Source organism: Lepisosteus platostomus, chromosome 13, assembly GCF_059453375.1.
Source record: "Lepisosteus platostomus isolate fLepPlt1 chromosome 13, fLepPlt1.hap1, whole genome shotgun sequence".
NCBI lineage: Eukaryota > Metazoa > Chordata > Actinopteri > Semionotiformes > Lepisosteidae > Lepisosteus > Lepisosteus platostomus.
Window position 1 is genome coordinate 27,943,709 of NC_142623.1, and position 110,570 is coordinate 28,054,278.

At 37.6% G+C, this 110,570-nt stretch overlaps 4 protein-coding genes and 2 long non-coding RNA genes across 10 annotated transcripts; 4 read left to right on the forward strand and 2 right to left on the reverse strand.

Moving 5' to 3' along the window:
* Positions 1 to 8,457: 8,457 nt before the first annotated feature.
* Positions 8,458 to 9,757, reverse strand: LOC148650300 (uncharacterized). Of its 2 annotated transcripts, XR_015925832.1 has the most exons (3): positions 9,577 to 9,757; positions 8,915 to 9,055; positions 8,458 to 8,663 (listed from the first exon to the last, which is right to left on the reverse strand). It is a non-coding gene; the product is annotated as an uncharacterized LOC148650300 (long non-coding RNA). The 2 variants fall into 2 exon arrangements; XR_015925831.1 differs by having other exon boundaries at positions 8,915 to 9,757.
* A 5,910-nt stretch (positions 9,758 to 15,667) lies between these two features.
* On the forward strand, positions 15,668 to 17,902 carry LOC148650301 (uncharacterized). 2 transcript variants are annotated; one of them, XR_015925833.1, is made up of 4 exons: positions 15,668 to 15,802; positions 15,985 to 16,029; positions 16,306 to 16,449; positions 17,016 to 17,902. It is a non-coding gene; the product is annotated as an uncharacterized LOC148650301 (long non-coding RNA). The 2 variants fall into 2 exon arrangements; XR_015925834.1 differs by having other exon boundaries at positions 15,985 to 16,017.
* A 6,922-nt stretch (positions 17,903 to 24,824) lies between these two features.
* On the forward strand, positions 24,825 to 74,695 carry rad50 (RAD50 homolog, double strand break repair protein). Of its 2 annotated transcripts, XM_088603963.1 has the most exons (27): positions 24,828 to 24,983; positions 25,964 to 26,013; positions 29,869 to 30,030; positions 31,131 to 31,214; positions 33,614 to 33,765; positions 34,506 to 34,691; positions 38,960 to 39,164; positions 39,981 to 40,109; positions 45,140 to 45,305; positions 45,965 to 46,158; positions 47,314 to 47,520; positions 47,966 to 48,148; positions 48,388 to 48,545; positions 55,528 to 55,703; positions 56,428 to 56,665; positions 59,536 to 59,725; positions 60,540 to 60,666; positions 61,025 to 61,218; positions 62,673 to 62,783; positions 62,963 to 63,055; positions 63,151 to 63,264; positions 63,645 to 63,772; positions 63,888 to 64,112; positions 66,639 to 66,724; positions 67,010 to 67,152; positions 68,535 to 68,668; positions 73,872 to 74,695. In XM_088603963.1, exons 3-27 carry the CDS (start codon positions 29,902 to 29,904, stop codon positions 74,056 to 74,058), a joined length of 3,939 nt encoding a protein of 1,312 aa, XP_088460089.1. In that variant the 5' UTR covers positions 24,828 to 24,983; positions 25,964 to 26,013; positions 29,869 to 29,901; the 3' UTR covers positions 74,059 to 74,695. The 2 variants fall into 2 exon arrangements, with proteins under 2 accessions (XP_088460090.1, XP_088460089.1); XM_088603964.1 differs by lacking the exon at positions 68,535 to 68,668 and having other exon boundaries at positions 24,825 to 24,983; positions 73,872 to 74,014.
* A 97-nt stretch (positions 74,696 to 74,792) lies between these two features.
* LOC148650303 (uncharacterized) lies at positions 74,793 to 80,592 on the forward strand. The gene is made up of 4 exons (XM_088603965.1): positions 74,793 to 76,909; positions 76,994 to 77,038; positions 77,908 to 78,030; positions 80,138 to 80,592. Exons 1-4 carry the CDS (start codon positions 76,799 to 76,801, stop codon positions 80,240 to 80,242), a joined length of 384 nt encoding a protein of 127 aa, XP_088460091.1. The 5' UTR covers positions 74,793 to 76,798; the 3' UTR covers positions 80,243 to 80,592.
* A 4,304-nt stretch (positions 80,593 to 84,896) lies between these two features.
* Positions 84,897 to 87,021, forward strand: LOC148650304 (uncharacterized). The gene is made up of 4 exons (XM_088602311.1): positions 84,897 to 85,271; positions 85,766 to 85,810; positions 86,240 to 86,368; positions 86,751 to 87,021. The coding sequence occupies exons 1-4, from the start codon at positions 85,119 to 85,121 to the stop codon at positions 86,850 to 86,852; spliced, it is 429 nt and encodes a 142-aa protein (XP_088458437.1). The 5' UTR covers positions 84,897 to 85,118; the 3' UTR covers positions 86,853 to 87,021.
* A 6,361-nt stretch (positions 87,022 to 93,382) lies between these two features.
* Positions 93,383 to 107,990, reverse strand: kif3a (kinesin family member 3A). Of its 2 annotated transcripts, XM_088603967.1 has the most exons (19): positions 107,721 to 107,990; positions 105,062 to 105,344; positions 104,642 to 104,786; positions 104,293 to 104,377; positions 104,008 to 104,113; positions 103,576 to 103,715; positions 103,126 to 103,323; positions 102,656 to 102,830; positions 101,459 to 101,557; positions 99,788 to 99,859; positions 98,825 to 98,833; positions 97,967 to 98,123; positions 97,086 to 97,266; positions 96,453 to 96,563; positions 96,124 to 96,249; positions 95,734 to 95,787; positions 95,484 to 95,552; positions 95,260 to 95,387; positions 93,383 to 94,464 (listed from the first exon to the last, which is right to left on the reverse strand). In XM_088603967.1, exons 1-19 carry the CDS (start codon positions 107,724 to 107,726, stop codon positions 94,416 to 94,418), a joined length of 2,193 nt encoding a protein of 730 aa, XP_088460093.1. In that variant the 5' UTR covers positions 107,727 to 107,990; the 3' UTR covers positions 93,383 to 94,415. The 2 variants fall into 2 exon arrangements, with proteins under 2 accessions (XP_088460093.1, XP_088460092.1); XM_088603966.1 differs by lacking the exons at positions 98,825 to 98,833; positions 99,788 to 99,859 and having other exon boundaries at positions 107,721 to 107,988.
* Between the last annotated feature and the right edge of the window lie 2,580 nt (positions 107,991 to 110,570).

Here is a 110,570-nt window from a genome sequence, read left to right on the forward strand (position 1 = left end):
CACATTCATTATTTAGCATTCTGAACCGGACTTGCTCTCCATGACAACCCAGGAGTCACTTCTCCTCCAGAATCGAGAGGAGCCATTAGAGGTGGTTTGAGGATCTGGTGAGGTTGCCCTCCAAGTGACTACAACTGGAGGTGTTCCAGGCCCACTGGGAAGAGACCCTCAGCTGTCCTGGGAATGCATGGGAATCCCCCAAGAGGTGCTAGAGACTACTGCTGGGGCAAGGGAAGTCTGGTCTGCCGCAGTAACACAACTCAGCATTAAGAAAACTTATCAAAGCTCTTATTTCATAGACCAAAAAGAAACAAGAGACTTACTGCTGTTCATTTCTGGTTCCACTTCCATTTTCTACTATGGCAATCAATTTCTATACGTCAATAAGATTTATTGTTTGTTTATACCTCCATCTATATCAAATATAATTTAGTTAGCTATTGGCAGGTCAAGCGTGCCAAGAACGTCCAATCAAAGAGCACCATCTTTATCAGGTAGGAGCCGAAGCCTTTTGATTTGATTTGATTTGATTTGATTTGCCCCTGACACTTTTGAGAGACTCTAGTACTGGTATCTGTTCCCTGAATGCATTATATCCTCTACCTGGACATCTTAAAGGTGAAGCTTCATACTTTTGAAGTAGCTCTCAAAAACCACCGCATCTTGCATCTTGGACTGTGCTGTGCTCTTTCTCAACCATAGGAAGTGCAAGCTATTGCAGAGGGAGGTATCGTGAGGCCAGAGTAGGTGGCAAAAGATCTAGTCAAGGATTATTGAATGCTCAGCGGTGTGTGGTGGCTGGTAGGCACCATACTGGTCCCAGCAAGGACCCAGCTCCCTCACCAGAAACAAACCAGCAAAGCAGGATAACCCTGCACTGGGAGGATCCCAATACCCATGGGTCCCAGCATGGGAGAGCCAGCTGGGGAGGTGGACTCATCAATGGCACAGAGTTCCACTCCTGGCAGAATGGAGCATCCCAAGGCACTGGTTTCAGCATTCACCTCTTCTTCTTGGATACATCAGTTATGAAATAAGAACCACATGTTCTATTGATAAGGTTGGCACGGGCCCTGGGTTCATTCCTGGGGTCTTGCCTGTGTAGATTTTTCCATGTTCTCCTTGTGTTCACTTGAGTTTCCTCCTGGTACTCTGGTTTGCTCCCACAGCCCAAAGACATACTGGTAGGTTAATTGGCTTCTTGAAAAATTGGTCCTTGTGTTAGATTATGTATTTGTGTCTGTGTGTTTCTTGTGATGGACTGGAGTCCAGGGTGTATCCTGCCCTGAGCCCAGTGCTTCCTGGAATAAGCTCTGTGCGACTGTGACCCTGAATTGGATAAGAAGGTATTGATAGTGATGTGATGTTCTATTGATTTGCTCCATACACACGTTATTGAATAAGTTTTACTCAATTTCTTTTAAAGGTAACCTCTTGGCTCATCATATATATTATATTGTAACGACTATATACATATCCCCATTAGTTTAGTTTAAATTAAAGATCACTGTCAGTCACACTTTTCTTATTTCTCAATACAGATAACTGTAACACAAAATTACACCTGCTGCAGCTGGTAAAATGCAAAAATATCAGCTTTCACTAAAGCACAGTAGTTACAGTGTTACAAGACATCCGTCACAGTCTTTTTTGAATAATTACTTAATTTGTTATAAAACAGATTAAAATGCCAGACAGAAAACAAAACACAGACAAGAGATAGAAGCTCACATATTAAAGAAAATAGAGACAAAGAAGGGAAAAGGGGCTGATTTAAACGGACAAGAGATGGACTGTTTCAACTCTGTAACCTAGCTGTAATTCTTTCCCTAAGACCAACTTCCACAAGTCTAATTTTGTAATCATATCTCTTACACAGAATATAAAGATTATCCCTGCAAAAAATGTAGGGGAACATAATATTTAACACGTTACTAGTGTCAAGTAGATTCTATAGGTCACCACTGTACCATGTGCTGTTAAATATGAGGTGCTGCCTTCTTACTGTGCACTGATACTGTATGTGCATACAGTACAGTATATATAATATAACTCAGTGGCACAAAAGATAATGTTACTTCTTGGAATCTAGAAATTTCTCTAGATATATAATACAACTCTGTGGCACAGAAGATGAAATTACCTCTTGGAATCCAGAAAGCTCTCTAGCAGCAGAGATCTGATGTAGTACTGTATGTGGGCAAGAGCACTGTGACTCTTCTGATACAGAGTTGCATCTGTTACTCATTCACCCATTATCTAGGGCCAGAGCCCTGGCAAGTAATGGGTACCCCAGATGAGACACACAGATACAAGTACAGACATTCACACATTCACACCAGGGCCAATCTTTTGAGAATACGATTAACCGCAAAATACGCAAAATTATTCGGCCCCTTTACTTTCAGTGCAGCAAACTCACTCCAGAAGTTCAGCGAGGATCTCTGAATGATCCAATGTTGTCCTAAATGACTGATGGTGATAAATAGAATCCACCTGTGTGTAATCAAGTCTCTGTATAAATGCACCTGCTCTGTGATAGTCTCAAGGTTCTGTTGAAAGCGCAGAGAGCATCATGAAGACCAAGGAACACACCAGGCAGGTCCGTAATACTGTTGTGGGGAAGTTTAAAGCCGGATTTGGATACAAAAAGATTTCCCAAGCTTCAAACATCCCAAGGAGCACTGTGCAAGCGATCATCTTGAAATGGAAGGAGTATCAGACCACTGCAAATCTACCAAGACCTGGCCGTCCCTCTAAACTTTCAGCTCAGACAAGGAGAAGACTGATCAGAGATGCAGCCAAGAGGCCCATGATCACTCTGGATGAACTGCAGAGAACTACAGCTGAGGTGGGAGAGTCTGTCCATAGGACAACAATCAGTCTTACACTGCACAAATCTGGCCTTTATGGAAGAGTGGCAAGAAGAAAGCCATTTCTCAAAGATATCCATAAAAAGTCTCGTCTAAAGTTTGCCACAAGCCACCTGGGAGACACCCCAAACATGTGGAAGAAGGTGCTCTGGTCAGATGAAACCAAAATCGAACTTTCTGGCCACAATGCAAAACGATATGTTTGGCGTAAAAGCAACACAGCTCATCACCCTCAACACACCATCCCCACTGTCAAACATGGTGGTGGCAGCATCATGGTTTGGGCCTGCTTTTCTTCAGCAGGGACAGGGAAGATGGTTAAAATTGAGGGGAAGATGGATGCAGCCAAATACAGGACCATTCTGGATGAAAACCTGTTGGAGTCTGCAAAAGACCTGAAACTGGGACGGAGATTTATCTTCCAACAAGACAATGATCCCAAACATACAGCAAAATCTACAAAGGAATGGTTCACAAATAAACGTATCCAGATGTTTGAATGGCCAAGTCAAAGTCCAGACCTGAATCCAATCGAGAATCTGTGGGAAGAGCTGAAAACTGCTGTTCACAAACGCTCTCCATCCAACCTCACTGAGCTCGAGCTGTTTTGCAAGGAAGAATGGGCAAGAATTTCAGTCTCTCGATGTGCAAAACTGATAGAGACATACCCCAAGCGACTTGCAGCTGTAATCGCAGCAAAAGGTGGCTCCACAAAGTATTAACGCAAGGGGGCCGAATAATTTTGCACGCCCCACTTTTCATTTTTTTATTAGTTAAAAAAGTTTCAAAAATCCAATAGATTTCGTTCCACTTCACAATTGTGTCCCACTTGTTGGTGATTCTTCACATAAAATAAAAAATTTATATCTTTATGTTTGAAGCCTGAAATGTGGCAAAAGGTTGAAAAGTTCAAGGGGGCCGAATACTTTCGCAAGGCACTGTAAGTGTAAGCAATTATAATTATTATAATTTGTTACTTATATGTTACATTACTGAACAAATGGACCGCCCCCACTTACAATAATTGTACAATACCGCCATCTTTTGGACATAATGCAGTAGTACAAATCCTCAATACATTCTAACAAGGTTTTTGACATTCCGTAAGTATGAGCCACATGGTATAAGTAGAGAATATGCCTTATGTACGAGAAATGTAGCCCCCCCTTTGATATATTCTAGACCGCATGTGCTTGCTTTACTTTGCTGTATTGCAAAAATTCGAAAGAATTTTATGTGCAGTGCTGCCCATACCGCTGCCCATACTGAATCTGAGAGTCAAGACCAGATTTGATTTGGTTAAAACAGATAGGGGCTATGCAATTAGAAATGGTTATTGCACATAGGATATATATAACTATAACTGCCAACAATAAGCTCCTAAATAAAAATACAATTTTTTCAAAGTAACTTTAATGCATATGATAGTCATAGAAGTGAAGAAATTATCAGTTGTTGGATTTTTAAGTCACTCTTTCTTTGATCACAGAACCTCATCATGTCTTTACTTGAAAATGTATGCCTGCAATAGGCTATTTTTTGAAAACCTACAATTCTTCCATTCTCTGTGTGTAGAAGTCACCTTTTCAGTTAAATTCAAGCTTTATTATCCTCTGGGGGATTTAATATGGCACACTCCAGTAAACCAATACAATAGTACAAATAGTATTACAGGAGATAATTGTGCATTGTTTGAGAGAAATATTCCAGTGGAATAATTTCCTCAGTCTGTTAATCTTGCAACTGGGGTCATACTGTAGGTCTCACAAATGGAAGGAGTGTGAATTCACAATGAAGGGGGTGAGGCACACACTCCACAATGCTCTTGGCCTTCTTTGCAAACCTTTTGTTTGTAGAGGATCTTTTAAGTGAATTTGATTTGGTCCAATAATTTTGCTACTTATTTTCATTAATATTTTCAACATATTACAATTAACAGATATTACCAAACCAACAAGTCAGATGGTATTTTTACAAATGTGGGCTGGACAAATATTTTAAAACAATGACACAAGACACACTACAACCAACAACACACATTATATACAGTATTAACAGACCAGGCGTTTCAAAGGCCTAACATTCTGGTCACCCAGAAAACCCAAGACTGCTACTAAGCACTAAACTCTTAATATGCCCACAGAGGCCACACAAGAGATGAGCTCCTTTATAACTAAATATAAAGCAACCTGCAGTTAAATCTCTCTCTCTGCACCCTGGATGCCATAAAATAAATGGGAGCCTATATCCCTAATCATAGCATCATCAAAGACCCCACACACCCCAGCTACAGACTTTATGATCTGCTACCATCTGGAAAACGGTACTGGAGTATTCGGGCCCGGACTACCAGACTCAGAGACAGTTTTTACCCCCGCACTATCAAACTATTAAACTCCCAGCCTCTCTTACTCTCACCTCACCTCTCACCTATGATCTGAACCTCACAGTGCCTTCTTTCTTTCTTACCAAAAACCCAAACACACATTGAAAATCTACCTCTACCATACATGTCAAAAGCTCACTCCCCATAATTTCTATCCTTTTATTTCATTCTGTTGATGCATATTTTTTGCACATAACCTGTTACCTTTTTGTTGTTTTGCACATTGCCTGTTGCTGTTTTTGCACATCGTCTGTTGTTGTTTTTTTGCACACTGCCTGTTGTCTCTGTCTTTCTTTTGTTATCTAATTGTTTTGTTGTTGTTTTTTTTCCTTGTACTACTTATGTCCGAGAGCTAGCTAAACAGCATTTTGTTATACCATATACCTGTATATGAGTATAATGACAATAAACTTGAACTTGAACTTGAACTAATACAAAATGCACCCTAATCAGGAAAGACTAACTGAGGTATCTTTTACCCAGGAAACCCAAGTTCCCTTAAACACAGAACAGCATGCTCTCTCTAACAAGGTTCAAATACTTAGCTCCAGTCAGGTTTGGTTTGGATGATCAAGAACTAGGGGCTCTCGCCTTGCACAAGCTTCAAGTCCCAACTCCTCTGGACTCTCTCTTCTCCCTGCTCTCCTTGTTTCTTCCTTCTTCCTCTCCCCCTCTCCTCCTGCTTCTCCTCTTCTTTGTACTCTTAATGTGTCTCCTTCTCTGCTGCTCTTTGCCAATCAGTAATCCACAACATTCCTAGGTATACTAAGGTAAACTCTACCATTGTTTCTGCTCAAGGGACCCCCAGACCTCAGTAAACATCCTCTCTCCAATGAAGTTAGAAGTGTTTACTCTTCCAAGTGTCACAAATTTTATCTAAAATCTAAGAGACACTTCTCAGTCACCTAAAGCTGTAACAGTATTTTAAGACACTTTCCATAAATAACTTGTGGAAAATTGTGAAAATAGTTCTATCTACCATAAACTAGCTGAATTGCTAGAGAAAAAACAGCCTCTGTTGCCCATTTTTCTAAATGGCATCACATTTGTCCCTCCTTCTCAGGTTGATTTTTCTCAGGAACTTGTGATCATTGACAGTTTCTATAGTCTGAACGTTAATTACAGTGGGTTGGAAGGATGTTGTATTTTTTCCTAAAAACCAATGACCGTTTCTTTTGTTTTCAAAACATTTAATTTCAAAGAGAACCTGTCACATCATTAAGTAACATCATTTAGAATTAACCCATGATGATTTTTCTGGGTCACTGGGTCTAATAAGCTGACCAGGGCTGTGTTATCAGCAGACTTAATGTGATGTCTATCAGTTTGCTTTTCCTAATGATAGTGTGTGTGTGCGCGTGTGTGTGTGCGTGCGCGTGTGTGTGTGTGGTGGGGGGGTTACAGCCCCGTGGTGATCCAGTAGAAATGTAGCAATTGTCGGATAACAGTTTTCCCTAATTTCAACTGTTTGTTAAGATGTCTAGGACCCATCTTGTTAAGTTACTGTTAAAATTGAAGTTCTTTGAGAGTGTCTGTGCAAGAAAAGATGTATTATTTTAAAAGCAGAGGGAAATCAACAAATAAGATCCTTACAAATGATTTTGCTTTGTCATGATACTGATAGACCAGATTTAGCAATGTCAGTATTGCGTTTGCAAACTACAAGGGGTCAGTAAGGTTCTGTGTGCTCTTTGTGATTGTTGCTTCACTATTCTCTCCAGACTTTTCATTGGGAGAGATATGAGAGCAGCTGGCTGGTAGCTGTTAATCTCACTTGGAGTGCCAGTTTCTGGAGTGGGAATGATAGCAGATTTCTTGATTTCTTCCACAGAGAGGGGATGATTAATAAATTTAAGGACATCTAAAAAAACAAACGAAAAATATGCGGTAGCTGATCTGCTCAAGCATGCAGAAATTTTCCACACACATTATTTGAACCTGCACTTGTCCTTAAATTAATTCTCCTAAACAGCCTACGCAGCACTGCTGTGTCAGTTATAAAAAACTCTCCAGGTATTAAGTGAAGACTCTTAATTGAGGTGATAATCTCACCCTACGGTTTCAGTGGGTCCTTATGCCCCAGTATAGTGATGGGGACACTATACTGTAAAACAAAGGCACTGTCCTTTGGATAAGACGTAAAATCGAGGTCCTGACACTCCATGGTGATGAAAAATCCCTGAGAGTTTCTCCAAAAGAATAGGGGTGTTACCCCGGGTGTCTGGCCAAATCTTCCCCCATCATAGTAATAACCCCCATTTCCCCCCACAAATTGCTGATCTGGTGAGTGTACTGGTGCACATCAGCTGATGTTGCATCATCAAGGAGGTGGTGCTTTACGTTGGTGGTGGAGAGGAGTCCACAATACCTGTAAAGCTCTTTGAGTGTATTTTCCAGAAAAGCGGTATATACTGTACAGTAAGTGAAACGGATTATTATTAGTAGTAGTATCATCATCATTACACAGGTACTGTATTACCACTATCTCTCTGAGAAATATTTTTCAGATGAAGCAAGTTTTGTTCAGGAGTACATGTTTGAGACCCTTGGTTACCCAGGGTTTATTATTGTTAGTTTTTGTTATAAACCCTGAAAGTGTTTGAAAGGAATGATGGAAATAAAGTAAAGTAATCCTACTAAGTAACGATACTACATCACATTATCAGAAGACTACAGGTCAGATTGATAATATGTGCAAGGTCTATTTTTTTTAGTGTGCAACTGTTAACATCGATTAAATCGAGATGAATGGATTTCAAACGCCTTTTCTACATTTGCTTTATGAAAAGCTGCGGGATCTCGAGGAAAATAGAAGCAACGCAGAAAGACTCATAGCAGTTCATTCTGGCGTACACACGCTCTGGAGGACAGCAATATTTTGACACCTACAGTCACTTATCTGACAGACCCTCACATCATGATGTTTACAGTACCTGCGGTTACATATTTCTGTCCAGCCGGAGTAGAGGAAACCCCTCAGATTTAACATCGTTGTCTTTTACTGTCTCGTCTAGCCATATCTCAGGCATTGCGAAACTCGCACAAGATCCGCAGGTTAACCGGCAGATTGTCCAAATTCCCTTTCAATGACCGACCATTAGACAAAACTATAGAAGATGGGGATAGTACTTGAGTACTAAAATTCCTGACTGAAATTCAAAACATCTCTTACTTACAATCACACTACTAACCAAGATACAGTAGGAATATAATGTTTAATTTTCTTGAATACATGGCAAAAAACAGATTTAAAATAGGTTTAAGCTCATGATTTGTACATGAACTTACATTTCTTAACATTAGATAGTACAGTTCTTCTCATTCCATTTTTTGAAGAAGGCTTCATACTTTACAAAAAAGTTGCCTGTAGTCAGACGTTTCACACATTTTGTTCTTGGTTTACCCTGCCAAAAAAAAAGGAATTCAATCACAAATCTTTCGGGCTCTTTTTAATTCCAAATTCAAAGATGTTAACTGGAAGTAATGAAAATAAACAAGTTAAATCTGTATGAAAAATATATTATTTTTTATCTTTACATTACACTGAAGACTCTTTTGTGATTAAACATTTTCATGATCATTATCTGTGGAGATCTTAAACAATGATGGGGTCTTTATCAGTGCAATAAGATAATGTAAAAGTAATCCAACTCACCTCACTGTAGTAGCGCTGCAGAAGACTTTTCACCCTCAACGTCAGCTTTGCAATTATGCTTTCCAAGTGTAAATTTGCATTTTGGGCAGCCATTTCCATGATGTTCTGAAGGTTTGCAAGGCAGACAGCAGCACAAGCACACTGCCAAGGAAATAGCGTTGATCCATATTAGCGCTTACAGTACTGTATATGAATGTCATATTTGAGTTAACTACTTCGCTGATGGTATGAAGAGATCCTAATTTAAAAATAGAACGTACATTAAAGATCTCAATTGTTGTTGTTTTTTCCGCAGAAAGACTAAAACTAGTGCATTAGGCTCAGATGTTCTGTAATTGTTTTCAACAACACTACATATTTTCGGAAGGGAATTTTCCCTGAAAATTGAGTCCTCTTTTTGATGTTCTTACACATCCGTGAATTTGAATATACAGTATACAGTAATTGTCAGCTGAGTTATAATTGAAACGATAAACAGTAAACTGTAATAAAAAAAACACTAATAAAGATTACAAGAAATAGGAACTGAATCCACTAATTTTCTAATTGTTAAGGCATTTCGTCAGTCTATATGTAAACATTTCAGTAGAGCACCAGACAGATTTCAACAGCAACATCCGATATAAAACTACATTTGCGAAAGTTTGTGCAAGAAAAAGTACCGTATCACCAACAATGTTAGCTGGAATTTTTTAATCTTCCCTTCTCAACCCCTAAAGAAAAAAGATGAACAAATAAATGAAGCTAGGTTTTAAGAAAAGAAAATGAACGCAACAAATAATACTGAATTTAACCAGTATATGTCGATGTAAAAGATTACAAGAAAAATGTAGCACATCCTTTTAAAACTTTTTAACGGCTGGGGGCGCCATATGTACATAAATACATCGAACAGCGTAGCGTTAAAATTCATCTATACTTCATCACTGTCAAAGGGCGTATGCAGTACACCTAGAGTCAGAAGAGGGGCCTACAACCCAGGATCCTGGATCTGTCTGGGAGTGTCAAGACATGCATTTTTCGGGACAATTCTGCCTCTTTATCCAGACCATCAAACAAAACATACATAAGTGAATGCATACTGTACATAAACAAATACACAAGGACATATTTGTTTAAAAATGAAAGCAAACAAGCTATAAAACAATCTTTTTATTTTAATAAACAAACATTAAATGAATTAGCGATAAAACAAAAACAATTACCCTTTTCACTTTCAATTTTGTTTTTAACATTACACATTATAAATTGAAGTCCAAACAAATGGTCAGATTTAAATTAGATCATTTTATGATGATCCAGTTTTTTTCTTTACCATTAAGACAGGTGCACACTGTCCTGCATCCTTACACTTACCAGCGTTTCATTGACATTTTGTTTCAGAATTCTCAGGTCGCTTAAAATTTCACTCATCCAGTTATTTGCACTAACAGATAAGAAGAAAATTGCTAGTAAAACTAGATTTTTGTGAAGAATCATGCTTTTCAGTCTCACGTCTAGTGAAGTGAGACTTCACACCAAATTACTGAAGCAAATATATACCCATCGCTTTAACAGGGGATTTTCATGCTGTATGTGCATGCTGCCCTTGTTGTCACCAGTTTGATCTTTAACTGCAAAGACACAAGAAATTGTTTCCATTACATGTGTTTCCTAATGTTACATCCATCTTATTCTATAGATTTACAAAAGTGGAAAAGTATATTTTCTCCTTTTATATTCGTACCTATGTTTTCTGACTATGAACAGTGCCTAGCATCTGCAACATTGCTTGACATGTTCTCATTTAAAGGAACAAGTAATAGGTTTATTCCATGCTGAAAAAAAGAAGAAAGAGAACACAACGTTTCGGCCGTGGAGCCTTCTTCAGGTGTGAGAGAGACAGGGCAGTAGGCCAAATAAATGTTCTCATTTATCTGTATATTATGCAAGGAACTGTTCTGTAACGTGGCATCATTGAAGGAACATGGAGAATGAGATGAAAAGATCCAGTCTTTTAAATTCACAGCCCTGCAGGTTTTCCAGTTTTCCAATATAGGAGCTGGAGCTGGAGCCTATTCTAGCAAGCAACAGGAGCAAGGCGGGATACACCCTGAATGGGACACCAGTCCATTGGAGGGCACACACAGACAAAGACACAGACACACACACAACAACACCAGGGCCAATTTTCCCAGAAGCCAATTAATTGACCATTATGTCTTTGGACTGTGGGAGGAAACCAGAGCACATGAAGGAAACCACCTTGAAACCAGAGAGAGAACATACAGACTCTATGCAGACTCTATAAAGACAAAGGAACTGGTGGTAGATTTCAGGAGGAAAAAGGTCAAACCTACTCCTGTCTACATCCATGGGAGTGGCGAGATGGTGGACTCGTACAAGTACCTGGGAGTGCACATCAACGATAGACTGGAATGGTCTAAGAACATCGAGGCCATCTATAAGAAGGGACAGAGCCGACTTTACTTCTTGAGGAGGCTCAGGTCCTTCAATGTGTGTAGTAAGATGCTACACATGTTCTATCAGTCGGTGGTAGCGAGTGCCATTTTCTACGCAGTGGTGTGCTGGGGCTCTGGGATTAGAGCAGTGGATTCTAAAAGGCTGAACAAGCTCATCAGGAGAGCAAGCTCCGTCATTGGGTCTGACCTGGACCCCTTGGAGGTAGTGGCTGAGAGGAGAATGATGTCCAAACTAGAGGCCATCATGGACAACTTCTCCCATCCCCTCTATGACAGGCTTGCAGGAATGAAGAGCACGTTCAGCAATAGACTGATTCATCCACGGTGCAACAGGGAGCGCTACAGGAGGTCATTCTTGCCTTCTGCCATAAGACTGTACAACGCATTCACCTTGCGTCTTGGCAGAGGCAACATCGACAGTGACCTGTTTCTGGACTAAACGCATCTACACATCTACTGCTACATCTGTTCTCTTTCTTTTTCTTTTTCTTTTTCCCGTTTACAACCATTTTTTGTGCAATATATGCCAGGGACCTGTGCAATACATTTATATCTATATCTATATTTACATCTATATTTATTTTCATATGTGTGATATGATTTTTCTGTGTACTGTTCTGTTCTAGTTTGTTCTTTGTGTGTCCGGACTGTGAGTAACTCTTGTATTGTATTGCATGTATTGTACTATTATTATATAATTCGTTACACTGTGGCTGTGTTGTGTGTGTTAAGCTGCTGTTGCACTGCAATTTCCCTCATGGGATCAATAAAGTATCTATCTATCTATGCAGATAGCACCCCAGGAATTGAACACAGGATTATCTCTCTGATAAACAAAACACAGGTAAACTGGCCAGTAATTAGTTTAATTCAGTAACCAAGAACACAAGGGGGACAAAAATGAGAAAAACCTACTATATGACTCTCATCTTCCAGCCACGGAAGGATTAATTACTGTACTCTCATCTGTCGCTCCAGCAATGAAACACTTCAAGTTTTATTTGATCAGAGTACTATTTTACTATTTTTAGTAGAGAAACAGAAAATTCTCTTGACTATGGAACTCTAGGCATCACTAAGGTATTATGGAATGAAAACAGGTGATCTTTGATTGGTTTGAAGTACTGTATCTGTAACAGATATAAGACGATTGACTATGTTCTCCCTGGTTAGGTCATATATTGTTCTCCTGTAAACCCTAGCATGAATAATTTAAACAAATAAGCTCATCAAGAGTTCATAATGCAAAGAAAAAACCCTTTAAGGATGTTATAACCAATTTTCAATAAGTACATGTACACAGCCCACCAATTCAGAGCAGTTATTCAGAGAAAAATACCCTCTATAGGACAGAACCTGGACAAAGGTGTTATTCAAAAACCAGTTGATATCGTGTTAAATGGTGATGTAACTAAATTCTAGTACAAATGTGTGTATAGTTTTTCTAACATTTACTCAATTCTAAGTATTTTTTTCAAGCAAACTTTCAGGCAAGTGAAAAAAAAACAGTACTGTCAATGTCTGACTGGTCCTCATTTTATTTTGCCTGGACAATGTACTGCTCATTCATATCCTTTACACACAAGGGATTATGGAAAATAGAAAGTTCTATTTTCACGTATGCTTGCTTTATTATGCAAAGGCTCTGTCTGTAAACATTTTCAAAATAAAGCTAGCTTCTTAATGCATGCTACCATTGTCACTTATTCTAGGAAGGATTTTAAAACAGAACAGGGGCAGTTCTGTACCTCCAAGAGCACTCTGTAACTCCACTAGAGGCTACTTTTGAAATTAACAACACCTGACAATCACTGAGAAAAAAAAATTTCCAAAGCCCAAACCAAGTACTTTAGACAAATGGGGCTAGGATTGAGAGCATTTTAACTCTTCCTCAAATCTTTCTCAGATCCTGTTGCAACACAGGCTCTTGCAATTTGCTAGCTGCCTGAAGTTATACAATGATATCAGGGAGGGATAATTCACTCCTCCAGTTAGTACTCCAACATCTTATAAGTTGCTATGAAGGGAAAAGACGAATGGTTAACTTAGTGGGTGGACTGGAAGAATATTATGTCTTCACATTGGCACAGGAGTTGCTGTTGTTGGAACAGAGATACAAAATGTATTTGGCAATTTCAAAATTTGGTGGGAAAAAAAGGACACTATTTTAAAATCAGTGTCTTGGGGGAGCCAGAGCCTATCTCAGCAAACAACAGGCACAAGGCTGGGATGGGACATCCATCACAGGATTCACACCAGGGCCAATTTACCCAGAAGCCAATTAACCTACCGGGAGGTCTTTTAGCTGAGGAAGCCCCCCTAAATACAGGGAGAACATACAAACTCCACAAAGATAGCACCACAGGTCCAGAATGGAACCCAGGGCTCCTACAAGGCAGCAATTCTCACCATTACACCACCGTGCCATTCAGAAACTACACATTTTTCTGAATGTAAAAGCCTGGTCAGTACCTGGATGGGAGACCTCCTGGGAAAAATTAAGGTTGCTGCTGGAAGAGGTGTTAGTGGGGCCAGCAGGGGGCGCTCACCCTGCAGTCCATGTGGGTCCTAATGCCCCAGTATAGTCCCAGGGCGTTTCTCGAAAAGAGTAGGGGTGTAACCCATCTATGAATTGGCTTCATTACTCTGCTCTCCTCCCCACTGATAGCTGATGTGTGGTGAGCAGTCTGGCGCACTATGGCTGTAGTCCATCATCCAGGTGGATGCTGCACATTGGTGGTGGTGGAGGGGAGTCCCCATTACCTGTAAAGTGCTTTGAGTGGAGTGTCCAGAAAAGTGCTATATAAGTGTAAGCAATTATAATAATTATTATTATTATTACATCTTCTTCAAAAAATATGCAACTTCAAAATATATTTTTTCCAACTGGGCTTGGATACATTGGAGGGTAAGAAAATCTTCTTTTGGTTTCCCATGAAACAGCAAATTTGGTAGGAAGGTTAAGTTTAAATTAACTAACTTTGAGTTGACACTGTTGGTAGTACTAAAATAGTTTGGTTATTATTTACTTGTGTACACAGTTCACCTGTGTAGTGCTGACTAGGGACGAGATAGCTGTTAGAACAGCAGGTGTATTTGAGGATCACATTATTCATCCTTTTGACTATTCAAAATGATTCAATGGTTGAATTTTTATCAAACCTCATTAAAGTATTGTAAGGAGTATTATTATCATATGACCATATCATCCTCAAGGGAACAGTGCATCTAAACACGTCAAGCTCTGATAATTTTGTAAGAGACAATAAAGACATTGTAAAGTTGGGTAGAGTATTTGATAGAAGTCCATTTTGTTTCTAAAGACTTAACACTGGTTAGGTCACCTTTTATCTTATGTTTGGGTAGCATGTACTGTACATCAACTTGAAACTTAGTGAGGCAAGGGGGATTGGAGCAATAGGTAGAACTGGGTACTGAGTACGGAAATTCAGACTAAGAAAAAAGAGGAGAGCAAGAAGAGGTTATATATGTTTGCTGTAGGTGTCCTGTTAGTAGCTGTGGGAGTGAAAGAAAATCAACAGCAGATATTACAGGCAGGATAAAGGGCAATGTGAGTATGTTCTCAGACTTACCTGTTGCCCTGTTTCTGTGTTGAACACAGAAGTCTTAAATAATACATTTTATTTCACTCAGGACAACAACACCCAGGAATCCAAGAATTAGATGCTTTGTGAATGTTTGTAATATTCAATGGGATAGATTTACCTTAACCTTCTTGGTTAATGTGTATACTCCTATTGCTATAGGACATTCAGAAAGAAGTGAACAAAGGGTAGAAACAAGATGGAACTGGGATAAAGGAGGGATACTTGAAACTAGTGCCAAGGGAGGTGTTTCTGTTCAAGTTAGTTTTCTTAATGATTGTGATTAGGAACAACCATGTGAGACTGACTTGTCGCTGTTTTCGTCCGTCCCTTACTTCAGGTGCTAAATTTCTACCATTCTAAATTGGACCCCAAAAGAGTAAGAAAGATTAACAGCAAGCAAATAAACTACGGAAAGCATGCTTACAAACATGTATCAGCATGCACACTAGCCAAAATTTCTACTTAAACCAAACCATTTTAATAAGGAGGCGTTAACATTTATGCTTATGTTATTAATAGCTAATAGATCACTTTACACTTATAACAGGAAAACCCCTGTAAACAGGAATTTCATTGGTTGTTACACCTACTGAATATGGAAACAAGCCTCATAGTTTCATTTCCTGTATGTTTAGTATTTATATAGGTTTGTAAAGTGCACACCATTCAGAAACCCCAATCTTTTTAAAGACAGCATGATTAAACTTCTGACTCTTCTAACTTTGTTTTTGCACTGCGTCAATGCAAGCAAAACAAATATATTTTTTGAAATACAAAAGGATCTAGAATTTCTTAAGAATGCAAAGAAATTAACATTGGTAGGTTTATTGCTTAGTTTCATTTTATAGACCATCTTAAAATATCTTATTATTAGTATGATAGTGCATTGATATGATAATTGAAGCATGGATGCTTAAGAATGAAGTTCTTCTGTAGTATTATTTACAATGAATTTGCTGCTGATTAAAAGTTCTTTCTGTTCTTTTCTTTCCCTCCTTAGAATTTAACAACAACATATGAGAGGAACCTAAAGGTAATGCATAAGGTATTGCATTGTTAATATGTAAGCACTCCTTTGCATTAACTTTTTGCCTCAATGGACCATGTTACAACTCAGACACAATATTGCATAGATATTGTGATCTACAAAACATTGTGCTTTTAATTGTTTATTTCATGATTTTATATGGCCTTTAACATTGGGGTGAACAATGTCACTATGGCAATGGCAGCTTTTTCTAAAATCTTCAGTCTTCAGCAAAATGGAATATAAAAGGCCTTGAAAGTCATGTCATGGTTGACATTTTAATTTTGTATTTAGCACTGCGAATGTGAATCTGAAGTTCTTAAAAAACTGGGAAACGTACTGGAAAATATAGATGTATCCAAAGCCACAGAGAAGGTAAAAGCAAAAGTGAAGATGCTGAAGGCTAAGATTCAGCTGCTACAATACTCTGAAAATAAGGTAAGGCCCATTTTTGTGAAAATAAAGCAAAGTACACAAACTATGGGAAAGGTGATTGTTTTTAATGTGGGCAATGTAATGATCAAGACCAGATGTCCTTTTTTCACTTTGACTGATATAATTTGTGATGTTTTCCCAGACAACTCTTAACAGATGCTTTACAGTCAAACCAATTCAAAGCTTCCAGCAAGGCCTTTCATTGTTCACTTTTAAAAAATCATTTTTTTTAGTTAAAAAAATGACTGTGATCTATTACTGTCCTGTGCTAGTAAAAAGTGAATCCCCTTTAAAGAAAGATCTGAATTTTCTTTAATAGAAATAGTAAGAAAATACAATAAACATTAACCCATGACTTAAGATGTATCTAAGATAATTTTTTTTTAAAACAAAAAATTAACATACGCATTTGTTATTAATCCAGGTATGCATCATATATTACCGTAAGTCTCTAACTCTGTGGTTCCTTTGGGTCAATGCCAACTTTTATGACAACTTCAGTTCTGTTAAAGAATACTGCTTCTAAAAGATTGTATTTGTGATGTGTTATTTTTTCTTAATATTTTTAGGGAAAACTACACTGTTCCTTCTCAAACAAGAAGAGGGCCAAAACGATTTTTGAAGGATATGTAAAATATATCAAGCTTTGGTTTGAAAATTGCAAATGAGGATCCTGACATCACAGAACCTTACACTGCTAAAGATATATTTTGTAATGAGTTGTTTTTTTCCATACACAACAATGTTAAGTAATTTTATACTTACAACCTATTTATTGAAATATTTATTTGATGTATTTATTAATGCAGTTTAAAAAGATATTTATGAAATCATGACAGAAAAGATATGTTTTTGTTAAATGTGCTAAAATATGTGCAAACTGTTACTGTATCAATGAGCACTTTAAATAATTTAATTTAAAGAAGGGTTGTCTTTTTCTTTTTATGTTACATGTAAAACACAACATTTCCCTCATGTTCTTATCACTCATGGTGGAACAGGGTACAATTGTTTAGTCACAGTACTTACACACTCAGCAAGTCTGATTGGTTTCTTGGTATCTGGCTTTGTAACTATCAAAATGCAGTCAGTAAAGGAAGACTTTCATTAATTATTGAAGGCTATTGTTTTTACTCCCTGCTACATAACCTTCACATGGTTGTTTCTGGTTTATTTCGTGTTCCTGTTGTTTGTTTATTCCCTTTGGGAGACAGGGCTCTGGAATATTATCCCATAAGAAATAGAAGCTATGCAACACTGAGTGCTTTAACTTAATTTTTACATGAAATGTGTAGACTGCAGGCAGCTACAAATTATTAAAGAAAACAATATATATTTTTTAAGAGAAAGGCAAGAATGGAAAGTTATGCAGTTGCTGGATGAGGTTTGGGGCTGTGAGAATTGTATCTTCTGTTATCTGACTGTTAAAGAGAGCTGTGCTTCAGCTGAAATAAAGGCCCATTGATCACTTCACCTCTGTAGCCTGGACTCTGACTCTTTTCCTGGTCTCCTGAAGAGAGGTACCCTCAACCATTTGCCTTCAGCACTGTGGTCATCAGCGTGCATGATTTTAACCTTGAGTCATCAGAAAAAATGACATCTTCCTGAATTCTCCGATTAAGGGTGCCTCAGTTGGTTATCAAATGTGGCCATCTACATCGAAGCAAATGAGCAAGGTAAAATATACTGCAAAACATAGTGTTCGTCGACTTCTTCAGACTGTTATGTCTTTAATTGGCCTGTATCAAAGATATATGGCGACTGATAGACACATTGTGATGTGGTGTACCTGTTTATCACTAACAGTCACTCTAAGCCAGTCTAACAGAGTAGAAGTGATAACTGAATGGATATTAATGGTGATACAAAACCATTTTATCTAGTAAAGGCAAATTCTCTGCAATCAATGAACATTTCAAAGGGCATACATAAATACAGAAATGTATTGGACATAAAATACTTGGTTGCAATATTATAATATTATTTGAAATGTATTTCTCCTTTTTTCTCAAATTATTCCTGAATTATTTCTAATAGAAAGTTGTGTTTTTTGCCTTAGGTGTAAATTCAATAACTAAGAAAATTAATAAAACATATTTTTTGTTTTTCCAATGAGAAAGAAAGTAGACAATGCATGTCTCTGTGTTCTCCTTAAGCTGTGTTTGATTTTCTCTTGGTCTCTTGGGGACACAAATTCTTTTTTTGCCTTATGCCAGTTGTTTAATTTGTTGTTTTTGAGTAACAGACAATCTAATTAACCTGAGTGAGAGACAAACATTTGTATAAGACATGTATGTACAAAATTTACAGTAGTGTTAAAGACAGACAACTTCTTGAATTGATTGTTAATCTGATGGTACAGACAGTTTTGATATTAATTGTACTATAAACTTGAACATTAAGTTTCTTGTTTGAAAATGTTGTCCCATAATCAAGACATTATCTGGGGCCAATGAATATTTTTTTGTATTTCTTTCTTAATAAGCTGAATTAAAAATCAAATCAAGCTTGAGAAAATCTAGTACAAGCCATAAGGTAATAACTACATGTTAGCATACATCACAGCACGTGTAGGCTGCAAAGGTGTGACACCTGAAGAAGGCTCCACAGCCAAATTGTTGTGTTTCCTTTCTTTTCTTTTCAGCATGGAATAAACCCGTTACCTGTTCCTTTAAGTACTGTACGCATACATACTACTCAATAAAATTATCTGTCCTTTGAAGAAGAAAAAACCTTTACCCTTTCCCTCTTTCCAAAGAATCTAGTATAACATGAGGATTAAAGTCATTTGTGCTAATTGGGTGGAAAGTCGCTCAATAGTATTACAGAGATCACTTAATCCTTGCATACAATTGCTCCAGACCTGTACCACAACTTGTAGCAACAAAGGCATTAGGAATGTGGACATATGGTCAGGTCTATATATTTGACTATATAAATGTACAAAATCATATAAAGATAAAAACATCATGGATCATGTACCATATATTAACCATATACAATTATAAAAGCTTAATTTAATCAATGTATATCAACAAATATAGCAAAAAACAGCTTGTTAAGCTCATGTTGGTTATTGTAGAGATTCTCAGCAAGTATAATTTAACTGGACGTAAGTGCCTTTTCTTACCTTTTCACAATAAAACAAGTTGATCATTAAAACATTTGCATGTTTGGTTCCGAAAATTTAAATGACTTTCAATAAGAAGAACTGAAAGCTGTTGCAAATTGGGAATCACCAGGTAAAGCTCTTGTATTAGAAGGCAAGGTATTTTGTGTATACCAAAAATATTGTACGCGGTTTATCGTAGTGCAGGAAATGGGGCATCTGATCAATCTGCTGGTTAAGAGTCCATACAGTAGTGTGCAGTCAAGAAGCAAAAGACTACTTTTAGTGGAAGAAAGCAATGTTTATTTTTATTTTTGCACAGTGATTCAAATATTTACAGAAATTGGATTTCATACTTGCATAGCAAAATAACAGTGGGGAAATATCAGTGAGTATACATTTGACCTCCTGTTAGATGATAGCCGCAGCTACTTTCGAAGCTTTGAGCAGATGTAATGAATTTGCACGTATCTTTGCTGAAATAACTGCAGGAAGACATTCAAGGGCTCTCAAGGAAGGTAAACCTGCAAAGCTTGCAGTGCGAAGCAATTTGCAGTACAAGAATTGAACCATACATAAAAAACAGAGAAACCATAGTGATTTAAATTCAAATTACTCCAGTGGAATGGATAACTTGTACTTCAATAAACAACTGCAAGAGTAGTTGCATAATTATATATCCTTCTGATCCCTAAAGACATTGATTTAAACCATACGTGATCCACACGCTCTGGCAGATTGTCTCGTTTTAGGATGTATCCCCATTATTTACTGCACATTTCAGTCATGATGAACTTTCTAAAGAGCTCTCTTTATTCTTCCTCTTTTTCCACATTTTCGGTCTAAAAAATGCTGAGGTTCTTTTAAATACATTGATGGACTCTCATCATAACTCATCCCCCTAACTTAGTAGTGTGAAGCAAGCTTCATTAAGCGATGCTGGCTTGGCAGCACCTTTCAAAATAAAAGTTTTTATTGCAAATTGACACAGAGCTGTGCACCGCTAGACAGGAAAAAGTATACTTTCCTGACCCCCAAAAGTTTGTGCCTCTCCAGAAGTAGTTCAGATCTATTCTACAGACCAACAGGTAACAGAAAATCACCATGGTTTTCTCAGATAAGTGTCTCTGTCAAAACTGCTGGGGTTTATAGGGCACCTCCCATTCCTAGACTGGGACCGTGCAGCAATGGACAGGGAGTGGTCTCACCCCCCTCCTGACCAAACAAACATTTGTGCCTACTCAAAAATACCTCAGATCTACTCTACAGATCCTCAGCTAATTGAAAATCACCATGGTTTTGTCATATAAGTGTATTTGCTAAAGTTGCTGGGGTTTATAAGACCACTTGCTGTTCCCAGACTGGGACCGTGCAGTGATGGTGCAGGGAGCGGTCTAACTCTCCTCCCGACCAAACCAAAATTTGTGCCTCTCCAAAAATACCTCAGATCTACTCTACAGACCCTCAGCTAATAGTACATAACCATGGTTTTGTCAGATAGGTGTCTTTGCTAAATTTGCTGGGGTTTATAAGACCACTTGCTGTTCCCAGACTGGGGCCGTGCAGTGATGGTGCAGGGAGTGGTCTAACTCTCCTCCCTACCAAACCAACATTTGTGCCTACTCAAAAAGTGACTCAGATCTGTTCTACAGACCCCCACCTAATAGTATATAACCATGGTTTTGCTAGATGAGCGTCCTTTGTCAATGTTGCTGGGGTTTGTAGGGGCCTTTTAGCCCGCCGATAGTTGATTTGTCTCTAGGGGCATGTTATCGCAATATGGGCATTGTTAGCACTTCACAAGTGGATCATACTTTCTGGTTTGAAATAAATGGTCAATTTCACACATTTTTCCTTAATGTCTATGGGATAATTGTTTGGGGTGTAAATGTAAGACATATTATCAAACTTTGGTATTCTGCTATATTACATTTATAAGAGTGTATTGAAACAGCCAAAATATTGAAAAGACCTTCAATGGTGATGTGTCTTTCCTGAGAAGGTGGCTCTGCAACAGACATGGTATGGAGCCTTTTTGATTTGATCCGGTAATGTGGAAACGATGGCTTACATGTTGCCCAAGTACAAGTTGATAATTGATTCCCCCATGTGTTCCGATAGACTGGGAAGTAAAGATACCTTGCAGGTATTCTGTATCAAAACACTACAGATGATGCCATTTTCTCTTAATTCAGATCAGCTTTTATTATTTCGAGTGTAGAACTACTCAGCATTCAAATGCTGCTTTAGCTATCTGGCCTATTATCCTTTGGACACATAAATTCTGCACAGCACAGGGGGAAGGAAAAACCTAATTTAACTGCAAGAAAACCACCGGGACTCCACGGCTTGGGAGTCCAATTTTCGATGATACTGTAGATGTTTCGTGAGAAATTCTCTAATATAAGATTCTGTGTCAATTTTACCTGGTTCGGCATCTACGGGTATTTTGGGAAATCTGAATAGCTTTATATCCCAGAAGGGTCTTGAAAGTCTTGTGTAATGTTACAGGTAATGCTGTCTGTTTCTTTGTCACTGATTGCAAGCTATTCAAAGACTCTTTCAGTGCCTCTTTACTATGCAGTAGAGTTGATACAGTATGTAACTGTTCAGTGTCTCCAGTGTTTTTTTGTGTTTCATGAGTATTGTCATTCTCAACTGTGAGTACATGGTTTGACCAACATATGTCTGTCTGATGCCTCCTTTATTTCCAGAAAACAAACACAACATAAGTCTATGCTATGTGTTGGCTGTGTTGTGATGTTTTGATCATTTGCTTTAATTCTAAATTTCTGTCCAATGCAAGAAAGTACCGCCCAATACCACTACAAACACATGTTCCCATGTACAGTGTACTTCCTGAAGGACCTTCCCTTGAGATGCTGCACTAAGGCAGCAAAGGCAATTCCTGGGAAAGGGAAAAGTGTAATTTTGTTTGTATTGTGCTTCTGAAAAACTTCACCATGGCCTTTTCTGATAAAATTATCTCTGCAAAGTTTCCTGGGTTATTGTAGCTGGTTTTGGAAACTTACCACTGTCTTCTCAACCTAGTGTCAGGTCCCCGGTACCGTCCGGGTGCCTTATCTTGTGTGTTTTAATTTCAGGGGTGTTCTCATAACAGCTACCATCTAGATTCATACCATCGACATCTCTTCTGCAGGCATCCATACTGTGCATTTTACTTTTAGAAGTAATAACATGAGGAATAATTTCCTTGGGTGATAGATGCACTACATGCAATACTATTTTCCACTTCTGTGTCACCATTTAGCTTGACCTCCCTATTCTGGGAAACCATCAATTTATTGTCTGTCTTACCACAATAAGCCCCAAAAATGAGATAATCCAGCGCTGTCTGAACACCAATGCTGACATGTGATACATCAATGTTAGAGTTTTTTTTTTGGTTACATCATTCTGTATTACACTGCTGATTGCTCTGATTTGTAGAAACCGAACCCAGTTTTTAATGCCATGACTTTAACATCACATTTTTCTGAGCAACACAGAAACCCCACAGATTCAATATCTTTGTCATTCTGTGTAATACCTACACAAAGTAAAATCACTCATTGCAAGCATCACACTCCACCTTTGTTTTTTTGTCTGTTGGGTGATTTACAGATACATTACAGTTTATGCCTTTTCAAAACATTGCCAGTCATCCACTCTGTGCCTAAGAACTGTTTCTTTTATTGTACGCTTACTCCGTGTCACAGCTATGGTTTTGGTCGCAATACTTTGATCTTTAGTGTTAGCATTACTTTGGTTGGGATCACAGTTGCACAGTCCCAGTCTGGGAACAGCAAGTAGTCTTATAAACCCCGGCGACTTTAGCAAAGACACCTATTTGACACAACCATGGTTATGTACTATTAGCTGACGGTCTGTAGAGTAGATCTGAGGTATTTTTGGAGAGGCACAAATTTTGGTTTGGTAGGGAGGAGAGTTAGACCACTCCCTGCACCATCACTGCACGGTCCCAGTCTGGGAACAGCAAGTGGTCTTATAAACCCCAGCAAATTTAGCAAAGACACCTATCTGACAAAACCACGGTGATTTTCTGTTACCTGTGGGTCTCTAGAATAGATCTGAGGTACTTTTGGAGAGGCATTCATTTTGGTGTTGTTGGGAGGAGGGTGAGACCACTCCCTGCACCATCACTTCACTGTCCAAGTCTAGGAATGGGAGGTACTCTATAAACCCAAGCAGTTTTGACAGAGACACTTGTCTGAGAAAACCATAGTGATTTTCTGTTACCTGTGGGTCTGTAGAATAGATCTGAGGTATTTTTGGAGAGGCATTCATTTTGGTGTTGTGGGAGGAGGGTGAGACCACTCCCTGCACCATCACTTCACTGTCCAAGTCTGGGAATGGGAGGTACTCTATAAACCCCAGCAGTTTTGACAGAGACACTTATCTGAAAAAACCATGGTGATTTTCTATTAGCTGAGACTCTGTGCAATAGATGCCATCTACCTTTGGCAAGGTACAAATTTTCCCCATCCAATTCTGCACTGCAGTTTTTCTAGAGGTTATCCACCCATACCAACAATATTAATAAAGGCTTAAAACTGAATAAAGAATTGTGATCTGCTATTCGCTGACTGTCTTAACATTGTATGTTTCACCACTTTTGATGGTGCAAAAAATGTTTTTGTCCCTGGTTATGGTTTAAAAAACTGATTGAATTTAAATATAATAAAGGATTTGATTTTAATTACAAATTTCAGATACAGCTCCTTTAAAAGCTTACATCTTAAAACATTTTTCATTGAACAGAAAAAAAAACATTTCTATGAAAAAAATAGCAACAATTTTTACAGTAGTATAAATGGAAGAAAGGTGCTGTAAAATTAATAAAAACTTTTAATAATCTTACATTTGTCAAACTTGGAGATTAGTGGAGGCGATTTAAAATTAAAAAAGGCCCCTCTCAAATTTTGGCAGAATGTTCAAGGAATTACAGTTAACCACGAAGAAATAACAAAGCAGGTGTTTCAGCAGCTTGTCACTTCGCTTAATGTTGCTATACTCCTCATACGCTACCTTGGTCGCTGAAATACTTTTATTTTGATTGAAATTCGGCTATTAACATACACTTCCGGATCATTCGTGTCGCTTAGTTTAGCTTGCTTTACTACCTAACTTTTTGTAGTTGCGTGAAACAAACTACATTAAGCGACGCTGGCTTGGCAGTGCCTTTCAAAATAAAAGTACCTAAAACCTGTCTCATAAAAAAACAATCCTGGACCCGTTAAAGTCACATTTATAGCACAACAACAATTTATACATCCTCAAAACTAGGTGGAATGTGATAAATACTAGACCCACAGGTAATAGGAAGTTTACTACTTCCTTCCTGACCTTTCCTGCCAGGCGGAAGTATGCGATGTGTTTAGTTTCCGGAGTCATCTTTAGAAACGCGGTAAGAGCGGTCGTATGTTTCAGTATTTGTAAAATGTGTAATAATTTTAATTTGTGCTTATGCTGTATTTTTGTACAACTATGATGCTTGTAATAAATGATATATGTTGTGCATGTGTACGTGTGGCTTGCAATTTAATTTGATGTTGTCTTTATAGTGCAGCCGAGGACAACGTAATGTTAAATTATTGAGTATATTGACGTTATTCCTTTGCAAGATAAATTATTATAATACTTAAATATCCACAGTAGAATTACAAAGATACAAACACAAAGTTGAATAAAATCAAGAATATTTTTTAAAGTTCTACGCGAAATTTTTTGAAACCCTGACAGTTTAACTTGAGGGCTATCGAGAGTGAAATATATTGGTAATTCTAACTGTAATCCCAAGAATGAGCCACGATCTTCGTAGTCTGACCTCCATTGTTACTGGATTGCATAAATCAACAATTTCTCTAAAATAAACCTGTTTAATTCGAAGAGAGTTTAGTAAAGATATTGGCTTTTGACTTTTATGTTAAAATTCAATTTTGAATTATTCATAAGTAAAAAATAACAACAACAAAAGGGAGTTAATCGGTTTAGTAAATGTATTTTCCTAGAACAGAAATCAGAAACCCTGCCTGACTGAAATCTGGGGCTTGGAGGTGTGCCTTCTGCTGTAAATAAAGCTGCACCATATTTTTAAAAGAAAACAAAAAACAATTGGCATTATAAATATTTATTTGAAAGTTTTGTACATTTTTAAAAATAATATATTTATAAATACACAATTGTAACATATATATATACACAAAGTAATAAATGACATAAATATTTCAAACAATATAAATAATTTAACAATAAATAAGAGTGAAGAATGAGTTCAAAGCCTAGGTAACATTGGCAGAGCTTGTAGCATTTATATAAAAAAGATAAATAAACGAGTGGTGGTTTGGGCTTTTACTGGATCTTTTCTGAATTTTTTATTCTTTCCAGGGATACTGGGATCACCTTCATTAGCAAAAGCAGACACCTCTGGTGATTTGGTAGGTATTTTGAATGGGAAAAAAACAAATGATGGTTCTAATATCTTTAGGGAAAAGATCTTTGAAGTATATCGCTACTCTTAACAGAAATGAACGATATGTTCAGCTACGTAGTGTTTTTGTGGTTTCTAGGTTATTTTGGGCACTTTTCATTAAATAGTTTAATGTAAATGATGTATCTTTCAAACACCTTTTTTGGTTTATCTCGTTGTCCATTCACCCAACAAGATTGTGTCCCCTGGGGAAAAAACAAAAAAAATGTATTAAATAATCACGTTTTTGAGTGCTTCAGTTGTAGAGTTGAGACACCAAGGTTTCAGAGAAAAAGGCTATTGATTTATATGAACTGTAGAGATAAGAAAATCATATGGTAAAAATGATATTGATACATTCTTGGCCCTTGTGAATTTCAACTACAGTATATCATGGGTCACTTTGTTTTGTAAATAAAACATTGAAAAGAACAATGAATTTCTGTACATACTGCCTGCATTTCCAGGGTTCCTTAGTACTGGTAATATCATAAAAAATTAAAATACTTTCTAGAAATAAGATGCAGGAATAGACAAATCTGCACATGACTGTATTTGCATTATGGAGCCCATCGTAGTATGAGCCTACCAAATTCATTCTTCATACAGCTTAATCAACAGGGCAATAGAAAGTCACCTTTGACTTCAGAGGTCTTTGTCACAGACAGGATAGACACATTTGTACCCCTCGACACTGATTAACATCACAAGAGGAAGCCTCACCAGACTAAACCCTAAAAACAATCCAACATGTCAAGGTTTTGTGATTTTGCATATTTTTCCATCTTAAACGGGGAAAAACAAACTCACATTCACACTTCAAGAGTTAAGACAGCACTTACCGCTTCAGAATTTTTCAGTAGCTGTCCAATTTGAACATTCAGAAGTCTAAATTTCATTTTTACCTCCATTGTGGCGTTGCTAAAATCTGTTTTGTTTAGTACTTTTTCCAGGTTTTCAAAGATTGTAGAAACACATTCACACTACAATACAAAATCAACAAGATATATTATTATTAAGGTGTGCGTTAAATGCAAACACATGTGATGTAATAGTGTTTAATAAATAAATTGTTTTGATTTCATTTTAGATTTTGCACTATGAAAATAGGTTTCTGGCGATGATATCTTAAAGCTAACCACTTGTTGCTTTAAAGAGATCATAATAAGATGACATTAAAATAGCGCCATCTCAGTTTTAGTAGTTAATCTTTGCTATTTTTTTAAGTTTGCAAATCATGTTTTTGAAACCTTGTATGCTTTTTATAGGTTATTAAAATGTCATGTCAAATCCAAATTGTTTAAGTTGTGCTTAATTTCTTCTCATACTGTTATATGAAATTTGTTGGTAGTTATGCCTCCAAATTGACTAATTGTAGTCTAATCCCTTCTAAGGGCTTTTTTAGGCAGATTGATAATTTTATAAGTAGTACCTGCTTCCACCCCAAAAGCCCACACTATCAGTAATCTAAAAATTAGTTTTGACTTACAGTAAAGGCATATTGTTCCCTGTTGACAGGGAACAATACTTGATCAAATAACATTATTAGGTGTAATCATATGCATGTATGACATAAGAATATTTACCGTACCTTTATCTTGTGTGCCTTCTTTGGAATGATTGCCAAATTCTAAAAAAAAAAGAGAGAGTGGATATTTAATTGATCGCCAGAAATGTTTAAGCAGAAAAAATCAAACATTAGAATGTTGAATATACCAAACCACCTACTAAAGTAAGGTTTTCAGAATTCCGAAGGATTTCCAAATTTCTTTGTATCTCGTAAAAAAGTGACTTGTTGTCACCAGTGCTGTAGTGTGAGAAGAATATGATGAGAACCACAAATTTAATCATGTTGTCCTCTTTGAGAGACAGTGATGCTTATGAAAAATGAGCACGTTGGCGGACTGTATATGTACCTGCAGATCCGGAAACTGTTTGAACACTTGTTAAGCAAAGATAAGGCATACCAAAAAAGTATTTTACCCAGAGATGGAGAACTCTAATCATTGTTTGCAGGTTTGGGGATTTTCCCCTTTTTTACTGAGAAAAAATATTATACCATTATTATATATATATTACTACCACTATTTTATTTTGAGATAGCTCAAAGTCCTTGTTCAAAGTTGGATGCAAGAAAAAAATACTATTTATTTTTAGGAACTTGGGTTTTGTAGTTTTTTACAATATACACAAAAAAGACAGTAGACAAGAAAGTGCTTTGGAGTTGGCAGCCCCAGGTTCAACGCTTTATCCATTGCTGCTTAGCAGAACAAGACCGCACCAACAAATTAATAAGTAACGTTTCTGCTATGCATTTCAGCCTTTTTCCATGGTTACTCCTCCTCAGCCAAGGTAATTGAGCACTTAACACTCACACAATTTTGTGGTAATGTGCATCTCGGTTTACTAGAAGTGACGTTATAACAAAGTAGGTCTTGACCAAAGAGTATTCTGGATTGCTGTCTGTCATCATATAAAATATTCACCGATTTAATAGGTTTCCTGCCACTACTGCTTTCATTCTCAATAATACTGGTTTTGTACTGTTTCTAGAAATAGACTTGCAGCCCCGCTGAAACATGGACTCTTGCAGAAATCGGTTGCTTGCACTAGCTTTCACAGGCTATGATTTTGATTCCTATATGCTGCTGGTATATTATTTCACAATAGATATAACTACATTACACATTACAAGGGTATGTGTTATAATATTTACTGTATGTAGGAGTGGCAGAAGATTTTTAGTTTTAGTGTAACTTACAAGGGTAACATTTATGGATAGAATACTATATCTGTAATATCTTTACCTAAAATCCTTGTGATCTCAGGTCAAGTCTAGTGTGAACAGCAAATGCATTGCATTTAAAATCTGTATGCTTGGAAATTAATAAAAAATTGTGCACTAAAGTTTATATCTGGACTTTTTTCACCTTCAATTAAACCAAAATTAATTTCAAATTCATAATTTAATCTACATAGTAGTTCTTATGTTAGGTATTTTAATCTAATTCAATCTATCATTAGAACTTATAAATAGATGAGTGTGAAAGACCACACCGAATTCAATACAGAGTTAATGTTTCAACCATATTAATTGACTGATGCACCCAGGAATTACAGTTCTATTATTCTGCAACAAACACAGTCCTGTATTTATTCACCATTTAGTGACATTTCATCTCTATGGAGGAATAGCATTGCTGGCTGAACTGTGAAAGGAAAGAACTAATTGGTCAGATGACTAAATTGACAGTATGACTCAACAAATATGAGTACATGTGTACAATTTAAAGGGCAACATTGCATTAGTCAGTATACATTTCAAAACTAGGTTTGGGAAGAGAAAGAATTTTTGCACCGTGAACTCATTAGTAGGAAGTTTTAGTTTCCAATGTACCAAATATACATGAGTGTTCTAATAATGAGTAATATTTTACTAATTGAGGTATTGTTGGTGTTTGAAACAAATAAAAAGGAACGTGTTGTTATTTCTGAAATAAGTTTGACTTGAAAGCAGCGAAAGGAAATTAACCTTCAAAGCCAGTCTTAAACATTTACAGATTCATAGGGAAACAAAAAGGAATTCAATTGCCTAGTTATCCATTCCAGGTTTTATGAGATTCAGAGAACCAAATTGTACTAAACAAGACAGTTGAATAGTAATTTTGTGATCATTTCAGCTCATCTTTCTCTGTCGTAAGGAGAACACCACTGGTGCTGCATTAAGGTATACAAGTGATGGTAGTTGTATAACTAAATCTAGATGGTAGAATTTGATCATTGTACTTTAATAAATACAGTGCCATACGCTGTTATTTTTCAGATGTGCATCTGACTGGTTCAAAAAAGGAACAAGATGTCGAAGATTGATAAGATGAGCATCCTTGGAGTGAGAAGTTTTGGAATAGAGGATAAAGATAAGCAAATCATATCCTTCTTCAGCCCTTTAACAGTGTTAGTTGGGCCCAATGGTGCTGGCAAAACAGTAAGCTCTCTTTTGTATTTAACAGAAGTCCTCCCTTCAGTAGTGACATGTACTCTACTGATGGTGATTGTCTCTATCTCTTTAACATCAGACCTGATTGATATTATAAAGGCAATGTTACAGCAGCATAGAATCTCAGATGTATGTATGATATTCTGTAATAAATATTGTTTGTTACACTGACTTTTTTCATTAAAGTTACACTTCATCTTATGACAAGAATAATTTTAAGTAGCGGTAAACTGTGAGTACTTTCCATGATATTCAGAGGAACTTCAGAATTACTGAAGTGTCCCTGTAGGTTGAAGTCATATTTCACACTTGATTAAGCATTTAGACGTCTTGTGTTAAAATTTCCTTTACATACCATTTTGAGCTTCTAGGCACTGTGGTTACTTATTTCACTTGTTATCTTCCCCCCCCCCCAGCTGTCTGATAATATCTGTGTTAATGTATCAGCAGCTCTGAAGACTGTAGAGTTATTTCCCTTGAAAACACAAGTGGTCAGTGGAAAGGAATTAAATTGATGGGTTCAGTGTAAAAATATCCCTTCTATAGGTCATGAAACAGAATTTCAAGAGATGCAAAAAAATGAGAGTAACGATGGTATGTTTCATCATAACAAGGTTTTGGCTGCTTTAGAAAATTAAAAGTACAGAGTCTTTACATTTGAACTACTAAAAAAAAGGAAAAGACATTCATCATTGTAATTTATTTGTAGACTAGGATATATTATTTTCTGTATAATGCTATCCAGTAAAAGTGATTGGAAACATATTTCCAGTACATAAAAGTAAATTAATTTACAATTGATAGTTTAATTCCCTTTTAATTATAATCTCATTTTTGTTTTTTTACAGCAGTAGCTAAAAGCACGTTTTATAAAAAGATTTGGAAATTTACTATCCTCATTTCTACACAGTTGTAACAAGAAATCAAGACATTAACTCCTAATGTTCTGAATCATGTTAACTGAAATATAATGATTAATATACAAACCATGTGTTTCTCAGCAAATCTGGTGCAGAGTGTTTCTTTTTAATTTAAAATACAGACTGATGTATTAAATGCATATTTTTCCGTTGCGTTTTAAATTCCAGACTATAATAGAGTGCCTCAAGTACATTACAACTGGTGACTTTCCTCCAGGGAGCAAAGGAAACACTTTTGTACATGATCCAAAGGTAAAGGTTTCTGTCTAATGAAAAAAGACCTCTAAGTAATTAAAAAGTAATACTTGTCAGTATTTCTTATATAGCCATATGCATTTGAAGATCATAGCAAGTACTGCCTATGACAGATGATCATTCATCAGTGTTGATGTTTTAACTGTATTAAGTGACTGTCTAATGCAACTCATACAGTTGTGAGAAAAAGTTTGTGAACCCTTAGGAATTATATGGGTTTCTGCATGAATGGCTCCTAAACTGTGATCTGATCTTCTTCTAAGTCATAATAATAAATAAAGACAGGCTTATTTAACAAACAATACACACAACATTTTACAGTGTCACATCTTTATTGAACAAATGGTTTAAACAATCCAGGTCATTGATGGAAAAAGTATGTGAACCTTTATATTTAGTAACTAGTGGTACCTCCTTTATTGGCAATAACCTCAACCAAACGCTTTCTGTAGCTGCTGATCAGACCTACTGTATGCAGCAGTTAGAAGGTATTTTGGCCCATTCCTCTATACAAAACTGTTTCAGTTCATGTGTATTTTTGGGATGTCTTGCTTGAACGGCCTGCTTCAGCTCACGCCACAGCATTTCACTGGAATTGAGGTTAGGACTCTGATTTGGCCATTCTAAAATACGAAATTTCTTCTGTTTGAGCAACTCTGCTGTGGTTTTACTCCTGCGTTGTGGATCATCATCATGTTGCATGACCCAACTTCTTTTGAGTTTTAGGTCACAGACAGATGCCCTGACATTTTGCTGTAAAATTTCCTGACTCAACTTGGAATTCATTGGTTTGCAAGCCGTTCAGGCCCTGAGGCAGCAAAGCAGGCCCCACACCATTATACTCTCTCCACCATGCTCCACCAGCTGGGATGAGGTTTTTGTGTTGGTATGCAGTGTTTTGTTTTGTTTTCTCCAAACATAACGCTGTGTACATTTACCAAAAAGTTAAACTTTTGTTTCATCTGTCCACGGAACAGTGTTCCAGTAGTGCTGTGGAACATCCAGGTGTTCTTTAGCAAACTTAAGACGGGCAGCAATGTGTTTTTTGGAGAGCAGTGATTTCCTCCTAGGTAACTTCCCATGAACACCACTCTCGTTCAGTGTTTTTCTTATGGTAGACTATTGAACACAGACGTTATCAAGTGCAAGAGATGGCTGCAGATCCTTAGCTGTCACCCTAGGGATCTTTGTCACCTGTTTGCGGATTGTACGGCGTGCCCTTGCACTGATCTTTTTAGGACGCCCACTCCTAAGGAGAGTAGCAACGGTGCTATCTGCCGGACTGTGGACTGATGGAGGCCCATGTCTTTAGAAATCCTTTTGTAACCCTTTCCAGTCTTATGAGCTTCAACAACTCTTCTTCTGAGGTCCTCTGAAATCTCTTTTGATCAGGCCATATTGCACTTCAACAGAATTCTGTTGTGAAGAGCGGGTAACCGAAATTGTGAGATTTTTTTAAATGGCAGGGCAGGTCAAACCCACATCTGAATTGATTGGAACACCTTACTCATTGATGTGAATACCTGACTCCAATTACCTTGTTTTCAAAATGTCATTATCCTAGAGGTTCACATACATTTTCCATCAATGACCTTGATTGTTTAAACCATTTGTTCAATAAAGATATGACAATGTTAAATGTTGTGTGTGTTGTTTGTTAAATAAGACTGTCTTTATTTATTATTATGACTTAGATGAAGATCAGATCACATTTTGGGAGCCATTCGTACAGAAATCCAGGTAATTCCAAAGGGTTCACTTTTTCTCACAACTGTATCTCAAAACACACCAATTTCTGTAGAATCTTTCTAGGAATCAGAAGGAATTGAGTAAGATAAACTGATACTAGGTGACTTCAATGACGTAAGCGACTATGCAGTGTTTCCTTATATTAAAAATTACAAATAATGATAGTAAAATACCAGACAGTACAGAAGTGTCTCAAAGCTGTGCAAAAGTAAATATATCTACACAAAACTCTGGCAAGAGCGAACAGACTGCTGTGCCTGTCTGTATGAACTGTGGGTCATGCATAAAACATGTTCATTTGTGAACAATAAATATAAAAAAATAGAGAAAATAAACACAAATATTTTAACTTTCTTGCCTTTTTATTTGTGGCGATTCTGTTGTGTTCTTGTTATAGTAATTCCAATAGAAAAGTACTGTTTAAGGTAATAGAAAAATCTAAGTATTAAGTAAGAAATTGTTACAAATGGGAATATTTGATTTAAACCTTTGATCTGATTAACATCAAATATGTATCATTATTGGGGGAAAAAAACTTTGTATGTCTCATGATAACTTTCTTAAAAGATGTGAATAATGCCTGCATTGCTTCTCATCCATGCTGTTACAAGACTTGGTTTATTTTTATTTTTCTTTAAATCCATAAGGTTGCTCACGAGACTGATGTCCGAGCCCAGATTCGGTTGCAGTTTCAAGACGTCAATGGAGAAGTGGTTGCTGTCCAGAGATCAATGCTTTGCACACAGAAAGGAAAAAAGGCAGAGTTTAAAACTCTGGAGGGGGTCATCACTAGAATTAAGTAAGTTGTAATTGCAGTTTCGTTTCCTTGTCCACATCTCATTTTTGAAAAAAAAACCCCAGTAGTTCAAAAACCTGCATATGTGTTGTTTAATCAATGTTATTGGTTAAACATGAGGTTTCATGCATAAAATGTGAATAGACTCCCGATTCAGATTTCTGCTTTGATGCATTTACTTAGCAATCAAATCACTGTCTGTTGCTGTATTTTTAATATAACTTCTGCATTTCCTTAGTGTTATTTTCATGGTCATGATGTTCGTTTTTTTTTTGGCAATCAGAGGACATGAATTGCCTTTGAAATCAACATTAATTTAATTGCTTAGTATTTGTTTAAAAAAATATAAGAAAGTTTATGTTTAAATGCAGTGGGTGTATAAATTAAATAACAAATTATTATTGAACCAAATATATTAAGTGTTGACTATATCATCTTATAATTCACTAGTGATTTGAGGTATAGTATTTAAGTCTGCAGTATTTTTATTGCATTTTGTAAATTTTGTATTCTGTTCATAAGTTAAGTGTAAAAGGAAGGAAACGCTGTCAGTTTGAAATAGTTATAGGTATATTTGTGACTCACATAATCCAAAACGTAATGGCATTTCTGGTAAAATACATACGATTGCATGAGTAATCTCGTCATTTCTAGGTGTTCTCATAACTAAATAATTGAACGCATCTGAGTTTAGGTAGAAAATTGACTGTTTGAACTGAAGGTGGTAATGTGCTGCCCTACAGACACGGCGAGAAGGTGAGCCTAAGTTCGAAGTGTGCGGAGATTGACCGTGAGATGATCACGGCGCTGGGTGTTTCCAAGGCAGTCCTGAACAACGTCATCTTCTGTCATCAAGAGGATTCCAACTGGCCCCTAAGTGAGGGGAGGGCTCTCAAGCAGAAGTTTGATGAGATTTTCTCTGCCACAAGGTGCGGCAACTTTTTCTTAGAAGTGTTACCCATTCTGACTTAGCAGTAGAAAAAAAAGTGTGAAACTGAGAAGAGGATATCTACTATTCTGATGATATGATATCCTCATATCTAAATGATACAAAAAAAGCCTACTTACTAAAGGCCCTCCACCCCCCACGGCAGTGTAAACTCCTGTAAATGTCATGTTTACGTCAGTTTCTAATTTTGTCTGCTTCTAAAAATGTACTATGCAGCTTTTGAAATTTGAAAGCAAGAGTCCTCCTGTTGTATGTGCCTGATGACAGGCAGTGACTTTGTTTCTTCATAAAATCACTTAAGAAGAACATTAAGACATTTACAGCAGAAATAAGGCCTTTACTAGTTCAAAATATATTAATACGCAAGGAATCTCTGAAACTTACAGTATTGTAAATGCCTAAACAAATACATTATATATAAAATGTTTGTAGGCACATACTAAGTGTATAATTATATACCCTTTGCAGCCCAAAAGTACAAGACTTGTTCTTATAGTCTTCCTTCACAGATAGTTATTCCAAAGATAATGAGGACTGAATTTCAAAGCAGTGCATAGTTCTGTGGAACTTTCCTTCCAGCATCCTTACATGAGATATCCAAATTTAACATATACAGTGGTGCTAGAAAGTTTGTGTAGAATTTTCTGAATTTCTGCATAAATTTGACCTAAAATGTGATAAGATCTTAATCTAAGTCATAAAAATAAAGAGAACCCAATAATACAAATAACACACAAAAGCATATACTTTTTCATTCATTTACTGATCAAAATGATCCAACATTAAATGTCTTTGTCGGAAAAAGTATGTGAGCCTCTAGGATTATCGGTTCAGTTAGGGGGATAATTAGATTCAGGAGTGTCAATCAGTGAGATGACAATCAGGTGTGAGTTTGGGTGGTCCTGCCCTATTTAAAAAAACATAAACTGAGTCTTCACTACCAAAGTCTGGTCTTCACCACACAGGTTTGTGAATGCATGCCATTCCTTGATCAAAGAAGATTCCTGAAGACTTTGGCAAAAGAGTTATCGATGCTCATCACTCTGGAAAAGGTTACAAAATGATCTCTAAAGACTTGGGGCTTCACCAATCCACTGTCAGGCAGATAGTGTACAAATTGAGAAACTTCAACACCATTGTTACTCTCCCCAGGTGTGGTTGTCCAACAAAAATCACTCCAAGAGCAAGGCATATAATATTCCGGGATATCACAAAGAACCCCAGGGTAATGTCTAAGGATCTGCAGGCCTCTCTTGCACTGGCTAATGTCAGTGTTTATGAGTCCACCATCATGCAAACACTGAACAAGAATAGTGTGCGTGGGAGGATAGCAAAGAGGAAGCCACTACTCTCCAAGAAGAACATTGCTGCCCATTTAAAGTTTGCTAAAGACCACCTGGATGAGCCAGAAGACTACTGGAAGAATGTTCTGTCTACGGATGAGTCAAAAATATAACTTTTTGGCTTAAATAAGAAACGTTATGTTTGGGGAAAACCAAACACTGCAATCTAACATAAGAACCTCATCCCAGCCGTGAAACACGGTGGTGGCAGTATCATGGTTTGGGGCTGTTTTGCTGCCATGGGACCAGGACAGCTTGCCATCATTGACGGAATTATGAATTCTGGATTGTACCAGCAAATTCTACAGGAGAATATCAGGGTATGTGTCCGTGAACTTAAGCTCAACGGAATGTGGGTCTTGCAGCAAGACAAAGACACCCTTAACATACAAGTCAGTCTACCAAAGAATGGTTGAAGCAGAAGAAATTTCACGTTTTGGAATGGCCGAGTCACAGTCCAGACCTTAATCCAATAGAAATGTTGTGGCAGGACCTGAATCGGGGAGTTCATGCAAGAAAGCCCACCAACATCACTGCGTTGAAGCAGTTCTGTAATGGGCCAAAATTCCTCCAAGCCGATGTGCGAGACTGATCAACAGTACAGTAAATGTTTGGTTGAAGTCGTTGCTGCTCAAGGGGGTCACACCAGTTACTGAAAGCATAGGTTCACATACATTTTCCAACAGAGACATTTAATGTTGGATCATTTTGATCAATAAATGAATGAAAATGCATTTCCTTTTGTGTGTTATTTGTTTTATTGGGATCTCTTTAACTATTTTTATGACTTAGATGAAGATCTGATCACATTTTAGGTCAAGTTAATGCAGAAATTCAGAAAATTCTAAAGGTTTCACAAACTTTCTAGCACCACTGTGTTATGTATATGTATGTTGATATATAAAATATAATTTGGTATCCTCCACCTATGTCAGGATTTCATTTTGACTACTAAATAGAAAACCCTGGAATTAACAAACTGTTAATTTCACAAACTTAATTGATCAGAATTAACATATTGACATGTAGTATTTAGTTAAACAAGAATAAGACCAAGATTATTTTAATTGTCAAGTCTCAGTGTTAGACTTTTGGTGATTCTGTACTTATTCCCTCAAATTCTGTTAAAAATAGAGGGGTGACTCCACTTCTTTTGACTGACATGACTGCAAAGACTGCAGCACGTGTGCTTCCGTTTACAAAACATAGCCCATTTAAGACCAATTCTTTCTCTTACTGATGCAGAGAAGTAAGTGCTTTCGTTTTCTCCAGACTAGACTATTGCAATGCTTGCTAGCTTGATGATCCAGGAAATCACTTCAGAAACTCGAGTATGCCCAGAACTGTGCTGCTCAAGGGCTACCCAAGTCTTAAAATCCAAACATATTTCTCCAGTGCTAAAAAACCTGCACTGGCTACCAACTTTAATATTCTCTTGTTGATCTACCAGCCACAGCACAGTCTGTCACCTGAGTACCTTCAAGAGTTACTATCCCCATACATCCCAGTTCACTCACTTTGTTCTGCAAGCTCTAGACTCAACATTCCAAGAACTTCCCATCATATATTAGAAGACGCAATCTTTGGAATTCTCTTCCAGATCATATTAAAAACACACCCTCTGCTGATGTATTTAAAATCCTGCCTCATAACTTACCTAATTTCTTAACCAAAACATTTCTTACTTATGCATTTTTTGTATTTTATTATTATATTTTTTTCTGATTACTGTACATATTAAGATGAATTAGTTGCCTTGAGAATGCCCTGGATTGAAAGACAGTATGTAAGAATACAGTGGCCAGAGTTTGATCTGTATTTGTATCTGTATTATGTAATGATAGGTAAAACATCATCTCCAGAACATTAAGGTCAAAATCATGCAATCATTTGTGTATAATTACTTTATTTAGAGTTAAATTGAAGCTAGACGTAGAAACTGTACAAAAAACTGTAGAATGACTATTTTACTATTTGAATTGAGAGATGATAGTAAGAAAGATAATACAGCTTAAAAGTGTTCCTATACACTTACCAGTTTAATATAAACTCTTTCACTCCTGCACTGTTTTGGAGCACTATGCTCTTAGCCTGCCCAGTAAGAGATGTTTCAAGCCTCATCTGCAGAAAGCTAATTAATTCTGCTGCTAAAATATTGCATTCTCACACCACATATACACTCACCAGCAAATAGGTAATGTTGCATTGGTATCTTTAAACACATGCAGTGTTTAAGGAAAATATCTTTACTTGCAAGTTTAAATTATAAAGTCATTTTTTTAACATATTACAATATTCTAAATGCACTTGCCACTTTAAACCTTTTGTTCAATGTTGGTCATTTCCAACATTTTTGTTTAAAATCCCAATTGGAATTATTTGAAGTTAGTTGCCAGTCAGGAAAGTCTCTGCCTATTTTATTGTTTTTTTTTCTGTACCATTCCTAATAATGACATGACTGACAAAATCGGATGCCAGTATAAGTTGATGAACTTAAAGCTGCATGTATTGAGAAATAGGCAAAATATCTCTTAAAAAGTGCCAGGAACTTCGAAAGTTCACACATTCTAGAGGAAGGATTCACCAGTATGTTGGCAAGCATGTTTGTATGCTAGTTTGTGCGGTTTTTAAACTTAGGGATGTGTCAAATCTGTTGTTTGGTTATAAATTTCATGTACATTTTTAAATAGCAAAATTAGAATTTCTAGCAAAGACTCTTATTTTTTCTCATTTTTGAAATACATTTTATGCAATGTATGCTTAAAAAATTCTTCAAGTGTTCCCTTAAACACTCACCAAGGCAATTCAATTCTTTTTCTGAAAATCTTTCAAAAAAACTTTAAAATGAAATCCTGCAATGTTATTGACTGACGTCTTTAAATCCCTCTCTACTACAAACCCTTAGGTACATTAAAGTGTTGGACACGCTGCGCCAGTTGAGAATGAAGCAAGGGCAGTGTGTGAAAGAGTGCCAGATGGAGCTGAAATACCTGAAACAAAACAAGGAAAAGTCCCAGGAAATACAGGATCTCCTCAACAAAAGAGAATTGCAACTAGCAGCTTCTAAAGAACACGTGCAATCCATTGAGGGTCAGATTGAACCACTGGAGGTAATATTTCAAAATAACTTTGAAAGAACAGTCTCACACACACTGAAGCACAGCATTCTTAAAGTTGCACAAATAGCACTGAAATAACGTATTTTCTTTTTATGGTTTAACATTATCGTGTTGAATGTACATGTCACTATTTCAGAAGTCATGAGCCAAGGATGCTATTATAGCAAAATAGATTAAAATCTGCACACACTGAATGACTTATAAGTTATCTGTTTTACATTATTAAATGTTAAGCAAAAACATTCTCAAAAGCAATAAGTTAATCATACAGATTAACACTTGTTAAATTCATGGTTCTTGTTGTCTTTGCACCATCTGTATATCACGCATCCGTTTAAGGAAATGGCACTGTTAGCTACTGGGACTTTCAAACTGTTTCCAGTTCTCAAACACTAGTTATTTTTACTGTATGTTACACCACCTCAAGTTAAACAGCGCATGTAAGGACCAATTTGGACATCTCTGAATGGTAGTTTTATCACATTTTTTGAAAAAAAAAAAACCACTTGTCTCTTCTAATTATTTCCTCTTACTACTATTTAAGGATAATTTTCTTGTCAAAACGGTCTGCATGGCTTGGTAATGTAACAGTTGATGCATTTAACTCAAGTTCTCATAGGATGATTTCTCTTCATTCCCTTTAAGAGAAATGCCCCCATAAAAATATTAGAATTAAATTTCTCCCTAGAATTGTTATTATATACACATTAATTTAAAGACATTTGGTGGTCAGAGTGATTAGATACTAATATGAGGAGCTTCTGAATCTTTGAGTCTTTTAAATATTTTGTCCAAACACTTTCTTAGACCCGTCTAATGGATATTGATCAAACTTTGGGGAAGGTGATGAGACTTGACAATGACATAAAAGCTCTGGACAGCAGAAAGAAACAAATGGAGGAAGACAACCGTGAATTACAGGAGAAGATGGAGCAGGTATGGCATTAACCACTCATGTCAGTTATAAGTGTAAACAACAATGTTCAAATATAATTTATTTTTTGCAGATCTTATTTACAGTCTAGTTTATAAAAATAATAGGTATACTCCTGCGACAAAAGGGTCTCCACTTTTTTATGCATTACACAAGAGAATATTTTATGTAAATGGTTTCATGGAGCAAATAAATGTCAGTGCAATCCCATAACAACATTAGATGAATTTGTTTTTTTTATTGACAATTACATTTTGGGGGTTTTCAAACCTATCTACTGCATTGCATTAAAAAAGTACTGATATACCTGAGGACCTTGTCAAAAGTGTTAACCTGAGGGCTTTCCAATCCAGTTCCTAGAAGTTTGGTTGGTCATTCTACAGGTTTTCATTGCATTTCAGATCTTAATCACCACCTTTGGTTCAGCTGCCTTACCTAAAACAATTGAACAAACTCCCAGCAACTCGAGTGCAAAAAGAGACCTAGAACAATAGTGGAAACACGTGTCTTCATGGACTTAGATCAAACTCCCCTGGTCTGCTGCATTTTATAGCATTAGGCAAGCTTCTAATTTCAATCCTTATTTGATGTAGATGCAATATCTCTTTTATATCTGTGCCACACATGTGAGAAAATAAACCTTGCGAATAGAACAGTACTGTCTGTGACAGACATCAAGGAAGTAGTGGGTGTGAAACTGGGCTTTCCCCATGTCTGGTAAAAATACTCTCGGTCAAAAGCCACTTCCATTATTGGTGTCATTCATGTCTCAAGTGGACGGATTGTTACCTGGCATACACCAGATTTCCAGGTTCTAAATTTACACACTAGGTTACTGAAATTTAAAGAGCACAAGCTTCTACTGTAAAGTTGTCAAATGACAAAACGCTATTCGTTCTGCAAGTTTCTCTGCCTATCTAATTTTTAAGGACCAAATTGAAGATCCTGTTCGTTCAGAAAGTCTTACTTTTTTGACAAGGTGGGCAGTCAGTGATAGGAACCAGTGTTCTAAATGGAAATCACCTTTGGCTCTTTCGCTGATCGTTAAAGATAAAACTGCTGCCTGCCTAGTCATCTTCTGTAAATACTGCTGTCTCTGCATATTTCAGACTTGCTAATTGATCTGACCATTGATTTCAGAAATATTTAAGCTACGGTTTGTTAACACATGATAAGAAACGGCTATATGACTATAAAAGAAACTTGGTGGTATTTGGCACTGTATTCCCAGTCGCTTCTAAATTCTTTTTAGGAGATGTTAACACTTCACACTTGTACTTGACTTGTACTGTCTGACTAGAAATTCTCAATGACTAAACCTACCTGGGATTGGTCATAGTTGAAGAAACCAAGAAATTCGAGCCTGAAGTGTTCCTTCGTCCAGCCAAGCTTTATTGTATGCATACAAGGAACCACAATAAGCACCATAATAGTTATAGTACCTATCGAAGCTCAAAGTGGATATGGTCCTACAGAACTTATATATACACGTTTCCCCCCCCTCCTGATTGTACTCTTAATGCATGTGATTATAACAATTATACACACAAACAACACTACTCCTAAAAACAAAAAGTAAAAATAGTCTTTATGTTGTGGATTCCACCGGAGGTTGGACACGTCGACAGAATGAGGCATGAATCTACTGGTCCTTCCTCTGGACTTTCACAGTCTGTCATCAGCAGCATTTGGTACGGCCCCTCCCACTCAGCCTGAAGCGTCTGGGGTGGTATCTTTTTAATCCACACCCACTCTCCCAGCTGTATTTCGTGGCCTCCAGGAATGGTCTTTCCCCAGGCCGCCTTCACTTGGTGGGTGGTGAGGCCATTGGCCTGTGAAAGCAAATGACAATACTGCAACAAAGAATTAGTTAATTGTCTCGGATCATGATGGTGGCAACAAAAGTGTCAGTGAGACGCATTGGCCTCCCAGTGACGACTTCAAAAGGATTTAGTCCTGTGGTCCAGTTGGTCCCAGCTCTCAAACTACACAGCTCCATCCAGGAGACCCCTCCCACAGAATACTTGGTGAGTCTCTTCTTGAGGGTTCGATTAACCCTCTCCACTTTCCCTGAAGACTGAGGATGATGGGGGCACTGTAGATCCCAACTCACTCCCGGTGAGGCGATCACAGCCTGAAACCTTTCTAGTGAAGCGTGTCCCTTGATTAGAATCCAAGCTGCAGGGCAGTCCCCACCCATTGGGAAAACCGGCACACCATTTGACTCACACCTGGGTCTCCAATTTCAGGCAACAAAAGACATTAGGCAGTGAGGGCATGCAGGGGATTCGGTCTGCTGGCAGCGCCACATTCTTTTCTAACCCTGTCCATGTCCAGTTTTAGAGGCCTCAGCCTGAATGTTCTATAGCTGTCCTTTTTTTTCCACCAACAGTGGTCTCAGACCTGCATTCCCAGGGCTGCTTGCCTGGTAGCCGCATCTGCATAGTCGTTCCCTCGAATTACTGGATTAGATAGAGAATGCCTGCCCGGGACAGAATCAGGCCTTACAGCACTTACCCACAACTGCACCGGTGCCTCCCTTGGGCCAGGGAATTCCTGCTGGCTCTGCAAACTTACACTTAGGCTGTACTCGCTGGACAAGAGAGCCTCCCCACCACAGCACAAGAGAGTCGTGACTTTTGGAAAGAGGAGTCCTTACCTCTGATTTTGTCCACAGAATGCCGTCTCGGGTGCTGGGTGGGAAAGTCTTGTGTCGTTGGAGTACCCTGCAAGCAGTGCCAAATTATAGAAACCAAGAAATTTGAGCCTGAAGTGTTCGTTTGTCCAGCCAAGCTTTATTGTATGCATACAAAGAACCACAGTAAGCAACATAATAGTTATAGTACCTAACGTAGCTCATAGTGGATATGGTCCTACAGAACTTATATATACGTTCCCCCCCCCCCCCCCTCCTCCCCCCTCCTGTCTTTGATGTAACCGAAGGAAATAGAAACCTTCCTTTGTCATCAGGAGTTTAGTGTAAACATTTACCATTTGGGTAAACATTCATCATTTGGGGGTAAGTATGGGGGGAAGCCTTTGTGATCAAGCAGGCGTGATGATTACAGTTCAGCATGTAAAAGCCATTAGCAGGCTCCATCATAGTCAAAGATATAAGATGATAAAAAGTTGTGATATCATTTTTAAAAAATGCCAACAGAGATTTTAGTCTTAGGAAACTCAGTTATTTCAAGGTAGAACACTTACGCTTTTCTATAAGAATTTATTGAAAGTGTCATTACTTACATTTTATTGGTTTGATAAAATCAGTACTGTTCATTGTAATAGGCTGGCAAAATTAGCGAAAATAAGTAGCAGAATAATTGGGGCAAATCAGATCATCTTAACTATCCTCTACAAGCATAATAATAATGGCTTTCACTTATATAGTACTTTTTCTGGGCACTCTACTCAAAGCGCTTTACAGGTAATGGGGACTCCCCTCCACCACCACCAATGTGCAGCATCCGCCTGGATGATGCAATGACAGCCATAGTACGCCAGAATGCTCACCACACACCAGCTATCAGTGGGGAGGAGAGCAGAGTAATGAAGCCAATTCATAGAGGGGGATTATTAGAAGGCCATGATTGGTAAGAGACAATAGGAAATTTGGCCAGGCTAAATAGGGGTTACACCCCTACTGTTTTTGAGAAACACCCTGGGTTTCTTAATGACCACAGAGAGTCAGGACCTCGGTTTTATGTCTCGCCGGAAGGATGGCACCTTTTTACAGTATAGTTTCCCCGTCACTATACTGGGGCATTACGACCCACACAGACCACAGGGTGAGCGCCCCCTGCTGGCCCCACTAACACCTCTTCCAGCAGCAACCTTAGTATTTCCTGGGAGGTTTTCCATCCAGGTACTGACCAGGGTCACACCTACTTAGCTTCAGCGGGTTGCCAGTTGTGAGTTAAAGGAGCCATGTCACCCTGCAAGCATAAGGTTTGTAAAGAAGGCTAAGCACGAAAATGTGTATGTCACCCCAACCATTGTGAATTTACACTATTTGCATCTAGGAGACACCTCTATGTCACGCAGGTGTGAAAGTAACAAACTCAGGAAATTGTTCATCCCCACTGGAATATCTCTTCGAAACAGTGCAAAGTAACTTTATCACCTGTAACACTTTTGTACTCTCTATGCTGTTAATTTTTCATGTATTAGTGTTGTACTGGAATGTGCTGTAAAACAATTTTTCCCCAGAGCATAATAAGGCTTGAATTGAATTTTATATAATTTTTTGTGGTAGGCCTTTAACAGTTGTTTAATGTACGTTTTGTATAATGCAAAGTCAACCTCTTCAGAGTGCAGTTCAGCAAATGAATAGTGTATTTACATATTTTATTTTGATGTTTTGCTTCAAAAACTTCTAAATCATATAATATATGAAAGCACCTTAAATTCAAATTACATTTCTACATATACATTTTAAGGTGTTATTGAAGATGATGCCATTTTTTCAAACCTAGAGCTACATACTTTTTCCAGCATAGAGAGTGAGTGTTTAATATAGACATGAAACAGTATAGTTGTTTGTGTTATTTGTTTAATCAGACTGTGTTCATCAAATATTGTGACTGAGATGAAGATCAGATCACATTTTAGAAGAAAATACTGCAGGAATAGATCATTTCAAAGGATTCACAAATTTTTCTCATTAGGTTTTCTTTTTCATAAGCTTTGAAGTTTTGAAGCTCTGCTGTGTTATTATAATAGCCCTAACTTAGTAAGTTTTTGATTGTGCAAAAATATTTAATGTGGTACCTAGGAAACTGTATCAGTGCTTCATTGTTTGCAATATACTTGAGGCTTTTATGTCTATTAATAATTTTGTTCTCCCTCAGTTTTGAATGCACTACATCATAAAACGTAATCTGCTGTGTATTTTTTTGTATAAAATCTCAGAAGTGTTGTTAATTCTGGAGGTACTTGCTGGTGGTCCACTGAAGAGCGATGCTCCAGCAGAAGGCCTGTTCCTGTTTCCCTGTGGTGCACGTGTCACTGTATGTCATTCCACTGGTGTCAGGAGTTCCAGGGCACAGATGAGCAGCTGAGAGAGATGTACCAGAACCACCAGAGGACAGTGAGAGAGAAAGAGAGGAGACTGAATGACTATCAGCGTGAGCTAGAGCGAACTAATAGAGAATACCAGAGACTGAACCGCCAGAAGTCTGATCTGCTGGTGGAGCAGGGTACAATTTTTTTTCCACCTTTCAAATTATTAATAACCTAAAGCGGATAGCATAGATAATTAAGAGTCTATATGTGGCGGCAGCTGATATACAAATAAGTGAGCAAGGCTTCCCTTTCATTGTAGTTTGATCCATTGCAGGCTTTTCCATAATCCTTTGTGAGATGTTGAATATTTAAAAAAATGTTAACTTGTTTTATAGAAGCATGCATAAAGTTTAATTATTTGCTTCTTTTTTTTTAATGAACATGATCGTGCAGACCCTAGAATCCATCAGAATGACTCAAAGTGGGAGTCTATTAAGTAGAATGCTTTATTTTACCATTCAAACATTTGAACTATTCCTTTGTATTCCACTGTAGCAAAAACACTTTTTAATAGAGATGTGTTGGAGAAGCTAAAATATCCACTGCAGCAGAGTATTTCAGGTATATTTTGAGTTTGCATGTAGGAAAACAGTGGGCCTTTACAAAAAGAAGGCGGCCCACTTATTCTCATATTGCTTATGAGAATAAGGAATTTCCATGATAGCATGTTGTACGTCGACAATAATTACTCACGTTTGTCTGCAAAACATACATACCTTTCAATACCAACTCCTTGTGTATATATTGTCTGTGTATTTGTGGGTGCTTATATAGATATTTTCTTTCATACTAGGCCGTCTTCAGTTGCTGGCAGACCGAAACCAGCAGAGCATAAGGAACAGAGATTCTCATGTGAAGGCCTTAGCTGCTTACCTGGAAATGGATGGCTATGAAAGGTCACCTTTTAATGAGAGGCAGCTGCAAAGCTTCCAGGGACAAGTTAAAGAGCGCCAAGATAAGGAGACAGAAGCATTAAACCAAGTGATGGTAGGACTATTTTCATAACAGAATAAGTGTTTCTTGCAATTAAACTGCAAAAAGAGAAAAGAAAACAGTTAAACTGAACATGTTTCTTCTCTAAACTGAAATGTCTTTTTATACACAATTACAAAACAGGAATAACAGGAATGGGCTTGTGCCTTAACAGCAACACATTTAAGCAGTTCACTGGTGGAAATTTGTTATTTTTTAGCTAAATAAGGTAGTCTTGGCATTTCTGATGCAGAGTTAGCAAAATGAAATTGAAACAACAGATATTTCCTTACTGTAACCTCAAATATATTCTCAGTTAGTCTTCAGATATAATTTGTTCCTCAGTTAAAGTCATGTGGGGACCTTCATCCTTGGCAGTGGACTAGAGTTCCCAGTTGAAATGAATAAAATAAAGACAAGTCAGGATATGGAGATGAACTAGTAATAGGTTATAGGTAATAGGTTTATTCTATGCGTTGTCTGCAAAGGAACAAGTAATAGGTTTATTCCTTGCTAAAAAGAGAAGAGAGAAAACACAACTTGAAGCTTCACAGCCAAAACGTTGTTTTCTCTCTTCTCTTTTCAGCAAGGAATAAACCTATTACTTGTTCCTTTGCAGACTACGCATGCTGACGCAGCTACCCACCTGAACTACTTCAGGATATGGAGATACTGCACAGATGATCCGTAGACAGAAGGCTGAACTGTTTCATTAAAAAAAGAACCCATTTATTGCAATTTATTTAATACCCATCTTATTTGCCTTTTAGGAATACCACAATTTCATGCTATTATTATCTTGACTTGGTTTTGACTGAAAGCTAGCAAAATACATCATGATCTCATTTCTGCAAAACTGAAACTTAATTGATCTCTTTGAAGCCTTTCTGTCTTAAAGAACTATTGTCTACCGAGTTTAGGAAGAACAGGCTTTAAAAGCCCATATATGTTCAAGATATAATACCTCCAGTTGGCCTACTTATACAGCACGTAGCACTCTGTAGATTGAATTAAATATTTTCTTTGTGAAGATTGTATTTGTCTTTTGCGAGCAAGAATTATCACTATTAAGGTATTTTAATATTTTGAAATAATATGAATATATACAGTATATGTCTTGCAATTATCTAATAATTGATGTAAAATCTTTAATTTCTTCAACAATATTAGAGGGATCTCCAAGAGAAAGAAGCAATGAAACAGAACGCTATGGATGAGATACGAGACAAAAAGACAGGACTGCAGCGAACAATTGACTTAAAGATGGACCTACAGAATAAAAAACAACAGGAGCTGAAAAGTGTGAAGAATGAGCTGCTGAAGTTGGAGGGGTCATCAGACAGACTGCAAGAGATGGAGCAAGAACTTCTGAAAACAGTGAGTAAAAAGAAAAAGATTTTGAACTGAATGTTGAAGATAACATCAGTTTACTTTTCTTAGATAGAAAACTACAGTACACTGTTGCTTGATAGCCTGCAGTTTCACTGAACACCATGAAAGCTTCTTTTATTCATCTGTAAACGTGAGAGTTTTGACTTGAATAATGCCTTTCAGCCATTCCCAGTGATAGACTACATTTATGTTAAATGGTAATAGTTCTGGAGTTTCATATCTCCTAATTTCTCATTCAGACAATTACTCAGCCTCATTTAAAACAAACTTCTGATTAAGGGTCTGGAAACAGTTCTGAGTATTGTACTCCTTTTATTTAATTATTATGCACATCAACATGTATCTTAACCTCTTTGCATCTGAAGGCTTGCTTCTATTTTTCGTGTTGTTTTAATCTAGGTTATTATTTATTCCTCTCTCTCATTTGAAGGAGCGGGAACTGGAGAATGTTTTGGAAACCTCTAACATAGAAGCCCTGAAGGCAGAGGTTACAGACCTTCAGAGTGAGAAAGTCGAATTGGACCGTTTACAGCGCAAACTAGACCAAGAAATGGAGCTTTTGAATTCACACACAATGGCAAGGACTCAGATGGACATGCTGAAAAAAGATAAGGTAAAACATGTTGACTCACTCCTGTTGTAGCATAAAAGTATAAATGTTTCTAATAAAACTTGCTCTCTCTTTACCTGCAACCGTAAAACTTCACCGATCTTAATAGAAGCTCAATGCTCAATATAATTTTACCTTTGGAGAACAACACTTAAATCCTCTTCACATATGTTTTTCAGTGTGTTTTAATTTAAACAAATTCGCGGGCCAAGAATACATGGAATTGTTTCTTTTCTTACTAGGTTGATAAGGATGAACAAGTTAGGAAAATCAAGTCTCGTCACAGTGATGAACTGACGTCCCTGTTAGGTTATTTTCCAAATAAGAGACAACTGGAGGACTGGATTCATGCAAAGAATAGAGAAATTAATCAAACAAGAGACAAACTGTATAGGATGACGTAAGTATACAAACGTTTTCACAGTTAATTATTTAGTTGCTTTAAAGTACTTTTTTAGATAAGGCATTGCTGATGTGCACATCAGTCCCATCTGTGGTAAAGCTTTCACATAAGGATATTGGAAGTTTTGTTCCTTTGTTCCACGTTTGTTCCTTTAGATCTCGGAGGATTCCCCTAGGCCCGTAGAGGAAAATATTTCTCTCTGCTGTGACTACACATGGTTTCTGTAAGAATTATAAACCACACAAGCTCTCTCACACAAGCTGTGGCAATTAATTGTATAATAGAGCCGTGTTCTATGACGTTTCATTAGTGGGTGATGTTTTAGATTGTGTGATGATACGGAGCCTAAAGAAAATTCCGCCACGTTTCTGTTCTTAACAGTTGCTTTTGGTTTTCACAAATGCGAGGTGTTGGGGAAAAAAATCACCTGTTTTAGTTCTGAATAATATTTTTCAGGTAAACTAAATACTAAGGTGTAGAAGAGTAAGTTGGTTGGCCCCTCCTGGTGATTAATAGATCTTATTGTAAATTCCAGTTTGCATCATCCGCTTTTAAGGTTATTGTTCTTCCGTTAGGTTACGTAAATATAATTAAAATATGTAAGCTCTGTACTGACGTTCTGAAATCAATTTGCAGTTCCACAAAACTACATTTTACTGTAAGAAACACTAAAACATTTCATGTAGATGTCAAAATCATGCTTAGTGAGTTGGTATAAATGAGGATCACTGCTGAAATGAAAATTGTTCTTTTGATCAGAACCTTTGATTAAGGAGGTCCTTTCTTTTTTTCTGTATTAAAATATTGACAGTACTCTCTCTTTAGATGAATATTTATCTTTAGATGGAAAATATAACTAGGGTAGTAATTATTATTCAGGTTGTTTTCAGATCATATACAAGCTCTGTTCTTTTTTCACAGCTGTTCTTTTAATTACAAATTAAAACACATACTTACAGCCTGCTGTGCTTTTTAAAGTGTAGATCTGTCTCCCTCTAGTGGACCTGTAGAATATTATAAACTAGACAGACTTTTCTGCACTCTTTCAAATCCAGATCCATCCAAGAACAGACATGGTAATTTAAAGTCACCTCTTAAATTAAAATTGAAAACATTTTCATTCCTTTGAATTATACAGTTTATAACACTGTTGTAACAGAACGAATAAGGTTCTTGATCCCAAGATGAAGTAAAACAGATGAGTTTATTGCATGCAAGGAACAATAAAGCCGAAGTCTTGTTTCCCGCAAGAAACAACAAAACCGAAGTATTGTTCCCCGTACTGTTACAAACTTTTGGGTTACATAGTGTCTTCTTCTCTGTTTCTGACATCACTCGGTCTGATGGTAAAGAGGGGGGTTCATGGTATTTGGCCAGTTTACGATGTTCTGGACAAATGGTCAGTTTAAGATTACACCCAGGGGGGTTCCTAGCTTGCATCTGCAATCCTTATCAGTTAACCCCCTTCCCTGCCATAAACCCCAGCTTGTGACTTAGAAGTCTAAACGCCCTACAGAAAGGATTAAATTCAAACCCCCGTCTTCACATCTTTCTTCATTCCCCCCTTATAAAATATGGCATACGTCAGTGTAGCCTATTTTTATACATACAATGTCAGGGCAGATCTTTCCTTTCTTGGCGAACAGGTATGTATTGCCATGACATTGTACGTTCCACGGTTATAGCAAGATGTGATACATGTTTTTGTGCACGTGATGATTACAATTATACATATAAACAATACTATTCCTACAAATAAACACTGTAAAAAGGTTCCACCCCAGGCCCCAAACACAGACTTTACCCAAGACCCAATTCCCCAATTTTCAGTATAATAGTCCTGATATTTCTGTCCCTCATTGTAAATGTGTTGGGCCAGATCTGAGATGTGCTCAGAATTATCAGGAATATATGTGCAGCATTCAGTGCCAATTACTGCACAAGTTCCTCTTTGGGCCGCCAGTACATAATCTAAAGTTAGTCGGTTCTGCATGGCCATTGTTCTGAGGGCTACCATCTCATCATTAACAGCCTTCAGACTAGATGAGGTAGAATTTGCTAATCGAGGCCATTTGAATTAACTCTCGACTCAGAAAGTTCATGCCGGCTTGTGGAAATATTATACCTAAATAAGATTCCCAATCAGCCAATTTTCTTTGTGGTCTGTGGTTAGGTCCGAAGGGGCTGTGGGTTTGAACACGGATATGAGGAACCACATATCCTAAATAACATGAGCCAGACCACTGGGCTGGCAACCATGGGTAGGCCCGTTTTCCACAAATGAAATATGTTCCGTTTGGCGCTCCCCATGCCTCTGAAAATAAGAAGCTTATACCGAATTGTGGGGTGTGCCGATCCCATCCTGGAATTTGGAAGGTAGAGGTGGATATATTTGCAGTGATGGTAAGGTTGCAACGACTCCATCCAACCAAGTGCAGACCATTATTGTGCTTAAAACACGTTTCCCTCACGTTCCTTATTTAGAGTCAGGTATGGTGGTGTATGGCTTCTGTTATATTTAGGGGCGTAAGAGCCTGTGAAACTCGTGGGCTCTAAGCCTCGCTCCTGTAGATATTGTAATGTTGTGCAGGTTAAAGTCGTGTTATGGCAACCCCCATAGTTTGTCATATTAAAATCTCCTAAATTATCCCTCCAAATGATCATGCTTATGACTTCCTCGAGACGCCAAGGAATGGCCCCCATAGGAAGTCCTCCCTGTACATATTTGGGTAATGCGGCACACACCCAGCAGGCACTTTGGTTGGTTTTCTTAGCTGTCAGATAGGAGAGGCCTAAAAAGGAATTAATTCCATGTTCTCCTTTGCGGGAGTGATGATCATTAATCCCTGTGGAACATAGTCCTACAGTAACCATTAACGTTATTAACAGAAATGATTTAATTCTGAGTCTGTAACTGGGGATGAGGGTCGTCGGCAGTGTGACGCGTGGATCCAGCGATCTTTTCCTTCCACTCGAACCGCAGACTCGGTTGTCAACCTGGTAGGGTCCGTCCCACCTGGGCTGGAGAACCTGTGAAGGAAATTTCCTGATCCACACCCACTCTCCTGGGATGAGGTTGTGCCCTCCTTCAGGTGGTGGTGGTCCCCACGCCTCCAGGACCTGCTCGCGGGCTCCTTAGGTGGCCTCTGTCAGCAACTTGCAATAATACAAAGGAATGGTTGATCCATCTGAGGAAACCCCAGTCTCAGCACCTGTAAGAGAACTTGTTTCAAATTATTACAGGCGGCTTTTGCTGCGGGAACCAAGGCAATCTTGTCCTTGTACTGCACTCCCCCCTTAAGCAGATCTGTTAAGAGTTGTGCTCACCCTGTAAAAACATTGCACCCAGGCCCTGTTAAAATTTCACAATGCTAGACACAAAAGGGCCTTATCATAACTGCTTCTATTAGACACTCTAAAGCTGAAGCAACTCAGACTTGTGGGTTTCCTCGTCAGGGGAAGCACTCAGAATACCATCAACATACTGAGTGATCACCGTCAGTTGAAGCCACGTGATACCCTGTTCTGGATAGTCATTCTTTGTAATGCATAATATTCCAACCCAATAGATCTGGGATAAAACCACCCATTAAAATCTGGTACTCGGCAAGTAAAACTTGCTGTCCCAATACTCCTGTGGCCTCCTGCCATCTTCCCATATACATTAATCTATAGCACACTGTTGAACAGAGGAGTGAAACAAGCATGACAGTAGTGCTCCAGTATCCCCTAACAGAGAAACCAACACTCCATTAACAGTACATTTTTAACCACTGGACTGGGACAGACTTAGGGAGGCTACAAGGGATTTACAGGATCTAATCGTTAGGTAAACAGATCTTCTCACAAGACGTTATTCTCCCCAGTCTCGATTCTAAACCTACAGCGTTTCAGCATGTCTGGTTTCGAGACATTCGAATAAAACCAAATTGTTTCCACTATTGCAACTAATTGTATAAAAATACAAAAACTCTTATATTTTCCAATCTCCTTAAGTTGATTTTCGTCAAGTCTCTTTAGTTACGTCTCTAGCCAGTCCCGCTGGCTAAACACACTCACACCGTCATTTAGTATACCAAAACTCACAGTTACACACATACATGCCGGCACACAAATTCATAAAACACACATACACATCGAGAATATATTTTTCTCTTCGTACTACAATGTGCTGTATTCTTGTTTTACTTCTACATTAATCCTTTTAATTCCTGAAGCGCACTCCAGGTTCGCTTCATTTCTAATTTCGGGTACGGTACTTTAGCCCACCGGTCAATATCTCCCAGTTTTGTATTTGATCGTATGGGGGAATCAGGGAAGGTAGGTGCGAGTGCGGACCCCCCTCGACGGGGTGCTAGACACTTAGAGTGACGCTGTCATCAACAGCGCCAGCCCCCGCTACATCAGGCCCTCTCCCGCTTAGGGTGAGAGTACAGGTCTGCGGGCGCCCTCTGTTTAAGAAGGGAGTTCCTGTTCCGTCTCTATCACACTCGTACCAGGTGTCATCCCACTCAGACCCCCTGTCTCCATATGGTCACTGTGGGAATTGATCCCAATTATTTTCATTTCCTGCCTGTCTGTTCCCCTATGGGAGAGCAGGATATAACACATTAACTAGTGCAGTGCAACCAGGAACTAATTCTTCTTTTAGTTTCTGATTCTCCTGCACTGCCTCTTTTCGCTTTTGTTTATTCTCTCTCGTAGCGAGTAAAGTATCTTTTCTTCCGGGTTTTTGTTTTCCCCGTAAACACACTTTTAAGTCACATCCCAATTTCTTTTTTTTTTTCCTCATGTATCTGCCACCACTGGTGCCGGCCGTGCACCAGGGTGGGAGCTACATGCTTGTGCTTTTGCCAATCAATACTCATATACTTTCTTTACAGACGTCTTCGCCCCAGACTCCCTCTGACAAACTCAACTTTTCGCATATTTTTCTCCTTTTTTTTCCCGATATATAAACGGACCCTTCCACCACTTTCTCAAACCATCAGTTAGCACACATGTTCGGTCTCTTTAAGATTCACTTTTGTCGTGTGTGAGGTAACAGCTCATACATTAAGGGGATGCTTTCACTTGAAAAACCTGTGCATTCCTGCACTCATTCAGCCAAGGGCGTCTGTTACCTCCAGATCTAAATGCCTCTCAGAGACTTTAGAGAGGACTTACGCAACACTGTTCACAGGTAAGGAACGAGACCTCGAAAACCCCCTTTCCTGATCAGTAATTCACCATCCCCAGAACGCTAGCATCGCTGCTTTTGCCCCGGGGTGGACTTACACACTGAGCTCAATCAGGGCGATTCTCGGGTCTCAACGTCCTTTAAATCCTGCTACTTAATGCTTTGCTCTTTTATTATGAGGTGTGTTTATGTTAGTGTCGTGCGTGTGTATATGTATTTCACAAACAAGGAAAACACCAAGAACATACATATATATATATATCTCCTACTTCTGTTTCCTTTAAAACAAAAAACCACGCCACGCCAATCCGTGCATGATCAAGGCGTAGCTAATCTCAGGACCCCGGGCGCAATTAAGGCCCACACCAATCCTGGATTCTACGTGCATTTAATGTACCACTCAGCTCCAGAACCCCGGGCGCAATTAAGGCCCACACCGATCCTGAGCCTCAGAACTCCGGGAGCAATTAAGGCCCACACCAGTCCTGAACTACGTGCATTTAATGCGCCACTTGCTCTAGAACCCCAGGCGCAATTAAGGCCCACACCAATCCTGAGCCTGAGAACTCCGGGCGCAATTAAGGCCCAAACCAGTTCTGACCTTCAGAACTCCGGGCGCAATTAAGGCCCACACCAGTCCTGAACTTCGCGGTAAAGGTCCAAAACCCGTTCAAAAACTCCACGCGCAATTAAGGCATACACCAGCTTCGAACGCCTGTACACAATACCGCGGACCGCCTGCCAGACCAAATTCTGGGCTTACAGCAAACAACCCATTACATACACCGGTATCTTCCCCGGGCCAGAGGAATTCGGGAACTCACGTTTACTCCGTCGGGCGATTCTCGCAGGGAGCAGAGACTTTCCAATAGGTCAGAGAGAGTCGAGACTTTTAAATAAAAGAGGAGTCCTTACCTCTTAGTAATTTGCGCGCTGACCGTCTCTCCTGCCGATGGGAAGTTCCACGCCTTCTGGAGCATCCTGTCGACAACGCCAAATTTGTTGTAATAGAACGAATAAGGTTCTTGATCCCGAGATGAAGTAAAACAGATGAGTTTATTGCATGCAAGGAACAATAAAGCTGAAGTCTTGTTTCCCGCAAGAAACGACCAAACCGAAGTATTGTTCCCCGTACTGTTACAAACTTTTGGGTTATATAGTGTCTTCTTCTCTGTTTCTGACGTCACTCGGTCTGATGGTAAAGAGGGGGCTTCATGGTATTTGGCCAGTTTACGATGTTCTGGACAAATGGTCAGTTTAAGATTACACCCAGGGGGGTTCCTAGCTTGCATCTGCAATCCTTATCAGTTAACCCCCTTCCCTGCCATAAACCCCAGCTTGTGACTTAGAAGTCTAAACGCCCTACAGAAAGGATTAAATTCAAACCCCCGTCTTCACATCTTTCTTCAACACCAACAAAAAAGTTAAAGAAAGTATTTGAAATATTGAAACATCCCATGATTCATATGAATAATATTTTCTAATGACCAAATGGTTTGTGGATAATTAATAAGATTAATTAATAAAAAATGAATCAGTCACATGTAGTTGTAATGGATACTTTAATATATGTAGACTAAGGAACATTTTTGGAACATTAGTACTTGTATTCTAAGAGGTAGCAATTAATCAAAGAAAAAAGTACTAATTCTTGCTGGTGCACTGTTGTGCTTAGAGAGATGTGAAATAAAATACTATGTGAAGTTATGGGATTATGATTGACATGCTTTAGATTAGTACATTATTAGTGCTAAGTGAAGTATTCAGTGATGGTTGACTTTTCCATTTTTTTCATACAAGTAAGGACCTGGCTTCTGGAGAACAGAATAAAAACCACAGTGCTGCTGAAATAAGACGCAAGGAGCAGCAGCTGGAGACTTACCAGGAGAAACTGTTTGAAGTGTGTGGAAATCAAGACTTTGAATCTGATCTCTCTAAGCTGCAAGATGACATAGAAAAAACCTCCAAGCAAAGAGGTGTGGAGATGTTTTTCATCAGTATCACTTATGGAATGTGTCATAGAATAAATGTAGCATTGCTTAATTACAGATTAATAAACATATGGATGTTTTGCAGCCTGGTTCCAAAAACTGTTTACAGATGGTTCCAGTAACTTTATTCACCCCTATTCATCCAACCAATGACCATCAATTCAGCTCAGTCAGACTCACCCATTCAATCTTGTCTTTACATACGAGATCTCTATTGACAAAAGCTTTGAATGAAAACACATCTCTTTGTAATCCTCTCAGTCTTGAAATAGATGATTTTGAATTGGCTGGAAAATTCAAATTGAAAGGATGGCTTTTACAGTATGATTAGTAAGTCTGTTACAACCTTAACACCCATGTATGACTCTTTGATAGTGCTGTCAATTTATTCTTTATACAGATATATATATATAACATAAGAAGTAAGTTTTTTTATTTAAAAAAACCAATGCAATTCACTACATTATACTTTTCAGAAGATGTGGACTGTTTCTTTTGGGAATTGGAAATTTTACAGAGGGTATATTCTTCCTCTGGGTTTCTGACATCTGTCATGAGATCCTTTGTGTCATGCTATGTTTGAACCAGAAATAAAAGTACAGTTTATTTCAAAATACTATTTCAGATGAGTTTTTCTACCTAGATCGTTGTTTTGGTGGCTGTAAAGTGTCTTGGGCTTGAGCTTTCTGAGTGTCTGCTCTTTTGCCAGCTATGCTCGCTGGGGCCACAGCAGTGTACACGCAGTTCATCAGCCAGCTCACAGAGGAGAGGGAGCCCTGCTGCCCGGTCTGCCAGAGGATGTTCCCTTCCGAGGCCGAGCTGCAGGATGTCATCAACGACATGCAGTCCAAGCTGCGCCTCGTTCCCGACAAGCTGAAGAACACCGAGCAAGACCTGAAGAGGAAAGAGAAGAAGAAGGATGAGATGATGGGGCTGCGACCTATCAGGTATTGAGCCACACGAAGCTCCAGATTCACAGGGGATAATGTTCCTCGCGCATCAAAAACCCCTTTCATTTTCTGTGTTATTTTTGGATTCATATGTTTCTTTTTGGGCGGCAAGTTGGGCCGATGGATGGCATTGCTGCCTCACAGGGCTGAGGCCCTGGTTTCTGTATTTTCTTCCTATGGAGGTTTTCTCCCACAGTCCAGAACTACACTGGTAGGTTCATTGCTTTCTGGGAAAAACCGTGGTGTGAGTGTGTGTCTGTATACGTGCCTGTGTCTGTGTCAGACCTGCTGGGATAGGCTCTGGCTCCCCCAGGACCCAGAATTGGAAGAAGTGGTTAGAAAATGGATGGATGTTTAATTTTTAATTAATATGCACCATGTTTTTTGGATTATTAAATTATTTTCTACAGATTCTAAACACGGCTTTACATTCACACTTCATTTTAGGGATCGCAGAATTACACTTTCTAATTGGATTAAAAAACAATTGTGAATGAACTACCATTTGCATTTAACTCAAGGATTAGGGATATGCTTCAGGTTACTGTCAGGTTTTGTTACTGACATGAAATTATTCTATAGTACAGACTGGTCACTCTATTACTAATAATTTTATCAATGTTAACCTAGTGAAATAATTGCAACACCTAGGTGTTTGTGTCATTTTTGTTTCATTGTTTATCTAAATGCTATTATCAGATCAGCTATATCACACTTGATCCTGGAAGTCTGCCATGTCTTCTGATTTCATTCCACCATCAACATGCCTTGTAATGAGTTTATTTGAATGTATTATTTAAATAAAGCCATTATGTCGTTCTGATCCTACGCAATTGTAGCCAAATCTACTATTTATCTAGATTTCCTGTTGTTTCCAAATCTTTACTCATTGGCAGTTATATGTTCCCTATACAACCTGGTGGACCAAAACCATCCAGCACCAGGAATGAAGATCGCTGCTTTATCCTGTCCTTACAATTGCATAGTACAGTGCACACACATAGCTGCAAGCTTATTTCCACAAGAGGTCACTGTAGTATTAGGAATGATCATGACGTTTCTCATTATTACTGTTTTTACTTCAAGTGTGTTCTTTACTTTTTTTCGTATGATTTTTGTTACCTGATTAACAGCTAATTTATTTAAAACTTAATTATTATAAAAGTTATATTTGTACATAATTATAGCCTGTATCTTGCAATTCCCATAAAATGAGACCTGACTCATCCCAAATTTCCAAACGTGATTGTAATATCATAAGATCCACAGGATAATATACACACATTCTTATCTGACATACACCCTGACTAATGCAAAGATTCTGTTCATCAGGCCTTTGTGTAACACGATTTTTACCTAAGTCAGAACTGACCCTTTCTTAGCCTTTGCTTGAAGACGTATAGAGAATGATCATTCATTATATTTATAGTTAAAATGTTTTGCTTAATGAATAACATTTTAAAATAAAATAATTAGAATAAATTAACACCAAATGTAATATCCGCCCATTTCCTAAAAGCTTCTTCCAGGGTTGTTGGGGATCCAGAGACTATCTCAGCAAATGAGACAAGCGCAAGGCAAGATGCACCCTGGGCCAACACGGATGCACACGCTCACACCTGAGCCACATTTCACATTGTGGGAGGAACACAGAGCATCTGGAGGAAACCCACGTGAACACAAGGAAAAGATGCAAACTACACAGCGATAGCACCATACAGCCCCAAATTTAGCATACACTTAAAAAAAATTCCAGTAAATAATAAATTAAACATTGGAGTTTCTTAACCTTTTACCACTGTTCACAAAATAAAATTAGTTTATGAGTGCAATGTGAATTATTCAGAGTGTAAAATGGCATCCTCGTGGTGTCTCTGTTACTTGTACTCTTCATTATTTATTCACAGAATCAACTCACAGAACACTTGTTCTTTATAAACATAACATGTCAGTGACTTGAAAATGTAATTATGAAACCTCTGCAAGGTTTTACATAAAGCTGAATTTACATCGAGTCATAGGTGACTGGGAGAGGGGCTGTATTAATTGAACCGTAATAGCCGTAAACTATTATACATTATAAAGTCTGAGATTTTGTTCAATGCTTAGATGTAATACAGTATATGTCAGCTCAACTGCTAGAGAAATGTCATTTGCAGGTGTTACTTAAAACAAAATCTGAGACGAGTTGATGGGCAGCTTCTCAGAATTATTTTTTTTTCAGAATTAACCTTTTTTTATCACATACACACCCTGTTTTCTGACAGTGTCTTCTTTAGTAGTTCGGAAAGAAATGAGATGTGCTTCTCCACCTGCAAGGGCATTCATTATTTGCTCCAAAGCACCTGACAGGGGAGTTAGTACTAATTGGTGGAGTAGCAGATATTTCAATGATGTCACTGCAAGCCTACAGGTGCACCAGTATCCCACAGTTGTTGTTTGCTTGACTAATCCCAGCCTGCACTGGGCTTCAGCCAGGTTCTTCACCTCTGAGTTTAACCAACTCTGCTCCATCTGTTCTTTGAGCAAGCACTGTTATGGGCCGAGGAACCCCCTTCTTTTTAACTGTTTTTGAAGAGACTAGAGGTTCCAGAATAGTCCAGAAATATTCCTGATTCCCCAACTTTAAAACAAGCAGTTCTGCTTTACCAGTGATGATAAACAAAAGGCATTTTAGACTAAATGTTCCACCCTGAGTGAAACAACAGCTGTTAAAGGGTTTAATTGCCATTTATTTCAGGTTATCCCCTGGCTGAATTTATTTGCATGTTATTTAGATGTTATTGTATGCTGTAGCTTACTTGGCAGTTTGATAGAAGAACACCTGTAATAGGTATTATCTGGAAAATTTTCATTATTTTTCAAAGGCAGACTGTGTCTGAGCTGGGCGAGAAGGACCTGCCCGAGTTGCGGAACAGGCTCCAGAATGTAAACCGTGATATAGATCGTCTGAAAAATGACATTGAGGAGCAGGAGACCCTCTTGGCCAGGCTGATGTCTGAAGAAGAGACAGCGAAGGCTTGTCTCCAGGACATCTCTCTGATGGACAGATATCTGGTAACCTTCAGCTTGTCAAAAGAACACTATTGTGCATGCCATGGACGTGCATATTGGCATGCTGATGCTCGTTAGGCTACGTGATTCATTTCTTGCAAATGTTGTGCTGTGTAATGCAAAATTCCATTGAGATGATGTGCTAATGTGGTCTGACCTCTGATGAAAAGCAGTGACTTTTTTTCTATCGAAAATCACCTCTTTAAGTTTGCTCTGCCCTTCATGGTATCAAACATTTTGTTACTTAGTAAAAATACAGTGCCAGTTGATGATTCACAGGACTATTAAAAAACAGTTGCCCTTTAGTTAATTATAATTCTCTTACTGTTTCCCGTAGCACTTCTAGGAATTATTAATTCTAGTGCATGTTCTTTGTCAAAAGTGTTAGGGATTATGCTAGCAGCTTTAAAAGAAAATAAATATTCCTTTATTTAACAAAATGAGAACAAACTTTCGTTGACCATGATGCCTTTGATTTGTCCGTACAGTAGGGCATTCACTGGAGCGATCTGAATGAAGTACCTTGCTCAAGGGTTCGCAAGCACTGTCCCATAGTATCCACATTTGTACTCATCACCCCCTGGTTCGCTGTCTGGAACCCTGACCACTTCCACACTGCTGGCTAGTGCCATGCCATGCATGTTTATAGAGGTCTTTTTATCACCTGTAGTAGTTCAGGTGGGTAGCTGCGTCAGCATGCGTAGGCTGCAGGTGAAGAAGGCTCCACGGCCGAAACGTTGTGTTTTCTTTCTTCTTTTTTCAGCATGGAATAAACCTATTAACTTGTTCCTTTTTATAACCTGTTCTACTTTTCTAGATGGATTTGAAAGATGTGGAACGGAAAATTGCCCAGCAGGCAACGAAACTGCAAGGCATTGATTTGTCCCGCACAGTGCAACAAGTCAATCAGGAGAAACAGGAGACACAGCACAAACTGGACACAAGTGAGCTCACTGTGCTCCTCACTCATATTATCATCCATCTTCCTTAGAGGGTTGCTTTAATCTGTATCGGAAAGTTTAAAATCTATTAATTTTGAAACTCAGTGTTTGAACAAACTTTGAAGAAAGTTCTGTAGGTTCTTATTATGGTCCATCTTGTTATGTGTAAGGATTCTGTTGTTTTCATTTGTTTTCTTTATTAAGCATATTTTTTAAATGGCTTAGAGTGGTTGTATCTAGAGGTCACAAAGTATCATGCTATAAGAGAGGACATCTTTATAAGTGATTATTAATGAATGGGTACAATGTAAAAAATTAACATTGTTTATGTAATTCTTCCATAATATTCTCTTTTTTTAAGCCTCCAGCAAAATTGAATTGAAACGAAAGCTAATCCAGGACCAACTGGAGCAAATCCAGCTCTTGAAAAGCAGCATTAATGAAACGCGAGCTGAAAAACTGCAAATTTCCAGTAATATGCAGCGCCAGCAGCAGTTGGAGGAGCAATGTGTAGATTTTTCTGCGGAGATCCAGTCCTTACATAGAGAGATTCGGGTACATTAAGTCATTTACTTTCTTGTATTATAAATTAAATGTACATTACTGTACATTAAATGTTAAAACTATGCACATTAAAGGAGCCTATTGAGTTCTTTGCCTCAGAAATGTCAAGGGATCTGCCTATCCCTAAAATAACAAAGTCTGCTTGATATGCCACAAAGTTTGTCTAATAATAAATAGTCTTATTTTTTCATTGTAAAATGAATAAATAAGACAAAAGAATGTCTGTCAGAGAGAGGGTAAGTAGTGTGAGTATAATACAGTCTAGGACAGATGAAAAAGTAGCCTACATAATAATGTATGTACATGTAGAAGGTAATCGTCTGGAGTTTAGTCATTGAGATTATCATCACAAATACTAAATGGCATCTGTTGTTCTTTGGAAGCTTTTTAAAGTATCGTGTTTTTACACCTAATTTTTTTTATATTGACTGAATAAACTCAGAGCAAAGAGCACTGCCATCTAAAATTACTGACATTAACAAATGGAAAAAAATGTTTTCTTTTGCTTCTAAAAATGGAAAAAAAAGGTTAGTAGTGTTTCAATGTCTTATAAAGTACTAATATCTGTAGTTGTGTATTGTTCATTTTTTTCATACAGGTTTCGTAACACCTCTTTGTCCTTTCCCAGCTGACAGCAGTATGGTGCTGCTGGCTTTATGCATCTTTGCCTGCATTGTTTAGTTGCAGTTTAATCTACTGATTGCTTCCTAGACTACATAAACTGCAGAGCTGACCCTTGAGATTTAAATAGCCCTTTTCATTGACACTTCATGTCTGCATGCATGCTTCCACTGGTATTCAGGTTACTTTTCAGTTGTCATATCTAGAGCAAGACATGGTACCATGAAGCGGCCTTCATTTCCATCAACTGAAGTATTAGTTTTTTAATATAAAGTGGCTCTTTATATATCATGTTAGGGTTTTGCACCTTTTCCACTGGTGCAAGTGTCTCGTTCTGTGTGTCCCCCTGCAATGGACTGGTGTCCCATCCAGGGTGTATCCCGCCTTGCACCCATTGCCTGTCTGGGTCAGTTCTGGCTCCCCTGCGACACTGTATAAAATAATGCAGTTAGAAAATGGATGGCTGGATTATGTATTTATTGATAATTGAGTTTGAATTAATGACTTTTATCTGTGAGATATTGATAGTGGTAAATCCAGTACTTTGATAGGAGTTATTTATACTACCTTCAGCTCAGCTGGACATTCAAACTTAATCTACTAGCGCAGTCTTTATAGTGTTTTTTAATATGATTAATACACTTCTATTAGGATATTTAACACACATGTTGTAAGTAGTGTTTTGGGATAAATTCGTATTTTGCATAATGCACATAATGAAAACTTGAGGACTGTTCAATCACATAGGTCACAGGATGTTTTGCATCTGTTACAGCTGAATGGCATTATCCTCTAGTTACTAGTGTGATGCTTCTTTTCTTTAGGAAGCCAAAGAACAGTTGTCGCCTCTTGCAATGACCCTGGAGAAACTGCAGCAGGAGAAGCAGGAGCTCATAGAGAGACGAAGGCAGAAAAATGAGGAAGGACAGGAAAAGGTCTGGATTAGTAATGCAATTTCATCATAAGATTTCTAAGTGATTATAAGCTAAATATGAAATGTAAAAAAAATGATTTGTTTCTTTTCTTATAATGATATGATTGACATTAACCTATAAATTGATTTTTCTTAAGAAGGTTATTTCGGACACTGAGGGATTTATGTTTTTTTTTTCAGATTAATGCCATTAAGGAAAAGATCAGGAACATAAACATCTGCGATAAAGAAATTGAGAAGTATGTTAAAGAGGGGAAGGATGAATACAAAGAGGTAATGCTGTCGTGTAGTTCTGGTTTTTGAGCTCACGTTCAAAATAAAAAATGATTAACCAAACTTGTATTGAGAAAAATGTGCATCTGTTGTAGCAAAAGGAGGCTGAACTGCAGGAAACAAACACACATCTCCATGAAGCCGAAAAACAAAGAGAGAAGATCAGCATAGAAATGGGAAATATTAGGCAAGACATTGATACTCAAAAGGTAAGAAAGCAACATGACTGCTAACTGTTGCTTCTGCAGAACAACTTCAGAATGAAGTGCTATATTCAGATTAATCAGATCCTGTTGGCAAAACAAATGCAAGCATAGAGTGTAGTGTGCGTTATAAATGTCCATCATATCTAAAATAAGTCTTTAAGCAATACGATTAAATTGTATATGTTGTTCATTACTGGCAATGCCCTTATATATTTACTGTTCATAATGTGTCAAGTGCTTAGTCAAATATGTGCCTTCTGAAATGCACCTAAAATAAATCTGAATCATCTGTTTTATGGAGGTGGTATTTTCATTTTTGTCTCAGTTTTTGCCTCTGTAGAAGCTGTAGAGAAACAAGAACGTTAGCCTTTTTATTTTTCCAGATCCAAGAAAGATGGCTCCAGGATAACCTGACTTTAAGGAAGCGAATTGAAGAGCTTCAAGAAGTCGCCGAGAAACGAAGGGCCCTGATAAAGGAAATGGGAGACATGCAGGTCATGCAGCTGAGGAAGTAAGAAAGACTTGGAATGCAGATCGATGCCTTTTAAAAAAAAAATGTAACAGTCTGACCCCCTACCATAAATAAACATGATCACGGCAGGACTGTTTTTTCGTTGACTGTTCAGTGAACGGAAGGAGGTGGACAGCAGAATCGAAGACTTGAAGAAGAATCGCAGCGTAGCACTGGGCAGGCAGAAGGGGTTTGAGGAAGAGATCCTGCGGTTTCGGAAGGAGCTGCGGGAGGACGGGTATTGTGACGCAGAGGAAAAGTTCAGAGAGAAGATGATTGTAATGAGAACAACTGAACTGGCCAACAAGGACCTGGACATCTATTACAAGACACTTGATCAGTAAGTATAACTAGACACATAAGGGTCTGTATTTTATGTGCTTAGCAGAAAAAATTAACAAAAGGTCATTTTCCAGGTATCCTAGTGATATGTACTGTCCACTTTAACCATACTGTTTTCTCTAAGGGGATATCCAGAGTTATATCACTTGCATTACAGTTACATGATTTGAATTACTCAGATGAAAGGTCACTATGTTACTCAAGTGATTTAATAGATAGTATTGTGGTGATGCAGTTTTTCCTAGTGATTTTTAATTCTGTGGACTTTACATTATTTATAAACGTATTAACATTACATACTTCCTAGCTTTTTTAGAACTTATATAATATAATTAATATATTGATTTGTTAGTTATCATAGAAGTGACTTTTTCCAATTGTTACCCATTCATTTTTTGTCTTCCATCCTAGATGTGGTGGTGTGTTTGTTTCTTTTCTTATTAGTAACAGAATGAGATTTTATATGTGAAAATAAATGTGTACACTTTTTACATTTCACATGCTGGTCGGTGCATTTGCATTTTTTTTATAATTGTGTTATCTTATGATCAGTGTTTCCATAATCACAGCCTAAACTTGCAGTGTAATATGTGTCTATTTTGCTTTATCAAAGCATCTAGACTAGATTGACTTTATATTTGCCTAATATAGGTTCTCAAATCAGGCTTTGCATAGTGTACAATATGTGTACAGGCATATATGTATTTTTTGTTTTCTTTAGTAAAGAACAAATAAAGAATTAAAAATGATGATAAGTTCAGAACAGTTGTTGAGCAAAAGCAAGTACTTTGCGGCCTCTTATCTAATAGGAAGTGACAGCATTACTTACTGCGAGCACGCAAGATAAAGATCATATTACGAACACCAACACTGTCAGCTTCAGTGCACCCAGAATAGTCAAACTCAGTCTTACCATGATGTCTTTTTGGAATGACTGTTCTTTTTTCCATCAATCACCTCACTTCCCTGTGGGCAGTTTCAACAGGCATAACATGAATAATGATGGGGAATTTCAATATCTAGTCTACACTGTAATTAAGTACATTATGTGATAATGAATAAAGAAATAAAAAGACTGGTCTCAAAACTCAGCATGTACGATGTATATATTTTTTTCTGTGGATCCAAACTTTTAGTAAGACATGGCCAGTAAATTAATTTGACCTCCAAACTTGAGAGTGGATGTGGTCTCTGCAAGATATAATCTCTGCATGTTGTTTTTTTTTCAGGTATTTTGTCTTCCTGAAAGCATTCTGCTGATTCATCTCACATTTGTTATGTGTTTGCAGAAATCTGTAATGGTAATAGCCAAAGTGAACAAAGGCATTGATAAGGACACTTGAGTTTCCTTTCTTTTTCAGTAGTTCATGAACATCATGTAGGGAGTTTCCATGCTCACTAAGATCAATGTTGGTTCACTTTTATTTGCTCAAAGTTTAAATATGCACATTTTTAATCCATGTTAAATTTCTATATTTCTGAACATAAAAGTAAGAAGGATTTAGAAATTAAAGGAACCACTTCATCCAAGTTGCAAGTTTGGTGATGAAGAAGTCCTTTAAAAACATAGCTGACACCCTTAATACTCCTGTTTTGTCCCTGGCACCCTTAATGCTATGTAATGAACTTTTGGGATTTTGTTTCCCTCACTCAAGAAAAATAATTGCTTGTGATTGAATTGTATGTATTTCACACCAGAGGATGCTTAAGCTTTTCACATAAAAAAGGACTCACTTTATATAATACAGAAGTGCAGCACCCACCTGGAACACATAGCAAGCGTGTGCCAGCAGTCCCACTACACACCAGATCAAATAATTCACCAACTGAACAGAGGGGGAAATTTAGACTAGAAGCAGAGTTTAGCGAAGGGCACTGGAGTCACAGCCCCACTAACAGTACCATAGGATTTTTAATGTCCAACTACTTAAAACCTCAATTTAATGTCTGACATTAAATTGTCCCTTGCAGCAGCAGTGTCCCTTGACAACAAAGAGGGGGCATTGGTTTGAAAATTGTGTTCCATAAGGAAAGGTGCCACCCACTAGTCCACTACTGTCAATTACAGCAAAAACCTCATTTTCCTTAACAGGATCCTATCCCATACTATTACTTGCTATGATTCTAAGATCTAACAAGATCAGTTTAAATTTTAGACAGGATACAGCATCTGTACCTTGTGAATGAGGTGTCAATGTCCGTGTTTAAGCATTGTAGTGATACATGTAGTGTAACATGACTTACAGTCCTGAATATTTCATGAACTCTGTATAAAGGGTATAATCAAATTAAACCTACTTTTTCCCTAAATTTTGCTCATAAGAATGTTTAAAATTGAAAAGATAAGATGTAGTTGCATTTCATGCATGTGTACTGTAAAACCTCACTTCAAAGGCATGTCATTTTTTGCTATTATTCTAAAACTAGCACCACCTAGTGTTGGAAAAAATGTTCAATTAAAAAAACATCCTGGTAGAGGTGATTTTGTCGTTTGTATTCTAATCGGTTATTTCTGATTCTACAGAGCAATAATGAAGTTTCACGGTATGAAAATGGAAGAGATCAATAAGATCATCCGTGACTTATGGAGAAGTACTTACCGTGGACAAGGTCATTAATAAACTTACATGACTTTTAAAAATGGTTCAATTACATGACTGTGTCAGAAACATTTGACCACTGTTCACTTTTTTAATGCTGTATGTTTTGATCTGAGGTATCAGTGTCCATGTTTAGTTATTGTAGTGTAACATTGTCCTGGACCGACAGATTTAATGAACTCTGTATTAGCAGTACATGATTTGTGTTTATTATACCATGTCACCAAAGGTTTGTTTCTTTTCATGCGTGAAATGAGTCCTGGTAAACATCCATTGTTCCTTTTCTGTTCTACAGACATTGAATATGTGGAGATTCGCTCTGATGTCGACGAAAACGTATCAGCTAACCTTAAGAGGAGAACTTACAACTACCGAGTTGTGATGGTTAAGGGTGACACTGCACTGGACATGAGAGGGAGATGCAGTGCTGGGCAGAAGGTAGGGTCTAGTGATGTAATAGCTTCAATCATATCATCTGTAAATGTACCACAATGTGGATCATATTTCTAAAACCATATTTAGTCAAAGAGTTTTGACACGGCAACAAGATGCAGTTGCATAAACCAACTGTTACTAGCTTGGACTGGAAGTTAGTAATGAATATTCTGGCAAGCAAAGAAAGACTGCACAGTCTGCAGGTATATTTTTTTGTCAAAATTGACTAATTAACCTTTTAGGAAACCGGTAAATATTCTGCGAAAGGGTTGTGCTGAAGAATCGCTTTTGGAATCTCAACATCAGTTTAGTTGTTGTCAGCAACATTGAAACAAATGTTTGAAATGTAACATAATTTTGCAATAGATGCAAAAGAACCTATTCGATTTTAAGTAGCATCTGCTAATTATTTGTATTGTCGCAAAAACTGTTGGTTTAGAAAGGTATTGCAAAAATCTATTTACATTAAAATTTTGATATTTGGTATATAGCAAAGTACTGTACTACAAAACCTATTTCCTCTCAGTACGTAGATTAGCATCAGAAAATAGGAGATAGCAATCAGAACATCATAATCATGAAAGAGGAGCATTTTGAGGGAAATCAAGACTTTCAGTTCTCGGAATTACCAAATAAGTACAAGTTCCTGACATTGTGGGTCAACATTATGTCAGTTGTGTGTCTCATTCAGCATTTTACTTTCACATTTTGGTTATATTGCATATTCATTAATAACTGAATGAACTGAAGATACAACTGACTGTGTGAGCGAAGGTTTTTAGAATTGTCATTCCTTCCAGACAAATAGACATTGAACACGCACTGCCTTCACATTTGAGACCTGCGCATTTATTACTTTATAATGTCAGGAGAATACACCTTTTTCTGGTGGGTGACATTATTGAATCTGTGATCTCTTCGTGAGTTTTTTTTTTTACTAATTTTGTGTGTTGGTGCAAGGAGATGTGGACACAACTAACCTTATCCATTTGTAAAACCTTCAGGATATATCGCTTTTGGTACATTCCATGTGAACTGACCAGCAAGCCAAAAACAATTACTTTTTTTAAAGAGTGTGGTTCTTAATTTTTGATTATGATAAATCAACTTCCCTATCCTATCTGAGTTGCCTAATTTAAAAGTGATTACACATTGACTTGAAAGGGATTCTGCTGTATCCTGCACTTAAAAAAACAAAGGAAAATAGTCGTCAAAATCAACCATGTTTACTTTTTTTCATTTAATTTGGTTATAGGTCTATTATTTGAGTTTACACAAGTGAATTCTGGCCGTTTGAAAATCTTTAATGATATTGTGTACCTCAGTGTTATCAGATACTGAATCCTTTTTGTGTATTTTGTTAATAACATTCACTCCATCTTCAGGTACTTGCTTCTCTGATCATCAGACTTGCTCTTGCTGAGACCTTCTGCTTAAATTGTGGGATTCTTGCTCTGGATGAGCCAACTACTAATCTGGACCGTGAAAATATTGAATCTTTAGCCCATGCCTTAGTAGAGTAAGTACACATGATGTTTTAGGTGTTTTTTACAAATATCCAGTCTCATTGTTTTGGGTTTCCCCTTTCAAAACTATATTAAATGAAATACCTTTCTTTTCTATAGCTCGTTTAATCTCAAAGAATCCTTAAGGGCTTTACATACATAGAGCAGGACCCACAGCTTCTATCACCATTCTGCTCCAGCTTGCCCTCTACACAACAGATCAGATGGTGAAGTCATGAATTACTGACCAGGTCAATTTTGCTTAGCTTCTGTAAACTGATTGCAGAGTACAGTTTATATTAGGCTTATTTATTTTAGTTTCACAGTAAAATTAAGAATACATGAAAAAATACACACTTTTTAAATTTACCTACGTTATAATAAAACATAGTAGTTGTACTTACATGTCTGTGCCTAATTTGTGTTTTTGATGATTTACCAAGAAAATCTGTCTTGTCTCGTACCCCCAGAAAGGACATCAGGGGTGTGTGCACCCCAGGTTCAGAACCACTGGTCTAGTGCAAGGTTTTCTAGTTATTGTCCTGGTCCTCTGTCTCTGCTGGTTGTCATATAGATTTGAACTGTCAGTTAATTACACTTATTGAACCCTTAATTGCATCAATTACTTTAGTTCTGCATCCCTTTTTATAGCGCAAGTCCTTAAAATAACTACTAAATGTGTATTGCTGCCAGTAAAGACAGCAAATGGAACACTGCTCAAAACTGATTCAAAATAGTAACTTGCTCATAGCTTTCCAAACAACTTTGAATTGATTATCTAAGGATGTTCATACAGAGGTGGAAATAATATTAAGATGTGGCCTTTATGCATGTACCTATTCGTAAATTGCCACCTCATTGATCAAACAGTAAAGTTAGGTGAGAGGAGTCCGGAAACCCATTATGTTCATGTTCCCGCAAAAATTCACACTCACTTATAACAGTGTTTTTTTCGTTTGTGAACTCTGTTGTGCTTAGTGTAAATTAATCAAATAGCCTTTAAAGAATTAATCTAATCTAAAAAAATTGGCCAGCAGCCATATCACCCTGCAATTCACTACCGGCAACGTACTGAAACTCTGGTGTGAATCTGGTCAGTACCTGGTTGGGAGACCTCTTGGGGAAAAACTAAAGTTGCTGCTGGAAGAGGTGTCAGTGGGGCTAATGGAGGGGGTGCTCACCCTCTGGTCTATGTAGGTCTTAATGTCCCAGTATAGTGACCTGGACACTCTACTCTAAAAAAGGCACCTTCCTTTGGATGAGACTTCAAACCGAGGTCCTGACATTAAAAATCCCCAGGCATTTCTCAAAAACAATAGGGGTGTAACCCTGTCATCCTGGACAAATTTCCCATTGGCCCTTACCAATCGTGGCCTCCTCATAATCCCCATCTACGAATTGGCCTCATCACTCTGTTCTCCTCCCAACTGTTAGTTGAAGTGTGGGGAGCGTCCAGGTGAATGGTGCACATTGGTGGTGGTGGAGGGGAGTCCCCATTACCTGTAAAGCGCTTTGAGCGGAGTGTCCAGAAAAACGCTATATAAGTGTAAGCAGTTAAAATAATTACATTCTGAAATAAATTAAAATTAGCTTTCATTTGCCTCACCTGCTAAAAATAAAGATGAAGTATTCTCAGAAAGTTTAAAGCTGCTCAGTTAGTCAGATAAAGTCAAACTATATACAGTACAGTGCTCATTTTCTATGTCATTTGTTTTTTCTTAAAATCATTTGCAACAAAAACAAGAAAAAATTATGTGAACGTGAGCTCAAATACTATGAAATAGGAAACAGTTTCTAATTGAACATGTTTTTAAGAAGAAGCGTTCAGCCAAGCTGTCAGAATTTGTGCCCTAGCAAAATATAACCTAGCAGTACATATTTTCATAAGAATAATTTCTGCAAATGAAAACACCCAAGTGTTTATTTCAGTCTCCATTTAGCCTTGCAAGATACATTTTTTTATATGCCCTTAGATCTGCTAGTCCTTGTGCCTGAAGACCGAATGTAGGCTTCAATGAGATGACTCAATGATGATGTTAAAATCATGAAATCATTACTGAGAATGCACTGTCTGGGATTCAGTGGCACAGTTGCACCAGTTACACTGAAAAAATACATTAGCAGCATATTCACGTGTATACTTTGTATAAATCTTCTTTGTGGACAATTAAATTGGATAAGCTGGTGTAAGCTTCCTCTTAGAGTAAGAGAAAGTATTCTTCCATACTGCATTGCAACCAGGACTCCTGACCAGGTTGTCTAACTATATATGATCTATAGATAGGTGTGAATAGCTGGAGAAAGGTGCATAAAATAGAAATATCCTAGTAAGGTTCCACCTAGTATATTATAACATATTCCAACATAGAATAGCCATTGGCATCAAAGATGTCACTAACAGTATAAACATTTAGATCTGGGTAGCTAAGTAAAAAGGGCTGAAAATAAGGTCTGGCTTTTACTTCTGCTCTGGACAAATGCTATATGTCAAACTCACAGGTGGGAAGACAGGATTTTTTTTGCTTACAGTGCATGAACAGATCAAAGGCTGCTGAAGTAGTGGTTGCAGTGATAATTTATTCCTGCAGTCTTGCTTTCTGCACTGGAAAGATTGGTATTATAGTTCTTCTGCTACATTTGTGCATTCTAGATTCTTCTAGGTTAAAAAATATCACATTTCGCACATTAAGGAGATTTCAGTATGAGATCACTATTTTGAACTTTACTTTAAAATCACTATTAAAGGTTTAGAAAGATCAAAAAGGTTTTGTAAAAGATGAAAAAGAAACCTGTCATTATAGTTATTACTGGATAGTAACCTATTTTTTTGAAGGTGTAAATACTTCAACACAAATCATTGCCCAATAAAATAACAAATGTTTTGTTAGGATTAGAGTATGGATAAATGAAAATTGTAATCCAGAGTATTTTAGTTACTGTTGATATGTAGTGTAATGTAGTGTGCTCTCTGAAGGAGCCAGTTCTGTAGGGTTTGGGCATTTACTGGGACAATTATTAATTGTAGCAGTAAATCACAAAATTGATTCTTTTGATGGCTTTAGAATCCAACCATGCGACATAACTCAAACAACGCACACACACAGGTACTAATACACGAGGATACATTTATTAATACATAGAATATGCATGTAAAACTAACAGATCTTATCGAGAGGGTTATCAGAATACAAAAGATATATATTCAATCAGTTACAAAGAGTTACACATCAAGAGGACATACGTTCAGTATATCATTCATTAAGACCGTTTCATAAATGAACTTGGTTATAACTTCTACATTAGATACTCAAAACAAGTACATAACTCTTAGGAATTAAATTGATATCAACTGGTTGGGATAACAATTGAATTCTCGAGCAGTAATGCATTGAAGTTGAATACTCATCCAATCTCTGGGGATTCAGATCTACTGCGGGCACAAAGAAACAGTTGCAGGCTTGTTGCTGTCCAATCCGCGCTCTCTGGCTAGGTGCCAGGCTGTACTGTGCGGCTTGCGACGGTGCGCTGCTGATGCTCACTGACCGGCTAGTTAGTGTTGGCTTTAACTAGCAAAGTTTGCGCACAGGAGAAAAGATGACTGTGGGTCCCAGCAGGTCAGGAAGAGGACCGGTTCGTTCCTGATGAAGAGCTAGTTCTGAATAGTGATTCAGCTGTCCACAGTTCTGACCTGTTCACGAGGCCTGCTGCTGGTGCTAACCTCGGGTGGATCCTCTGGTTACTCTCTGGCAACCTCCGCTCTAGACTCTTTGAACAAAGGAAAGTTCTGGCACTCGGACCCACTGGCCGTTCCGTTGTTGTCCGGGCTGAGTCTCAGGATGGTCAGGAGGCGCGCTGCGAGAATGTCCTGCCCTTGGGAGCCTTCTGCTCCTGGGCCGTCCTGCCCTGGAATTCTCCTTTGAATTCCCTTTAGAAAAGTTCACAGAATTCTACTGAATCTTACTGAATCTCTCAGGCTCTCTGTGTTGCCTGTTTTTACCTGGAGGAACTTCAGCTCGTTGATTGGCTGAAAGTTCCATGGGCATCAGAGTCCCACGTGGGTTACTCGGCCCTACCAGTCCCTGATTGGTTGATCAAGGTGAGATATGAGTCACTTACTCCTGACACTTAGGAATGCAGTCCAGATGTCCATCTGGCACTCCCTAGACAGATAGGCGCCAATGGATGACCATTGATCATAATAGCCAGGCTTAGCTAAGTGCATCCCCCTTTGGGAGCTGTCCTAGGAAACCTTATCAAAGGAAACCTTAAATCAGCCTGCATGAATAGTTTCTCTGTGGCTGCACCACAGAGATGAACAGAGATGGGACCATTTGGGAAAGCTCAGAACACTTAATTCTTTCTTATTAATAAGCCTCGCCGCTACAGTAGGAATGTAAATTTCACCATTATTTATACTTCTTTCATTTTTATTTGCATTTACTTCCCAGTGTCAGGGAGGAAGGTAGGTAGAGAATTAGGTGACCCTCTCTCCTAATTAAAATGTAAACACTGAAATGATATAAAATTGTTTTGAACAGTGTTTTATAATAAAATTGCAGATAGTTATAGAAATTGTGTCAGTGATGTGCAAATCCTAAACGGAAAGACAAAGCAAATCTATGGGCAGTGATAAGGATCAGCTGGAGAGCTGAGCAGCTTGTATTTGCATAGTTGTCCTGTGAAGTGGATAGGTAAAGCTGCAGGTTAAGGAGCACTGAGCTAGGGTTTCTTCAAATTTTATATTTTTAAAAAGCAGTGATTGCAGTCCTCTAGCTCCACTAATAGCAGAATTCCTTTCATATAGGTATATGATGGGATCCTCTCATCATAATCAGTGATGGCTTGTAATTGCTGGGTGTCCGAAAGTTTGCAGTGATCTTATGTGAAAGATGTTCTGCTCTTCCAGTGGGTTTCAACTCCCCTGCCTGAGGCTCTGTAGAGTTCTCGGGTCATCAAAACTGAATGGCTTACACACTCATAGGTCTTAATACTGGTGATTCTAATGCAAGTCAGTATAACTCACTAACTAACATTTCATGCTCAAGAGCTATATCAGGTTTGTGAAGCAGCATCCAAGCCAGCTCCAGGTTTTTTTTTTTTTTATAGAGGTATTTCTGGTTTAGGTATTGTTTTTGAGGTAATTCATAATTCCTACAAAAAACAGGAATTGCAAAATGTCATCTAACTGTCATAAAACTGTATGTGTATCTCTTTCAGGATAATTAAGAGTCGTTCCCGTCAGCGTAATTTCCAGTTGTTAATCATCACACACGATGAAGACTTTGTGGAGCTTCTTGGTCGATCAGAGTACGTGGAGCATTTCTACAGGATTAAAAAGAACATTGACCAGTGTTCAGAGATCTTGAAGTGCAGTGTTGCATCCCTGAACTCTTATCTTCATTAGCCAAAATGCCCATTGACCATCCAAACAAACTACAAAATGATTCACTAAAACCCCGTGTGAAAATGACTTCAGTTAACATTGCTCACAAATGTCTAGCAATAGCCATATTTTCAACATTCTCTTAGAAAAGGTTTATAAGAGTGAATGTACTGTGAATAAGAAGATATTACATGTATTAATGTTGGGCTTTGAAATGGAAATAATGTTATGTGCATTAGTTTCTGTTACATTTTGCCTACCTTCCCAAAGAAAGTAAAAAGATTAAATTACAAATCTCAACTGTTAATGCAAACAATTGTAGTCTTTACCTTAGTAATATAAAGGCAGATGCAGTATTTTTGATATGCTAGTCTCAATTTTCTTCTTACCTAATCTAATAAAAAACATTCTACTAAAGGCTCAATGGTTTGAAAGAAAATGTTTAAAAGCACCTTCCTTTGAAACCATTGCAGCACTGATTGTCTGCAGAGCTGATTTTTGAAAGATAATTTGTGTACTTGCATAAAAGATCAAAAAGATTATAAAAATGTTATTCTATATGTTGTTTAATATTCTTTGTTGGAGATTACAGATAATAAGAAATATTTATGCATGTAATGTGCATGTAATTCTTTTTGAAATAAAGCATAGAAAGTCATGAAGCTTGTAGTCTCTTGTTTATAAGGTAAGAACATTGTTCTTGAAGTGAATTTCCTGCCATCAGCCGTGCTTATCTTTTCTTAATGCAGATCAGAGGTACTTGAGAATATTTTTTTTAGATGAAGTAGTCTTTTTTGGTACAGTGCAATAAAATTAAATGATGAACCTTTTTCTGTTTTTAAATAAATGTTATATATTAAAATTAAGCTATGCATGGTACAAATGGGAATATATATATATATATTACTTTTAGTTTAATTGTGTTATCAAATATAAATGTTTTATGGTATTTTCTACAATCCTGTCTCGGATGTAACTTTGTCCAATACCAGCCAAACTTACATTATTGAAAATGGATGGATTTATGTTAGTTACATGTCCCATAATGTCTTAGTTCACAGGAAGCAAAGCGTCTTTGCCATAACAACAGAATTGACTGAAAGTTCCTGTGTAGCGAGCTCGCCAGTTCTGATGAGATGTGGTCATAGAGTTGGATCAGGTCTACAGCACGAGTAATTGTGCAAAGCAAAAATAGAAACCTTAACAGAAATAAAACACATCTCCCAGATAGAAATACCAAAATAGCAAAAACAATTTTAACAAAATAGTCTCACATGCATTAAAAAAGGAAAATGTACTGTATGTATCGGTTGGAATACTGTTCATGTGCAAATGGAATATGATACCGGAAAGGTGCATGTGTGAATTTAAGATCGCACTTTATACTTTATACACATGGCAGCAAATCTCTTATTGCAGAAATGCTATGGCTTAGAAGTGTGACTTCCGAATAGTGCCTAATTAAATCTGATTTTTATGCCTTCATCTCAGCCTGGGCTGCTATTTGTTTTATTATGCATCATTTATAATTTTTCAGTATATTTTACAATGAAACTTTTAATCATTTTTTTTAGGCAGATAACCTGTCATACTTTGGGTTGGTAGTACATTGAAATGTACATGCTTAATGTCTTACAGTGAGGCCTTTTGAGATACGTGAAGGTGTAGATTTGTCTTACAGCATGATGACATGGTGTGTAGCACTGCTGCTCCGCCCCTCCAGAACCAAGGTTTGATTACATCCCTGCTGCCTGTCTCTGGATTTTGCAGGCTATCCATGTGTTCAAGTGGGTTTCTGCCATTTCCTACCACCTCCCAAAGCCATACAGGATAGGTTTGTCTACATTGGTTAATTTTGAAGTTTATCCTCATGAGAAAAGCATTTGGGTTCTCCAGCTCATTACTTAGATATGTGGATTTTAGTTATTTTTACACCAAGTAGTGGTTATGAAACTAGAGAGAGACTGATTTATCTAATATTCTGTATAACTATATTAGAATATTATATTGTTCTGCAGCTTGCAAAAAAATAACACTCTGCAGAAGAGAGACTGATAATGCTCTTTGTTTCTGGACCTTGTAAAGAGTCAAAAGAATGGGCATTGTGCCATAGTAAAAAGGCTGGGTTGGTTTGGCCTACATAGACTTGATGGTGGAAGATTTCACTTTCTAAATCTGACTAGCACGCCAGCCTTAAATATCGTACTTCCTAAATTATGTAAAACCAAGTAAGGATTTTTTCCTTTCATATTTATAAGTCATAGGTAATGTCCAGATCTATTAGGTTTCTTGCCTTAGACCATAGACTCGGTTGAATATCTTCAGGTAACACATTTGAACAGCACACTTCAATGCACCAATGCTCGTTGTAGTTTAAAGTACCAATCAACTGATAAGAATCAAAAGTTGTTTGTTCTCGTTATCACAGTCTAGATTTGGACTACTTTGATCTGATCAATATTATTTCACCTCAGATCTAATGATGATACTGTACATGTTAGTCAACAGTTTCGTTGCTCTTATCAAACTATATTTTGCATATACACATATACATCAATGTATAAGACATTATAAATTTGGAATATGCTTTTTAAGTCATATAGAAGAAATATCTGATAGCAATTCATGGCCCTTATGGTTGCTTTTAAAGGTAAAGAGATGAGTCACGTCTTATGTAACAAAAAGGTTTCTTCTATCACTTCTTCCTCCGTCTTTCTCATCAGTACTGCCTGAGGTAAGAGGCAGAGTCTTCTCTGAAATCATGAGGTTTGTAATAACATCTGTAATTGTTTGCTTCTTCATTGCTGCTGCAGAGAGTCACCAAAATCTCAGAGTAAACGAAATTCTTAAAGCTGCTTCCATTATTAAAACGGTAAGTCCATTGATTCTTAATGACATTTTTTGCCTTTTTTGTAACTATTATCAATATTCTTATTTATTTCTATTTCATATTTAGGATAACTGTGACATCTTTGTTCCAAATATATATGTCAACACTGGGGTAAGTGGCAAATTGCAAACACACCAGTTTTCATCAATATTGCTTGGATGTAAATTTGCATCATGCTAAAAAGCGCAATACTTTTGTCAAACAGATTTTTAGTGTAATGTAGCAGCTCAAACGCCATAACAAACCAAGGTTATAATCTGTGTGTCCTAAAAGAAGCATTGTTGGTGCAAAATTTATTTTTCTTAGGGTGTCTTCCAGTGGTGTTTACAGTACCAGGTCAGCAGAGACTTCCAAACTCTCAATTATTTTTAAGGTTCTGTGCTAAACTTGTCTCCACTGTATTTTTCAAGCATCTAAAAAACTAAATAGAATTTCTTATTGCATGTTTTCAGTACATCTTCTTTGATTTATTCTGCACATTCTTCCCACATTGCTATTTAATTTAATTGTTTCTTTACTTCCTTCTTTGCTTTTCTACTATATTCCCAATCCTTATTGTAATTGTGTAATTCTGCTGTCTCCTCTCATTGTGTGCTTTCTAATTTTTTCCTTAAAAAAATTGAATAGGAATTGAAGGAATTTGGGATTTTATTGTATTAGGTTAATACTCTGTAAATATTCATGTTAACAAATCACATAATTTTGAGTCCGGATTTGCTCCAGCATGCTCAGGTTTGTAAACCTGTCCGAAACAAACTTCTGATTTGGTTCCGCCTCATTGTGATCATTGTGAAGATTGCTGACTATATAGACTGGGAGATGAGTGTGGGGATCTATCAGAAGGTGCTGGAGCCTGCAGTCAGGAAGGACAAGAGTCCTGAGTAGAACAGTCAAGGGAAGACTCTGTAGTAGACGAGGTGTGTGCTTGTGTTTGTATGAACGCTAGGAAGAAAGTAATATTAAACTTTCTTTTTTGGCAGGTGCAAAAACTCAGTAAGCTTCTGTGTAAAGGAGTGAAGGCCTTGGCGAGAGCAGTAAATGCAAAGGAATGTGCCCCCATGAAAGAAAGCATCACAACCCTAATAAGAACTATGAAAACAAAGGTAATGACATTGCCGGATGTTCACTGCCATACCAGAATATTAGATGCTACTACTAACAGCAGGACGGTTCACCTCTGGAGAAGTGCCACAATTCCAGATGCTGGTGGAGATATAAGATAATAATAATAATAATAATTGCTTACACTTATATAGGGCTTTTTTGGACACTCCACTCAAAGCGCTTTACAGGTAATGGGGACTCCCATTCAGCCATAGTGCGCCAGAACGCTCACCACACATCAGCTATCAGTGGGGAGGAGACCAGAGTAATGAAGCCAATTCATAGATGGGGATTATTAGGAGGCCATGATTGGTAAGGGCCAATGGGAAATTTGGCCAGGACACCGGGGTTACACCCCTACACTTTTCGAGAAACGCCCTGGGATTTTTAATGACCACAGAGAGTCAGGACCTCGGTTTTACGTCTCATCCGAAGGATGGCGCCTGTTTATAGTATAGTGTCCCCGTCACTATACTGGGGCGTTAGGACCCACATGGACCGCAGGGTGAGCGCCCCCTGCTGGCCCCACTAACACCTCTTCCAGCAGCAACCTTAGGTTTTCCCAGGAGGTCTCCCATCTAGGTACTGACCAGGCCCACACCTGCTTAGCTTCAGTGGGCTGCCAGTTGTGAGTTGCAGGGTGAAATGGCTGCTGGCCAAGATAAGATCACTTTGCTGGCCATATACAATTTCTTGTTTTAGGAAGTTGTCTTTTGACATACCCCAACTTGCTCCCCATGAGACACACAGATAGGGAAAGAAGCATGGGGTTGGGCCGCAGGGTCAGCCATTTATATGGTACCCCTGGAGTAGTTGGGGGTGAAGGGCCTTGCTCAGGGGCCCAATGGAGTACGATTCCTCTGCCGGCCGTGGGATATGAACCGGCAACCTTCCAGCCACAGGCGCAGATCCTTAGCCACAGAGTCACTGCTCCGCCCCTATATGGGAGCCAACAGCAGCTGATGCAGCTCTAAATGAGATGTGGGTAGTGGTTCAGCAGCTTCTTGAGATCTGAATTGCGGTTCCTGTCCTCGGTGTTTGTATCTGCCAACCTCTACCTCTACTTGTAACCCTCTATCTGAAAGATGCCTTAGACAGGTGTGAGAGGGGAGTCGTGTCAACATGCAGTGGAACAATTAAAGGGGAAATCTCACCACTGAAAAGGAGAAATAAGAATTATAAGGTGGCATTGTGTCTCAAGTGTCACCTGAACAGGGCTCTGCATGCCAAAACATTGTTTCTACTTTTCAGCATGGAATAAACCTTTACTTGTTCATTAGACACATCTACTGTTGCTACCAGTGATTCATGCATCAAAATCTCATCTTGTAGGAGGACACTTCCATCAGCCTTCTTTCCCAAAACATACAGGGGAAATGTTTCCAAGAAGCATAAGGTGTTGGGCCATTATTGGGACCTTGGACAGGATAGTAACAATATGCGATAAGAGCAATCGTTCTGATAGTGCACATTGAATTGAGATCGGATTTTTTTATGATTTTATACAACACATACTTAGATTTTTCTGGCCTGTCTATTTAGCGCAAGCATGTGTCTGAACCGTGTGTAAGGAAGCAATACTTTTTGGGAGGCTGCTCCATTAGCCAAGCTGGTGATCTTTTGGGGTCTGCAGGGAGCTGTATATTTGCTATCTGCTGAAAATAGGACTGGTGACATGTACTGTATGCTCAGTAGTGACTTTAATATTGCATTAAAGCTCTGACACTTCTTGGGTGTAATTAGGCTTCTGAGTGCTGAGGTCACATTCTGGGCTATTGCTGAATAAACTCCAGACCAGAGTTTTCTTTTTTAGAATTTTTTTCACACTCCAGAATAAAAGAGATTAGATACGCAGAAGACTGCAATGATCTATGACAGAGTTCATTTGGTAAGCAAAACCATTTTTAATAATTAAGTGTGAATTCTTTAGATTCGATTTTTTTTCTTTTTCCTTGTTTCAGCACAATAGCATAATGTACTAGCGCAGTTGCTGTAAGTTTCACTCATTTTACCAGTGACTAAACACATTGATACCTGAAACTCAGATTTTTGAAAGAGAACTGTCTATGTGCAATCAATTTTATTTATTTTTTTCTTTTCCTTTAGAATAGGAAGTGCAAAATGAAAAACAAAATTGAAATGAAGATGGTGGTTTTCCTGCACAAACTCACTGAAGACCTAAGGAACAGAAACAGCAAAACCAAGTTTTAGGCTCAGAAGCCTGTCTGCAAATCTGCACATTTTATTGTTTTAATATATGATATTATAAATGTTTGATTTATAATTTTCTTACTACTTCAGAAATATGTAATATACATTAAAAGGGTGTGAATGCTTTTAAATTACAGCAATATCCATTATTTTACATTTTCATAATTTTGTGAATATATTTTGTAATGGTTTCAAAAGACAACATGTTCCTTTTAGATTGTATCTTTGATGAAGATGTCGCATGGGTCCACTGTTATTATGATTATTGACATTATTAATTTCAAATTGAGTTGAGTGTCTGCTGTTGATGGACATACCCAACTCAAATTTATAAATTGTCATTTATTTTACTTGCATTCATATGATCTACAGTCTTTGTTGAAATCTGCAACATAATTTAGTTCAATTGCACTGCAATATTATGAGGTAGAGGGCTTTACAATTTCTCCTGAGGGACCAAGAAGAATCCTTGGAAGAATGAATAAAAGGACCAGCTGGATCATGGATTTTATCAAAAACATCCCTGCCTATATTTATAAATGCAGCATCTGTAAAGGATGGAGGAGGATTAAGTTCTAGGAGGCACATATATCTATCATTAAAAGTAATAATATAGAGCCCTACAGTTTTTCAATTTGCCAGCACTTGACACAGTGGGGATTAAGACTTTACAGAGTTGTGTTGCCCTGGTTGTACAGAAGATATACCTTAGGCTTTGAAAAGATGTAGGTATGTGTGTGGTAATCAAAACTGCTTCATACTGATGTCGATGCAGTGGAAAATGTTAAGGGAGACACCATGAAGAAAATTTCATATTGGGAAGCGGTAGTTTGCATTCCATCCAAACTGTACCCTTTACCAGACCTAGTGCCATTTGTGATTTAAAATACTTAAAAGACTAGAACAACACTCCTTCACTCCCCTACAAAATACATATGATAAGAATTGGTCATAAAAGGTACATTTGATATAGAAATTCAAGTTTAATTAAAGTTTCCGTTGTGCAAATCAATTAATTGAAATCCCGAAATTTACATGGAAGTACAGCGAAGAAAATGCCCATGAATCAGTTCAAAAGGTAAATACAGTTTACTGGGCAAATATTTAAGTGCAATTCAGTTTCTCCAGTACAAATAAGATTAAGAACTAATTAGTGAATGTACTATTATACCTCTTTGACATTTATAAAGATTAAACTTTCATTTTCTGAATCATTAGATTTTGAGGATAATTTACAAATTTGTACTTTAAAAACATTATACATTTACTGTATTGCTTGGACTATAATCATCGAATAGACTTCTGTTCTTTTGGTTCCCTTTATATAATTTGTCATTTTCAGTAAATATAGAAAAACCCTTCTGATATTAACTTCCTTTCTTTTCAATCTATTTGATTATATCTGTCTCTTTGAAGATCATAAATTAAAAGGCATAATATAGTCCAGGGCAGGGCAACTTTGTCTCTGTCAGTACATGCATTTATAGGACATTGATCTGGTTAATACTTTAATTGAGCCTTAATTCAATTATGTCTGATTTTGTAACTTGTTTTTTTCCTAGAAGTTGCACGGTAATGCAGAATGGAAGGAGACATGATTATCTGCTGCAGAACTATAGAAAATTGACCATGAAACAGATTCTGTAGTCCCAGAATGCCCCTGCTTCCATTAAAATTGAGCCAAATACAGATATTTCTGTATAGTTTATTTTAAATTTTTTGGCTTGACCAATGTACTTGTATTGAAAGAGGTTTATGCACATACTGTATATTTTCCCTCAAACAAATGGTATTTTAACTTCTTTTTGAGGCAACATCCTCACATTCTTTATCAAAAGACTATGCTAGTCTGCAACTGACACTGAAATGGACTATATTATTATTACTATAAAATAGTATTACTATATTATGTGTATTGTCAGCATTTGTGTAATATCAGTAACAAAGCAGGCCAGTGCTAAATTTAGTTGCATTTTCATACATGACATAACTATAACACTGACGATCACTGTAATTTGTAATTTGCCAGTATCATTAAAAGATTGTAGTTAGTGTTATGTAAGAAGGCTTCCCTGAGTCCAAAATGGAATTTACCTATTCTAGTCTAGCAGCTTATCCCTTCATCATTGAATTTGGGATGTAGTTTTTTAAATGAGGAAAAATTAAATATTTCATGCACCAAGATAGCCATTTGCCTACTGAGTACATAAGAATCATTGCAAATGAATTAACTACAAAACAGGTCAGATCACCCTGCAACCCATCTAGATTGTACCGTAGTTAGTAGCTAATTGATCTAAGGATCTTACCCAGTTATTTCTTGAAGGAAGCCAGGGTATCGGCTTCATACCACACCCCCTGGGTAAAGAAGAGCCACCTGTTTTCAGTTTTAAATATCCTTCAATGTAAATTCTGCCTCTGTCCTCTCTTTCATGTTTCAGTTTTCATACCCCTGAAGTCTGCTGGGTCTCCCTTTCCTAGCCTGAACATGGCACCCTCCTGTTTTGCGGCACTGGGTACAATTCCTGGGATATTATCTGTCTCCCTCTGTTCATATGGGTTTCCTCCCATAATCCAAAGACAACTATTAGGTTAAACGGCTTCTGGGAAATTTGGCCCAGCTGTGAGTCAGCGCTCGTCTGTGTCTGTACTGCAATGTAATGGCATCCCGTCCAGAAAGGATCCTGCCTTGCACTTGCTGCTTGCCGGGACAGGGTCCAGCTCCCCTGTAGTCCTGTAGTGGATAAAGTGATTACAAAATCGATTTTTTTTTTCTACATTTCAACAATAAATTCACATGAATTTTACGTAAACGTCAAAAAGATGTATCACTATTTATGCATGAATTTGTTTAAGAGAAATCACATATACAGATTTTGGTTTTTAATAATTCATTTTTGGCCTAAATTTGGTAAACTGATCTTTCATAACTGACCATGATTCACCTAAGTGACTTTTTCACTTGAAGCATTTAGTGAAAGGGCACAGGTGATGAGACACCTTTGTGCCATCAGTGTGCTGGAGCAGTGCCTCAGGTGGACTTGCCAGGAGTGGAGCCAAACCATCTTCAGCAATGAAGCAAGGTTTTGAGCAGAGCACCCCAATGTACATCTGTGAGAGTATTTCAGACATACTGTACTGTGCACAAAACATTAGTTGATTAGTTGATTTTCTACATTAGTAGAAAATACACGTACCTGTACATCCACTGATCCTCACCAACTTCTACAGATGTACGGTGGAGAGCATACTGACCAGCTGCATCACAGTCTGGTATGGCAACTGCACTGCATCCTACCATAAGGCACCGCAGCAGGTGGTCAAAACTGCCCAACACATCATCGGCAGTGCCTTACCATCCATCCAGGAAATATACAACACCAGGAGTCTGAAAAAAGCCACCAAAATTATTTCTGACCCCACTCACCCCAGTCATAACCCTACCCCTACCATCTGGCAGAAGGTTCCGGTCACTCCAGTCGCACACAACTAGACTCCAAAATAGCTTCTTCCCCAGAGCTGTCAAGGTGGTGACGCCCCCACTCCCTCCCACCATATTATGATCTCTCCTAACATCTTCCTGTACCCACAACGACTGTTCTCCTACACCACCACACACACATGTAAGCTGAAATTGTACTGTCCCCTCGATAGCCCAGTAAAACTGTAACAGGCATAATAATATTTAATATTTATTAATTAACCATACTATTTTTAACCATACTATTTTTGCACTGTTCCAAGAATTACCTTGCACTGTTTTTGTCCTGTTATATTTTCTCTGTTTGCGGAATTTTGCACTGTTTTGATTACTTGATTACATGTTATTTATGTTATGTTATTACATGTTACTGTTATTGCTATTGTGTAACTGTCTATTGTCTTATCTTCTGTCCTATTTATATACTGCACCTGAGTGACTAATGAGAAACACTTTTCATTATACTATGCACCTGTGTAAGTTTAATGACAAAAAAGTTGAATTTAATTGAATTGGGCAAGTCAAAGACTGATCTGGGTGTCTACATCCAACATGAAATGAAAGACCCCACACTGGGTAAGTAAAACAACTCCACTACCATTTCTGAAGACTCATTGAGATTTTGGTGTGAACTAAAACCAGAATCAGATGCTGAAAACCCATCTTCTCCAACATACAGTACAACAATGAGACACACATTACAATGGGCATAGGCATCCTGCTAAGAGGGCCTTTAAAAGTAAATGTATAATCATGAGCAAATCTTTCAATTCATAGAACAGCAGTATTGAAGACTAAACCAAATATGGTTGCTAATACGGAAAATTTGGGGACATCACAGCAAAATGTCTAAAAATACAATACTGATTTTAACTAATTATGAAATTTATGAAAATGTATTCAGAAAATAATTTGTATATTCATATAAATGTGAAAGTAAGTTCACTGGCACCATTTCCTGCATGAAAGACTGCACTTTTTTTTACTGACAGTAATTGGTATTGCTTATATGGTCTTTCCTTCTTCGCTATGATAACTTGTCTTATGGGGTGGAGCGTACCAACTATCTCTTATGTTGTAGAATTCTGCCTCTGACGAAACAATCACTTAGCAATCTAAACCAAGATTAAGATTTCTTTTCAATTTCCTTTCAATTTGGCTTTTATTTCTTCACATACCACAGAGGATCCGTGCTAAAAATATGGTTTATGAGTCAGCAACTTGAGATTTTTTGCTTTTGGGGAAAAAAAATGACGTTAACTTTCAGCAGTGGTTGTGAGCCCTATATATATTTCCAAGAACACCTGCAGCTACCATTCACAAACTCGCTCCTCCAGTAGAGTAGTAGTGGATAGGTGTGATTTCTTCTCTCAGCCGGAGCTGAACCGCAGCATCATGTTTAAAGGGATGAAGAGCCTGGTGATCCTATCCATGCTGGTTGCACTCATCAGCAGTGCCCCTACTTCCAAGATGCCAGAACACAAGGGGAGAAGAGTGCTGGAGGAGATGATAAAACATCTAACGCAACTGAATAATACACTGTCTCAGGTACAGTAAGACAAGCTGTGATAACCGAACTCCAGTTAATCCTGTTGCTGATATTCTCTGAGTCTAGGGTGTCACCTTTTAGAACTGTTTTAAAAGGTCTCATTCTTTCATTTCATTGAGCCCATAACCTATATATAACCCAGAATCTGCTTTGTTACAGGTTTTAACAATTTTTTAACAAATAAAGCAGAAGGGCTACAGTAAAGGAAGTAGTACTTGTAATGGACCACCATCGAATACAGTACTTAAGATGTTTTAGTGTAATGTATCAGGATGAGCTTTAGCCCTGTGAGGGCCCTGTTTTAGGCTTTCAAAGGGCGTATAAATAATTTTTCATTAATTAAGTGGTAATCAACAATCATTCCAAGAATATAGACCTCATTGAAATGTGAAGCTGCAAGACTTTTTTTTCTCACCAGTCTAAGTGTATGCCTATGAAATGTTTTATAATAGCTGTACCTTAACCTTTTACAACTTTCTATTTTTCTTTCTAGAAAATAAAGGAGAAATTTGTAGTGGACGTGAAGAAAACATGTGAGGTAAGGACCCGTTGAGTATTTTTTTAGCATATGATCGTAGAAATACATAATTTATACAGTGTTAGCTATCACAAAATAACCATAGCTGAATGACTGGTCTGGAGATCCACCAAAGTCACAGTGTGAAAGTCTGAATTTTGCAAATTCCTGCTGGACTTTTTGGAGCAGAAAGATTTTTGTTTCTTTCTGGGAATCCACCTAGCCTCCTGGTTGTGAAACATTGATTTAAATATTAAAAACACATAAGATGGGTTAAAGAAATAGTAAAATACATACTGTATGGTACTATAGAAGGTCTCCTTTAAATCTGAGCTTCTTTAAAAGCTGCACATCTTAACAACCTTTGGGTGCCAGAAATTCAAGTTCCAGCTGGCTGTTGAGATTATACCTGTAAATTTAATCAGTATTTTTGGTATTATTATTTTGCAGCCCACATTCTTCTGTCAAATTCAGAAAGCTCTGAAGTCATTAGAGCACACTGAATTTGCAACGGATGGAGTACTCATGAGGTTACTGGATGAGTACAATTTACCGATTAAGCAGATGTCACATCATAAGGTAAACTGTGTTTATATGCTAAACTCATCCCTAAGGTGGTGAATGTCTAATATGAAGCCATAACACAATATGTCTGGAGAATATGTATTAATATTCTAAAAAATTGGTTATGTTCTGAAACAACTGCAATAGTACTAGACTATATACTACAAATTGTGGGTTTTGACAACACCTAGAAACTCAGAAAAGGCTGTTCATATAGCTGTGAGGATAAAGCAAAAGATTGCAATATGTACATGAAGAAAAAGATATCCATCTGTAATTTAAGATATACTATATCATGTAAACTATTTTGCAACATGTCTTAGATTGTATGCATGCATTGTTCTGATTTTTCACATATATCAACATAATGCTTATTTCAAATATTTGTCTGTTTCAGGGAAATTGTAAAATTGATGACAATGGTGACCAGGTACAACTTCATGCGCTTCTAAATAAGATGAAGGACTGCATCCAGAAAATCAATTCTAAACCAAATTAAGACTGGAAAAGGCTGCTATTATGAATTGCATATGATCTGTATTTATTTATTCTGATATTGTTTTATTTATAAAAAAGTTATTTTATTTAAAGCATTTTAAAATGTGTCTATTTATAAAAAAACAATAAAATGATTTATGTCCTTTGAAAAAACAACTTTGAATTGTATGCTCTGTTGATTTTCATTTTTGAAAATTTTATAGGTATGATAGATATTAATATACCCATTACATTTGAAACAGTGGACCAATAGGTCCTTCAACTATTATAATGATAATACAGCTTTTTAGGTGCATTCCAGAGAACACTCATTCATGTTCATGTTACAGTATTTAAAGCAGAAGAAATTATACGCATATAAATAATTTCTCCTATTTATTAGCTACTAAATTAATATATAAATAATAAATTCTCTTTTATGTTCATTGTTTTTCTCCACTGGCTTAGATTTCCTTTTTTACAATTTAGTAGACAAACAATTGCTTCAAATTTAAGGTGATGAAGTCTGGTTTATGAGAGCTATTAATAAAAAATATTTTCTTGGCTGCAAATCCCATCTTTTAAAAATGAGGAAAAGCAAACAAGAAAACAATATATCAACAAGTCAACAACATCTGCTTCATGTACAGATGGTTAATCCATTTCAAGTTCTAGACAACAGTATTAAGTGTAAAATTTAGTTACAGTATTAGAATTTAAAAAATGATTAACCTTTTAAAATGTGAATAGGTGAGTTGTTCCTTTATACTGTTCCTGAGGATAGCAAAATACCGCTCTCAAGTCATGGGATTTTGTAAAAAAGGTGCCTCGATACTTGAGTATCATAATAATAATGATCTTTTAAACATACAATTTTAATTAATGCAAGAATAGTGAAAGATATGACCATACTCTGTATGAGTAACGAAAATCACTTGATTGTTCTCAGCATGACTGTACCTATTGTGATTTAAGTAAAGTGCCAGGAAACGTTTTTCTACAGTATCGAAAACAATTACCACACTAGACTGGGGAAACCATGAGACTAATTCAGTGAGGGATAGACCATGTCTTGGTAAGCAAAGAGTCAACAATTATGCAGAATGACTGCAGTTCATTATCTGCCATGAAAAAAAACTTGTTCAGGGTTACAAGTGTTTTAACATACTGTATGGTCTAATAAGTTGGGGAAAAGCGAAGATAGTGAAGATAAGCAGCAACATCATTGGGGTAAGTCAAATCAGCCTAAATGCCCTCTACAAGCACAGGGATCTTAAAAAGAATAAAATTATTATGAAGTGTTTAACACACCCCTACTACTGTGAATTTACACTATGGTTCTACTATTTGGGAGATACCTCTGTGCCCATAGGTATAGATTCATTAAATCTTTTATAGAGATAGATAAGATCCCTTTATCAGCCATATACAATTTCTTGCATTAGGAATTCATCTTTTCCCATACTTCCATGAAACATGCAGACAGGGAGAGAAGCCATTGTACAGCACCCTTGCAGCAGTTGGGGTTAAGAGCCTTGCTCAGGAGCCCAACAGAGTAGGATTCCTCTGCCAGCTGCAGGATTTGAACCAGCAACCTTCCAGCCACAGGCACAGATCCTTAGCCACAGAGCCACCATTTCACCCCCTGCTTCTTAAATAACATAAAATAGTTATCTCCTTAAACACTGCTGTCCTAACCTCTGTTAGTGGTATTGGTTTTTATTTTATTGCTGCGCTGGACTTGTAAAACAAAATTCCCCTAGGGGATTACAACGCTTGAGTAAGCACATCATGTTGAAAGTTTAAGAAAAATATCTCCATCTTCTCTACCAGCAGGGCTGACTGCAGAGAGAGGAGTCTTTGTCTTTGATGGACCTGATGGAAGACAAAATGTGTGAAGACATCATGGTGAACTTTAAGTGAACTGGCTGTTGAAGACAGCCCATGGGCCCCCCGAAATGTGAAGGAAGGAGTCTCCTTTGATGCAGATTGAGCATGACCTTACAGGTCAGTGATTCATGGAGAAAGTCCTTGAGCCAACATACCTGCAATTTGCCATTCCTGCATGCCAACCCAGAAGTGACAATTTTCTAGCAGGAAAATTCCAAAGCTACACAGAGCTAAGATCGAATGGCATGACTTCAAGAAAACAAATTCTTGCCATGGACATTTTTTTTCCTGAATCAAGTCCCAAATAGTATCTTTGGCACCAGGTCACCTGTGCCATCAACAGGATGCAACTGGCCAGCACTTCCTAGCTGGTCGCAAATAAAGAATGGCAGAACATCACCACAGCCTTCTATCAAGAGGCTTATCAGGCCTATGTGTTAATACATCACCAGTACTGAGATTTTGCTCAAGCGGCTCTTACCCAGAACTAACTTGTAACATTTCTTATGTTCTAATACACAACAGAAAATCAAACATTCTGTTTAAAAGATTTTGAAATCAGTTGAGAAGTATTGCAAATGCATTGCTTAAAATGTACAAAACAAAACAAATCATGATTCATAGTTTCAAAAGAAAAAAAACAGCTTTGATGCATTTGTTTTTATCCTTCTTTCATTGCAAATTCAGTAAGTTGTCTTAACTGACAGTTGAAAGCACCCCTACTGTAATATGCTGACTGTGTGTTTTTAGTCAGACATTGGCATGCAATCTGATTAGACTGAACTGATGTAAAAAGTCATTTCTGAGGTTTGTGATTCAAATTGTAATAAGTGCAAAGAAGCAACACACCACAACATATATCTGTATATTGAGTCTTAAAACAGGCATACAAGGCTTTGTTCTTATGAAGGAAAAAATACTTATTACGATATTGTAACAATTTAATTAAGCAAGACTTTATTTAAACAATTTTGTTGCAGTCATTGATTCAGTTTTCTCCTTTCATCAAAAAATTGATATTACATGTGCAAAAATACAAGAAATACTAATACCTGTCAAAGGTTTGAGTACACCTCCTTGAAAAAAGAAGTTTAAAATTGTCTTTGTCAGATGTTCTCACAGTTAACTAGCATGTTAACTCATTTACCTTTTGTCACCAATTATCGGTAAACAGGTGAGGGAGCATGGGCAAAAGTTTGTAATTCCTGAATGAACATGGCAAAATTTGCTCAGTTAAACAAGGAAAAAAAACAGTCTATAATTACTTTAAGAAATGAAGGTCAATCTTTAAGACAAATTGCCAGAACTTTGCAAGTGTCAGTAACTGCTGCGGCCAAGACTATCAAACGATCTGAAGAAACTGGCACTCATGAGGACTGAAAAAGTTCAGAGAATCAGAGAATACGTTCATTAGAGTCACAACTCTGCAAAACCGGCTACTGACTACTCCTGAAATACAAGCTGAAGCTGATGCAACTAGAAGTACAGAAATTTCAACATCAACTGCTCAGAGGAGGTTGAGTGAAGCTGGCCTACCAGGAAGAATTCATGCAAATAAATCATTGTTAAGAGTGCAGAATAAGAAGAAGAGACTTGCCTGGGCAAAAAACTACTAAGACTGGACCTTTGAAGCCAGCTTTACACAACCTCCTCTGAACAGTTGATGTCAATGTTTTCCTTCTGCAAATGTAAATAACAAATGAGGATCACTGATCAGTAATATCATCATAACATTTAAAAAGTTTATCATCCAACTTGCTGTTAGCTACGGGAGTCTCTTTTCTCCCAAACAAAATTGGATTGCACGCCGAGTCTAAACTTTTTCTCTTACTCTAGTTAATTCAGTTGAACTAACAATCTGCATACTTCAGCGCCGAGCTACAACATACAGCTGTTTAAGCAAGTGAAGGAGCATTACTTTTGTATTAAACTTCAAGTGCTCATCAATGGACCGCACAATAGTTATCTGTCTGAATTCTAGTACTTGTTTTTGAAAGAGGTCAGGTTTCTTACACCAGATGTTAAAGGTTTGACTGGTTTGAGTAAATGAAATAGTGGAATATACCAACTAGAATCATTCACACAGAAATAGATCCTTTGACCTGAAGCCACTTGTTAACCTACCACACAGCTGAGCTGAGGTCCAACAATGTCAGCTTGAAATTCAAGATGCCAACACTTTAAATTCTAAGGTTAAGTTTGGCAATTCTAGTGCCTATCTTCAGCCATTTTGTACCAACAAAGCAATAAATCTAACAAACAAGACATGTCATAAATGAACTTGAAATTGTTATGTCATAGTTTGTGTTTAGTGGCAGACATTTCAAAAGTTTATGCTTCACCCATCATAGTTTTGTATGTGAATGTCTAGCACTAATATACCAATGAAGAAATAAATACTCATATGGAGCATTAAAACAAATTTTTAACTCTGCATGTTTTTAGAGAGCTCATGTATAAAAATAGAGAATGACTAGTGAATGCAGAAGTTGAATAAGAACTAAGTCATCACATTAGTGAGTTGACTGGGGATAGGAGATGATTTTCCCATTGAACCCTAAGCTTGGTGAAAATCAGGACACCTTCATGCCATCAGAGGAGTTAAGTCCTTTTTTTAGCATTGAATCAAGGTCTCATGGAGACCCCTCTGAATGACACAGCATTTGTGGTGAAGAGCAGGACAATATATTGTTGTGAACAATGGGGGTACAAAAAGTGCTCGCAGTATCTAAAAAAAGCACTATATAAGTGTAAATAATTCTTATATTTCAAATTCTTTGTGCAATGGTGATCTCCTTTAAGCCAAAACATCTATAAAGGCTATGTTCTTTGCAATCCCACTGTTCTAAAACACTGAAAACTACTCTCCTTCATTATATAAGATCACTTTATTGGCCATATATAATTTCTTGTATAAGGAACTGGTGTTTTCACATACCTCGACTTGCTCTCCATGGGCCAGACAGTTAGAGAGGCTTGGGGTCAGAGCCCAGGGTCAGCCATTTATATGGCATCCCTGGAGCAGTTGGGGTTAAGGGCCTTGCTCAGGGGCCCAACAGAGGATTCCTTTGCCAGCTGTGGGTTTCTAACCGCCAACCTTCCAGCCACAGGCGCAGATCCTGAGCCACAGAGCCACCAGATACCATTTATTGTCATTTGGCATTGCTGCATATGAGGGTTTGCTCATTTTTAGGACTGTCTTGCACATAAGTGAACAGTAAGTGAATTGGGTGATGTATTTCTGAATGACTCTTGTATAACACTTATCCAAATAATTACTCGAAACTTTCAAATATTTTATTCTTCTTATCTTGCATCTATAAATGTTAATGTTTTAACTATGATCCACCCTTCATATGTGAGCCATCTTGCTTTTATCAGTAACTTCAGATGATTTAATGATACAATTTAGGAACTAAAAAATGCTATATTTATTTTTCTGCATTTTTGCATAGGAGCCCTTTGAGGTTCTGCTGCTTCATCCATATGCCCAGGAATCATTTCTCCAACGAAGAGGGTTAGGACATCATGATTCTCCTTGTTGATAATGCTAGACTGCGATTCATTGTTCTAGAATGAGGCTCACTTGCCTGCTGTGCTCATCCACAGGCCAAGTCCATCACCACCGGACATATCTAAATCTCCTGTGAACTGCTCTTTGCTTCCTCTGGCTGTATTAATGGTCAAAGTATTGAGAACTCTTTAAAAGGAGCCATATCACCCTACAACTCATAACACACTAAAGCTAAGTGGGTGTGAGCCTGGTCAGTGCCTGGATGAGAGATCTCCTGAGAAAAACTAAGGTTGCTGCTGGAAGAGGTGCTAGTCCTACCCTTTGGTCTGTATGGGTCCTAATGCCCCAGTATAGTGACAGGAACACTACACTGTAAAAAGGTGCTGTCCTTTGGATGAGATGTGAAACTGAGGTGCTGACTCTTTATGGTCATTAAAAATCCCAGGTTGTTTTTTAAAAAAAAGTAGGGGTACTACCCTGGTGTTCTGGCCAAATTTCCCATTGATCTTTACCCATCATGGCCTCCTAATAATCCCCATCTATGAATTACCTTCATCACTCTGTTCTCCTCCCCTCTGACAGCTGGTGGGTGGTGAGCGTACTGGTGCACTTTGGCACTATCCCCATTACCTGTAAAGCACTTTGAGTGGAGTGTCCAGAAAAGCGCTACATAAGTGTAAAGAATTATCACATCACATTAGGAAATGTATCCCTGCCAATATGTAAAAAATGCTTTTCTCTGTAATAATTTGTTGTCCCAAATTCCACCTTGAAGATAAGGTGAAATTCTTCCTAAACCAATGAATATTAGGTCAGAGAGGAAATGCTGGGCATCTATAAAATGTCAAAAATTAATCTTGTTTTTATATATTCGTTAAAATGTTATATATGTATGTTCAGTATTGTGTTCTTTATGTACATTGAGTGTTTCACAATTAAATGAAACCTTTCAAAGCACATAAATCATCACATTCAATATTTCCCCTTCACTGTAAAAACTTTGCAAAAAGCACATTTAACAATGTGAAAACCTCATATTTAAGAAAGAGGGCATCTAACCCAAGGTTATGCTGATGTCACGTAATGTTATTGTTTTCTGTTGTGTATAAGATGGCTTCTGAAACTAAAATAAAAGGCTAAGTCCAGGATGATGTTTTGGGACTGTATAAAATAATTTAATAAATTATAGAGCATCCAGGAGGAAATGGTACACAGAAATGTAAACAATGTCAACATATAAAATAAAGTTAGTTTTTTTTTAAGACTACAGAAAACCACTGGTAATTACATAAAATAAAAACAAGAAATAACGGTTAGTGTTACAACTGAAACAGAAGTGTAAAGGGCTATGCATGCAAGGTTTTCTTAAAACTATCCCAGAGAATACCTAGTGCATATCACTTACTGTAAAGATTAGAAAAAAGTTTTAACTTCTAATACATTTAATGCTGATAACTGCAGAAGCACCACCATTCACAAATGCTATAGATTTCTTTTGTCAAGGACAGCACAATTAAAATGATAGTGTATGCTAAATCGTATAAGGAAAATATGAAACAGTTCTATATACAGTATGGCAACAAAGTCCTGCCTCCTGTCAGTTACTCTCCTAGTAAATAAACGTGAAAGTTTATAACAGTATTTCAGGAATTCTTCAGAATCAAGTTTGTTTTATTTCTGCAAGTATGTAAAAAGTATTGCCTTTGCAAAATAGTTTATAGCAAATAATTTGATATTTAATGCATCTGCTAATAGGCTCAAAACTACAGTCATATACATATGCAATGTTAGAGACAAGTGACACTGCCTAATTCAAGTGTATTTAATAGTCACAAGACACCAATATGCACAGATTATATTCTGTTTAGCACAGGGAGCTAATTACTACTTCAGCAAGTTCCTCTTTACAATTTCAATCAAATCTACAGTATATGTGAATGATTCCTAAATGAGGACAAGCAATACTGCATTATTACTTAAGACAATTCAGATTTGTTTAATTTATTTTAGAAATATTCACTGGTCACCTTAATGGGTAAGATTTTTTTTTTATTGTCCAACAATGTAACACACCTTTCATTTCTATAGAATACTGTCAAGGTACTTAAAACCATTCACTCTTCCTTTTGAAACATTCTGGATTGTAGTGTTGTGGATTTCATCACGCCATTTCTGCTGCCTTTATTGCAGAAGAGAATCAATTGCAGCTTCAGGTTTTGAAGACCTTTTCCTGCAACAAAAGAAATGAAAGGTCAACAACCCCTCTTTTAATGAAATGCTCATTATTTCTGACAAACTGCAAGCTTACACTATTGTACCTAGGCAACTGTTTTATTTGGCAGTTGCATCAAGAAACAATTTTCGACTGTGAGTAACCTTAACCATGTGTAACAGGTCTCATAAGGCAAGATAAGACTGTTGTGGTGGTGTTATTTCCAAGCAGTCTCAAAAGCGTTCAGATCCCACATGGAGAGAGGCTGGCTTTTTGACAGAGCAGATTTGTCCGCTTGCCGGGGTGGTGCAAGGTTCTCCATTGAGAAAATAATTTTCATTTACAAGGATAATCTTTTAAATGGGAAGACCCATTTCTATAACAGGGCATTTATTACAGCGGTTTGAGTGAAAAACCTTGTTTAAGGCACACCTGCCTGCAGTCCAGAGGCCTAATCTCTACTCTAGTAGTATCATTTCCCAAAACTGTATTAGAATCAAGTTTTTGTTTAAAAAGAACTGCAGAGCCTATTGATATCACATTACAGATAAGAAATATTGAGTAACTCAACTTCTTTGTGTAATTTCACACTTCTTTGTGTAAATCTATCACTCCAAACTTCCCTCCAAAAACAATTAAAAAAATAGATAGTAGATGTTTTCTTTCAAGTTTTCCACATAGAAATTGAAAGGTTTTTTTTTTTAATTCAGTGACAGCTGTCACTCAGGATAAAAACCATACGTTTAGAACAATTCCCATTGGGTATAATACCTGGACAACGCCTGCTTTCACATAATTAGTAACCTAATTTACCTCCTGCCAGTCTTAGGGCGTGACCTTCCACTTTTTGAAGTTCTGGGTCTCTCCAGTTTCATCAAAGACTGTCTCAGGCTTTCTTCGGTGTAAGCCAAATACACATGGGACAGGTCAACCTCGAATGGCTGTGTTCAAGAATGAAACGGCAAAGATATTCAGTGTTTGTATAGGTGGGACGTGATCATGCTTTACACAACACGGCATAATCCTGTTTTACTTACATCTTTTTCTTTTTTGTCTGGTACAGGCGTTTGTTTTCTCATATTATTCCCAGTGTAGGCAACACATTTCTATAACAAAAACAGCATTTGTGATTACATGGTGGGTTGATAAAGACATAGCACATCCTCTTACCAAAACCAGAACCCCCTCTTCCCCTGTAACAGATGTTTACAAGGCACAGACCAATGACATAGGTAAGTCCTTAATCTTTTTATCGTTTGTGGCATAAAAACACAGAAGTGTACTTACCAATTGCCATTCCCCAATATCCTCATTCCAATGCACATAGTTTTCAATCATCTCCTAGAAAGGAAAAAGCTGACAATGGATCACATTTATCCACTTGCATCTATTTTAACATTATTTACTTTTAAAGATTCCCTCAATCTGATAAACACATATGCATTTCCCTTCAGTTCATAACCACAAAAGATACCTCTAATCAGCCAGAATATCACTGATTCAAGTAATTTACATGGTTATACAAGCCTATCCAGGATATTCACGATGAGCAAATCAAATGCAGCAACTAAGCAAAAACTCAACATTGCCTAATAAGAGTAAAATACATACAGTCTTAAAATGACAAGAACCTTTTCATGTACTGTAAATGAGTACAAAGAGGGCAATGGAGTTTACCTGATAATCTTGGGGAATGAAGTTGTCAATAATCAGCATCTGCAGACGAAGTTCACGGCTAAGTTGTCTGATATTTTCCAACAGTCCCTCTATTTCCCTTTGGTGCTCCTGCTGTAGGTCAGCCATCTGAAAGAAAAAAGGGACGTATATTTACTGATGCCAGTATTGCCTCAGTATATAAAACATTGCAGGTGCACACTGGTTCCTAAAGCCAGGGTTACTTTTAAAGCACTTTTGCTCAGCAGATGCAAGTGACCATATTTCTGAGTCCTTAGGAAAAAGACAACCTTAAAATAAAATGAATTTATGATTTTTTTTAAGTAGCTTACTTCTGACTTGGCAGCCATCAACATTGTCCAAACTTTCTTCAATTTCTTCGTCTTTCCTTGAGCTTCTTCTTGTAAGCTTGTGTACTTCTCTTCAATATCAAGGCGTTCTTGCTGTTTTGAAGCAGTGGAAATAAAAAAAAGACAATTCCTGTGCCTACTCCAACTGATACAAACTACTCTGATTCAATCAATATTGGCCACTCCTGCAAAAATTAACATACTTCACAGATGTGTTTCCTTAGCACATGTTAGCAAGATGCATATAAATCTGCTGCTCAAAATGCTTGTTCACATGAACAATTAACATGTCAATATGAATTCACAAGAACATGCACAGGTCGGAAATGCTTTGTTATAAAATGTAGACAAGCATTAACGTAATTTCAGAATGCTTCTTTTTTGGTTTAGAGATTTAGGAATTTGGGATTCTTCTGCCATACCAAATGCTGCTGGTTGAGTCACTCAGGAGCACAGTGATTTCATATATAAATAAAAGGAGCTGAACTGTTTATATGTAATTACCGTTCTGAATTATGATAAGCTTTGGGCCTTATACAACACAAGTAAAGGAGCAGTCCCCAGAGTCGAGCCAGTTGAGCCTGGCCACCACTTGGTGTGGAACCTCCCCATCACCTCTTTTTCCTCCAGCTCTCTGCGCAGCTGCTCAGCTCTTTTGCGTCTCTCTTCCAGTTCATTGTTGGACTCTTCCAGCAGCTTCTCCTGTTCTTCTGCTTTAGCCAGAAGATCTACTCCTCCAACTATCACCTTCTTCTCCAGAGCAGAAAGCTTCTCCAATAGGAGGTGATGCTCTTGCCTTTAATAGGAAACAGCAAAAGTAAAGATGTGAGGCAACTATTTCTACACACAACCATGCATGCCACGTGGTTAACCGATACATTTAAGCCTTAATCTGATCAAGACTTCACAGTCATAAAGCAATTACTCTGTTTCAAAGCTGAAGTTCTTCAAGTGAGTTTATCTTTTTGGCAAATGTAAAAAAATATGATCTGAAGCTATGAGGTGACGTTTAGGCCATTATTCAAACTCTCATACACACACACACAAATTGCTCTCATATACACAGAAAACGGTCTCACATCCACTAGTTTTACTGGGCACATACACATAAAACCCATTCACATTCACTAGTTTTGCCTCTCACGTTCACATTGCGAAGGTGTGTTTTAGGTGTATGTGCGAGATAAAACTAGTGAATGCGAGAGCTTTTTGTGTGTATGTGAGAGCAATTTGTGTGTATGTGAGAGGTAAAGTTTGAATAATGGCCTAAACAGCACCTCATAGTAATTGCACATTATGTATATTATAGAGATAAATCTTTCCATTACTGTAGAAAATACAACAAGAGTAGGTGAAGGAATGTGACTGCTCTGGCTTTTAAAGCACTGATCTTATGTTAGTTAACTTAATGCCTAGGTATAAACAGGGTGTTCTTCACACAAATCTTCTGTGCACAACGCTCTAGCAAGAACCAAGATGCAAAAATCAACCCTTACTGGGCTTTCAATAGGTCTTTTTCTCTTTTCTCCAGCTCGGCTCTGGCCTTGTTCCTCTCTTCCTCCTCCATGTCCAGTTTGGCTTCAAGAGCCTTTTTTTCCTCCTCAATCTTGGCTTGCATCTCTACCATCTTATCAGGAGAGACCTTCTTTTTTCCTGAAAGCAAACCAAGACTTGAATAATGGAAAATGTTCATTTGAGTGGCCTGGAATTAACAGAAGATATTATCAACAGCAGCTTAAAATTATTTAAAATCCCAAGGCCAGTGGAGGACAAAAAAAACAAATTAAATAACGTAGGTGTTCTGCCAGGATAATTAAGACAGGATTAATTACTTTTCTGCAAATGTTCAACCCTTCAAAATTTGTTTTGCACCATTTTTCATTTATGCTGACATTGACCTATTATGTTGCCTATTAAGACATCTAATAATTTAGGTATGGAAATGCATTCTAAACCAAATACGCATCTATCAAATAAGTACGGTACAAATGATAAGGATTAGACAAGTTTTAAAAAACAACTCAAGTTATACAGTAAATGTCACCACAATCTCTGCACCAGATAAGAAATACCAGTTTCTGTTCCAGTTCCTGGAAATTTCCAATTCTCTAAGTTAGATATTTTTTGTAAGATATTGGCATCTTTTAACTTAATTAAATCCAAACACACTTCACTGCAAGAAATGAAAAGGCTACATTCTGGAATGAAAACATAAATGAAGAATCTGTGTACAAACACAAGACGTAAACACTCATTCACTACTAACCATTTGGACATCTAGGACCACTACTACTAACTGACATAAGTTTAAATACTATTAGAATAATGGGGTAAAAAAAGTTTATGAAACCAACCTGTTTGGTCTTGCATTAAGAAGTAGAAATTAGCAAGTCAGAGAGGCAGCATTTGCATCAAGAAAGGAGAAAGAAGAAACAACATTACTTGTTGAATTCAAAAGCCAAGATAATTTCAAAAGCTGCATGTTTGAAGCGCGAAAAGGGGGAAAACATAAGCATGAACCAGAAACCAAATGAGAGACAATGAAATGGCCCATTCAAAATGATGCAGCAGTTTGTTAAATAAGGAGTTAAACAGACCTTTTGTAATAAGTTTCTCAAACTACTCATATTCAAAAAGTCAACAAGAGGCCTAAACTTGAAATATAAGAAATCACTTTTTTTTTTTAATAGAGGGATGTTCGACATGGAGGAATAAATAAATTACAAAGCACAATTACACTCTAGTATACTACCGATGCTACACAACTGTGTAGTGTTCCAGACGTTTCCACAGAAAATGAAAAGATGGTTGGTGAAAAACAATGTCCGAGGACAAAGACATTTTTTACTTTCATTTCGTAAAAGAAGGCTGCTTAGCCTTCGCGTTATGACATGCTATTACGAAATGTATGTTCCATACCAGATTAAATTACACTGGTAACAGTTTTGCATCATATTCAAACTGCAGAAATTAATTTCCCTTCTTTCAATGGAGATAATTGACTAAATTTAAAAAACTTTTCTTGTCTCTCCTGTTGATCAAATACTGTAAAAAAGATGAGAAATTAAACATTTACAATGACTTAAATGAAGAACATACTGTACATTACACACGCATGACAGGTGCATGCATTAAATGCGATGAAGAAGGAAAAATGCATGCAATTTGATTCTTCTTTTCAGCTGTTGTTTCATCTTGTTTTTAGGGAGCAAAATAAGACAGGAAGAGCCTCTGTTTTAAAAGATGACCAAAGCAGAAAGGGGTGGGTAGGGGGACTAAAGAGGAGTTGGGTGTCTTTTGAAACAGCTCCCACTCACTAGTATGGGATTTCTGCAGAGAGTTCTGTATAACAGAACAGGCGGAGTCTGAGCTACTGCTGCTGCTACTGCCTGCAAAAGAGAGAGACAAGCTCCACAGCAAACCCAAGACAGGACAGGGCAAAAAGCAGAATGATGGGTAGACCCCAGAAAGTCTGGAACAGTGCTCATCATTTAGCTCTGGAAAATGACACTCTCCACCTACCCACAGGGCAGGCTCCAGCTGAAGCAATTTGTGTACAATGCCACATGTGGTTCCTTCTTGGCGTTTTTCCATCGGTTACATTTCCTAACTCATACACCCCATTTCATCTCAAGACAACCTCTATGTGCCAAACTCTTTTCTAGGGGAAATTGGCTTCTGAAATAGCGAGGTCCAGCATCACAACACTCATATTGGCTACACCTTACCTCGCGGGTGACCTACAGTAACATAGGAATCCTGACCTAGGGCAAAGTTAGACAAGTAAAAGCAGCCCTAAGACCTCCTGGTGCAGTGCATCAGATAGGCTTCAATTGATTTTTTTCCCCTAATTATGACCAATACTGTATTTTAATAATTGGAATAATTTAGACCATTCATTCAACATTAAAGTTAATCTATAATCAGTTACCAAACACAGTGATTGACACTGTGAAGTATACTGTACTTCATTACTCTCAAAATATTGCATTTCAGGTATACCTATTTCATATTCAAAGAGTTTTATTTTTGAGGACATGCTTTTTCGCAAATATCTTGACAAATGATTTGTATTGGCTGAAGGCATGATTTTTTAAATACAGTACATAGTAACATTTTAAGGAGAACAACAACTTTGGAAAAACACATACAAATACAAGAAAGCTTTTAAGAAAAGCATAAAAAAGCTAGTGTTCAATCAAATTATCAACAGCTACTTTGCAAAACAAAAATTTTGCAAAAAATGTTGATAACTGGGGTTGCATCTAATCTGCCTATATATTACATTATTGTGGTTATTATGAGACTTATTTTACAACAAAATAGTTTTTTTGAAGTCAGTGACAATTTAAGAGCAAATGTTTTAATAAAGCCTAAGTTGAAAGAATTCCTTTCTATATAAACCACTCTGGAAGTTAAAAGTATTCTTAAACAATAAAATGGTTAGGACAAGTAAGCCTTTTTACGAAGACAAGGTTTTAATTAGGTACGGTGGTCTTTTACGGTCCTAAATGTACTGCAACAGGCTTGTTCCACAATATTTTGGACAGTGAAACAATCTGCCTTTAATTCAGCACACTAAGTGATTCTCGGATTAAAATATTTAGCCATCTTAAAATTGTACCCGGAGGTACCGCAAAAGATGAAATTCTAACCCTCCAAGCGCAAACCCGATAAGGAACATACAAAATAAAAATGACAGAGTTGACAAAAATATCTGTAAGGCAGATGTTGTGATATCCTAAAAATCGACTGCGTGAACGCAAAGGAAATGATAAACCGCTGCATTGTTGAAGCGGCCTGTGTTCCAGTCCCTTCTCTTTTCAGCAAAATCTCTGGGTTATCTACTATGCAAATTACATTACAGAAAATGCTATGCAAGGAATTAGAAACACCCACGTTTAACTATGTCATAGAACCATGTAAACATGCATCGGCACCAACATTCAGTGACTTTGGGGAGGCAGAGTGTTCCAATGCATACATACCTCTCCGCTTCCTTCTTTTCTCTCCCCCCTCCCCTACTTCTCCATCTTCATCTTCCATTTCGTCTGACCCGCTGCCTTCAGAGCCGGAAATCTCTTCCCCTGGATGATGAGAAACATACTCTAAAAATTCACACACTTATGCATTATTTACTTCTCACAGTTTTAGAATGTTCCCCCTCGAAAACCCGGGCGAAAGAAAGGAACAACTGCAGCTGTGTAGCATTTTTTTTTATCAGAAAGCACTTCACAGATGGGAAGAGACCGGCTTCATCCACCACTGATGTGGGGCATCACTCTGGGTGAGGCAAAGAAGGGATTATGCAGCAGCTCAGGTGAAAGAGTGAAAAATTTGTTACCATCCATCCCTCCTCAAAGTACAGTATATCTTTGGATTGTGAGAGGGAACCCATGCGAACACAGGGAGAATATACAGACTCCCCTTAGATATCACCCCAGGTCCAGAATTAAACTCAGGACCCCAGCACTATGCTAATCACTGTGTCACCCAATTACTTTACCCAATTAATTAATTTGTGTGTGTAAGCCCAAAGAGGAATTCACACAGGATGCCAGAGGTAACACCTGTACACTTTTCTGAACAGTGCAGTGGGATCTTCAATGACAAAGTAGTCAGAGCCTCGATTTAAAAGACTCAAAGGACTTCACCTCCTCCAGCAGTGGCCCCCCATCACCATACCGTGGTATCAGTTTTGGAAATCGTGGTCCAGCTGCGGTGGAAGAATTCACCACTTACAGCAGCAACCTCTTCAAGGCCTCCAATCCTATTATTGACCAAGTCAACGTTGCTTAGTTTCTGAGATTTAAAGAGATCAGTCTACAAGGTGGCAACAGTAAACTGAAACCTTTCCAGGAATGCCTCATAAGCAAAAGCATAAGTACTGAAAAGACTTAAGATGAAGCACTTTGAAATCTTCAGTTTTTTTACTATTTATATGGTTAGTTACTACATTAGTATATTCCTTCAAGAAAAATATATATCTTTAACCTTTTAACTTGGTAAATCTTGTGATAAACAATGTGATTTCCAAGACATTAAATGTAGCTTTTAATGGCTCTAGGCTGCCATCTAGCTACTGCACACCTTTAGTGTTAAGGTATTATATATGTAATGAAGCTTGGACTCTACAATAAACTGCAGCTTTGCACGTTTATCGAACAGTACTTTAAATTCCATACCTTCTTCCAGTTTTTTCTTGAGGTCTTCAATCTCCTTTTGGAACTGGCGCAACAAGGCATCCTTAGGATCCTCATTGATTCTGGCTTTATTCTTGATGTTCTTGGCACGGTTAGCATATCGAAGAGTGCTGATGGTCTCATCATAATTATAGTCAGCTGGTCCAATGTTTGCACACTGCAAAGTGAGGCAGGGAAAAAGCATAGTAAAATAACTTGAGGAAATTAAGAGAACATTAAAAAAGCAAACTAAGGATGCACAGTTTTGCAATTGTTAAAACTGTCAAATATGGAATTATTTCTCCATTTCTCCAATTGGTAATTGTTTTACCATTTTTTTCCATGGGACTGTAAAATGATGAACTGGTTTCAGTTCATTTCTGAGCATGAGAAAAGAAACTAAAGTTCTGTACAACATAAAGGGTCCATGAAATACCTGAGCCCACTCACAAAAAGACACCCTGTTCTATTACCATCATGGTCTTTGAGTTTCCACCCAGAGAGTCTTGAAGCAGACGGGTGAGTTTCGAGTTCCTGTAGGGCACATGGGTACTCTTGCCATCCACTAATGCAGAGATAACATTGCCCAGAGTGGAGAGGGACAGGTTGATTTTTGTGGCCTCTTTTAGACGCTGCCCTGTAGCTCCAGTTTTTCCTTGTCTCTCTGACCCCTAGGATGAAAACATGAGAGCTTTTTACAAGAAAGAAAAATCACTTTCACTTTGCTTATAATATTAAGTCATACAAGTTACTCCTGAGTTACATGCACATGTATGAACATTCATTGATTTAACACATGTAATTTACTTAAATGACAGGACTTGAACTGCAGCAAAATGTGCCCTGACACTATTTTTTATGTTTCCAATACATTCTTTTTTAAGTGGTTGGGGGTTTCGGATGGTGACTGGTTCTGTACTCACAGCGAGATCCACAAGGTGTAGCTTTCCCATCCTCACATGTTGGTTTCCATCAATTCCCTTCTCACTGCACTCAATTGTGATTGTAAAAATGGCATGGGAACGAGAGCTGTGCTCGTTCATATTGGTGGCTCCAACAGAACCTGAACAGAGGAGTTTTGAAACAGCAACTTATGAAATGCCCTTACATTCAGTGAGTTCGCCCTGCTGCCTTGTCAACACTCATTTTAATTTCATGTTGCCAAGTTAAACAGAGTTTTGATCAGAGTTCACAGAATACCTGTTATTTTCATTTTAACTATTGTTCAGAATATACCAAAACATTCACAGCGGTTTACTAAGTGTTACACTAAGTGTGGCCCACCTAGTCTGTCATGTCTTCGGAAACAATAACAATAATGTGATTTAATAAAACAAATAAATGGAAATCCTTACGGTTCTTATGTCCTAGTGTCATAATCCTGTCCATATCATCCGCGTTGTTTACTACATATCCAGACAAATCCTTAATGTACACCCCAACATCTGGCCTCTCCTTGACCTGAGCAACAAACAAACAAACAAACAAACAAACAAACAAACAAACAAACAATGTAATGACAGCAACAAAAATAAAGCCACATCTCACCGTCAAAAATAGCAATTTCATTTTTTAATAGACTTAGTATCTGAATAGGACACTTGACAATTTTTTACTCTAAAAATAACATCTCAACGCACCTCCAGTCTCTGATTCTGATCTTTTCCTAGCAGGTCTTTCACTTCTTCATTGTAAATTTCCAGATAGGATACTCTAACCAGGAACCTGAAGAGGAAATAAAAATATTTTTTTCGTTTGCCTTTTGTTCTCAGGGTAATGGAGAATTGCTCAAACACTCTCCGCGTCTGTGTTATTGCCACACTCCCTTTTCCACTTAAGCAAAATAAACATCCTACTGGCAAGGAGAAACAGTGGTTACAAAAAACATAAAATAAAATTAGTGCCTACAAAAAAGGATGCATCACTCCTACCAACTTTGCCTTCTGAAATCTGAAACGTTTGAGAAAGTGAACTGTTCAGGCTTCCCACCTAGTGTCACCTTCTGCTTTGGCAATGTGGCCAAAAACATGGGCGAAAGAATTTGGTATGATTCCTCTGAGCTCAGGCACTGCTCTCACACCTTCCATCGTGAAGGTCTTTCCAGTTCCAGTCTGCCCATAGGCAAATATTGTACCTAAAAATAAGAAGCTTTAATCAGAAATCGAAAACAACATCCAACGCTCTCCCTTACATATCCCCAAACCAGCAAAAACGGTACAATACATCCCACCTCAAATTTTACTTCCAAATTTGTCTTAGAAAATCCGAATGCAAAAAACAAATCAAACCTGAATTTACTTTATTTGCACTCCTTTATCAATAAGTCATAAAGAGCCCCACAAGGCCTACAAACCCTCTTACATTCATGATGCTCTTTAAAGTCACCGTTGTGCTCCAAAGGCAACTCACCATTGTATCCTTCTAACACTGAATCGATTATGGGCCGAGCGGTTAAGTTATACACGTCAAGCTGCTTGCTTTCAGGTCCAAACACTGTGTCAAAAGTGAAGGTTTTGGGAGGTTCGTTGGGAGAATCGATTTTATTGACAGTTATGGTCCCACGGATCTCGTCCACGGTGACAGCCTGCTTGTGACCCATCATTCTCTCTTTCTGGTTGATTGGTCGACATCGCACCACCACCTTGACATTATCACTGACCTCCGATTTCTCAGGTCTGTCCAGCTTGTTACTCTGTAGAAATAAGAGAATGTTAAGTGGACAGGTACTATACATAAGTATGTAAATACCTTCAAGAACTCATGAACTTATAATCAGCAGCTATATTACCCTGCAGCTCAAATGGGAAATCCACTGAAGCTAAGCAGGTGTGAGCCTGGCCTATATATAGGGTTGCTGCTAAGGAGGTGTTAGTGGGACCAGTAGGGAGCTCACCCTGCAGGCTGTGTGAGTCCTAATGTCCCAGTATAGTAATGGGAAGATTACACTGTAAAAAAGCACCATCTTTCAGATGAGACGTAAAAATGAGGTCCTGATTATCTGTAGTCATTAAAAATCTCAGGGGATCTCTCTAAAAGAGTAGTGGTGTCATCCTGGAGCCTTGGCTAAATTTAACCCTCGCTTTTATCAATAATGGCTGCCTAATAATCCCCATCTATTCATCACTATGTTCACCTCCTGGTGCTAGCTGGTGTATGTGGTGAGCATACTGGAACACTATGACTGCCGTCGCATGATCCAGGTGGGGCTTCACATTGGTGGTGGTGGAGGGGAGTCCCTATTACCTGTAAAGCGCTTTGAGTGAAGTGTCCAGAAAAGCACTATATATGTGTAAGTATTATTATTTATTATGTTACCCATTCATTACCAAAAGTCACAAATTCTGGTAAAGGTTACGACAAGCCAAAGCCCATCACAGAATCAGGGGGTGTGAGGGGGACGAAGAGCTCACAGACTGCACTCTCCCTCTGGACTCCACACTCTTACTGTAGGGCCACAAAGAAAGTTACAGTTTAGAAGCCCAGAACTAGTCCTTGGGTAAAGACAGGAAACCAGCGCCCCCTGGTGACAGTCCAAGAGCACACCACAATCCAGATTTCCAAGGGAGGAATCAACTTTAGAACTTAACCTGGAAGCAGCAGCATTAACTACTACTAGGCAGTCCTTTATTATATTATGCCCAACCCCTAATAAATACAACATCCAAGCACAAGGTCACGAGTGTTGTACCAGGACATAGTCATGGTCTCTCATAGTCATCATCAATGTTCACAGAATACTACGCTACATGTCAGAAAAAGTGTCTCCACATCCATGAGCTCTGTAAGTATACGCAAAAAAAGACAGGGACAACGCCACAATGTAACTAAAGCAACTCCAAAGTTAAATTCTATTTGATAAAATCATCAACAGGTATTTTAACTGAGCTTCACCTTCGTTTATCTACTTATCCCCTTCGTGTGAGTATAGTATGCGTGTTTGTGGGTGGGGGCCATTGTGTACTATAAATTGTTTTACTGTATATTTTTAATTGTTTTTGATAGCTACACCTAAAAAATATGGTGAAAGATCATTCGCCTTCACGTTGTAAACGGGTGTTCCAATGCTTCATTAAAAACAGCATGTACATGTACTAAATTAAACGGTAATTACAAGCAGGACAAATGAATTCTGCCAGTGGCCTCTAAGAACTAACTATACTATATTATAAAATAATAATTTTACCTTCCTTGAGAAGAAAAGGCTAATGCACCTTAAAACCTTGATGAAATTTGCTATTCTAGTGTGAAATCTTGCACTGAATTTTAAAATAGTTGCCTGACGCCCTGTTCTGGTGATGCTGTCATTCTGCAATGTTAAGGACAGAATGAGTGTGTGCAGTGAAGCCTGTATCCAAATTATCAATAATATTAACTACAACAGGGAGAAATATGGAGATGGGCCTAGTAATGTATCTGATGATGTCTCTGCCCAGCATCGCACTGCTGTAAACTGAACTGTCTCCATCCTGTCGCCAAGGTTATTGTACCAACCAGTTTATAATAATTGCTTCAAACAGAAATTTCACCGAGGCATAAAACAAATAAGCTAGTTTCCGTATGTGGAAAGAGATTAAACCTGATTAAAACAGACGATGCAGACTTTGCGTTTTTAATTTGCATGGCTTGTTTACAAAAACGCAGGAAGCAGTATAACCTACTATGATTATATAACAACAATATTACACAAATCACAGACGGTATGAACAATACTCTACATTTTAAGTATTAAATTAACTAAACAGACCCACTGACATGAATTAGATTATTTTAAGAGAATTGGTATTTGTAGCCGGTTGAGTGGAGAATCGTAAAAATGTCTTCAATCGGGAAGAACGGTGATTATTCCTGTAAATGCGTAAAGAAGCGTGGACATACAGTACTTTTCTTGCACATTTTCGCCATCCAGTTCGTGCATAAAGCCGAGACTGTCCCAAGATATCTCTCCGCTAACAAACCAGCCTGCCATAGCAACACGGCAATTCCATAGAGAAAGGGAGGTACCACGGCTAAACTGACTTATATCATGTACACATAAACTGATTTCGATCACAAGAAAGAGATTCCCTACCGGCATTTTCTCAAAATACGAGAATTGTCTCCAGGCAGACGATAGGATGTTCTTGCATTCGTCGTTAAAACGAAACAGGCCTAAGTACCGATCTGATTTTTGAAAAATTAAAAACACCGAAGGCAGAGTCACAGCGCTCACTTAGGTGATAGGCATTTTTTTTTCTCCTCACGGAATTACTGAGCATGTGCAGTTTCCCTTTTCCAACTGTTGTAGGGAATAGGAAGGACTGACATAAAAATTGTCCATTTGGAAGTAGAAATCTTCCCAAGCCAACCAATCAACTTCATTTAAAGGTAAATCTTTTGTCGATGATGTCATGTGAATGAAAGACTGTTTAACCAATAATAATACAGAGACGAACAAAATTACCCAATCGAAGTGGACAGAGGGAAGGACTAACAAAAAAAATGCAATGAAAATATTACCTTAAGGTCGTCGTATTTATTATATTATGCAGCAAAACCAGATTACTCTTTTCATTGTGGAATTAACTCCTATTTCTTCTTCAAATACTGTTAAACTAATCATAAATATTTGTTGTTCATTTATGTGTTAATATTGAGTAATAAATACTAGCAAATAATAATAATAGTAATTTAATTAGCCGCTTTCCTCTGTTTTATTTGCGTATACAGTACTGTAGTTAAAATGTCTGAGACGTGTACAGCCGTTGTAAAGCCAGCAGATGGCACCGTTGTGCGACAAGAATCCTCTGTTGGAAGAAAGGAAATAAGATGCAAAATGTACTAAAATCAAAATAATAATAAATTATATCAGCTCTCGAGGAAACTTTAACGGCATGTTTCTGTTTTTTTAATTACTGGAGCAGCTTGAGTGAGAAATCTAGGAGAGTTCTGACACAAACAAGATTTTCCATAGGCCATACTTTTTTCTAACTGCTTTATTATTATGTGATTTCAATAACATATTTCGAGATAGGATGCTTTTAAATACAATAGTTAGGCATATAAAAATATATAGGCATATGACTTTAAACACATAACCAGTTACAATTACTTAAAAATAAAATTAGTTTACTATATGTTTAAAGACTTTGGTGTTGTAAGGAACAATACAAATTGGCAGAAATGAACAGAAATCATGAAAAACAACAAAATGTAAACATTATTTCACCTTTAGATTGTGCATTGTATTTAAAACAGATGGCCTTGCTTAAGTGCCCACCCTGCAAATGCTAAAGAACTGTCAAACGTTTTGCATAAAATAAAACAAGGATTTCTCACATATAACGATAGCAATGTGAGTATTGCGCAAGACAATGACAAATAATGTGGCACAAAACAGCAGAAACAACAAGAAAAAAAAACATTGTACCTCACACATGATAAAATTATAACGAGACATGGTCGGTATGCTTTATAAGCAAGTTCCTCATGTGGCTGATAATCATGAACCTTTTGGTGATTTCATTTGATCTGGGTTAGCTCCATTTAAAGGCTGCTCTAATTGAGCTCTGGGACACTGACATTTTGTCAGCTTTTCTGGGCTCGTGGCTGAGGTTTGATGGTAAATTTGAAATTTTGCCCCGGGCTGTCTGCAGGGCCAAGGCCGTAAAAGTGATAGCAGCATCTGCTGTGGGAGACCCGCAGGTCCTGTGTAGACTGCTGTTCTCTTTCCTCTGGCAGCTTCAAAGCCAGTTTGCAGTAAACATTATCCAGACTAGTCCACAGCAAACTATTATGTGCAGAATTGCTGTGGTCAGCTCCTGTTCTCAAAAGTGCACACTCAGAGCTCCTTCCTCAATTTAAGGTAATGATTCTGTATTTCAATGCAGTAATAAACATGAAACAATTTACTACAGGGAAAAAAGTAAGACCCTGATATTTTAAAACAGTTTTTTTTCAAGTTTTTCTTTTAAGCTCTATTGTAAAATATTGGACTGTGAATACTTGTTCTTTTAACATTTACTTTTATTTAATTTGAGTCCATATGGCCAGATTACGATAATTCATTTACTAATTTTTAATAAACGTTTTCATAAAAATGAAAAACAAAATTCCCCCAAAACTGACTACACTACAATATATGTATTTCTGAGTCAATTTCTCTGTTTTCTTAGAGCATTCTAAATCTATAGATATAATAAATAATGCATATTTTGTATAATATTCATCTTGGAGGCAGCAAGTTGAGCAAGTGGTATCTTCAGCAAGTATGCAGAAGCTAACTGTCCATTTACTGTATGCCTTTAGCTTTGTTCTTGATCATGTTTTGGGTTCAGGGCTGGGTAATAAAAAATCAGACCTCTGATATATTTACTCTGTGCTGTTCATGTTCCATAGAAGTACTAACCTATTGCTGTTGCTTCATCAAAATAAAAATACCCAAGCAGTTCTTAATTGTGGTGTGATGTATAGGTATATCTATTAATGAGATTCATACTCCATAATAGATAGTAAATCCCATCTTAAAACAGGTAAAGCTTTAGTTTCATGAGGCTGCCAGTTTCCTTCCTTAGCATCCAATGCTGATTTAGTCATGATTTTTTCAGAATTAAACAAACATTTCAAAAGCATTGTTTTGGAGTGATACAGGTGACTAGTGTGACCTTTGCAAAGCCATTTCTTCATAAAAATGCAGTTGGCACCATGTCTTATTATCTGACACTAAAGAAACAAACTGTGGTTAATAAACAGTAATTGGGTGAATGGAGAATCAAGTACACATGTGCCATGATCTTCTTTCACGTTGACTACATCTTAAGGGGAAAAATAATGCTGCAGAATGTTAGAACAGTAACCTAATATACAACATGTGTGTTTTTGTGAGGTCTCTTTGAAAAGTTTTAAAACCAGTGATGACAGCTCTGTCTTTGATGTTGTGTCT

Excerpts from the sequence above, each read along its gene's own strand:
- rad50 (XM_088603963.1), top strand. The coding sequence starts at position 29,902 with ATGTCGAAGATTGATAAGATGAGCATCCTTGGAGTGAGAAGTTTTGGA. Across the intron at positions 30,031-31,130 it reads CCAATGGTGCTGGCAAAACA|ACTATAATAGAGTGCCTCAA; the intron begins GTAAGCTCTCTT and ends TTTAAATTCCAG. Across the intron at positions 66,725-67,009 it reads AAGTACTTACCGTGGACAAG|ACATTGAATATGTGGAGATT; the intron begins GTCATTAATAAA and ends TCTGTTCTACAG.
- LOC148650304 (XM_088602311.1), top strand. The coding sequence starts at position 85,119 with ATGTTTAAAGGGATGAAGAGCCTGGTGATCCTATCCATGCTGGTTGCA. Across the intron at positions 85,272-85,765 it reads TGAATAATACACTGTCTCAG|AAAATAAAGGAGAAATTTGT; the intron begins GTACAGTAAGAC and ends TTTTCTTTCTAG. Across the intron at positions 86,369-86,750 it reads AGCAGATGTCACATCATAAG|GGAAATTGTAAAATTGATGA; the intron begins GTAAACTGTGTT and ends TGTCTGTTTCAG.
- LOC148650303 (XM_088603965.1), top strand. The coding sequence starts at position 76,799 with ATGAGGTTTGTAATAACATCTGTAATTGTTTGCTTCTTCATTGCTGCT. Across the intron at positions 76,910-76,993 it reads CTGCTTCCATTATTAAAACG|GATAACTGTGACATCTTTGT; the intron begins GTAAGTCCATTG and ends TTTCATATTTAG. Across the intron at positions 77,039-77,907 it reads ATATATATGTCAACACTGGG|GTGCAAAAACTCAGTAAGCT; the intron begins GTAAGTGGCAAA and ends CTTTTTTGGCAG.
- kif3a (XM_088603967.1), bottom strand. Across the intron at positions 95,388-95,483 it reads CAGACAAAAAAGAAAAAGAT|CCATTCGAGGTTGACCTGTC; the intron begins GTAAGTAAAACA and ends TCTTGAACACAG. Across the intron at positions 94,465-95,259 it reads CGCCCTAAGACTGGCAGGAG|GAAAAGGTCTTCAAAACCTG; the intron begins GTAAATTAGGTT and ends CTTTTGTTGCAG.